Source organism: Ochotona curzoniae, unplaced genomic scaffold (genome assembly GCF_017591425.1).
Source record: "Ochotona curzoniae isolate NIBS_2020 unplaced genomic scaffold, NIBS_Ocur_1.0 patch433, whole genome shotgun sequence".
Lineage (NCBI taxonomy): Eukaryota > Metazoa > Chordata > Mammalia > Lagomorpha > Ochotonidae > Ochotona > Ochotona curzoniae.
The window spans coordinates 209011-313922 of record NW_024467010.1 but is presented as its reverse complement, the minus strand read 5'-3'; the positions used below and the strand labels follow the sequence as shown (position 1 = coordinate 313922).

At 59.5% G+C, this 104912-nt stretch overlaps 13 protein-coding genes and 2 non-coding genes across 18 annotated transcripts; 8 read left to right on the top strand and 7 right to left on the bottom strand.

The window, feature by feature from the left end:
- The first annotated feature begins 2936 nt into the window (after window positions 1-2936).
- On the top strand, window positions 2937-10965 carry LOC121167906 (E3 ubiquitin-protein ligase ZNF598-like). 2 transcript variants are annotated; one of them, XM_040997617.1, is made up of 12 exons: window positions 2937-3152; window positions 6194-6306; window positions 6477-6606; window positions 6746-6957; window positions 7047-7264; window positions 7546-7654; window positions 8222-8409; window positions 8579-8663; window positions 8748-9502; window positions 9724-9871; window positions 9979-10129; window positions 10209-10965. In XM_040997617.1, the coding sequence occupies exons 1-12, from the start codon at window positions 2937-2939 to the stop codon at window positions 10560-10562; spliced, it is 2679 nt and encodes an 892-aa protein (XP_040853551.1). In that variant the 3' UTR covers window positions 10563-10965. The 2 variants fall into 2 exon arrangements, with proteins under 2 accessions (XP_040853551.1, XP_040853550.1); XM_040997616.1 differs by having other exon boundaries at window positions 7546-7663.
- Window positions 10966-15561: 4596 nt separating this feature from the next.
- On the bottom strand, window positions 15562-18030 carry LOC121167868 (synaptogyrin-3). The gene is made up of 4 exons (XM_040997567.1): window positions 17807-18030; window positions 16529-16766; window positions 16022-16164; window positions 15562-15946 (listed from the first exon to the last, which is right to left on the bottom strand). Exons 1-4 carry the CDS (start codon window positions 17903-17905, stop codon window positions 15737-15739), a joined length of 690 nt encoding a protein of 229 aa, XP_040853501.1. The 5' UTR covers window positions 17906-18030; the 3' UTR covers window positions 15562-15736.
- A 6106-nt stretch (window positions 18031-24136) lies between these two features.
- LOC121167827 (FAD-linked sulfhydryl oxidase ALR-like) lies at window positions 24137-26771 on the bottom strand. Of its 3 annotated transcripts, none has more exons than XM_040997483.1 (3): window positions 26461-26771; window positions 26018-26214; window positions 24137-24754 (listed from the first exon to the last, which is right to left on the bottom strand). In XM_040997483.1, the coding sequence occupies exons 1-3, from the start codon at window positions 26692-26694 to the stop codon at window positions 24592-24594; spliced, it is 594 nt and encodes a 197-aa protein (XP_040853417.1). In that variant the 5' UTR covers window positions 26695-26771; the 3' UTR covers window positions 24137-24591. The 3 variants fall into 3 exon arrangements, with proteins under 3 accessions (XP_040853417.1, XP_040853419.1, XP_040853418.1); XM_040997485.1 differs by having other exon boundaries at window positions 24137-24749; XM_040997484.1 differs by having other exon boundaries at window positions 26018-26193.
- A 2139-nt stretch (window positions 26772-28910) lies between these two features.
- On the top strand, window positions 28911-30694 carry LOC121167875 (NADPH oxidase organizer 1-like). The gene is made up of 8 exons (XM_040997578.1): window positions 28911-28976; window positions 29052-29132; window positions 29277-29352; window positions 29435-29612; window positions 29740-29924; window positions 30015-30128; window positions 30232-30349; window positions 30427-30694. Exons 1-8 carry the CDS (start codon window positions 28911-28913, stop codon window positions 30692-30694), a joined length of 1086 nt encoding a protein of 361 aa, XP_040853512.1.
- A 141-nt stretch (window positions 30695-30835) lies between these two features.
- Window positions 30836-36571, bottom strand: LOC121167816 (transducin beta-like protein 3). Its single transcript, XM_040997459.1, has 22 exons — window positions 36424-36571; window positions 35321-35372; window positions 35122-35217; window positions 34803-34850; window positions 34562-34703; window positions 34396-34480; window positions 34136-34306; window positions 33980-34055; window positions 33808-33901; window positions 33545-33726; window positions 33320-33461; window positions 33182-33240; window positions 32990-33093; window positions 32731-32878; window positions 32412-32642; window positions 32257-32327; window positions 31977-32133; window positions 31832-31890; window positions 31635-31738; window positions 31483-31554; window positions 31040-31198; window positions 30836-30964 (listed from the first exon to the last, which is right to left on the bottom strand). The coding sequence occupies exons 1-22, from the start codon at window positions 36462-36464 to the stop codon at window positions 30846-30848; spliced, it is 2412 nt and encodes an 803-aa protein (XP_040853393.1). The 5' UTR covers window positions 36465-36571; the 3' UTR covers window positions 30836-30845.
- Window positions 36572-37666: 1095 nt separating this feature from the next.
- Window positions 37667-39506, bottom strand: LOC121167874 (RING finger protein 151-like). The gene is made up of 4 exons (XM_040997577.1): window positions 39389-39506; window positions 38691-38880; window positions 38488-38584; window positions 37667-38134 (listed from the first exon to the last, which is right to left on the bottom strand). The coding sequence occupies exons 1-4, from the start codon at window positions 39504-39506 to the stop codon at window positions 37667-37669; spliced, it is 873 nt and encodes a 290-aa protein (XP_040853511.1).
- A 981-nt stretch (window positions 39507-40487) lies between these two features.
- Window positions 40488-40612, bottom strand: LOC121167938. Its single transcript, XR_005885659.1, has one exon. It is a non-coding gene; the product is annotated as a small nucleolar RNA ACA64 (small nucleolar RNA).
- Window positions 40613-41050: 438 nt separating this feature from the next.
- LOC121167851 (40S ribosomal protein S2) lies at window positions 41051-42503 on the top strand. The gene is made up of 6 exons (XM_040997537.1): window positions 41051-41242; window positions 41325-41414; window positions 41488-41595; window positions 41794-42127; window positions 42206-42297; window positions 42385-42503. Exons 1-6 carry the CDS (start codon window positions 41066-41068, stop codon window positions 42463-42465), a joined length of 882 nt encoding a protein of 293 aa, XP_040853471.1. The 5' UTR covers window positions 41051-41065; the 3' UTR covers window positions 42466-42503.
- Window positions 41615-41744, top strand: LOC121167940. The gene has a single exon (XR_005885661.1). It is a non-coding gene; the product is annotated as a small nucleolar RNA SNORA64/SNORA10 family (small nucleolar RNA).
- Window positions 42504-42548: 45 nt separating the features above from the next.
- LOC121167852 (NADH dehydrogenase [ubiquinone] 1 beta subcomplex subunit 10) lies at window positions 42549-43701 on the bottom strand. The gene is made up of 4 exons (XM_040997538.1): window positions 43515-43701; window positions 42996-43134; window positions 42780-42919; window positions 42549-42701 (listed from the first exon to the last, which is right to left on the bottom strand). The coding sequence occupies exons 1-4, from the start codon at window positions 43660-43662 to the stop codon at window positions 42598-42600; spliced, it is 531 nt and encodes a 176-aa protein (XP_040853472.1). The 5' UTR covers window positions 43663-43701; the 3' UTR covers window positions 42549-42597.
- Window positions 43702-45678: 1977 nt separating this feature from the next.
- On the top strand, window positions 45679-49952 carry LOC121167898 (60S ribosomal protein L3-like). Its single transcript, XM_040997601.1, has 10 exons — window positions 45679-45731; window positions 46128-46320; window positions 46927-47095; window positions 47493-47628; window positions 48596-48782; window positions 48924-49084; window positions 49244-49345; window positions 49514-49609; window positions 49697-49816; window positions 49896-49952. The coding sequence occupies exons 1-10, from the start codon at window positions 45729-45731 to the stop codon at window positions 49950-49952; spliced, it is 1224 nt and encodes a 407-aa protein (XP_040853535.1). The 5' UTR covers window positions 45679-45728.
- A 362-nt stretch (window positions 49953-50314) lies between these two features.
- LOC121167842 (methionine-R-sulfoxide reductase B1-like) lies at window positions 50315-52745 on the top strand. The gene is made up of 4 exons (XM_040997517.1): window positions 50315-50382; window positions 51029-51177; window positions 51716-51830; window positions 52274-52745. Exons 1-4 carry the CDS (start codon window positions 50328-50330, stop codon window positions 52303-52305), a joined length of 351 nt encoding a protein of 116 aa, XP_040853451.1. The 5' UTR covers window positions 50315-50327; the 3' UTR covers window positions 52306-52745.
- A 9186-nt stretch (window positions 52746-61931) lies between these two features.
- LOC121167895 (meiosis-specific with OB domain-containing protein-like) lies at window positions 61932-92344 on the top strand. Its single transcript, XM_040997598.1, has 13 exons — window positions 61932-62078; window positions 64117-64174; window positions 76182-76313; window positions 78172-78244; window positions 80055-80250; window positions 82558-82658; window positions 83739-83791; window positions 83877-83972; window positions 87849-87950; window positions 88479-88632; window positions 90165-90348; window positions 91013-91099; window positions 91985-92344. The coding sequence occupies exons 1-13, from the start codon at window positions 62010-62012 to the stop codon at window positions 92093-92095; spliced, it is 1416 nt and encodes a 471-aa protein (XP_040853532.1). The 5' UTR covers window positions 61932-62009; the 3' UTR covers window positions 92096-92344.
- A 2561-nt stretch (window positions 92345-94905) lies between these two features.
- LOC121167896 (acylpyruvase FAHD1, mitochondrial-like) lies at window positions 94906-96374 on the bottom strand. The gene is made up of 3 exons (XM_040997599.1): window positions 96321-96374; window positions 96179-96192; window positions 94906-96023 (listed from the first exon to the last, which is right to left on the bottom strand). Exon 3 carries the CDS (start codon window positions 96011-96013, stop codon window positions 95348-95350), a length of 666 nt encoding a protein of 221 aa, XP_040853533.1. The 5' UTR covers window positions 96014-96023; window positions 96179-96192; window positions 96321-96374; the 3' UTR covers window positions 94906-95347.
- Window positions 96375-96553: 179 nt separating this feature from the next.
- Window positions 96554-104218, top strand: LOC121167907 (hydroxyacylglutathione hydrolase, mitochondrial). The gene is made up of 9 exons (XM_040997618.1): window positions 96554-96630; window positions 97246-97421; window positions 97617-97681; window positions 98736-98853; window positions 99285-99393; window positions 100104-100207; window positions 100355-100456; window positions 103733-103812; window positions 103896-104218. The coding sequence occupies exons 1-9, from the start codon at window positions 96570-96572 to the stop codon at window positions 103993-103995; spliced, it is 915 nt and encodes a 304-aa protein (XP_040853552.1). The 5' UTR covers window positions 96554-96569; the 3' UTR covers window positions 103996-104218.
- The last annotated feature ends 694 nt before the right edge of the window (window positions 104219-104912 follow it).

Sequence of the window (104912 nt, the reverse complement as noted above, 5' to 3'; positions counted from 1 at the left end):
GGAGTCCAGCTTCTGCAGCAGAGGACTGCAAAACCCTCATAAGAATCCTCATCTCGGCCTCACCTCTCGCCATGTTTAAAAGGCAGAGGGACAGACGGAGAAGGGCGGTTGTGGAGAGGAGCAGAGGCCCTCCACCTGCTGGCTCCCAGGCTGTGAAGGCAGAGAGGCTGGCCTGGGCCAAATCCAGCAGGCTGAACTCCACCCTGGCCTCCCTCATGGGGGGCCATTTTCCCTTGCCTTCCCAGTGCATTAACTGGGAGCTGAAATGGGAAGTAGAGCCCCTGGGGCTTGAACTGCCCTCCAATCTCTAGCAGTGGCTTAACCTGCTATGCCACGATGCCAACCACAGGACCTGTGTGTGTGTGGGGGGGGGGTTAAAAGATTTATTTTTATTGGAAAGTCAGACTTTACAGAGAGGAGATACAGAGAATTCACTCACTAAGTGGCTGCAATGGCTGAGCTGATCCAAAGCCAGGAGCCCCTCCAGGTCTCCCACACGGGTACAGGGTCCCAAAGCTTTGGGCTGTCCTTGACTGCTTTCCCAGGCCACAGGCAGGGAGCTGGATGGGAAGTGGAGCTGCCGGGACATGAACTGGCATCCACATGGGATCCTGGCACATACAAGGTGAGGACTTTAGCCACTAGGCTACCACACTGGGCCCTGGTTCTGTTGTTTTAAAAATGTGTTTGAGAGACAGAGAGAAACAGCTCTCACTGTTGCCCCACTGGAATGGCTGGGGCTGGGCGAGGCAGAAACGCTGGGAGCGCAGGCCCCCTGTGCGAATGGCAGGCATCCACTGACTTGAGCCTGTCACAGGAAGCGGAGCCCGCGAGTGGAGACGGTGGGACACGGGTCGCAGTGGCCTGTCCAAGTGCCCCCCTCGTGCTGGGCACTACAAGGCCTTACTACAGCCACTTCTAGCTCTCCTCACTTGATACTGGGGTACAATTTTCTTTGTGTGGAGACACCTGGCCTCCCCGTCAGCTGGAGCCAGCCGGGGCTGCCGTGGGAGGCTGCGTCCAGTGAGGGGAGCACGTTTGGACACGTACGCAGCTGCCACCGGTGCATACCCTGTGCTCAATGCCCAGCTCAAGACGGAGAGCACGCCCAGCTTCGCGACTGCCCTGCCAGCCCATCAGAAATTCTCAGCGTGGATGAATGGGGCCTCAAGCAAGGGGGATGGGCGGCCGCCAGTTCCTGGACACCTATGGTGGACACTGCTCGGGGCCTGGCTCATCACAGCCATCCTCGGACACTTCCGCACATCTCTTGGGTTGGGCAAGAGCAGCCATGACTGAGACCCCCTGTGCCGGCTGTAAGTGCTGTCCCTGCCTTCCTTACCTGTGTTGTCGGGAACACCCAGTGGCTCCCACTGGTGGGGCTGGAGCTGGGCTCGCACACTAGGGGGCAAACTTGTGGCCCAGGGTGCCACCCTCAGTCGCATGTCTCCCCCACCGTGGCACCACGCCAGCCCAGCTCATGTATGCAAGGGTAGAGTGCTAGCGGGGAGAGTGAGAGCTCCGTTCACTGGTCTACACTCCATGGCTGCCACACGGCTGCGGCTGGCCAGGCTGAAGCCAGAACTCCGTCTGGTCTCCCACAGGAGTGGGCCACGAGCAGGGAGCTGGATCAGAGGTGGAGCAGGCAGGACAGGCATCAGAACTGGAGGCGGCAGAGCAGGGCTGCTCTCCCACCCCAGCCCCGGCTGCTGTGGTCTCAGGGCAGGGCACCAGCCCGTAGGGGACGGCTCTCTCACTCTGCCTTTCAGAAAAGTGTTTTAATTAAAGGAGTTTAAGCCAGCATTATGGTGTCCGAGCCCTCAGTTCTGACTTCCACAGCTGTTACTGCTGTCCAGGGTAGCCTGCTCTCGCCTCAGGGAGCCCAAGAGTCCTTTCTGTGGGAGCAGGTGCCTCAGAGTTCTTCTCCCGGAGGTTCTGCTGGAGGAAGCTCCCATTCCCTCCTGGCGTGTGGGTCTCCTCCTGGGCCTGGGTCAGCTTTTCCTGCAGAACACCCTCGGACCTCCTGCCCCGGGGTTGGCTCCCAGTGCTGTGCCCCGATCGCGGTCACCCCCGAGAGCTCCCAGGATCCTGGACATCTTCCACCTCCCCGAACTTGCACCTTTTGCCAGTTGCCTCACCTGGTCCAGCTCTCCGTGTCGGCCCTAACATTCCGTTCCTGGCCTGGTGGGCGAATGGTGTAGCCGGTAGAGCAGGCACCTGCGCCACTTCCAACCCAGGTCCCTGCCGATGCACTGGGAAGGCAGTGACGAATGGCCTAAGTGTGTGGGATCCTGCACCCCTCCGTGGGAGACAGGAGGAAGCTTCTGGCTCCTGACTATCTCTCCCTGTCACTGTGCCTTTCAAATAAACAAACCGACCTTAAATTCTTTCACTGCCTTTGCGGCGCGGTTTTGTGCATGCGCAGCTGCCAGCTGCACCCCCACCCAGGTCTAACTGGTGGCGACCCCTGCTTTACTCGAGGTGGGGGCTTCAGTGGGCCTACCAGTGTCACCAGCATGGAAGTGGGCGGCATGGGCCCAAGCCGTGGGGTGCGTCACTGCCCCGTTTCCCGGGAGGCCTCAGATCCACGCCAGCCTCCCTCGAGCGGGAGGGGGTCCTGAGCCGGCCTAGCCCCCCTCACAGTGGCATACCCTGGGTGGGGGACCCCTGCCCGCCGCCCAGGCCGCCGCCCAGGCCGCCGCCCAGGGGCTCGGGTCCCTATCCACAAGGACCGCCCGCTGCCACGCACGCCGCGCTGGACACGAGCGACACTCGGCGCCCACTCCCGGCAGGCGCGCCGCCCCGCCTGGACGGAAGCCGCGGCGCCCACTTCCGCCGGGCGGGGCCGTTGCTGGGCGGCCCGGTGACGTCGCCCGGAAGGGGCGGGCCGCCGGGAGGCCAGCCGCGCCGGCCGGGAGGGGGCCGGAGCCCGGACCATGGCGGCGGCGGCGGGCGCCGAGGCCCGGCGTGCGGCCGCGGATGCGGCGGCGGCGCCCGAACGCGGCGGCGGGAGCTGCGTGCTGTGCTGCGGGGACCTGGAGGCCACGGCGCTGGGCCGCTGCGACCACCCGGTGTGCTACCGCTGCTCCACCAAGATGCGGGTGCTGTGCGAGCAGCGGTACTGCGCCGTGTGCCGCGAGGAGCTGCGCCAGGTGCGCCGGGCCGCGCGTCGGGGGCGCGGCCGGAAGGGGACTTTGCCTTCTGCGCTGTCCGGTCGCCGGCCTGCCGGCTTCGGCTTCCCCGGGAGGCCTTGGTTGGGGGGCCCTCGCGGCGAGGTCCCGGCCGTGGGGGGCGTCTGGGAGGTTGGCTGAGCTGAGTGGGAGAGGGAGCGATCCGGGGGCCCCGACCCTGGAGCATCCCGCCCCCACACACACCCCGAGGCCGGGGATTAGTGCCAGGGCCACAGGAAGCGGGTGAAGTCTGTGATCTGGTCGTCTTTGCGGGGAGAGGGTCTCCATGTAGGGCGGAGGCGAGCAGGGCGCCTCGCGTGGACGTGGACGGTTAGGCTGTGGGCATTGCCGCGCCGTCCCCAGCGGTGATCCCGAACCAGCTCCTGGGACCTGCCCCTGCGGGGGGAGTCCCCTCGGTGCCTGCTGCTGTGGGACGCGTCGCAGGTGCCCCTCCTTCCAGCCAGGGCTGACTTCGGGGGCTCCCCTGGGCTTGTGCCTGCTCAGGTTTGGGAGAGCTCCGAGGCGCCCCACGCTGCCCCCAGGCTCCCGGCAGTGCTGCTGTGGGGGGGCCTCTCGCTGGAGCCTCCTCGGGTGCTTTAACAGTGGTGATCCCCTGCTTTGTTGATGGAAGGGCTTGCTCTGTGACCTCTGCCAGGAGGCCCGACCGTCCTCACCCTCAGGAGTGACGCAGACAGGCCAGCCAGAGACGGGCAGAGATGTTAGGGTCGTGTACTGGTCAGCCTGGGGACATCAGGGGAGGGACTTGGACCTGGGAGAGGGCTGGGGGTGCCAGGACAGCTAGGGGAGCCTGTGGTTTACTCAGAGGTGCCTCCCGACTTTGCCAGAGCCTGCCTTGTCAGCCGGCCAACACAACACAACATAATTGCACAGCTGGCCTGTCGAACACACCTGTACTAACTTCCGGGGAGCAGGGTGCTGTGCAGGCAAGGGCCTGGCCACGACCACCCGCCTCAGGGAAGGGTGTGCCACATGTGTGGGCACACGGTCCTGCTGGCCCTTGCTCATGCCTGTGTAGAGGCCTGGCTCTAGTTTGATGCTGGCCACCCACTGTCCAGCCTGCACTGCTAGGCAGCAAGCTGTCGTGTGCAGCTTGCAGGGTTCGACTGGTGGGCTCCAGGGCGGGAGAGACGCAGCCCCTCGGCTGCCAGCAGGTGGGAAGGTACCAGGAGGACTTGCTTATCTTCACGGGCCATTTTCCGCCTCTCGAACCTCACTGACTCCTAGGGGAGAGAGTGGGACGGGAGGCCTCAGAGGCCCTGGCTTCCCCAAGCCCAGCTGGCTTAGTCACCTTGGCCCAGTATTAGCACCCCTCCGTGTCACTCCACAGTCCTGGCCATCATCTTGGAGTTACTCTCCCAGCACCCTGTGCCTCTGGCTCCTTGATTGTCTGCCCGGACACTGGCTGCACGGGGGCGCAAAGCCCCCTTCTGGGGTGTCCCTTCCCCTTCGGGCCTGGCCTTGGGCCATGGCTGTCCCCGTCGCCTCCTGCCCCCTTCCGCCCCCCCATGGCTTCCACTGTCCTGCCCCAGTCTGGCCTCTGTAGTGTTACCAAGGAGGAAGTGTGGAAGGGGCTGCCGTGGCCTGGTGCTTGCTTAGGCTCAGGACAGGAACATAGGCCACGCCAGGTGCACTGCTGCCCTACCTGGTCTACATGGCCAGCCTGCTCTGTCCGCATGTGCCCAGCCTTGGCCCTTGTCCTCCAGCACCTGGGGCCCTGGCACTGTGGTGCCGGCCCCCATGCTGTCTCAGTGAGCCGAGTCCCCGTCCCCATCTCGGTGCAGATGTGCCTGGGGTGGCAGGGACCAGCTTCTCAGAACTGCTGTCCCCACTGTCCTCAGGGCCTCATGGCTCTGATCCTGACGGCCTCCCATGGGTGCTGCAGACCTTCCCGCTTGCCCCTTTGGAGAGGCCATGGAGTGAGGTCCAGGCTGCTCCCTGTGGTCTGGCCCACTCAGCTGTCCCTGCAGGGTGGGTGGGACCAGGCATCCCTGGTGAGGGTGTCTGGGAAGGAAGCTCCTCCCTACAGTGCCTGCCGGGCTAGGAGGCTCGTTGGTGACCCTGGGAGCGGCCCCGGCTCCCCTTCCAGCAGGCGGACACGGGCTCTGGCCGGTGGCCTGCTGGGGTCCAGGCTGGAGTGTTGGCAGGCAGGGATGTGGACTGGGCACCCCCACCCCCTGACGCCCATGGGGGCGGTGAGGATGCTGAGAAAGAAGCCTACCCGGCAGAGATGGCCCCTCTCACCTGCCCAGGTGTGAGGACAGGGCAAGGGCAGCTCCCAGTCTCCCCCAGCCCATCACCCATCATGGCAGAAGGGGAGGCTGAATTCAGCTGGCCTGTCCAGGGAACAAAGTGCAGTTACTGTGAACAGACCAGGCAGTAGACGCATGGAGGACCTGCTCTCCCTGGCCAAGTTTGTGGCCATCTCGGCTCAGATACACCCCTAAGCTAAACCTAAACAGAAGAGGGATAGCTTTGCGGTTCCATGGACGATCTTCCCAACCCCTGGCTGTGCTGGTGAGAACCTGGAGCCTCTGCAGGGGCTGAGCCAAGCCAGTGAGCAGCAGAGGGGCAGAAGAGGAAGGAGAGCTGTGCTGGGCCATCTGGCCACAATACACCGCCCAGTCTGCACGAAGAGGCAGCAAGGGTGGGCACCCCAGAGGAAGAGGCCTGCTGCCAGTGTGTGCGCCAGTGCCTGTGGGTGCCAGGCCTCCCGGTGGGGTACCTGAGGTGTCCTGGCTGGTCCTGGGCTGCTTGTGGGATGGAGCTGGCAGCCGGGCAGCCACTTTGGCCTGTGCCCAGGCCGCCTCCTGGTGGAGAGGCCAGGCACTACGGCTCCGCCCCAGCGGCCTGTGGTGGATACAGCCAGATAGGGTGAGGACCGTGTACCTCCTGAAGTTGGCTGGGATTCCCAGGAAGGACCCTGGCCCAGGCACCTGTCCGCACTCGGAGAGGCCACATCCCCCAGGTGCCCTGCTCACAGCTCCGCTTACTTCGGCCTCCAGGTTGTCTTTGGGAAGAAGCTCCCTGCCTTTTCCACCATCTCCCTCCAGCAACTGCAGCACGAGAAGAAGTATGACATCTACTTTGCAGATGGAAAGGTGTTTGCGCTGTACAGGTGAGGGCACCCCCGGGGTCACACACTGCAGCGTGGGGCAGCCCTTGCTGTCTGCAAGTCCAGCTCATGTCCCAGAAGCCCAGAGTAGGCTGGTGGTGGCTCAGGGCTTTGGGTGCCGCAGGCTGGCCCCTGCATCTCAGACCCCGTGGTGACCTGGTGCATTCCCTCAGGCAGCTGCTGCAGCACGAGTGCCCGCAGTGTCCGGATCTGCCGCCCTTTGGCCTCTTCGGGGACCTGGAGCAGCACATGAGGCGGCAGCATGAGCTCTTCTGCTGCAAGCTGTGCCTTAAGCACCTCAAGGTGGGTCCAGACCCCAGGGTCCCCAGGGCACGAGGGGGGATGGCAGCCCCAGAGTGCATGGTGGCCTGCTGACCTCGAGGTCAGGCTCCTGGTGGCCTCGGGAGTCCCTACCCAGTGTCCAGCACCCCCCGTCCTGCAGATCTTCACCTATGAGCGTAAGTGGTACTCACGCAAGGACCTGGCCCGGCACCGCACGCAAGGGGACCCTGACGACACATCACACCGCGGGCACCCACTCTGCAAGTTCTGTGATGAGCGCTACCTGGATAACGACGAGCTGCTGAAGCACCTGCGCCGCGACCACTACTTCTGCCACTTCTGCGATGCAGACGGGGCCCAGGACTACTACAGGTGGGGCGGGCAGGGCGGGCCTCTTGGGGCAGATGGGTCAGGGGCCGGGGGCTCGTGCTCGTGCCCACCCCATCCCCGATCCCCACCAGCGACTACGCTTACCTGCGAGAGCACTTCCGGGAGAAGCACTTCCTGTGCGAGGAGGGCCGCTGCAGCACGGAGCAGTTCACACACGCCTTCCGCACCGAGATCGACCTCAAGGCGCACCGGACCGCCTGTCACAGCCGCAGCCGTGCCGAGGCCCGCCAGAACCGCCAGATCGACCTGCAGTTCAGCTATGCGCCACGGCACTCGCGCCGCAACGAGGGTGAGCAGGGTGCCCCATCCTGGCATCGCGGGTCCGCTGCCTCCCCTGGCCTCAGGCACTCCTCACCCCGTTCTTACTGAGTGCCTCCCCGACGTCGGTCCCCATCATGCTGTGACACAGCTGCGATCACAGTGGGCAAGGCTGGTACGGGAGCTGACAGTGTCCTTGCCTCTTGTGGATGTGGCCCTCTGCCGTGGGGCGTCAGGGAAGCCTGTGTCGTCCTGGCTGGGAGGCCGCCTCCAACAGGCCGCAGGGCAGTGACAGGCTTGTGCTGGCCACAGGAGTCGTCAGTGGCGGGGACTACGAGGAGGTGGACAGGTACAACCGCCAGGGCCGAGCAGGCCGGGCCGGCGGGCGTGGAGCCCAGCAGAGCCGCCGAGGAAGCTGGAGGTACAAGAGGTGGGAGGATCGATGTGTCTCGGCCTTCTCTCAGCTCCGCTGGCTGGCCGGGAGCTGGGACCAGGCACGGGGATCGGGTGGGGGTGCTGAGGTGTGGCAGCAGCTGGCCGGGAGCTGGGACCAGGCACGGGGATCGGGTGGGGGTGCTGAGGTGTGGCAGCAGCTGGCCGGGAGCTGGGACCAGGCACGGGGATCGGGTGGGGGTGCTGAGGTGTGGCAGCAGCTGGCCGGGAGCTGGGACCAGGCACGGGGATCGGGTGGGGGTGCTGAGGTGTGGCAGCAGCTGGCCGGGAGCTGGGACCAGGCACGGGGATCGGGTGGGGAGGTGTTAGGGTTTCTGGGTTAGCAGTCCCTGTGAATGGTCCCTTCCTCTTCCCTCTGTGTCCACCGGACTGCGGGTCAAGGGTGGGTAGAAAGGGCCTGTGTTGGGCCCGGCGCGGTGGCGCAGTGGTTAAGAAAGGGCCTGTGCTGCTTGGGAGATCGGTGCCTGGGTGGTAGGCTGGGCCCTGGCGGCTGTGCTGCTGGGCCTGCTCAGCCTGAAGCCCATCCCCGTTCCAGGGACGAGGAGGAGCGAGAAGTCACCGCTGCCCTCCGGGCCTCAGTGGCTATGCAGCAGCAGGAGGAGCCCCGCAGGAGTGAGGACCGGGACGAAGGCAGCAAGGCCAAGAGGGATGAGGCCGCAACGCGGAGTCAGGAGGAACCCCGGGGGGCTCGGCGCCTGCCCCGGCCTCCAGGAGAAGGCCCAGGTGAGCCAGCCCCATCTTCCTGCCTTTCCACCCAAGTCCACAGACCCAAGTCTGTGCCCATAGGCAGGGTGTCTGGGACGGTCAGAGCTGTCCCTTGGGAGGGTGGCAGGCACCTACGTCCAACAGGTCCTCCAGGATCTGCCCATGCCCTCCCCTCTCTGTCTTATAGGCCCGAAGGAAGCCTCAACCAACGGCCCCCTCAGCCAAGAGGCCTTCCCATCAACAGGTCCAGCCCCAGGGGTCGCTCCTCTGAGGTTTGTTTGGGAACTGGGATGATGCTGCGGGGCTCCTGGGCAGGCCTGGGGAGCTGCTGACCGCTCTCCCCTCCTTGGCCTCAGCTCTCTCCTGCCGCCCAGGCCAAAGCTCAAGGAGGAAGACTTCCCCAGCCTGTGTGCCTCCACCTCAACCACCTGCCCCGCAGCCACGGGCTCGGGCACTGTGGGCTTGGCACTGGCCTACCCTGCTCCCGCCAGGGGCAGGAACACCTTCCAGGAAGAGGACTTCCCAGCCCTGGTGTCCTCAGCCAGCAAGCCCAGCACTGCCCCTCCCAGCCTCCTCTCTGCCTGGAACAGCAGCTGCAGCAAGAAGGGATCCCTGCCTGGCCCAGGGGCCCCGGCAGCTGCCGGGGCCGCTCAGCCCCCGAGGAAGGCCGGGAAGGGGCACAAGGGTGGCCGGAGGGGTGGTCCACCCTCCACAGAAGAGGAGGAGGGTGGTGGCATCACCGCCCAGGAGCTGCGGAGCACACCCACCACAGTTGCTGTGGCTGCCCTGCTGGGGCCCACCTCAGGCAAGCTTGGCAAGAAGAAGAAGGTGGGCTCCGAAAAGCCCAGTGCCGTGCCGTCTCCACCACCGGCCCCCGACCGCAGCCCGAAGCCCCCTGGGGCCGAGGAGGCCCCAGAAGCCCCTGCCAGCCGAGCTGAAGGGCCAGTGACTGTTGTGAATGGACACACTGAGGGCCCAGCCCCAGCACGGAGCACCCCCAAGGAGCCCCCTGGCCTGCCCAGGCCCCTGGGACCCCTCCCCTGCCCTGCGCCCCAGGAAGACTTCCCCGCACTTGGAGGTCCCTGTCCCCCCAGGACACCCCCTCCCCCAGGTACAGGTCCCCCTCTTGTCCCTGCTTGGGTATCTGGAAGGGGCCAGCCGGGGAACAGGGTGGACAGGGCATCCTGCCAGGGGGGCTGTTGTCCTCGGCCACATGACCCTGCACTGTCATTTCCTGTCTGAAGTGGCACTGTCCTGGCACCTGCTGGATGCGGCATGGCTGCTGGGGGCTGGGCCACCTGCCAAGGCTGTGTTTGGGTTTCGCTCCTGCAGGCTTCAGCACTGTGCTGCTCCTCAAGGGCGCCCCGCCCCCGCCCCCAGGCCTGGCGCCCCCAGTTAGCAAGCCACCACCAGGCTTTTCTGGCCTCCTTCCTGGCCCCCACCCATCCTGTGTCCCTGGCCCTACTAGCACCATCAAAGCGTAAGTGTGGGCAGCTGCCCCTGGGGGCTGCAGTGCAAGGCTGCCCTCTGCTTGGATAGCCCCAAAGCCTGAAGCCTCCACCTTCCCCCTCACTTCCTGACCCCTAGACCCAGGCTAACACCCGCACCACGGGCCTACCTGATACCCGAGAACTTCCGGGAGAGGAACCTGCAGCTCATCCAGTCCATCAAGGACTTCCTGCAGAGCGATGAGGCCCGCTTCAGCAAGTTCAAGAGCCACTCGGGAGAATTCAGACAGGTCAGGGGGCGCCGCGGAGGGGGTGGTTCTCCGCCGGGGGCCTGGGCCTCAGTGACCGGGCCTGGGTCTCTGGCGGCAGGGCATGGTGTCCGCAGCACAGTACTACAAGAGCTGCCGGGACCTGCTTGGGGAAAACTTCCAGAAGATCTTCAACGAGCTGCTAGTGCTGCTGCCCGACACGGCCAAACAGCAGGAGCTGTTGTCTGCACACACAGACTTCCGCAGCCGCCAGAAGCCACCTGGCACCAAGTCCAAGAAGAACAAGAAGAGCATGTGGCAGGCCAGCACCCAGCCAGCAGGCCTGGACTGCTGTGTGTGCCCCACCTGCCAACAGGTGCTGGCCCAGGGTGACGTCAGCAGCCACCAGGCCCTGCACGCTGCCCGGGACGATGACTTTCCCTCCCTGCAGGCCATCGCCCGGGTCATCACATAGCTCCCGGCACAGCGGGCAGAAGCGCTGGCAGCTGTCAGGCTCCTTCCCTGGCGAGGCTGGCCCCCTGCAGGAGGCTCCACCCTCACCTCAGCACCGGATTGCCTTGGTCTGCATTCATGTGTCCCTGGAAAGCCAAGGGTGGAGATGCCACGTGACCCCACCTGGGCCTCCTGACTCGGGCTGCAGCCCCGAGCTCCCAGAGCCCACGCTGTGGATCCGCTGGCGCTGGAGTCCAATTTTGGGTGTGTTGTGTAAACAGTTGGCTGTTTTGTGATTCTAGAATGTTCAGGATTAAAAACAGACATGAAATTGTGCTACTTGAAGTTGAATCTTTACGAGACAAGCTGACCTGGGATCTCAAATTGCCTCTGACCTTTTATAAGACAGTTTATCTTCAAATAAATTTATTTTTGCGATATTGCACATGGCTGGTGTCCTGAGCTTCTCTGCCGAGTCCCCTGATGTGCAGACCATGTCAGATAGCTGCCAGGCGGCTGGCCAGGCCCACACTGTGCAAGGAGGCCTGCTAGAAGCAGCCTGGCGGTCAGTGTGCGCCGGCAGGAAGAAGCCACCAAGCCTGGACCCCAGTCGTGTCGTGTGGTAAGGGAGGCGTGCAAAGCAATGGGAACAGACACCCAGGGCTGGGCACCAGTGTTAGGAATGGAGGGCAACACTTGCCCGTAGCCACAGGCCAACGCCAGAGCTACCGCAGGGAGAGAAGGTGTCCTCTGAAGCTAGTGTTGGGGAGGGGGACCAGGAACACTGGCCATGTTGCTGTGTGAGAAGAGGGGGCAGTGAGCACAGCAGGTCAGGCCGTGTCCGTGACTAAGAGCATGGACTCCAGTCCAGCCTCCTGCTGATGTCCCAGGTGGCGGGCATGCACGACCCAGCAAGGGCTTGGCCCCTGGCACCCCGGCTGGCTCTGGCTGCTGCGTGTCCATCCGGAGAGTGGACTGACTTCTTTCTTCTCCCTTTGTGACTGACTTCCTTTATTTTTTTAATATTTATTTTTATCGGAAAGTTAGATATACAGAGAGAGAAGAGAGAGGAAGAGCTTCAGTCCGATGATTCACTCCCCAAGTGACTGCAACGGCCGGAGCTGAGCCAATCTGAAGCCAGGAGCCAAAAGCCTCTTCCGGGTCTCCCACGCGGGTGCAGGGTCCCAAGGCTTTGGGCCGTCCTTGACTGCTTTCCCAGGCCACAGGCGGGGAGCTGGATGGGAAGTGGAGCAGTTAGGACACAAACCAGTAGCTATATAGGATCTCAGCATCTGCAAGGTGAGGACTTTAACCACTGAACCATCATGCTCAGATAAAACTTTTTAAAAAATGAACATCTAGAAAAAAAAACAATAGTAGCTTCTAGCACTTGGTTCAGCTCATGCTGTGTCACGCAGCCAGGAAGCAAGACTCATTCCTGGCCTCAGCACCACACTGCCTTCCCAGGAGACAGCAGCCGGGACTGGTAGCCACCAGCAGACAATACCGAGCGCTCACGACTGGTGTGGGGACACAAGCAGGTCACCAACTATTGTAGGACTTCCTCATACCAAGGCAGGGCCTGGTCACCCTCGACACAGTGTCCTGCCCTGCGGCTGCCCACCCTTACCATTCCTGTCCCCGCCTCCACCTTCTCAATCTGCTTTTGGAGCAACTTCCCTGTGGGCTGACTGGGTGTGACCTGCAAAACTGACCTGCTGACCCCATGTGTCACATGCGGTGGCCATGACCTGGATTCTTGCTGCAGCTCTGAAACCACCAAGGACTTCCAAGGGAACCTGCTGGGAGGACGCTCACGGGTCCCTCCCTCCCTCTACATGCAACCTCACCCTGCCCCAGGTGTGACCCCCCCAAGCATGCTGTGTTCACTGCCATCTAATGGGGCACCCTAACAAAAATCCTAAATTAAGGGCCAGTGTTGTAGTGCTGGTTAATTAAGCTATTGCTTGAACCACTAGACTCCCACATGAGCAGCAGTTCAAGTCCCGGCTGCTCTGTTTCTGATTCGACTCTCCCGCAGTGCACCTGGGAAAGCAGCTCAAGTGTTGGAGATCCGAATGGAATCCCAAGAACTGCCTATTGTAACCAGACGGCAGGTGAGCCGCACGAATCAAGGACCTTGCTTTCTCTGTCTCTACCCACTTCCTATGCCTGCCTTTCAAACAATTTTTTAATCCTAAATTAAAGAGCACACTTGCGCTGGCATGTGGTAGGCAGGCAAAGGCACTGCCTGCAGTGTCAGCACCCCTAATGGGTCCCGCCTGCTCCGCTTCCAAGCCAGCTCCCTGCTAATGGCCTCGGCAGGAAAGTAGCAGAGGACGGCCCACGTGCCCAGCCCCCTGTGACCTCTAGGGGGTTCTGGAAGCTCCTGCCCTGCTTTGGCCTGGCCTAGCCTGCCTGCTGTGGATCAGCAGACCAAAGCTCTCTACCTGTCTCTCCTTGTCCCTCTGTGTCTTTGAAACTTAAAAAAAAAAAAAATAGAGGCTGCGGTCCAGCGCGGTGGCCTAGCAGTTAAAGTCCTGGGGGGGAAGGAGTGCTGACCCCAGCCCGTTGGTTCCCTGACCCCCCAGGGCTTCCCTTGGGGAGAGGCTCGGGTTGGATGCAGCACCCGTGCCTAGCTCCTTGCTCCCATGGGGAGACCCAGAAGTCCCTGGCTTTGGCCTGGCCTAGCCATGCCCTGCTCGGCCATTTTGGGAGTGAACCAGCAGGTCAAGATTCTCTCTGTAACGCTGCCTTTCAAATAAGTAAAATTCAACAACAACAACATTTTTTTTAAAGATTTGTTTATTTTTATTGGAAAGGCAGATGTACAGAGAGGAGGAGAGACAGAGAGGAAGATCTTCCTTCCAATGGTTCGTTCAGTCCCCAAGTGACTGTAACGGCCGGTGCTATGCTGATCCAAAGCCAGGAGCCAGGAGCCTCTTCTGGCTCTCCCACACGGGTGCAGGGTCCCAAGGCTTTGGGCCGTCCTCAACTTCTTTCTCAGGCCACGGGCAGGGAGCTGGATGGGAAGTGGGGCCAACGGGATTAGAACTGGCGCCCATATGGGATCCCAGGGCATTCAAGGCTAGAACTTTAGCTGCTAGGCCACCACACTGGGCCCAACAAAAAATTTAAGAAGAGAAAACAAGAACTCAGATACTTCTATGTCAACGTTTACAGGAGCTTTAATCACAGCGACCCAAGTGTCAGCAGCAGATAAGGAGACAGGGCTACACGCGCCCCAAGAGAGCAGGCGTGGGCCCCGACACGCACTACCTGCGCCCTCAAGAGTGTGGGGGGCCCTGACAAACACTACCTTTGCCCCTGGAGAGCAGGTGTGGGCCCTGACACGCACTACCTGTGCCCTCAAGAGTGTGGGGGGCCCTGACGTGTGCTATGGCTTGGACGAACCCCAAGAGCATTTGACTGGGTCTGAGAATGAGACACTGAATGACTGCATTATGTGAAGCGCTTAGGACAGACAAGGATGAGAGCCTGTCACTGCACTTGGGCAGCCGACAGTGTAACTACTGCCACTGGACCACAGCAGCAAGCTGGCGGCCGCGGAGCCTGCCCGGCACAAGCCGGAGTCCTGGGCAAGCGAGACACAGAAATGCCCTTCAGCTGCTGCTTTGGAGCCGCTGCCTGGGACAGCAGCATCCCATGTGGGCACCTTGGTGAGTCCCAGCTGCCCTTCCTCAGCCCCTGCGAGCAGGCCTGGGAAAGCAGCTGAAGACGCCATGTCCTCAGGCCCTGCGCCTCTGTGGGAGACAGATCCTCAGCCTGGCCCAGCCCTGGCAGCTGTGGCCATGTGGGCAGCGAACCGACCAGAGGACGTCACATCTATCTGTCTTGTAACTCTGCCTTTCCAATATAAATACATTCATATTTTTAAACTGTATCAACCCCTAGGACTGGTCCAGGTTGAAGCCAGGAGCCCAGTGCTGCTATGCCAGTCACAGCAGCAGGAGCGGCCAGCGCCTCACTCCACACTCCAGCACGGGGTGTTGCCCTACCCCCGCACCACAACACTGGCCCCAGGAGGACCCTGTGCTGGCCAAGCATCCCCTCCAAAAAGGACAGAAGTGACAGCTAGCCCAGCTCGGGCCTGTTGTGAACAGCAGCGCCTGCCCAGGTGAGCGTGGCAGGTGTGTTGTGCGTGGGTGACTCGCGGGCCTGAGCACCCCAGAACCTGGGAGCTGGCCTGGCCCCTGGTGTCCCACGCCTGGCAGGTGGGAGTAATCCGCAGGAGTCTCCGGGTCACGGAAAGGTCATTTACAGTCTTTATTGTAAAGAGGTTGCAGTCGGAACACTGGACACTGAAAACACACAATCACAGATTGTTCCTTCAGAAGACAGAGGGCGGGCTGACATACATACAAAAGTTGTAAACATGGCACTGGTCTAGCTACGGTGCACAGGGCTGCCTCTCGGCTGCCACTCCGGAGGGACAGCAGTCTGCGGGAGTGGGATGTGGCGACTGCGCTGGGATCACGCCGGACGCAGAAGCCGGCTGCGAGCAATGCTTGGGTGGGCGGCGACGCGCGGGGACCCCGACCGGGCTGGGCCCTTAAACGGGGTGCGGCGGGGGAGGGAGAGATGGGGCGAGGTGGAAGGGTGTGGGGTGTGCAGGGAAGAGGCCGCTCCGGGGCCTGGGCAGGTGCAGGCCCTCGGCCTCTCCGCGCTTCCAGGCTTCTCTGGCCTCTGCAGCCTTACAGGAGGACTGGGCAGGGCGGGCAGGGTTTCCCGGGCCTTGCTGGCAGATGCCAGGGCCGAGGCAGGCAGGGGTCTCGACAGAGGGACAGCTTGGGGACCCCAGTGAGACCTGAAGATTTGAGCACAATCACAACATCGGCAGGGCCAGAAAGCAGGGAGGCTGCGACCCGATGGGGCAGGACAGGGACACGGACACGGGGACACAGACACGGGGCGCGCAGCGGGAGCGCCCGGCAGTTCCCCCCGAGGCAGGGGCACAGGGTCTGGGCACGGGGCGCGCAGCGGGAGCGCCCGGCAGGCCCCCGAGGCAGGGGCACAGGGTCTGGGCACGGGGTCTGGGCACGGGTACGGGGCGCGCAGCGGGAGCGCCCGGCCTGGGCTGCAGCCTCTGGACCTCGGCACCCCAGGAGCCGCTGCCTGCTGGCCCTGCGCGGCCCACGCGGCCGCCCCCTCGGTCCGGGGGCCCCCTGCCCACCCCTAGTAGGCGGGCACCTGGTAGCCTTTGGGGCTGGTGTCCAGGGTCTCGGTGAAGGGCGGACTCTGGTAGGTCTCGGTGCCCTCCACGCCGCTGCCCACCGGGTAGCCGGGGTAGGCCTGGCCCGGCCCGGCGCCCAGCTGCTCGGTGGCGAAGAGCGACATGTCGGTGCCCAGGCGGAACCGCTGCAGGGCCTTCACGGTGAGCGCCACCTGGCAGGGAGCGGGGTCAGCGGGGCGGCCCGGGGCGGCCGGCCACCCGCCCCGCCGGCCCCGGCTCGCACTCACCCAGCTGAGGATGGAGAAGAAGCTGAAGGCGATGGCGGCCCGCGCCGCGTCCCCCGCCTGAGCCGTGCCGGGCCCGGGCGCCGTGCGCTGCCACTGGTTGGTGAGGAAGCAGAAGCCCACGAACCACAGGAAGGACCAGAGGCCTGCGGCGCCGGCGGCGGGACGTCAGGAAGGCCGACACCTCAAGGGCGCGCCGCTTGCAGAACGCTCACCTGAAGCCGAGCCCCGGGAGGCCCCGCCCCCGCCCCGCCCAGCCCCGCCCCGCCCCTAGCCCCGCCCCGCCCCAGCCCCGCCCCGCCCCGCCCCCAGCCCCGCCCCGCCCGGCGCTCCCTCACTGGCCCCGCCCCCGCCCTCCCCTAGCCCCGCCCCGGCTCCTCCTGGGCCCCGCCCCCGCCCGGCGCTCCCTCACTGGCCCCGCCCCCGCCCTCCCGTAGCCCCGCCCCCGCCCTCCCGTAGCCCCGCCCCCGCCCGGCGCTCCCTCGCTGGCCCCGCCCCCGCCGCGCCCACCGGAGAAGCCCAGGTCCAGCAGCACGGCGCGGCGGCGGTCTCGGACGCTGCTGATCTGCTGGAAGCGCGCGTCGAGCAGCAGGAAGGCAGCGCAGGCGAGGAAGGCGCCGAGGCCGAGCACCACCCCGAAGCGGCAGGCGCCCGCGTTGCCGTTGAAGACGCAGCGCAGCTCGGGGCCGCTGTCGGCATTCACGTAGCCCTCGTTGATGATGGGCCCGAAGACCGCGATGGAGAACACCTGAGGGCGGTGGGCGTGTGCCTGAGGGTCCCCTCCCTTCCCGCCCCGCCTAAGCCTGAGCCGGGCCCTGGGCCGCGGGCAGACCGGAGCTCGGAGCTCGGCGACCCTCAGGGCGTCAGCGGGTGTGGGCCTGGGGTCGGGAACCAGGGGCGCAGCCGGAGCGAGGCTGGTGCAGCCGGGGGCTCGTGCGCGGCCCGCTCCCCCTGCCCACGCTCCAGGTCAGGCAGCTGCAGCCCCCCAGTGCGTGCAACCATCCTCACCCCCAGTCGCCGAGCCTCTGCCCTGCAGCTGGCAGCGTGCACCCGTCCTGTCCCACCAGGAGGGACAAGAGGCCCAGCGCTTGGGTCACTCCCTCCGCCTCCCGTCGCAGCTCGGCAGGCCGGGGTCCAGGGAAAGCCGGCAGCCGGCGGGGACGCTGCTCTGCCCGCAAGCAGGGCCGAGTCACTGGCCTGGCCACCGCCCTCCTGGGCACGGGCGGGAGGTGTGTCTGCGGACGCCTGGGCGCCTCCCCTCCCCGTCCTCCCGCCCCAGCGGTGCCCCGGAGCCCAGCCGCCCTCCCCTGGCCTTCCCCTCGGACACCACCGCCAGGAAGCCCTCTGGGCGGTGTCCTCCTCCCGCAGCGGACCCCCGGAGTGGGGGTGTTGGGGGGCCCTGCCGAGCAGCCTGGAGGATGCGTGCGCGCCCGGGAGCCCCCTCCTCCGGCTGGGGCTCGGCGCCCAGCCCCTCCGCGAATCCCACCCCTACCCAGGTGCCCGCTTCCCGGTCGTGGCATCAAGGAAAACGGAGCGGGCCGAGAGGGAGGGAGCTGGGGGAAGGGGCGGCGGGGTGACCTCTCGGCGTCCCCCTCTCGGTCCCTCGCCCCTCCCCCACCGCAGGTGGGTGCGCCCAGCCCGGTGACGTCACCGCAGCCTGCGGCCGGCGAGGGTGAGGATGAGGGGCGAGGGTGAGGACGAGGGGCGAGGGTGAGGACGAGGGGCGAGGGTGAGGACGAGGGGCGAGGCCGCGGCGGGGGGCGCGGGCGCCTGGCGGGGGCGACTCACCCAGGACGCGACCCGCAGCAAGGTCTGGGGCCTCCGCGCGAAGCTCACGGGGTCCAGGGCAGCCCCCGCGCGCCCCGCGCCGAACGAGGCGCCCTCCATGGCCGGCCCCGGCGGGCCGCGCGCCCCCGGCACCCTGTGTCCGTGTGTCCGGCCGGCCGGCCCCGCCCGAGGCCGCCGGGGGCTGCCGGTGCCGCTGCTGCCCTTGCTGCCGCCGCCGCCGCCTCCCGGGAGCGCGCGCCGGCTGCAGCGGGGGCGCGCGGGGCGGGGCCGAGCCAGCGCCCCCACAGGGTCCACGCGTGACGGCCAGCCGCCTCCCGCCCCGCCCACCACCCCCCGCACCTGCAGGCCCAGCGCCGGCTCCTGCTACCCGGGCACCGGCTGCGCAAAGGGGCTGCGGAGGTGCAGCCCTCAGTTTAGGGGGCCCGGGTGCAGGCAATAGGCGTGGGGGCCAAGAGGTGACACTTGTCCTAGGATGGACAGAATGCCCAGCCCTCAGGCTGGGCAGGAATAGCTGGAGGGGTGTGCAGGCCAGGCCAGGCCACCATCACAGTCAGAAGGTGGCCAGCCAGGACGAGCCCAGGCTGGGTTCCTGCTGCGCCAGCCCTGTGGGAGCCACTGGGGCTGGGCTGCGTGGAGGCCTCCTAACGGCACTTGCACACCAGGAAGCAGGGAAGGTGTGTCCATGAGTCTGATGGGGCCTCCTCGCTCGTCCACAGAAAGCCTCTTTGTTCGCGCTGCCGCCATTTCCCCTCACTTGACCCTTTGCATCAACCAGGAACCCCCTTGATGCAAAACAGGGGGGCACAAAGTGAGGTGCTACAAGTTAAGCCACCCTTGGAGCATGTGAGGGCCACCGTATCAGGACTGGTCCTTCATGCCAATGCCCATGCAGTGGACAGCATGCCCAGCTGCACACAGGGAACATGACAGCTCCTCTGGGCCAGAGGAGAGTGGAAAGCAGCACGGGGTGGACAGTTCTGGCCAAGCCGCAGTGTGCTCCTGGGTCTGTGGCTGCCCTAAGGGCCATCACCAAGCAGCAGACCCTAGATTCTCAGCCCTGGAGCAATGAAACCAACAATTTCCCAGAACTGTCAGGACCTCCCCCAGTGGACACACTTGCCCACATCAGGGTCAAGTCTTCATCAAATGTCCTCCTGATTCTGAGGTGCTGGTGTGGTTTGACAGCAAGTAGCGGCCGCCTTCCTCGCCTCCCCAGCAGATACAAGTGAAAGAAACTTGAACATCTCTCCAGTCTGTTGTCGCTGTCCCGCGGGAATGGACTTGGTGCGTGGACTCTGACTGGTGGCCAATAGCCGAGGTTTATCAACAGCACCACTTTTAAAGGAAGGTTGTCAGGTAGGCTTCCAGGGAGGAGGCACAGTTCCCCAAACACAGCTAGTTCCTGGCAGGTTCTTTCTCTGCACCTGTGAACCAGGATGTAGCCTCTTTTATCTCCTTAGCAATTGCTCCTGGCTCCTTCAGGGGAGATTCAACTGGCCATTGTCTCCCACAACAGCAAAGATTCTGAATGTCCTACAAATCCCACTTCTGTGTTTTGTAAAATTAGGCCTGAAAGATGTAGCTAGGGAGAACATGTCATTGGAAGAGCTGAAAATGGGGAGAAGCAATGCTATATGTTATACAAAAATAACTTCACCAGGGACCACATACCCCAACTGCCTATTATCTCATCTAACTCCTCCACATCCTTTTTCCCCAGAGAATGGACCTGGCTGCCTGTCAGGGATGATTGGCCGGTGGTCGCTCTGGGAACTTCAGCTGAGAGAGGGGCCACAGCAGCCAGGTATTCTCCAGGAAATGCATCTAGGGGTCCTTGGTAGAAGGTAGAAAAATCACATAATTTCTCTCCCAAGCTAGCTTAAGTTCAGATGTGAAAGACGCCAGTTTTAAATCTTTGCCAGAGTAAAAATGAGCCCTGAGCATCTTAGTTTAAGATTTAGAAACAATTACCTTAATAAAGGCAACAAAACATGAAACTTGCCTGAGGTGCATGAGCAGCAGGCTAGGTCCGGGAGGCACAGGACGTGAACGGCGGGCTAGGTCGGGGGGCACGGGCGTGAACGGCGGGCTAGGTCGGGGGGCACAGGGCGTGAACGGCGGGCTAGGTCGGGGGGCACGGGCGTGAACGGCGGGCTAGGTCAGGGGGGCACGGGCGTGAACGGCGGGCTAGGTCGGGGGGCACGGGGCGTGAACGGCGGGCTAGGTCGGGGGGCACGGGGCGTGAACGGCGGGCTAGGTCGGGGGGCACGGGACGTGAACGGCGGGCTAGGTCGGGGGGCACGGGCGTGAACGGCGGGCTAGGTCGGGGGGGCACGGGATGGTGAGAGGATCAACATTAACACCCAGCGTGTGTGACAGCTGAGTCCAAACTCAACAGCAAAGGCTCCATGCAGTTACATCTTGTTTAGCGTTAACAGTCATAAACTGATACAAGGTTTTTGGGGAGAAGGAAAATTTTAAAAGGCAAATTTTACAAGTTAAGTATTAGAAAGAGTATAGTGTCTCCGGAGGGCATCCCCCCTTTTTATTTATTAATTATTATTTTTATAAACAATTGGCTTTTTAAGGTGTGGTGTGTACATTCAACAAGTCTGAGCCACCAGGTTGCTTACTCAGAAAAAAAAAATCAATGAAAAATATCAAATAACAGTTTCAGAAAACATTACCCAAAAGTCCAATGTCTGCTGTGAATTTGGAAACAAGAGCACTGGTTAACAATTAAAACTAAATTGTATTGGGCCTGGCACAGTGGCCTAGTGGCTAAAGTCTTCGCCTTGAATGAGTTGGGATCCATATGGGTGCCGGTTCTAATCCCGGCAGCTCCACTTCCCATCCAGCTCCCTGCTTGTGGCCTGGGAAAGCAGTCGAGGACAGCCCAAAGCCTTGGGACCCTGCACCCGCGTGGGATTCCCGGAAGAGGATCTAGGCTCCTGGCTTCCAATCGGCACAGCACCGGCCCTTGCGATCAGTTGGGGAATGAATTATCAGATGGAAGATCTTCCTCTTTGTCTCTCCTCCTCTCTGTATATTAGAGAAAACAATGAGAATCAAACCTGAGCACAAATAAAAACAACTTATAGAAGCTTGTTACATGAATCAAAGAAATCTGTGTTGATTTAGCAATCTTAGTTCAAGACAGATCAATAAATCAATTTGGCAACAGTTTAAAATATTTAAGAGTGAGACTGCATGGGCTGAGATTTAACTGTTCCTTTATCCCATCCTCATTTACCTCACCAGAGAAATCCTGTGGGCTAACACCGAAAATGTTTTTCTTTTTCTTAGTTCTAATCGCTTCTCGGCCTTTTGGCTAAGTTCAAGCGTAATTTCATTTTCTGTCACATTATGGCAATATCTTCCGTTAGGAGAATCTCTCCTGAGATTTCTTTCCCTAACTTCCACATCTGCAGCATAAGGCCTTTCTTTTCAGCTGCATTACAGCGGTGTCTCCGCGTCGGAGGGTCTCTCACCCGTTCTCTTTCATCTTCGCCTGTAGCATAGGCCATTTCCTTCCCTGCCACTTGTGCTGGCGCCTCCGTTAGGAAGCCCCTCACACGTGGCTCTTTGCCATCTCATCTGTACTCCAGGGGTTTACTTTGTGGTCGTATTGCAGCGGCCTTTCCTGTTAGGTGTGTTGTAGGGTTTTTGACTCCGAATACGACAGCAACTTCAATTCTTGTCTCGCAGGAAAGAAGAATTTTCGTGCAGACAAAGTTTAGTTTAAAATAAGACTTATGGGCCCGGCGCGGTGGCGCAAGTGGTTAAAGGTCCTCGCCTTGCACCCCCGGGATCCCATATGGGCACCGGTTCTAATCCCGGCAGCCCCGCTTCCCTTCCAGCTCCCTGCTTGTGGCCTGGGAAAGCAGTCAAGGACGGCCCAAAGCTTTGGGAACCTGCACCCGCGTGGGAGACCCGGAAGAGGCTCCTGGCTTCGGATCGGCATAGTATCAGCCCGTTGCGCTCACTTGGGGAGTGAATCATCGGACGGAAGATCTTCCTCTCTGTCTCTCCTCTCTGTATATCCGCCTTTCCAATGAAAAAATAATAAAAATAAATCTTTAAAAAAAATAAAATAAGACTTATTAGAGAAGCTGAGAAGAGAGACTCCCATCCTAGCGATGGGAGGGGGTTTTGAGATAGAAAGGACCCTTACCCCTGCATAGTGGCAGGAAGAGCCCGTATTAATGGTGGGGAATGCACCTTTTAAAGGTTTACCTCAAAGATGTTTCTCTCTCAAAGATGAACAAAGAAAATTCCCGGTTTCCATGGTACCTGGCCTTGGGACAAAAGGCCAGAAAGGCGTCACTGGCCAACTCCCTTGGTCCCTTTCTAATGAGAGGCCGGTCTGAGCCCTCCCCCTTGGCATGGGGGAGACAGAATGGGGCTGAGGCTTCAGATGGGGAATTGATAAGTTAATGTCGCCCTAGGGGAAGCATTCCTGCTGAGTTGGGAGACCTCTGGTGAATCCAAGAGGTGGTGGGGAAAGTACCCTTTTATCTTTGAGAAAAAAAATGACTTGGGGCCCCAGAATGCCCTAACTGCCCACTGCCCAGTCTAGCTCCTCTCTCAGGCGGGCCTCTGACCCCTTTCTTCCTGGTCCGCACTACGATGCATTTCTTTTTTAGGTACATTCCGCTTCTAAAATAGTAAGAGCTTTAATTAAAGCCCATATAATCCAAAAACTAACTTGAATATGTTCTATCCTACCTCTGGCCTTTTCACCATTTTTCTGAGTAAAATTCTTAAATTCAGTCCCTAGTGTCACTGTGTTGTGCCCAGATTTTGAAATCCCCAGGAGTGTGAAGTCGATCCAAGTGCACGAGGATGGTGTATTGAAGCTCAATATCTGAGCCTGGGCTCTTGGTAGAGAGCAGCAGCTGGCTGGGACCCTTTACCAGGAGTGTGGCCCCAAACAGCACATTCATAGGGTTTTTATAGGGGCAGTCCACAATAGCTTGAAAAGGGGCAATTCACAATAGCCTGCAAGGTGAGGGGAACAGCACACATCCCCTACCTGACAGCCCATGTCTCCAGCAACTAAGATAACCAGACTTAGGCGGGCCTTGATTCCTAAGAATTGGGGCCATCAGTGCTAAAGGTCACATAGGCCTTTTAGCCACAAGCTCATAGTTTCTTAGCAACAATGAGCCAAGAACAAACGTTGGGATTTTGATGCTGAGGTTCTTCGCCTTCATCTGGAGACCAAGGATTATATTCACAAACAAGCTCTTCCTAAAAATGCCATTGCTGCCTAGTTACCTTTGTTCCACTTTTCACGAAAAAATTCTGCATAAATGAGATAAAAGACCATGCCCTACACTGGTTCTGGCCCATTGTCCCACTCACTACTTTCTGGGGGCGGGGGTGGTCTTCCCGGTTCAGGGGCCACTTGTCGCTGTCCTCAGCTCAGCGATGGAATCGATGGAATTGTGCATGGAGCCCATAACCACACGTGGACTAATGAGTGATGGCCAATAGCGGAAGTTTATCAACAGCAACACTTTTAAAGGAAGCTTGTCAGGTGGACATCCAGGGAGGAGGGGCTTGAGCCATTTACATCTCAACAGCAAGGCACAGTTCCCCAAAACACAGCTAGTTCCTCTGGCAGGTTCTTTACCTAAACCTTATCAATTGCTCCTGGTGCCTTCAGGGGGATTCCACTGGCTGTGGCCTCCCACAATAGCCAAGATCCTGAATATCCTCCTCAACCCACCTTCCTCCAGAGTTAACCCTCCCCCACCAAGTGGACAATGTTATCACAAGGGAGGGCCGATGGTCCACCCTGAATGCCAGCATTCCACACGGCACAGGCTCCTGTCTGGACAGTCTACTTGTGACCCTGGGAAAGCAGTGGACGGCCCAGGTGTTTGGGACCCTGTGCCTGCGTGGGAGACTCGGCTGGCAGTTCTGGACTCCTAGATTTGGCCTGGCCCAGCCCCAGCTGTCATGGCCATCTTGAAAGTAAACAAGTGGACAGATTTCTCTGTCTCTCCCTCGCTTTATTTTAAATAAATACATAAAGAAAAGCAGTAAAAGAGAACCCCCAGGGTCCTCTTCTGCTGTTGGGGGGCTCCCTGTCGTGTGGGTCACGATGCTCCTATCACAGAAGCCACATTGCGATGGGCCTTGCAGACCGAGCCACCTGTCACCAACTGGCACTTCTGGCCTTGTCCTGAATAGCACGCCTTGGTTACCGGAAGCCCAGGCCCTCCCATCCAGGCAGCCTCTCCCCACTGAGTCAGAACCCCAGATGTGAGGGTGGGGCCGAGAATGTACAGCACAAAACACACAGGAGCCAGGCCCTCCCTCACTTCTCCAGCACTTTATTTTGGTCCCAAACTGAATCTGGTATCCGACCTGGTGGGATGGTAGCATGGCAGCAACCCTCAGAGAAGAACCCCACCCGAGACTTCCCCGCGCGGACCAATGCTAACAGAGGATCCCACACTGCTTTCCTCAGAGCCACAGGCATTGCACAGGGAGAGGAAGAAGCAGGGAGCCCAGCGAGCCCATCTTGCTAGGGGCAACAGGATACTAGGTAGACACAGCCACTCCAGACAACTCAGGCTGCTTCCTGTGGCCCCTCACCTGCAGCCCCTGGGTCTCCGCTCAGAAGGCTGCTGAAGAACCTGGGGACACCTCTGCTTCTGCGAGCCATCCTGGAACCACCCAACCGAGACAGGACAGGCTGCAGCACTGATGCACTTTAATGAGCGCCCTGCCCTCTCCAGCTGGGCCACGCCGTGGTGCCCACCGGCTGGCCTCTAGCCGCAGGAGCCGTCCTTCCAGCCATCACGCCAGCGTTCATCCACGAGTGAGCAGTCAAACTCTGGCTTGCCCAGCTTGTGGTTCACCTCATTGTGCAGGCGGCACAGCCACTGCGAGAAGCTGGTTCGGGTGCGGGTGTCTGGCTGGTTCCTGCATATCCTACAGGGGAGGGGACAACAGAAGGTGTGAGGGGCGAAGCCCCAAGGCTCCCCAACTCCTCAGCTCCCCACAGGGGAGGGGCAAGGCACTGATGGGAGCTCCACCCAGACAGGAATTCCCAGGACCCGGTGACCCTGAAGCTTCAGGGCGTGGCAGCCCCTGCTGAGAGCCCTGGGCAAGGCATTCAAGCACACAACTTTATGACCTCTTAACAACAGGGAAGCCTCACTCTGTCCCTGGCCCCAGGGCACAGCTGGGCGGGCACTGGCAGACCTGCTCCACCCTCCTGCTAACTGTCCTGGCTTCCAACAGCAACAGCAACCCTGCCGTAGGCAGGCTGGGAGCAGCTCCTGTTCTCTCCAGGAGGAAGAGGCTGCTTGGGGAGCAAAAGCAATGGGTTCCCAGGTCTTAAAACCAGGGACCCAGTGGCCGGCGCTGTGGTACAACACGGTCAGCTGTTGCCCACTTAACCGGAATCCTACACAGGCACTGGATCCCATCTTGGCTGTTCCACTTTTGACCCCGAGTACAGCAGCAACCTCAATTCTTGCTAGGGGCAACAGGATACTAGGTGGACCCTTCCCCTCCGCCATAGTGGCAGGAGGAAAAGTGGAAAAGAGAGACCCGTATTAATGGTGGGGAAAGCATCTTTTAAAGGTTTACCTCAAAGATGTTTCTCCATAAACAGAATTCCTGGTTTCCACGGTACCTGGCCCTGGGACAAAAGGCCAGAAAGGTGTCACTAGCCACCTTCCTTGGTCCAGTCAAGCCCTCCGCCTTGGCAGTGGCTGGAGACAGAATCAGGCTGATGGGGAATTGATGTGTTAATGTTGCCCTTGTCTCTTGGGGAAGCGGGTTAAAATATGCACTCGTCTCTGAGACGTGCTCTGGTGAATCCACAACATTGTGGGGAAAGTACCCCTTTATATTTGAGGAAAAATGACTTGAGGACCCAGAATGCCCTAACTGCCCACTGCTCAGTCTAACTCCTCACACACACACAGGCCTGAGAAAAGCAGCAGAGGGCAGAGTGTGGGCTTACGTAGCCCATGTGGCCCAGCGCCAGCAACTCTGGCCATCAGGGGAGTGAATCACTTTCAAAATAAATGCGCTGGTAATAAAACCAGTAATCCAGCTCAGAGGTCAGGCAAGGTGGAGCAAGGACAGGACCCGGAGTAGCAGAGAGGTGGCTGGTGGTCTGCACTTGGCACCCCCCTCCGTGACATCAGCAGGAGCACTGGGCAGCTTGGGGACATGCCTTACCTCTTCCTTATGTCTTCGGCACACTCCTCACATGGGAAAAATTTGGAAAACAAGTGAATGAACTGGGCCATGTCTTGCTGCTGTTCCGGAGTGGGCAGGTCGGGGTAGTAAGCGGCCAGGGTGTGCAGGACTGCCCAGCTGTGACGACCCAGCTCCTCCCGATCCGGCGGGCAATCCTCCCTAATCTTGGTGTCCCGCTGCAGAAGTAGACCAACTAAGGATCAGTTAAGGCTCCCCAAAACACACAGACACCCCCATTTCCGCCTCGGTCGAGGATGATGACCTACGAACTCTGGACCCTGCAGCCGCCCCACCCCCGGCAGCTGAAAGGCAGAAAGCTCGGGACGACCAGGGGGCTGGCCGGGGTCCAGCTTTGGGGACAGCCAACCCCCAAGGGTCCGGGCCCCTGACATCCCACTCGCGGGGGACTGGGGGCCGGATACCTTCTGCTGCGAGCGCATCCACGTCTTGAAGTCCACGCAGGCCCGGCAGGGTCGCTTCTGGCCGGCGCTCTCACCGCCCTGAGGCTCCGCGGCCGCCGCCTGCGCTGGCCGCCCCGCGCCCCGGCCCCGCGCGTCTGTCACCAGGTCGTCCATCGCCTCGGAGCGCGCGCCGCCCGGCAGGAAGGAGAAGAGGCTCCCGCGATACGAGCGGCGCGGCTCGCCGGGCGCCGCCATCTTGGCCGCGCAGCGCCTGCCGGGCCAGGTCGGCCGCCAGAGGGGCCGCCAGCTCGGCCTCCAGGCCAGCGCGCGCGCCGCCGCCAGCGCGCGGCCGCAGGAGCCGGGGGCGCGCGCCGCGGGCGCGGAGGGCGGGCCCGCGCTCGGGGAGGGAGCCGGCTCGGGGCTGGCGGCCGGGCTGCCCCCGGGGCCCGAGCCGGCGTCCGGCGCGGAGGCGGGGCCGGCGGCCGTGGCCCCGGGCCCGGGCGAGGCGGAGCCAGAGGCCGCGGCGCTGGGCGAGGCGGGGCCGGCGGGCCGGGCCGGGCCGGGGGACCGGGCCGGGCCGGGGGCCGGGGCGGGGCCGGGGGCTCGGGCACCGCCGGCGCTCCGGGACCTCGCGGCCGCGCCCGAGCTTGGTTTGCGTCGTCCATGGCGGCGCTCCCGCTTTCGCCAGTAGAAGAGCAGCGTATTGTGGAAGGTGCGCCGCGGACGCGCCGTGGGCTCGGGCTGAGGCCGAGTCGAAGTCCGTGTGGCGGCCCGCGACGCCCCCATCGCTCCGCTGTGAGCTCTGCGCGTGCCCGCGGCCGGGCTCTGTGTCCTCAGCCAAGGGGCGCACCCATTGCTGGCTGCGCGGAGCCATGGCAACGGGCGCGGGACCCGGCGTGACCACACAAGAGTTTTCCTTGGCAACCCTCGCCCTCCTGCTAGCGGTTCCTCCCTGCGCCTGGGCCTCGAGGCAGGTGCAGCCTCAGGGCTTCTGGCCCGCTCCAAAAGCTGTCAGTATAGTGGGCACGAGGCCACCTCCTGGAGCTCAGGTCCTTCTCCACGTTCGTGGTCACCCGCAGATACTCGCCCAGGTCCTGTTCCAAGCACCAGGGGCCCTGAGCAGGGGCACCAATCATGGCTTCTCCACTGCCCTTATCTGATAGTCTCGTCTGTAGTCTGCTAAAAGGCACCCAGGGGTGGGGACCCCTGCACAGCCGTGTGGTAGTCCCTGGAGACAGAGGAAAAGGCTGGGGTTATCTTAAGGGAACAGTGGGGCAGGACTGGCGGATGGTGGCATAGGGTGGTGAGGGGTTGCCTCACAGTCCTAGCAGTGCCAACCAGAGCTGACCCCGACTCCTTGCTGTGCAACGGATTGCGGGGGGGGGGGGGTCTCACCGGCTAGCAAGATGCTTGGAAATGGGAGTGGACAGCAGTTGGAATTGTCCCATAGAGAGACAGAAGTTAGAGGCATACAGGGGTCAGTACCATGGCATCCATAAGTTAAGCTTCCATCTGTGGTGCTGGCATTCCTCGTGGGTACCAGTTCAAATCCTGGCTGCTCCACGTCCCATCCAGCTCCCGGCCTATGGTCTGGCAAGACAGTGGAAGATGGCCAGGTGCTTGGGCCCCGGTACTCACGTGGGAGTGCTTGGCTCCCGTCTTCGGAACAACCCAGTTCTGGCTGTCACGGCCATTTGGGGAATGAACCAGAGGACAGAAGATCTTTCTCCCTGTGTCATTTCCTCTGTCGTAACTCAAATAAAAATACTTTTTAAAAAGGCACAATGGATGCAGGCTTGAGCCTGGTGTTTCCCCGCTTTTGTCCCGGGCCTCTCCAGGCTGGCTGGGCCCTCAGTGTCTCCTGGGAAGCAGGTGTCTGCTGCCTGAGCCCAGACCAGGGAAAAGTTACTACAGGGACAGACACAATGGGTTATTGTCTCAGCCAAGGCAGTTTCCTGGAGGGACGCTCGCTGCCTGGGGTGGTGGTAATGTGACACCCAGTGGTGGCCCCACACAAGCAGGAACCTCTGGTATACCCTAGCGAGGTGGGCACCTGGGTGAGCCCTTTGCCCAGACATTCCAGGGCTTCCAGCTCACTCCTGACCATAGTCGGGCACTCAGTCCAGAGCCCCCTACTAGGGCCAGCTACTGTGGAGTGACCCCTTAGTTGGGGTCACTGACACCAACTTCCTCTTCCGTGAGCAGCACCAACAGGCGGGCTCTTGGATCGCCCTCCCCTCCTGGAAGGGCCCCACTCCTTCCTGCGCCTCCCTCAGAACAGCCTTGCACACCTGCCAGGTAGGCAGCTCGTCCTCCGCCCCGTGCTAACACCCTCCTGCAGGCGGCCAAGAACCCAGGGCGGGGCAGCTTCCCAGGGACTGCGGGGAATTCCACCCTTCCGTCTTCCTGCTGGGCTGCCCGGGGAGTGAGCCACCAGGACAGGAGCCACTGTCTACACATCCCAGCCAGCGATGCCCGAACCCAGGCACCCGGTGTCGGTGCGCGGGGCAGCCCTGGTGCAGACGGAGAGGCTGCAGGTACTGACGGGCCCGACAGCCCTGGGGGTGGGCAGTGTGGACTCCTGTCCAGACCCTTTATCTTCCTCCCTGCAGACATATGCCTTCTCTGTGTGCTGGTCAGATGGCAGCGACACCTTAGTGCACAGAAGGTGGAATGAGTTCAAGCAGCTCAAAGTGAGTGACCCCGGGGTGTAGGAGCGACCCACCCTCACCACCTTGGGGCTTCTGGTCCCCGTTACTCCCTGGCAGGGTCGGGGAGCAGTGTTGCCCTGGCGGCCAGCAGCTCCGGGAGACAGACACCTGGCTTCTCTTTCTCAGAAGTCCCTCAAGGAGACCTTCCCGGTGGAGGCGGGCCTGCTGCGGAGATCCGACCGAGTCCTGCCCAAGCTTGCTGGTCAGGCCAAGCGAGCCTGTGTGGGTGTGGGGAGGTTCAGGGAGCCCCCAGCGGGCGCTCACAGCGTGTCCTGTGCCTGCAGATGCTCCGCTGTTAGCCAGAGGGGGACGCACAGGCCGCGGGCTGGCGCGCCTGCGGCTGCTGGAGACCTACATTCGGGAGCTGCTGGCCGCGGAGGAGCGTGTGTCCCAGAGCCCAGCACTCGTGGGCTTCTTCGCACCACAACCCCTGGACCTGGAGCCCACGCTGCCCCCTGGCAGGTGCTTACCACAGCTCCCAGCTCCCAGAGGGGGCCCCAGAAAGGGAAGAGCAGAGAGCAGCTGGGTGGACTCCTGGGCGCCCCTCCACCTGCCCTACCTAGCTCCGCTGCTCTGGCTTCCTCCCCAGCCTGGTCATACTGCCGGCCCCTGAAGAGCCCGTGCTGCCACGTTCTGCCGGCCAGCTTGCTATCCGTAGCCTGGAGGTGCAGAGGCTGCCCTGTCTGCAGCCCTTCCACACCCAGGACACACGGGGCAGGCCCTTCCAGACACAGGCCCACGAGAGCCTGGACGTGCTGCTGCGACACCCCTCAGGTTAGAGTCCCAGCCTGGCTGGGGAAGCAGCCTTTCTGAGCCAGTCCCAGTGGGTCGGGGGTCTGAGCCACACCTGCCTCCTGTGCACAGGCTGGTGGCTAGTGGCAAATGAGGACCAGCAGACAGCCTGGTTCCCGGCCCCCTACCTGGAGGAGGTGGCCCCCAGCCAGGGCCAGGAGGGCCACCTGTTGCTGGAGAACAGTGGTGAGTCCACCCCCCACCAAGGGGGACACTATGCAGTGAGGGAGGGCTGGGCAACGTGGAGGACCCCGAGACCCAGCAGTGACTCCCAAATGCCCACCGCCAGGGTCCCGGTTCTTTTCCACCTGCGCATATGAGGGTGGCCGCGTGGATGAGCTGTCGGTTCCCGCAGGGGCGCGCGTGTGTGTGCTGGAGAAGTCGGACCGCGGATGGTGGCTGTGCAGGTGCGCAGGGCGGGGCTTTATCCAGCTGAGCCCATGGGGCAGGGCACCCCCGCAACCAAGCCCCACCTGCCCCACAGGTATGGCGGCCAGACCGGCCTTTTGCCTGCAGTGTTGCTGAAGGAGGAAGCGCTGGGCGTGCTCTTGAGTGGGCCAGCGCTCCACGGTGGGGAGGCTGCAACAGGAGCCCTCGGATCCCAGGAATACAGCAAGGCCTACGTGATTCCACCCACCGTGCCTGCTCGCCCGACACCCAGCACAATCCAGAGCCGCTGTTGCACCATCACTCGCAGGGCCCTGGGCTGCCATCCAGGGCGCCAGGCCCGCCAGGAGTGTGGAGCTGTGTGAGGTGGGGTGGTGATGTGGGGGCTCCCCAGCTGGCAAAACCAGTAGGCTGATTTCGCACGCCCCCTCAATAAAGTCCCAGGGATGACAGGACCCTGGCATTGCGCCCGTGAGGGTGCCCAGACACACAGACTGAGCCAGACACACACGTTCACTATGTATTCGGGAGGGCTGGGGGGGCCGCAGGGAGTGGGGACAGCTTCATGTTGTGCCACAGGAAATCCAGGAAGGTGGCTGCCTGCAGCGTCCGGCTGAGCCGCTGGAAGTGCCGCTCTGGGGAGTACAGAGAAGGTGGGGTTTAGTGGGCTGTGTGCCCATGTGCTGCCCCACCCAGGCATGCCCACTCACCAGTGTAGGGCAGCAGGGCCTCCAGGGTGGCTCGCACGCCCTCATAGGCTAGCAGTTCCTGGGGGGCCTCGTGCCGCAGGAGTACGCCCAGCACAGCCTGGGCCTCATGGCAATGGCGCGAATTGGTGTTCCACGTGACGCAGAAGCGCAGCAGGGCCTCTGTGGGCAGGGGGCGGGTCAGTCCCCTCACCTACTGGGCGACCCCGCCTTGACCCAGGCAGGGCCTGTGGGCAGGAGGCTGGTTGGTCCCCCTGCCTGCTGGGCTGCCCTGCCCGGACCCAGGGCCCCTTGCGGGCAGTGCAGCAGGTCCCCCTGCCTCTATGGGTGGCAGGCAGGTCGGTCCCCCTGCCTGCTGGGCCGCCCTGCCTCTATGGGTAGCAGGCTGGTCGGTCATCCCATCTGCTGGGTTGCTGCCCACAACCTTCCCAGCCTGGCAGCCAGACCTTTCTGGTCCCTGCGCAGTCGGAGCACCGTGGCCTCCAGCTTCTCTCGAGCCTCAGGGTCCTTCCGGATGGCTGTGGGGGCGCAGAAGGAGGGAACTTGAGGGTCCTGAGCCACCTGCAGGCCCCAGCCCATCCCCGGGACGGGCACTGACCCTGGACAACTGTCAGCACTGTGTGGGGCCGGTCCAGGGAGATGGCGAGGCCCAGCGCTCGGAGGTAGCGTCTTTCATGCAGCAGGTTGTCGAGTTCCTGCTGTCTGGTGGGGGGACAGGAAGGACAGGGTCCCTCGGACACGGCCCTGGGGCTGAGGGCAGAGCCTGTACCCAGCCTAGGTTTGCCCGAGACCTACCTGACCACTTGCTCCTCGTGCTTGGCCTGTGCCTCTGCCTGCTCCGCCTCTGTCACATCCTGGGGTCAGGTCAGGTCAGACTGGGCCCAGGTCCCCCCCCCCCGACTTCCCGCAGCACCACCAACCCCGGCCCCGGGCTCAGAACCTTCCAGACAATGACGCAGGAGTCACTGGCACCGGTGAGCGCACGGTCATCCAGCCGGCTGCAGTGCAGGCCCCAGATCTTGTCCTCATGAGCATCCAGTGTCCGCACGCACTCGTTGTTCTTGATGGTCCACAGCTTCACCAGCCCGTCAGAGCCGCTGGGTGTGGATGCAGAGTGGGGAGCAGTTGACGCCCAGGCCCACTGCCCTCACTGCCACTGGGTCTGCCCCGGGGGCAGGGGACCCCAAGGCCGACCCCCACCGCCCGCCCAGCCCACATACCTCGACAGCAGCTGTGTGCCACGGCTCACGAAGACCACCTTCAGCACTGATGCGTCATGCCCCTCGAATGTCTGTGGGGTGAGGGAGAAGATGATGGAGGGGTGGGGTGGGGGTGGCAGGGTGCAGCGGGGTGGGGTGCAGGGGTCCCTGTGGACCTTGAGGCAGCTGAAGTCTTGTAGCGACCAGAGCTTGACTGTGCCGTCAGCTGAGGCGGTGGCCAGCACCTGGTCCATGGGCGAGAACTGGACACACCATACGCCACGCCGGTGACCGGCGAACACGCCCAGCAGCTGGCACTGTGGCAGGGCCCAGAGCTTGGCCGTGCGATCCTGTGAGCCCGTAGCCATCAGCTTGTCATTGGGAGCGACAGCCACACTGTTGATATCCTGGTGACGAAACAAATTCAGCCCACTGCAGCAGGGGCTGGGACACACCCCAAACCCCCCAGCCTGGTGGCCGCGTGCAGTCACCCACCTTGTCATGGCAACGCTGGGTGGTCTGGGCTTGCAGGAGGGTGGGCCCGTCACCCGGGGCTGTACCCTTGGCCAGCAGGGCCCCAGGCAGTGGCCACAGCTTCACTGTGCAGTCCTGACTGCCGGTCACCAGGAAGGACTCCTTGAGCCTGCAAGCAGACGGGGAAGGGACGCGGCTGAGCCCGAGCCGCTGGCATGCCACAGACCGCACTCTGTCCCAAGTGAGGGCACCACCCTGGGGTGCAGCCCTGGCCCACTACCTGGAGCAACAGATGGCACCCACACTGTGCGTGTGCCCAGAGCCCTGAGCCACACAGGACACCTGGCCAGCCTTGTTCATCCTCCAGATGCGGACACTGTGATCCTGGGCACAGAAGGAGCGTGGGGAGAACAATGAATCAGGGGCCTGTGTGGCCTTGACTCCACCCCCCCAGACATCTCAGGAACCTCACCTTGGCGCAGCTGGCAAACAGCCAGCCCTTCCGGAACACGTCCAGGGCCAGGACAGTGTCTGGGGGAGCAGGGAGGGTGGTCAGAAGCTGGTCACAGGAAGGGGGGGGTGGCGGAGTACAGAGCTGAGCCCCACTTGCCTGTGTGGCCAGGCAGCAGCTGGCAGGCTGACGTCCGCAGCTCGAACACTTTGAGGCAGGAGCTGTTGGAGGCCACGACAATGTGGGAATCCTCAGGCCCGAGAAACCGCACATCTAGCACCTCCTCGCTGTAGCCAGCAAACTGGGGAACAGCACACGGCCCAGCCGGGGTTAGTGGAGGACCAGGCGCCCACCCAGACCCCACGGCTGGGAGAGCGCGCTCACCTGCTTCCGCAGCTGCAGGGAACGCACATCGTAAAGCAGCAAGTTGTGGTCCGTCGTGACGGTCAGCAGCAGGCCAGCGGCGGGGGCCAGGCTGCAGTGGCTCAGCTCCCGCCCGGGGCCCGGCCACGGCGGCTGCGTGTGCACACACTGTCCAGAAGCCGCCTCCCACACGCGCAGTGCACCTGCCCCAGGACACAAGCGGCTAGGACTCTCGGCTGTGGGCCTCCCCCAGGCCCTGCCCCGCCCGGCCCCCGCCCACGTACCTTGGTCACCAGCGGTCAGGAAGTGCAGGCCTGGAGACGTGACACCCAGGTCTGGCGCTGGCTCCTCCGGGAGCAGCACGGCAGCCTCCACGCTCTGGGGACAAGCCACATCTAAGGCTGCAGCCGTGACCCTGTGACCCCGGCCCCCACCTCTGACCCACAGGTACCCCACCTCAAACACGGGCACGGTTCTTGTAACCTGGTGGTTCCGGAGGTCCCAGACGATGCAGATCTTGTCCCGACCAGAACTGAGGGAGAAGCGACTACGTCAGCTCCAGGGCTGCCACCGCCCCCTCAGCTTCACTCTCCCGCACGGCCCGGTGCCGACCTGAGCATGGTGTGGCCATCCTTGCTGAAGGCCAGCGAGGTCACCGAGCTGTAGTGGGCAGCCAGCACAGCGAGGCAGGACCGGTCATGCAGCGACCACACGCGGATGGCAGAATCCGCCGCTGAGGAGAAGAGCAGCAGGCGAGCGGGGTCTGGGTGGAAGGCCACCAGGCTGTGGACGGGAGGGGCAGTGAGTGGTGCTGCCCGCGGGGCTGGGGCCTCTACCCGCGGGGGCCTGCCTGCTCGCCAGCTCCCACTCACTGAACGACGCCAGGGGAGCCCCGGAGGTGGTGTGTCCCGTAGTGCCGCACCACGTCCCACACACGCACCGCGCCATCGCAGCCACCTGTGGGAACACACTCAGGTGATGGAGCCAGTGTGTCCACAGCCCCCGCCCCAGCTGCCCCTGGCCCAGCGGTGGACCTACCGGTGGCTAGCAGTGTGGAGGTTGGGTCGAAGGCCATGGTGGCCACAGGGGCTGTGTGTATGGCCTTCCACAGGCGGGTGACCGTGCCCTCCCGCCAGGCCCACTGAGCCAGCAGCAGTGCCCGGCTAGCTGTCACCAGCACCTGGGGAGACGGCAGTTAGTGGGGGCAAGTGGGGGGCAGGACGTGTCCACTCCAAGGGAGAGAGAAGCCGGAGCCCACCTCTGCCCTGCCCTGGCCTACCTCACTGTCGGGGCTGAGGTCGAAGGCAGTAATGTCCTCTTGGTCCTCCTAGTTCGGGAAGGAGGGACCCAGAGAGCCATGAAGGTGGGCTGCCCTTCCAGCCGCCCCGGTCCCTGGGCACACGGGGGACGTGGCAGTGGGCTGCCCTTCCAGCCGCCCTGGTCCCTGGGCACACGGGGGATGTGGCAGTGGGCTGCCCTTCCAGCCACCCCAGTCCCTGGGCACACGGGGGACGTGGCAGTGGGCTGCCCTTCCAGCCGCCCTGGTCCCTGGGCACACGGGGGGCGTGGCAGTGGGCTGCCATCCCTCCAGCCCTCACCTGCTCCAGGCTCCGCAGCACAGCCCCTGAGGCCACATCCAGGATGTTGACTCGGCTGCCACACACACAGAACAGGTGCTGGCCAGTCCCATCCAGCTGCGGACAGACCCTCAGTCAAGCCAATGTTTGTGGGGGTGGGCCAGCGCCCCCAACCTCAGGGACCCAACCACCCACTCCCACCTGCCCCCCAGGAATGCACCTGTGCCTTCCCGCCCTTGTAGAACGGCTCAAGCTTGCGTTCGACGGCATAGCTGGAAAGAGAAGTGGGGAGCTGGGGGTCATCTCTGCCCTGCCCTACTGCACACCAAGTGCTGCCCAGAGTGACCTCAACAGGCCCCTCCCCTTGAGGAGCTCCTGGGTGGCAGCATGGGGAGCCCTTAGGTGAGGGGCTGGTGCTGTGGGGTAGCAAACTAAGCCTCCACCTGTGACACCCATATGGCCACCACTTCAAGTCCCGGCAGCCCCACTTCCCATCCAGCTCCCTGCTTGCGGCCCGGGAGAGCAGTCGAGGACGGCCCAAAGCCTTGGGACCCTGCACCCGCGTGGGAGACCCGGAAGAGGCTCCTGGCTCCTGGATCGTGCCTGGCCCAACACTGGCTGTTGTGGCCATTTGGGAAATGAACCAGCGTATGGACTATCTCTCTTGTGGGCGAAGGAGTTGATAGCCGTGTTAGGCTGAGCAACGACAGGAACTGGGCTTGTGGCTCCAGCAGAAGCACAGGCTAGACTGGCTGGACCGGCTAAAGGATTTGGAGGGAAGAGCATAAAGGAGAAGAGAAGGCGACTTCGCAGAGACTTCTGCCATCACTGGACTCCGGTGCTTCATCCCCACACCTCTCCCTGTCCACGTGACTAGCATCGCTGGCCGAGCACTCTGTATAATTCTACCTTTTAAATAAGTTGAAATAGAGCAGACGCTGGGTCTCACAGGTAAGAGGTGGGCTGGAGTCAAGGAAGGCACCCACCAGCTTTCTCCCCCCCAGGTGCTGGGCGGCAGCACCCAGGCCTGGAATCCCAACTTCCACACACCGCCCCTTGTTCCCCAGCCTGGCCGCTGCACCTCCCTCCCTCTGCCCTGGACGGCCCCTTCCGCCTCCCAACCCGGAGGCCACACTACGTCCCTCTTCCTTCGCACGCTGGTGGGCGCCGGGCCCCTGCGCAGCCAGGTCAGTGCTGGACAAGGCCCCTGGCTGGCCCTCCTCCGCCTGCCTCCTCGGGATCGCCTGTGTCCGCACCCTGCACGCCGGCGGCATGGGCCGGCTCTGGCGCCCACGACCCCCAGCTCGCTTCCCCCGGACTCACTTGGCCTTGAAGCGGCCAACTGCGGCCGCGGGCTCGTCCATCTCCCGCGGGACACGCCGCCGCGTGGGAAAGCAGCCAGTCCACCCGCACTCCCGGCTCCTTCTGATGGCGTCACCGCCCGCGACAAGATCACCTCAGGAGTAGCAAGCCCTGGCGCCATCTTTGATGTGGGCGGCAGCCGGGAAGCGGAAGCTGGCAGGGGCATTTCCGGTCTGGTGTGTTTGACTCCCTGGATTGGCCCATTTGTTTAAGATTTATTTTAAAACTTTTTTTTTTAAATTATTATTTACTTGAGAGAATTTCTGAGAACAGCCTCACTGGTTCACTCCCAGTGGTTGGGAAGCCAGGAGCTTCATCCTGCACAGGTGGCAGGACCCGCCCCCCCCCCTTGGGCCACCCTCTGTTGCTGCCCAGTGTGTCCCAGAGGCTGAAGTCAGGAAGAGCTCGTGTCAAACTCAGGCACCCCTGAAACCCAGCGTCTACACCAGCCCAAATGCAGACCCCAAAGGGTAGTATTTTTAATTGAAAGGCATACAAGAGAATCGAGTATTTTCCACCTGCTAGTCATTTCCCAAATTGCAAGAACAGCTGTGGCTGGGCCAAGACAAAGCCAAAAGCCAGCAGCTTCCCAGATGCTGGGCCATCCTTCTGTGCTTTCCCAGGCGCGTGAGCTTGGAGCTGGTCTGCAGTGCAGTGGGCAGCAGATGGACTACTACAAGCAGCCGTGTCCCAGTGCTGTAGCACCAGGCCTGGGAGGCATTGGTGGTTGGAAAGGTGTCCTGACAGCCACCACTGAGCCCACTGAAGGCACCTAGACCCCTGCTTCTGACCGTGGACGGCCAGCACTTCCTAGGGTGAACGTGTCCGGCACTTAGGAGGGCTGCACGGAGGGGGAGCTCAGTGGGCCCCTCAGGTAGTTCCTGCGAAATGACACCACTTCTGTCATGCAGCAGGGCCAGGATGCGTGCACCTGCCAGCTGTGCTGAGGACAACGTGGCTTATGCTAGGAGTTCTGAGACTGTTGTGTGATGGGTGATGGCACCAGGAAAGACTGGCAGGAAAGACTGGCCAGGGGACAGCTGAGTGACAAGGGAGAAGGGCCAAGGCGCCCCAGTGGGTGAGGGCTGAGGGGCTTGGGAGACCAAGTCAGCAAAGGACACAGGTGTGACAAAACAGCAAGCCAGTTTGCACAGACGTAGTGAGGTGGCCCAGGCCCGGGCACCAGGTTTATTTACCCGTCTACTTATAAGGTACTTTGGCCCTGAGCCCCGCTCCTGCTTTCTGGTGTAGCCTCAGCACCCTGGGAGGTGCCGGCCAGCAGCATTTCGTCCTCCTCCAGGAAGTTGCCCAGCTGGGCCAGCTGCCGGCGGATGAGGCTGGTGGTGCGATGCACCTGGCGTAGGCGCTGCAGCAGGCGCAGCAGCAGGGTCCGGCTGCGTTCCTGGCGTGCGCTCCAGGCATCACGCAGTTCGCGGTAGCAGTTGTGTCTTGCACGCTCGCCTGGGCCCACAGTGGCCCCACACCCCAGCGGGCAGAGCTGGCGGGCACTCTGCAGGCAGTGCTGCTGATGGTCAGCCAGGGCGCCCCGTGGCACCTGTGCCGTGCACCCCTCGTTGGGGCAAGCCGTCAGCTCAAACGGGCATGAGTCCTGGTGCTCCCTGCGACGGGCCAGGGGGCACGTGACCAGGCATCCAGCCTCGGCGTTCTTGCACTGTGGAGCGGGGGAGAGACCTGTGTGAGTGCAGCCAGGACCACCCTCCAACCCCCCGTCTGACCCTGCTCTGGAAACAGGGAGAGGTGGAAGAGGGAGAACAGAGGACCAGAAAGTCGATGTTCCAAGGGAATGATCCGTGTGAGCAAGTACTTGTGCGTACCAGGATTTCCCGTCCCCTGTAAACACTTGGGAGCTGGGAAGCCATGGCCAGCCCCCCAGAGACTTCATCCTCAGAAAAGGCTCGCAGCCTAGAACGGCCTCTTGCAGGAGCGACCAGCAGGCGGCGTGGCAGGAGCCACAGGGACCTGGGGTCCAGAGCTGCCCTCCCGGGAAGCGGCACAGGCGGCTACCTTCACTTCCAGGCGGCCTATGCTTCTGCGCAGCTTGTTCACATGCACCAGCTTTCTCCTTTTCACCTCTTTCCTGCAGCATGGACAGGTCTTCTGTCTGCAAGGAGGCGCAGTAGGGTAAGTGCTGGTGATGGGGAGGGGCAAGGAGCACCCAGGTGGTCCCTGCTCATGCCGGAGTGGCTGCCCCCAGGAGCTGGCGGTACCTGGCCAGCCACTGGAGGATGCACTTCTTGCAGAAGGTGTGGGCACATGGCAGCCTCACGGGCCTCCTGAATACGCCACGGCACACGGAGCAGAGGAAGCTGCAGTCCAAAGTGCTGGTGAAGAGGTTGAGGTCGTACCCACCACTCTGCAAGGACAGGGGCCGCATCGTCAAGGCCCAGGCCCCCAGCTCTGCACACAGCAGGGCGAGGCTTGGGGAAGGGAGGGTGGCCCAGGAGCCACTTGGACAGGCCATGCTGTCACAGGGGCACCCACCGCCCATGGGTGCTCAGCAGTGGACAGGAAAGTTCCTGGCCAGGGGTAGGAGGGACTCTCACCATGACTGGATCTGGGTAGGCAGCTGCACTGAGGGCCAAGGCCTGGGAGCAGGTATTTCAAAGCTGTGGTCTGCTGACCTCATAGTGGCATTGTCCGGCTCAGACCAATCACAGTTGTGGCTCACAGCCCAATGAGACCTTGGGCCAGGTGGCACTTGACGAAGCCTCTAGGCCAGCTTCCCCAGGTTGAGGCCCCGCACGGCCACTGGCCCCTCAGAGTGACACCCTTGTGCACAGCGTTGACGGGCTTGAAGCCGCCGTTCCCCCCACCGCGTGGCCACAGCACCCAGGGATGGGCTGGGCAGTAGGACTGTGCAGGGCCTTCAGCGGCTTGGTCCAGCTCGCTAGCCAGAGGCTGGTACCGAGCAGCAGGGCCGACTTGGCCTGCGTTGCTACATACGCAAAGGGCAGCCCGGACCAGACCCGGCCAGGTAGCGTGAGGTCCTCCCGGGCCCAGCCATGCAGTTTGCTGGACTCCATCGCGCAGTGCTGAGGTCAGTGAGGACCCACGAGGCTGAACGGACGGCAGCACCTGCTCGCTGCCCCCAGGGGCACTGGGCAGGGGCGGCGAGGGAGACCAGACCAGGACACGCAGAGGCAAGGTGGTCAACTTTTTTATTGCAAAGTCAGATATACAGAGGAGACAGAGATTGAAGTGTTAAGCCCCGGGGGGCTGAGGGAGGTGCCCAACGGTCACGGACCCCGGGAGTCGCCGCCCGAGCGCCCAAGAACCAGGTCAGAGGCTGCAAGAAGCAAGAGGACTTTATTGACGTTCGCGAACGGGCCCCTACTCCAACAGGGGAGAGAAGCCCCGAACTCCGGGAGTACAGGCATCTTATAGGCACATACTACAAGCTTAGCATATTTTTGTGACAGGTCTTAAGTTTTATGGCCTTACTCTGACGCCAACTCGGGACTTTCTGGGCTCATTTCTCAGGATAAGGAACTTGCTTGTCGGGAAACAAACCCAGACATCCTTCCCGCGGGGCTGCCGCGGCCTTCCTCGTTTCTTATCTTACCTTGCAAAGCAACATACAGAAGCAACAAAAGCATGAACCCTTACTTCCTCTTTAGGAAGGTCTTCCATCCGTCGACTCACGCCCCAAGTGAGCGCAATGGCCGGAGCTGCACCGATCCGAAGCCAGGAGCCAGGAACTTCCTCCAGGTCTCCCACGCGGGTGCAGGGCCCCAAGGCTTTGGGCCGTCCTCAACTTCCCAGGTACAGGCAGGGAGCTGGGAGGGAAGTGGAGCTACCTGGACTAGAACCGGCGCCCGTATGGGATCCCGGCGCGTTCAAGGCGAGGACTTTGGCTGCCAGGCCACAGCGCTGGGCCCAGCGTGGCTAGCTTTCTTGTCACCGACAGGAACGCGTCCTCGCACGCCGACGTCCCTCCGTCCGCAGCTGTCAGGTCCGGCGGCTTCGTCCTGCGGGGACACGCGGGAAGCGGTCAGCGCGGCCGCCGCTGTCGGGGCCTGGGTTTCACGCCCCCGCACGAGGCAGCGGGGGGCGAGCTGAAGCCCCGGTGGCTGTCGGCGCCCGGTCTCACCCGCGGCCACGGGCACGGCCGGGGCGACTTTCAGGAGGCGCCGGGCTCCGCGAAGAAGAACGTACCTGGACGGACCGGAGAGGGAGCCGCGGGATCGGCCGGCCTTTATACCCGCCCGGGCGTTCCCTCAAGTCCCCGGGCCACGCGCGCACGGAACGCGCAGGCGCGCGCAGAGCGCGGCTCGGAGAGGCGGGGCCTGGGAACGCGGAGCCAATCGCAGCCTGCCAGAGACGAGCGGGGGCGGGAGCAAGGAGCAGCCGAGATCTCGCGACGCTAGGTGGGGTATAAATGCTGCGGCCTGGTTGCGGCCTGTCTTCTTTTTCTCCGGGAGAACACGTGAGTGTCCGCGCGGGGCGTCTGCGCGCGGGGCGGCGGGGGCGGTCGGCGGCCATCGGCCTCTCGCGCCCGCGCCGCCTGCCCAGGGCCGCTGCGGGTGTCCACTGGGCGGCGGACGCGCACCTGACGGGCCGGCCGCTTTGTGTTTCGCAGCAAATGGCGGATGACGCCGGTGCAGCAGGAGGCCCGGGAGGCCCGGGGGGCCCCGGCATGGGAGGCCGAGGCGGCTTCCGCGGCGGCTTCGGCAGCGGGCTGCGCGGTCGCGGGCGCGGCCGGGGACGTGGGCGCGGCCGGGGCCGGGGAGCGCGCGGCGGCAAGGCCGAGGACAAGGAGGTAGGTGGGCGCGGGGCGCGGGGCGGACGGCGGGACCCGAGGGCCTGGCTCCGCGCGCCGACCACGCTCGCTCCCTCTCTAGTGGATCCCCGTCACCAAACTGGGCCGCCTGGTGAAGGACATGAAGATCAAGTCCCTGGAGGAGATCTACCTGTTCTCGCTGCCCATCAAGGTACGGGGGCCGCGCGGCGAGGGAGGCGCCGTGCCGAGGGAGGCCGCGCCGTGACCACCCCCTTCTGCCCTAGGAGTCTGAGATCATCGACTTCTTCCTGGGCGCGTCCCTCAAGGACGAGGTGCTCAAGATCATGCCGGTGCAGAAGCAGACGCGCGCCGGCCAGCGCACCCGCTTCAAGGTACCCGCCCGCGCGCCGGGCTCTCCCAGCTCTGCACGGCCGCACCGCCTTCCCCGTACGGCCTTCGTTAAGGGGAGAGAGAGCAAGGCGCCCCCCGGGACCTGGACCGGCCCCGCCGTGGCCCCTCCCGACCTGGGGGCGCGACAGACCCTGGGCGGGGTGCTGCGAGGGCCCCCCGCCTGACACACGCTCTTGCAGGCCTTCGTCGCCATCGGAGACTACAATGGCCACGTGGGCCTGGGCGTCAAGTGCTCCAAGGAGGTGGCCACGGCCATCCGGGGCGCCATCATCCTGGCCAAGCTGTCCATCGTGCCGGTGCGCCGAGGCTACTGGGGCAACAAGATCGGCAAGCCCCACACGGTGCCCTGCAAGGTGACGGGGCGCTGCGGTTCCGTGCTGGTGCGCCTCATCCCTGCGCCCCGTGGCACTGGCATCGTGTCGGCACCTGTGCCCAAGAAGTTGCTCATGATGGCTGGTATTGACGACTGCTACACCTCGGCCCGCGGGTGCACCGCCACCCTCGGCAACTTCGGTAGGTGGGACTCGGGGTGGGCCGGGAGATGAAGCCACTCGGGGCGGGCCACCCACCTTCCTCGTGTCACTCTTCCAGCCAAGGCCACCTTTGATGCCATCTCCAAGACTTACAGCTACCTGACTCCCGACCTCTGGAAGGAGACGGTGTTCACCAAGTCTCCATACCAGGTGCCCACACTGCCCACCACAGGGAGCTGGGTTTTGGGCTGCACCCTGTGCCCACAGGGCTAACATCCCGTTTGCTTCTCCCGGCAGGAATTCACGGACCACCTGGTAAAGACGCACACCCGTGTGTCCGTGCAGAGGACCCAGGCTCCCGCTGTGGCTACCACCTAATTTTGTACACAGAGAAAATAAAGCAATTTGAACTGAGAGTCATTCTGTGTGTGTGTCGTGTCAGTGAGTCAAACGGAGGCCAGTGTAGCCCGGTCACTTTATTGAGGTTTTGTTGAGGTCACGGGGGCACCTTCAGGCCGCAGCCGCCTCCTTGGCGGCCTTCCTCTCCGCCAGCATTCGTTGCTTTTGCTTGGCCAGGCACTTGCGGGCCGAGTAGTGCGCGCCCAGGTCGTGGTCTGGGGAGGAGCAGGGAGTCAGGCAGGGTGTCGGGCAGAACCGGCCGCCCTGCCCACGCCCAGGCCGGCCTCACTCACAGCGGTCCTGGAAGGCCTTGGACACGGCGGTGAACTGCTGCAGCTCGCGGGCACACAGCTGCCGGTAGCTCTCGCCCTCGCGCTGCTGGCACGCCTTGAGCCGCTCCTGCACGATGTTGACGATCTCCTGGTCCACTTTGCTGCAACGGGTGCAGTGCCTGAGCCGCCCGCACCCCAACCAGCCACCGCATCCTCCCCCGGCCAGCCCCGACCTACTAGTCCCGCCGCCACTGCATCTCGGCCTCGAAAATGCACGGGACGTCGCCGTCGGCGCACTGCGTGATGTCGGGCACGCGGCGGTACTGGCGGTGGTAGTAGTAGTACTTGTTGTTGGCTCGCTGCTGCTCAATGAAGTCTGCCCAGAGACACCCCGGCTTTCAGAGCGCGGCCCGGAGCCCCAACCCCGGCTCTGCTCCAAGCGGGCCGTGCACCCCCCAGGACCCCCGGCTGCTCGGCCGTGCCCCCCAAGGACCCCCGGCTGCTCGGCCCTGCACCCCCAGGACCCCCGGCTGCTCGGCCCTGCACCCCAAGGTCCCCCAGGAGCCCCGGCTGCTAGACCATGCACCCCCCAGGACCCCCGGCTGCTAGACCATGAACCCCCAGGACCCCTGGCTGCTAGACCATGAACCCCCAGGACCCCCGGCTGCTCGGCCCTGCACCCCAAGGTCCCCCAGGAACCCCGGCTGCTCGGCCGTGCACCCCAATGGCCCTCAGGCGTGAGAGGGCGCCCCGTACCTCTCGCCAGGGTCACCGGCCTGTCCACCAGGAGGTCGAAGGCCTTCGTCAGGTAGGTGATGGGGTTGGGCAAGGAGGTCTGCGGCGAGGGCGCCGGAGTGCGGCTCGGGGGCTCCGGGTACACGTCCTTGTCCCAGCTGTCCGGCATGGCGGCGGCCGCTCTTGCTCCTTCCCACTGCGGAGGACGCTCTGGGCAGCTGCGCTTGCGCGGTGGCGGCCGCGAAGCCGCCTGGGACTTGGAGTTCGCCAGGCTAGCTCCTGCGCATGCTCGGAAGCGTCCCCGTTCGGGGCGCCCTCGCATGGGTTCTCGGCGTCATTGCAGGCGCACACCCCCCCCCCCCCCCCCCCCTCGCCTGGGTGCTGCTGGTCCTGGTGCCAGGTACAGACAAGTCTTTTTCTATGTCACTGCCCCACCGGAGCCCGTCAGGGGCCAGCATGGGACAGGGCGTGGGGCTTGTCCTCAGGACACGCCCGTAAGGAGAAACGGGGTAAAGGAGTTCTCTGTCACCAGCTGTTTGCTGGCCCAGACTCTGGCGTGTGTCCTTGATGACCACGGTGCATGTTGGTCCCATCCTGCCCAAATGTTGGGACCAGCAACAAGAGCACTGAGCTATAACCTAGGAACCTGAAGAACCTAGATGTGGGTGCAGTCAGGGTCTGAGATGTTGACATTGCACGAGAGTGCTGCTTCAAGTCCTGGGTGCTCCACCTCAAATCCAGCTCTTGCAAATGCACCTGGGCAGACAGCGAGGATGGTCCAAGTCTTTGGGTTCCTGCCACCCACCCATGTGGGAGCTACTTAAGAAAAAAAAAAATCCAGGGCCCAGCGCGATAGCATAGTGGTTAAAGTCCTCACCTTGCATGCGCCAGGATCCAATATGAGCCTGATTCTAATCCCAGCAGCTCCAATTCCCATCCAGCTCCCTGCTTGTGGCCTGGGAAAGCAGTCAAGGACAACCCAAAGCCTTGGGACCCTGCACCTGTGTAGGAGACCTGGAAGAGCTCCTGGCTTCAGATTGGCATAGCACCAGTCATTGCAGTCACTTGGGGAGTGAATCATCAGATAGAAGATCTTTCTGTTTTTCCTCCTCTCTGTATATCTGACATTGTAATAAAAAATAAAATAAATCTTAAAAAAAATCCCAGCAGCCCCACTTCCCATCCAGCTCCCTGCTGTGGCCTGGGAAAGCAGTCGAGGACAGCCCAAAGCCTTGGGACCTGCACCCTGTGGGAGACCCGGAACAAGCTCCTGGGTTCAGCTTTGTATGTGTGTGTGTGTTTTAAAGATTCATTCATTTATTTGTTTGTTTATTTATTTATTAAGATTTATTTTATTTTTATTGGAAAGGCAGATATACAGAGAGGAGAGACAGAGAGGAAGATCTTCCAGCCAATGATTCACTCCCCAAGTGAGCGCAACGGCCAATACTATGCCGATCCGAAGCCAGGAGCCTCTTCCAGGTCTCCCACACGGGTGCAGGTTCCCAAAGCCCTGGGCCGTCCTCGACTGCTTTCCCGGGCCACAGGCAGGGAGCTGGAAGGGAAGCGGGGCTGCCGGGATTAGAACCTGCGCCAGCCCATAGGGGATCCCGACGTGTTCACGGCGAGGACTTTAGCTGCTAGGCCACTGGTTTTGGATCAGCTCAGCTCCAGCTGTTGAGGCTGCGTAGGGAGTGACTCATCTTACAAAAGATCTTCTCTGTCTCTCCTCCTCTCTATGTATATCTGACTTAGCAATAAAAATAAATAAGCCTTAAAAAAATAATAATGCAAGTGTGGATTCTCACAGTGGCATCCCAACATGGGATCCAGGCACCCCCAGTGGCTAATGTGCTGCACCCCAGTGCTGTCCCTAGGGGTCCAGATTTTAAAAGCTACCCCTGCATGAACTTGGGGTGCTGGGTCATCCTTGCTGCTTCCCCTCTGGAGAACATGACCCCCCAGTATGCAGACTGACAGAAGCCCCCAGCAGGACCGTTTGTCCCCTAGCACACGGGAGTTGTTCTCCTGAGAGAGGGTTATGCTTAAGGAAGGCCAGTCCAGGTGCCCCTCCCCCGCTGTCCGCTCCTGGCACCGAGGCCAAGCCGCTGTGGCAGATGACCACACTCTCCTGCCAGGTGCTAAATCCGGGAGCTGCCTGCCTGTGTCCCGGCCCTGCCACTTGCCCTCCGGCGCCTGGCAGGGAGGCCCCTTCTCACTCAGGGGTCTGCAGCCATGGTCAGTGGAGCCAGGGTCACAGCCATGGGACATGTGTGGGCTGAGCTGGAGCCAGGGTGGGGGTGGCCTTTCACATTGCGGGGAGAAGGGAGACAGGCTGACTCTGGCCTCTTCCCAATGAGAGCGGTTCTTAGGGCTGGGCAGCTTGAGGAGGTCTGAGGAGGCAGCAGGGGTGCAGGGCTGGGCAGGTGGGATGGACAGGATGAGGAGCTAGGCAGGCACACGTGCCGCCGGGCCCTCCTGCCCGAGGGGGCTTCCCTGCCAAGCCCTGCAGGCCGAGCCCACTGAGGTGGGAAGCCGCCTGAGGACGGACGGAGGCCCAAGGGCCGGCCGGCCTCCCTCTGGCTCTCTGGGCTCATCCTCACACATTTCGCTCTCCCTCCCTTCTGCCTGCAGTCCCACCGGAAGTTCTCAGCTCCTCGGCACGGACACCTGGGCTTTCTGCCCCACAAGAGGAGCCGCCGACACCGGGGCAAGGTGAAGACATGGCCACGGGATGACCCCAGCCAGCCTGTGCACCTCACGGCCTTCCTGGGCTACAAGGCGGGCATGACACACACCCTGCGGGAGGTGCACCGCCCGGGGCTCAGTGAGTCACTGTCAGGTTGTGGGGGAGCCCAGGGCGGCTGGGGACCTGAAGTCACGCTCAGGGTCCAGGGAGGGCCAGCTGACAGAGAGGACAAGACCCTGGGCTAGGGATTCCCAGTCAGGGCAGTGGTGCCAGCTGGCCCCTGAGCCGCGGGCGGTGCTGCCTCAGCAGGAAGCTGCACATCAAACGCAGCCCTATGTGGCCCTGGGTGTCTGGGCCGCGGTGGCCACCTGCTCCCTGGGTTCTTTGCTTGGAGTCAGTCGTGGCCCCTCCCGGGAGAGGTGGTCCACTTGCTTAAATGGCTGCGATGGCCAGGCCTGGGCCAGGAGCCAGGAACTGCGCGCTGGTCTCCAGCACTTGGGCCGCCCTCCATTGCCTTCCCCGCGCGTCAGCGGGGACCTGGATTGGAAGTGGAGCCCTTCACTGAGGGGCATTGGGGCCACTGCCAAGCTGTTTTCCAAGCCGCCCGAGCGGTAACATCCACAAAATCGTGCTTTATGGGGTAACAGCTACACATACGTCTGTGATGACTCGGGGCTCCGGTAGAAGAGGGACAGCCCCTCGCAATGGGGAACAGCTCCCCTTCCCCTCTCGCACCCCACCTAGAAATCTCCAAGCGGGAGGAGGTGGAGGCAGTGACCATAGTGGAGACGCCGCCGCTGGTGGTGGTGGGCGTGGTGGGCTACGTGGCCACGCCTCGCGGCCTGCGCAGCTTCAAGACCGTGTTCGCCGAGCATCTCAGCGATGAATGCCGCCGCCGCTTCTACAAGGACTGGTGAGGGCGCCCTTGGCCAAGCCCTTGGCCCGACCAAGGCCGGGAGGATGCTGGCCTAGGGGGAAGGGCAAGGACCGACCCTGAGGGGGCGGTCAGGAGGGCCGTGTGCGGGCGCATGAGTCCCGCCGCCCCTTCTGCACAGACTCGGGAAGTCCAAGGCTTCTGTAAGGTGGGGTGAGCGGTGGGGCAGAGCGGCAGACAGGCTGGCCTCAGGTGTCGGACCCCAGGGCTGGCCCACATCCCCTTATCCAAGCTCCCACACACCCTGGGGTCCCACCAGCCAGGGAGGGAGCCTGCTCTGCAGGGGTATTTCCAGGCAGGGCTCAGCACCAGGGGTGCCCGCTGCCGACTGCCCGGCACAGCACCCCGGTCCCTGGGCTCCCCCTGTGTGGCTCAGGCACAGGAGCAAGAAGAAGGCTTTCACCAAGGCTTGTAAAAGGTGGCGTGATGCCGATGGCAAGCGACAGCTCCAGAGGGACTTCGCTGCCATGAAGAAGCACTGCAAAGTTATCCGGGTCATCGTCCACACCCAGGTCAGCGCGCCCTCCCCGCCGCCGGCAAAACAGCCCCAAAATAGCACACTCCTGACAGCTGCAGGGGCCCGAAGGGCTGGCCAGGAGGCTTCGCTGGGCACAGGCGTGGGACGTCCAGTGTCAGGGCCCTCCTAGGGGTCCAGGGCAGTGGGGCATCTGCCTGGGATGGCCCGATGGGCCGGGGGCTCCTGCCCAGCGTCTAGTGCAAGGCTCAGCTGCTGGCTCTGTGTCTTCTGCCACCGAGTGTGTGTGAATCCACCATTATCCCTGGGGGCTTATGCAGATGACAGGCGCCCAGCAGCATCTGGACACCCAGCTGGCAAGGAAAGGCCTCTTGGTTGTCCCCCTCCCCACCTCAAACTGCCCACTGGGGCCTGCCCATCGCCCTGAGCAGACGGGTAGACCACAGGCCATGGGCGCTGTGAAGCACACACTGAGCTATTTGCCCTGCTCACCCCTTGTCCACGTCCACTCACCCCCTGTCCAGCCCTGCTCACGCCCTGTCCAGCTCTGGTCAGCACTGTCCAGCTCTGGTCAGCACTGTCCACCTCTGGTCACCCCCTGTCCACCTCTGGTCACCCCCTGTCCAGCTCTGCTCACCCCTGTCCACCTCTGGTCAGCCCTGTCCAGCTCTGGTCACCCCTGTCCAGCTCTGGTCAGCCCTGTCCACCTCTGGTCACCCCCTGTCCACCTCTGCTCACGCCCTGTCCAGCTCTGGTCAGCCCTGTCCACCTCTGGTCAGCCCTGTCCAGCTCTGGTCAGCCCTGTCCACCTCTGGTCACCCCCTGTCCAGCTCCACCTGGCCACATTAGTCTCTTCTATTCCTGCATGCTGCTCTCCCGCACCCCCAGAGGCCCAGGGAGGCTGTTCTCTCCCCGTCCCTGCCCCATTCCAATGCGGACTCCCCAAACCTTGGGTGCCCTGAGTGCCCCATATATTGCCCTCACGCGCCAGGCACACTCCACAGATGAAGCTGCTGCCCTTCCGGCAGAAGAAAGCCCACATCATGGAGATCCAGCTGAACGGCGGCACAGTGGCTGAGAAGGTGGCCTGGGCCCAGGCCCGGCTGGAGAAGCAGGTGCCGGTGCACAGCGTCTTCAGCCAAAGCGAGGTCATTGATGTCATTGCTGTCACCAAGGGCCGGGGGGTCAAAGGTGGGGACCAGCGGGGTGGCGTAGGGGCCGGCAGGGTGGGGGTGGGGTCAACGGGGTGGGGTGGGGGTCAGAGGGGAGTTGGCAGTGTGTGGGCGGGGGCAGCTGGAACATCTCTCAGCCCCCAGCACCTTCCCCCTACAGGGGTCACGAGCCGCTGGCACACCAAGAAGCTACCGCGCAAGACCCACAAGGGCCTGCGCAAGGTGGCCTGCATTGGTGCCTGGCACCCGGCCCGTGTAGGCTGCTCCATCGCCCGGGCTGGGCAGAAGGGTTACCACCACCGGACGGAGCTCAACAAGAAGGTGTGCTCCAGCCCCCAGCCCCAGCAGGGAGTGTGTGAGTGTATGTGAGTGTGAGTGAGTGTGTGTGAGTGTGTGTGAACGTGTGTGCAGCCTCTGGATGTCCCCGGGATGTGAGCAGGCCCCAGGAGCTGACCGCCCGGCCGCTCCTTCCCCGCACAGATCTACCGCATTGGTCGGGGGCTGCACGTGCAGGATGGGAAGATGGTTAGAAACAACGCGTCCACCAACTACGACGTGACGGACAAGTGCATCACACCACTGGTGAGGAGGCAGCCCGGCTGGCCCCGGCCCTGCGGGGCCCACAGCGGCCGTCCACCCCTGCAGGCCAAACGCCCGATGCCCTGTGGACGCTGCGATCAAGGGGATGTGGGGCGAGCCCCGGGCTCACAGGCCCCTGACCGGTGCCTCTCCCCGCCACCCTCTGCCCAGGGCGGCTTTCCTCACTACGGGGAGGTTAACAACGACTTCGTCATGCTGAAGGGCTGCATTGCGGGCACCAAGAAGCGGGTGATCACGCTGAGGAAGGTCAGGGCGCGGGGGACGCTGCCTTCCGCGGGGCCGCGGGTCGGCAGGAGCCAGGCGGGAGGTGACCCGACTCTCCTCGGCCCCCAGTCCCTCCTGGTGCACCACAGCCGCAGGGCCCTGGAGAGCATTGAGCTCAAGTTCATCGACACCACCTCCAAGTTCGGGCACGGCCGCTTCCAGACGGCCCAGGAGAAGAGGGCCTTCATGGTGAGCCGGCCGTCCCCCCGCACCGCGGGCCCGAGGCGTCCAGTCGGTGCCGCGGGTGACGCCCTCCTGTCCCCGCCAGGGCCCCCAGAAGAAGCACCTGGAGAAGGAGAAGCCGGAGGCCGCGGGGGACCTGTAGGCGGCGGGACACGGAGCCCGGCCCGCTGCCCCATCCGTCCAATAAAAGCCGGACACAGCCGTCTTAGTCTCGCACTGTCCGGGCCGAGCCCGCACCCTGCGCCGGCCACCCCGGGCGGGGCGGGGTTTCGGGCCGCGGGGGCGGGGCCGTGGGAAGGCGGCTCGGGAGTGGTCCTTGCTCGGTGGGCGGGGCTTGATGAGAGTGATAGGATGGTTCCTCTGGGGGCGGGGCCTCTAAAGGCTGAAGCGGAACGCTTCCGGCGGGAGGGGCGTGTCCTCGGCGATGATTGGTCAACGTAGGGAGGAGTCGCTGCTGATTGGTCCCACCTCGGTCCTTAAGCGGCTGCGCGGCCGCTGCGCGGCGGCCGGCGACGCTATGGCGTTCTGCAGCTTCTTTGGGGGCGAGGTCTTCCAGAACCACTTTGAGCCAGGTTCGGCCGGCAGCGGCTTCCAGGGGCTGTGGCGCTGGGAAGCCTTGGGGCTTGCAGGGGCGCGATGGGCCGGCCGGGCCGGGGCTGGTGCGCGGCCTGCGTGGCTCTGCCCGCTCAGGACTCGGGGTCCCGGGACCGCTCACCGAGCCGCCGCCGGCCCCTGGCCCTGGGCGGTGGTAGTAGGGCCTGGGGCGACTGGGGGCATGGCTGGCCCCCCGGCCCTGGCCAGAGGCCCTGCCGAGGCGCCCGCTGAGGTTGACATATGTCCAGGGCTGGGCCTGTGGCTGGGTTCCCCTGTGAGCAGTGGACGCGCCCCTGGGGCTGGGCAGGGGTGGAGAGGAACAGCTGCTGGGCATTACCTCGCCCCATCCTCGGATCCCTGGCCTGGGTCCCCGGTGGTCAAACAGTTCTGCCAATGTGAGACCCCATTCTCACTGCCCTGGACGGCTGCTGGCGCTTGTCCGCTCAAGGTCAGGGGCGATGGGAGAGGGTGGATCCAGTCCTGCCCTGGCAGTTCCTGTTCTGGGTTCTGGCATGGTTTTGCAAGCTCTCCCCCCTGGGGAAGCAGGGGGGTACCCTGCAGTCCTGGAGAGCTCCACTGGGCAGAGGCTGCAGCAGCTGCTGACCCCGGTATTTGGCCCCCCAGGCATATACGTGTGCACCAAGTGTGGCTACGAGCTCTTCTCCAGCCGCTCCAAGTACGCTCACTCGTCCCCGTGGCCTGCGTTCACCGAGACCATTCATGCCGACAGCGTGACCAAGTGTCCCGAGGACAACCGGCCTGGAGCTCTCAAGGTGCTGCCCGCGGGAGCTGGCCACTCCGTCTGGTCCAGTCTGCTCAGGCCTCAGCCGGGGAGTGGCCACCCAGATGCTTTTATTTTAATTTTTAAAGAAGATTTATCTGAAAGGCAGAGTTAGAGATCTTCCACCTGCTGGTTGACTCCCCAGATAGCTACAACCAGCAGGGCCTGTGCCAGGCCGGAGCCAGGAGCTCCTCCAGGCCTCCCACACGGGTGCAGGGTCCCAAGGCTTTGGGCCGTCCTGCACTGCTTTCCCAGGCCACAAGCAGGGAGCTGGATGGGAAATGGAGCAGCTGGGACTAGAACCAGGCCCATATGGGGTACGGACATCACAGGTGGTGGCTTATCCTGCTATGCCACACCTTGGTTCCTTAGGGAGGTCTAGGGTTCTGGGGGGGACACGGGGGGCACGGCTGCCATCCCCAGTGCCTAGCCAGGCCATCGGCCCCTCGGGTTCCCAGGCTGCCTGGGGCAGTCCGGCAGTCATCTGGCAGTTGCTGTGGCTGCTCCAGGGGGTGACCTTGTCCTCCCAGGTGTCCTGTGGCAAGTGTGGCCACCGGCTCGGCCATGAGTTCCTCAATGATGGCCCGAAGCCAGGGCAGTCACGCTTCTGAATCTTCAGCAACACACTCAAGTTTGTCCCTAAAGGTGAGGGGACTGTCCCAGGCCGGGGGTGCTGGGGGAGTGCCCCACAAAGGGTGGTCCTAGGGCGGCTATGGCAGAGGCCGGGCAGCCCCTTCTCGCAGTGGAGTCCAAGGTTGGCGTCCCAGCCTCTCTGGGTCTTGTCCTCACCCTGACCTCGGCCCATGAGAGCCATGCCCTCGTGCCCTCGTGCCCTTGGTGAGAGCCCTGTGCATATGTGGCCACATGGCAGGCGTTCTGTGTGGCCGTTGTCCCCCCATGCCTGTCTGCAGACCCCAACGCTGGGGCTCCTTGCACAGCTCTGCTCCCCTCCTCGCTGTTGCTTTGCTGTCCCCGGGGCCATTCTCCATGCAATGGGACTGCCGGGGCCTGGTGTCTGCTGTCCCCGGAGGGCTCGGGTCACGTCCCTCCCGGTCCCCCATGATGGGTTCCTCTCCCTGTGTTTTCAGGTGGGGACACTCTTGCTTCCCAAGAACAGTAGGCGGTTGCCACGCCCCCTTCTGTGTCCATGCTTGGCTCCCCGGCCAGGAGGATCACCTTGGAAAGGTGGCTTGTCTGCCTGGCTGGGCCCGGGGTGTGCACAGCTGTCTCAGGCCCCTCCTGGACCTGCCCAGAGGGGTCCACTCCCCTCACCGCCACTGCCCCTGCCCTCGTCACTGCATGATCTGCTCTGGCCAAACGCTTCTAGGCCAGCCAGAGTGGTGATGTCTGTGACCTGTTGGGAGCAGCCCTCAGACCCTCCGTCTTGCATCAGGCGTGCAGGCTCCGTGAGCACTCGGTGAAGCAGCTGAGACTCTGTGGCCAGACCTGCACAGCTCCTGCCCACACACCTGTCCCTCCCCAGCACCCAGCCATACGCTCGCGAGCCCTCGCTGGCCAGGGTGCGTGTGTGTCCGTGTGTGGAAAGAGTAAAGCAGAAGCAGCTGCGCAGTGTGTCCCAGGCCTTCTCTGTACCGTGTCGGGGTGGCCGTGACCTTGCTGGCTCTGCTGAGGCCGACTCTCCTGGTTTGTGCTGGCTGGAGGGGACGCCCCGTGAGCAGGGCACGCGGGGCAGTCACGGCACAGCGTGTGTGTTGGGGGAGGGAGGGGCTGCCGCTCGGCCCCTGTGGTCAGGCAGGGGACGTGCTGTGCCATCATGGGAGCAGGCGTGCCCTGGGGGGTGGGAACACATGTTTTGTGTGCCCACAGGCAGTGCCTACTGCCTGCAGCGGGTCTGTGGGGAGTGGCTCTTATGAAATAACCATATATGGATTTGAACAGTTCTGCACCAAAATTTTTTTATTCCAGTTTCTATGAACCTTTTTTTAAAGATTTATTTATTTATTTGAGTCAGGTGTGTAGATCTGGGTGGTCTACTTCCCAGATGTCCAAATGAAGCCAGGAGCTTCCTCCATGTCTCCTATGAGGGTGCCAGGGTGCAAACCTCTGGGCCATCTTCTGTGTCTACCTATACCACCAGCAGGCAGCTGGATTGCAAGTGGAGCAGCCGGGACTCAAACCAGCCTGTAGGGGATACCAGCACCATAGACAGTGGTTTAACCCACTTTGCCACAACATCAGCCTCCCCCTTTTAAAGATTTACTTATTTATTTACTTAAAGATGTATTTATTTTTATTGCAAAGTCAGATATATACATATATATAGATAGAGAGAGAGAGAGGAGGAGAGACAGAGGAAGATCTTCTGACCGATGATTCACTCCCCAAGTAAGCACAACAGCTGGTGCTGATCCACTCCAAAGCCAGGAGCCATGGGCTTCTTCTGGGTCTCCCACGCGGGTACAGGGTCCCAAGGCTTTGGGCCATCCTGCTTTCCCAGGTCACAAGCAGGGAGCTGGATGGGAAGTGGGCCTGCCAGGATTAGAACCAGTGTCCATATGGAATCCTGACGCCTTCAAGGTGAGGACTTTGACTGCTAGGCCACCGTGCTGGGTTCCTACCAGCCCTCTTTTTAAGGGGAAAAAAAAAAAGTATTGGAGCGGGAAAGGAGGAGAGAGATCTGTAGGTTCACTCCCCAAATGAGCAACACCAGGAACCTGGGGTTCTGTCTGCGTCTCACATGTCGGGGCAGGTATTCCAGAAGCCCACCTCAACCTGGCCCTGGCCACTGTGGGCATCTGGGGACTGAGCTGTGGTGAAGGACTGCCCTCCTCTCTGGTTTGCCTCTTGGAACAGCTGGCACTGGGACCTGCAGTCAGCTGGAGTGATGTCAGGATGAGAGGGCAGGGCTGGCACAGATCTGGTGTAGGGGCTGGTGCAGCCCCTTCCCCAGGGCCCACTGGAGCTGGTTGGATGCAGGCCTCCCAGGGCAGGCGGCCTCCTGGGAGGGGCCCCAGTCAGCCCTTGCTCCTCCTCACAGCCCAGGTCTCCCCATGTCCAGGGGACCTGTGGCTGGTCACCAGCGAGTCTCTTGTGTTGGGGAAGGTGGAAAGGGGCCGTTGCTGTTGGCTTGAGGGGATGGGTCCACTGGGAATAGGAGCTGTGCAGGGGCCCTGGCTCCCAGATGTGGATTGGCACAGAGGGGCTAGGGGATGTCCTGCTTGGAGGAGGGCTGGACGTGGGGGGAGGGGTATGAGAGCCAGCCCCCTTCTCCACCATGGCTGGCATTCGGAGCTGGGGGGCCAGGGTCGGGTCCTCCTACTTGGTGCTGGCTTTGGCAGCCTCTAGATCTGGGGACTAGAACCGAGTGTACCTTTTGGGGGTGCTGCTGGTGAGCGGGGTGCCCCACTCCTACTGCAGCTCCCCCCTTGGCCCTCGGGTGCCTCTGCCTCCCAGTACCGGCTCAGGCTGGCCTACACTCTCATCGGGCAGCAAGTGGTTGCAGGCAGACCACGTGTCCTCAGGGGCATCGCCACTGGAAATGGGGCAGGGGCTCCACTGGGAGGAGCTCTGCAGGGGCTGTGCCCACCACACGTGAGCTGCTGCTGGACACTCCAGGTGGTTGTAGTGGATCAGACAGGAGTCGGGTTCCAAGGCTGGGCCTTGGCCTTGGCATTCCTGGCACCTTGCCCTGGTCCAGTTTGTCCCTGGACATGGCCCAAGAACAGACCAGCCTCCGGCAAACCTGGCTGACCCATCCAGGCTGTGTCCCCAGGCTCAGGGCCACAGCTGGGTCAGCGGGCAGAGGCTGGGGATGGGGAACCGGTGGGAGTTGCCTGCGTCCCTCTGAGGGCCCCATGCTCATGTGCACACTCTGTCCTGGGAGTGGGTGTCAGGGCTGGGGGGCCTGGCTGGCGGGGCCTGGCTGGCAGGGCTGGACGGAGGACAGGGTGGTGTTTCTAGCACTAGTGCCCCGGCTCCCTCCCCTCCCAGGGACCTGGCACCTGCAACCACTGTGAGAACACAGCCTGTCCTCTCCCACCTGTGTCAGGTGCTTCCCTGGGGACCAAGGGCTGTGTTCTGGGAGGTCTGGGTAAGCTGCCAACAGACCACCTGGCCACTGTCTCAGGGCTGTGGGCAGCAAATATTTGCAGAATGAAGTGCTCACCTGAGCACTCCCATGCCTCTGGCTGCTTCCCAACCGCCCCAGGAGGGTCAGCAAGGGGTCCCCACCCCAGGCTGGGCAGTGGGTAGGAGGTCCAAGCCCCTCCAGCGCTCACCGCCCTGCTCACACCTGCCAGCAGGGGGCGCCCTGGCCTTGAGCAGCGGAGCGCAGGCGGCGTGCGCGGGGGGAGATGTCCCTTTGGGGTCCTCTTCCTGGGAGGGAGCCACATCCTTTGTGTGTAGGGGCAAAGCTGGCATCCCAAGTGGAAAAACCTCACACGAATCAAGGCCAGCTGGGCCTGGCCACGACGCCCTCCCACCACTCCCTTTGCGGGTTAGAGGAATAGGTGGGGAGGGTGTGCTAACCAGAGCACAAGTTCCTGCGCCCCTGTGTGTGGGGAGCTCTCTAGCAGCCCCCACACAGGAGGAAACACCCGCCAGGGTCATAGACTCTTGTACACACACCCTCCCTGGGGAGGGGATCCACGGGGCAAGGGGCAGAGTGGTGGTGCAGGGGAGGGACACACCCCCCCACGGGCCACAGCTGGACCATGGCTGGCACTGCCCCTGCTCTTCTGGAGTTCAAGGGGAGGTCAAGACAGATGTCAATCAAAGCCCTCCACAGGGAAATCGCCAGTCTGCAAGGGGAGGTGGAGGCACACCCACACAGCCTGGCCAGGGTCCAGGGGGCTGGGCTGGGCCCCCTCGTCCTGCCCCTGGACTCGCTGTACCCTCCTGCTGCGCCCGCCCCGTCCCGTCAGCCGTCTCCTGAGGTGCACCTGCTGGCTGTCCATGTGTCTGATGGTTGAGCCAAGGAATGTGCCTTCTGCTCTTGACCAGAGTGGGGCCCAGGGCAGTCTGGGCTGTGTGTGCCAGCTGCAGGCCCCGGGCTCCCATCCGCCCTTCATGCTAGAGCAGGTGGAAGGGAAAGCTCCCGAGTCTCCATGCTGACTCCGGCCCCCCGGGCCCATTCCTCCTTGTGTCCTCATGGGGACCAGTTCCTCCTGCCAAGTTTTCTGGCTGGTGTGGGGAGGGGGAACTGAGTAGAAGGAAGCCAGCAGGGGCCGCAGCCTGGCAAAGGCCAGAGGGAAGAACCAGCCTGGCTGGAACAAAGCTCCTGCAAGCTAGACCAGAGGGTGAGCTTCCACTGACCCCGTGAGTGCCAGCACGCCAAACACAACACGATGCCATTCAGAGCTCCGGGCTGAGGCTTGCTGCGACCTGGCACGTGCAGCTGTGGGCTCCGGGTCCTGGGACCTGGTGGGTCTTGGTCCATTGGCCCTGTGGGGCCTCCTCTAGCCAGGTCTGTGGGTCAGGGCCGACAGCTGTCCCCCCAGAGGCGCCCCAGCAGTGGGAGGGCGTGGCTCAGTTTACCGCTTGCCTGCCTTCCCCAGGCAGGTCGTGCTGGGGGCAGGTGACCCAGGCAGGAATCACACTCTGGGAGACGCAGGCAGAGCCTCCCCACCTTCATTTCTGTAGGCAGGGTTGCTCTGCCAACGTCTCGGGTGCTGCCAGGTGGGCTAAGTCAAGTAGAACAGTGCCAACAGGTTCGAATTCAGCTCATCCTTATGTGTGTCCCAATCCCCGAGCCATCCCCATCAGCCCTCACCTCCAAGTCTTGCTGCAGACCCACGCCCTAGGCTGCGTACTGGCATGACACCACTGGTGCAGCTCCCTGCCCCCGTGTCCGGGCCAGGCGCAGAGGCCGCCTGCTTCTTTGGTCCACTGGGTCCAGCCACGCAGCTCTCACCGGGCCAGCACTCGGTCCGCGCACCTCCTGTGATTCGAGAGGGGCGGGGTTGGTGTGGTGAGTGCGGTGCTGGGGCCCCCCAGCTCAGGGCTCAAGACGCCGGGACCAGGTTCCCGTGGTCACTGCGGCTTCCCGGGTGTTCCAGGTGGGGCCACAGCCCTGGACCGGGCGGAGCGTTCCGGCCCCGCCTCGCGCCTAGTCCGAGTCTCCCCCCTGGCCCTTGGGATGAGCGCGGCGCAGATCGGGATGCGCGCCCGCCCTCGGCCCCGCTCCCGGGCTTGGACGCCCACTCCATGGCAGGTAGAGGCAGCCCAGACGACGGGGCTGGGGCCGGCTAGGGCGCCTGGGCAGGGGACAGCGCTGCGGGTGCTCCATGCGCCGCGGGTGCTCCATGCGCCGCGGGTGCTCGGCACCTTGGTGCTTGGCGCCTACCACCTCTGTGTCCTTCCGGGCCGCTACCCGCCCGCACTCCGCACCTGCTCCCTCGTCCGCCAGCAGCTCGGGCGTGCCCGGCCTAGGCATGAGGAAGGGCGGCTGCACCCCGACATCCGCGCTGGGCTCCCAGTCCCATTTATCCGACAGGTGCTAGGGGCGCGGTCTCACCTGGCACCCCTGGTATCGACTGGAGGATGGAAGCTAGCCTGTGAGCGCCCAGGCTTGACCTCCGGGATTTGGGCTCCCAGGGCGACAGGAAACTTGGGCAACTCCAGGGCAGCTCCCTAGCCGGCCCGCAAAAGGGCGCAGGAAGTAATTTCCATCCGTGGAAGTCCTGGGGCGCCTTGGACTCCAGCCAGCCGCAGGCGTGTTGCCCTGGCTTGGAAGAGTCACAGAGAAGCTTTCACGCAGTGCTTCCCTCTGCAGATGCTGTAGCGGCCAGAGCTGGCCAGGCCCAAGCCAGGAGCCTGGACATTCTTCGGGTCTCTCGCGGGGTGCAGGCTGGTTAGCAGGGAGCTGCCGACACTGCAGGCGGCGGTTTAACCCAAGCTTCATAGTACCAGTCTCCACAGCTTTAAATGTGCTGCATAGAGGCAGGCCAGGAGACAGGGTTAATCTAGTTGTTGCATCTTACTTGACCCTGATTAACATTCTATTAAGAGAAAATCAGTTTGCAAGTCATTAGACTAAGTGATAGCAATGGGAAACACAAAAGTGCAATGTCCTCAGGTTTATCTGAGCGCACCGCGGGACGCCCTGTTTTACTCCTATATTCCTGCACGCATCCACGCAGGCAGGCAGTTGCTCAGCGCCTCGGAGCCAGAGCACGCCCATCTCCAGCTGGACAAGTAGCCCAGGCTACCCGACACGCAGGGAGCACAGGGCAGCTCAGGACGGCCACCGCTTGGCCTGGTCCAGTGCCCACAGCCCCTGCAGTGACCACAGCCTGCCCCGTCTCCCTCTGAGCGAGAAATCCAACAGCCTGCACCCCCAACCTGGGCTGACACGGAGCCACATGCACCCCCAACCTGGGCTGGCACGGAGCCACATGCACCCCCAACCTGGGCTGACACGGAGCCTCGTGTACCCCCAACCTGGGTTGGCACGGAGCCTCATGTACCTCTAACCTGGGCTGACACGGAGCCTCGTGTACCCCTAACCTGGGCTGGCACGGAGCCACATGCACCCCTAACCTGGGCTGACACGGAGCCACATGCACCCCTAACCTGGGCTGACACGGAGCCACATGCACCCTTAACCTGGGCTGACACGTAGCCTCGTGTACCCCTAACCTGGGCTGGCACGGAGCCACATGCACCCCAACCTGGGCTGGCACGGAGCCACATGCACCCCAACCTGGGCTGGCACGGAGCCATCTGCACCCCCAACCTGGGCTGACACGGAGCCTCGTGTACCCCCAACCTGGGCTGACACCGCCACCTGAGGCGGCGAGGGCAGAATCCTTTCCAGAATTTCCCCAATGTTACCTTAGTTGGGACATGGGCAGCCCACCAGGGGCCCCCTACCCTAACCTGCTGGCATTCTCGTCCTCCTTCAGGCGAGTGTGGCACCGCACGGCACCCTGGCGGGGGCAGAAGGGAAGCCATGCTCCTGTGAGAGAAGCAGGGCAGTGGGGAGGGGCGGGGCCGAGCGCGGGGGCGGGGCGTGGTCTCGCCGGGGCGGGCCTGAGTTTGGGGCGTGGCCTCGCCACGGCGGGTCCCGAGCTTGGGGCGTGGTCTCGCCAGGGCGGGGCCTGCGTTTGGGGCGTGGCCTCGCCACGGCGGGTCCCGAGCTTGGGCGTGGTCTCGCGGGGGCGGGGCCTGGCGCTAACGGTCGCGCGCCGCGGGCGCCCCGGGCTGCCGGCTGAGGGCCGAGCGCTGAGGAGACCGGGACGAGGGACGCCGCGACCAGGAAGCCCGCCGGAGCCACGGGCCGGGGCGCCTCGGTGAGCGGCGCCGGCTTCCACCCATCCTGGCCCGGGGTTCCGGCCTCGGCGCCCATTTCTTTTCGGCTGTGACAGACGGGGAGTGCGGCGGGGGCTCCCCGCGCCGCCGTGCCCTGGGCGCCGCCCGAGCCCGTGGCCGGCCGAGCGGGGCATGCGGCCTCTCGGTGCGGCGGACGCCGTGTCCGTGAGCGGCCGGCGCTGTGGCGGCGGCGCGGGGAGCATTCTAGAAGCGCGTCGTGCGCTGCCGCCGTGGCCCCCTTCGCCCCGAGCGCCCGGAGCGCCTGCTGGGCGGGCGGGGAGACGCGGGGCGGGCGGGGAGACGGGGAGACGCGGGGCGGGCCGGGAGACGCGGGGCGGGCGGGGAGACGCGGGGAGACGGGGAGACGCGGGGCGGGCGGGGAGACGGGGAGACGCGGGGCGGGCGGGGAGACGCGGGGCGGGCGGGGAGACGGGGAGACGCGGGGAGACGGGGAGCCCACTCGCCCGCGCCGCACGTCCAGCCCCGGACTGTGAGCTGTCAGGCGCCGAAGCCGCGGGGAAGCAGGCCGACGCGGGCGCCCCGCTGTGCGCTTTGGGGCGCTTCACCGAGAGATGCGAAGGGATACAAACGTGGGGCCAGTGCACAGCAGGTTAAGATGTAAAGAAATCCTTTTTTAAGATTCATTTATTGTTATTGAAAAGTCAGATATAGAGAGGAGGAGAGACAGAGAGGAAGATCTTCATTCAGATGATTCACTCCCCAAGTGAGCGCGACGGCTGATGCTATGCTGGTCCGAAGCCAGGAGCCAGGAACCTCCTCCAGGTCTCCCACATGGGCGCAGGGTCCCAAGGCTTTGGGCCGTCCTCGACTGCTCTCCCAGGCCACAAGCAGGGAGCTGGATGGGAAGCGGGGCTGCCGGGATTAGAACCGGCGCCCATATGGGATCCTGGCACATTCAAGGCGAGGACTTTAGCTGCTAGGCCACTGCACCGGGCCCAAGATCTAAATAAATCTTACTTAAAGTGGGGGAGCAAGGATGTGCAGAACTCACTTAGGTTGTAGGTAGCTTGTGTTTTACACAAAATCCAGCACCTGAGTAACTCATCTTTCTCTAACGTCAAGTGTCTAGCACTCGCTAGCTCTTGATAAATCTTGCTTGGTTTAGCAGATGGAAGAATGAATGAATGTCACCATTTGGTAAGTATTTCAGATCGTGGAATTGCACACAATAAAGCCAAACACCCCAAGGATTGTATGGGAAATTTAGCACTGCTTAATTCTAGAGTTTTCTCCTGGTGCTGAGGGTCTTGAGTGCTGAAATCGCTGACCTGGATGAAAACAGCTGTGAGATAGCTCATAGATGGACATTACGCACATGTTAAGAAATCAGATTTTGGGGCCTGGCGCGATAGCGTAATGGTTAAGGTCCTCGCCTTGAATGTGACAGGATCCCATATGTTGCCAGTTCTAATCCTGGCAGCTCCAGTTCCCATCTAGCTCTCTGCTTGTGGCCCGGGAAAGCAGTCGAGAACAGCCCAAAGCCTTGGGACCTGCACCCGCATGGGAGACCCAGAAGAGGTAGGATCAAGGCTCCTGGCTTCGGATTGGCACAGCTCCTGTTGCAGTCACTTGGGGAGTGAATCAGCGGATGAAAGATCTTCACCCCCCCTCTATATATGACTTTGCAATAAACATAAATAAATCTTTTTTAAAAAATCACATTTTAAGGATGAGAAAGTTAATCTTCAGTAGTGTAAAGACATGACTGCTGATTTATATTGTATCAACAATTAATTTTTTAAATAATTTTTTTATTGGAAAGGCAGATCAAATTTATAGAGAAAAGGAGAAACAGAGAGGAAGATCTTCCATTACTCCTCCAGCAGCCACAGCGGCTGGAACTGAGCCAGAGCCAGGAGCCAGGAGCTCCTCTGGGTCTCCCACGCGGGTGCAGGTCCCAAGGCCTCGGGCCGTCCCTGACTGCTTTCCCAGGCCACAGGCAGGGAGCTGGATGGGAAGTGGAGCTGCCGGGACACAAACTGCTATCCATATGGGTTCTTGGTGCCTGAGTCACGCCGGGCCACCAAAATTAATTTTTTAAATTTTATTTTTATTTGAAAGGTAGACTTACAGAGAGTTCGTCCGTCCACAGTTCACTGCCCAGGTGGCAGCAGCGGCTGGAGCTGGAGCCATCCCAAGCCGGGGAGGAGAGCTGCTTGCTCCTGAGGGGCTGCTGTTGGCACGTCAGCAGGAGCTGGATCGGAATGGAGCAGCTCTGGTCTCACACTGACCCACAAGGGTGCCGGAGCCACAGACGGAGGCTTATCCTGCTCTGCCATGGAGTTGCCCTCCCCCAATTAAGAATTTTTCATGAAAAATATTGTGCCTAGCTATGCATTCCAAAATTATAAAAAGGCATTTTGAACACATCTGCTATTGGTTGAATGTCTATTTCATTATTACAAAATTTTCAAAGACTGAAATATTGAATGTTTTTCTTAATAGCTTTTTAAACCTTGAAATTTTTCATGGCTTATTTCAGTTATTTAATTTGTACATCTAAATTCTATCTTGTAAAATACAGGTTAAAACATGGCAAGCTCCTCTGCATCGAAGGCCTTCACTGCGCTTTCCGATCTCCATCCAAGTTTGGCTTACGTGGTAGGTTCGGTGCCTGGGTGAAGCTTTGTGCTGTACAGGATGGCACGTGGCCGGGACTGACTCATCCGACACGCACTGGCGCAGCGCGTGCTGCTGCCCCGCGCGGTAGCTCGGCCCGCATCCGGTTCCTGTGACGCAGCTGAACAAAGACTCGCCTTGCTCTGTCACGGAGGCGATGTGTGATGGCAGGGACTGCTGGCAATTATGCAAAGTGGTCAACGTTTTTACGTTACCTTAATAAATATTAAATAAAATAACAACTTAAGTGATTAGCCAAATTTAACATTGTAGAATTAAATGATTCTTATTCAGGAGTAGCAGTTCTGTAATCATCAGTGTATTTTCTGAAGTACTTGCTATTGCACTGCTTGCAAGACGTAAGGAGTGCTGCGGGCACGCCTTGCACACTCGGACCCCTGTGAGACGCTGTGGAGGCCTTCAGTGACTTCACATTTATCAGGACCTTGCTGGCTGGAGCCGGCAGCGGAGCACCCCCAGCGAAGCGGTTACTGTACTCCTTTCCATCCCGCTCTGAGGAGTTTGCTCTTTACATGTGCCTTTTTTCAAAGAAAGATGTATTTATTTTTATTGGAGAGTCAGATATAGAGAGAGGAGAGACGGAGAGGAAGATCTTCCATCCGATGGTTCACTCCCCAAGTGAGCGCAACAGCCCATGCTGCGCCGATCCGAAGCCAGGAGCCTGGAGTCTCCTGAAGGGGTGCAGGTGCTTGAGCCATGGTCCACTGCTTTCCCATGCCATAAGCAGTGAGTTGGCTCGGAGGTGGAACAGCTGGGACATGGCCCGGCACACACAGGGGACAGCAGCACTGTAGGCGGATTAGTACACAGCACCGCTGCACAGGCCCCTGTGTCTGCTTTTATGAATCGTGGTCAGAGTAATTTTATGAGTGACTAATACATCACATTTCAAAGTTTGTTACTGTTAAAATTTAGTGTTTAGTGTTAACAGTTTTTTACATTTAATCATAGCCAAAAGGCCAAGAAGTGATAACGTAAACAGTTTTTCTGAAAAGATAGTATATTTGTGGGCTCAGTGCAATAGCCTAGTGGCTGAATCCTCGCCTTGCATACATCAGGATCCCTTATGGGTTCCGGTTCTTGTCCCGGCTGCTCTGCTTCCCTTGCGGCTCCCTACTTGAGGCCTGGGAAAGCAGTCGAGGACAGCCGAGTGCTTGGACCCTGCGCCCACGTGGGAGGCCCGGAAGAGGCCCCTGCTTTGGCTCGACGGCGCCAGCGCAGCTCCAGCTTAGCTGCCACTGGAAACCTAACCAGCGCGCAGAAGATGGTTCTCTCCGAATCCCCTGTCTGCAAATCTGACTTTGCAATAAAATGAATAGATTTTTTTTTCAAAAGAGATAAACTACTGGCTAATTATTTCTTCTATTAGTGACTTTTACTCTACGCTTTCTTGAGTTGTGTTTTCCCAATAATTCAGTGAGATTTGAAATGATAGCTGTGCTTTCAAGGCAGCCAACAGCTCGTCTAGTTGGGGTGTATTCAGAAGTTTGCTGTATTTTAAATGTCACTAATCATTATAAGGTTAAAATCAGCTGTTGCAATTAGTGCAGTGTTTTTTTCATAAAAAGTAGTTTTTATTTTTGAAAAGATTTAATGATTTTTTTGATGATCATTATAATTAAATATTGAAACAGAGATGTTATTGTCTAAGTTTTAAAGATTAGGACTCTAGAATAATACACAAACCAATATATACAAAATAATAAACAAATAATACACAATTTTTGGCACAGTCTCACCTATATTATTGTCCAGAATGTTTAGATTAGGAAGCTGGTCAGTTTCCTGTGGATTGTTAGAAAGCCTGTATAAGAAAGCTTTGAAGACACACATGAGTTTGGCATGAATTTGTTAAAGATTGGTAGCACAGGGCAACTACCAAGTTCTATCTGGTGTTTAGAAATACAGAAGAAGCATAACATGCACGAATGGATTTGTGGCAGCACTGTCTTAGTACATCTGTGTTTAAACTGCTCTTCTATGTACTTTTGTTTTTCAGAAAATTATCGGTATAGTAATTGGGAAGACAGACGTCAAAGGCTTTCCAGACAGAAAGAGCTAAGTTTTGTTTAACTCTTTGGTTTATATTTAATCAGCTGTGGCTTGTGACTATAACAGTTTATTCAAGTGATGAAGTGTTCCATGTCTGCTTAGCTCCTAAACAACAGTGACCAAGTTCTCTAGTGTACAGTCAGCTGCTCAATGTAAGGCCATGTATGGGAGGAGTGCAGATTCATTTGTGATGCTTTTTTTTTTAAAGATTTATTTTCATTACAAAGTCAGACATACGGAGAGGAGGAGAGACAGAGAGGAAGATCTTCCGTCCGACGATTCACTCCCCAAATGAGCACAACGGCCGGTGCTATGCTGACCCGAAGCCAGGAACCTGGAACCTCTTCTGGGTCTCCCACGCGGGTGCAGGGTCCCAAAGCTTTGGGCTGTCCTCAACGGCTCTGCCAGGCCACAGGCAGGGAGCTGGATGGGAAGTGGAGCTGCCGGGATTAGAACCGGCGCCTATATGGGATCCTGGCGTTTTCAAGGCGAGGACTAAGCTACTAGGGTATCACGCTGGGCCCGGTCTTTTATTTTAACTATTTATTTATTTTTATTTGAAAGTCTGAATTAGAGACGGAGAGACAAACAAAACAAAACAAACAAAAACAGATCTTGCATCCTCTGGTTTACTCTCTAGACAGCCATAATGGCCCAGCTGGGCGAGGCTGAAGTGCAGCTGAAAGCGGAGCTGGGGGCTGTATCCAGGTGTCTTATGCCGGTGGAAAGGGCCCAGGCACTTGGGCCATCTTCCACGGCTTTTCCCAGGCCATTGGCAGGGAGTTGGATTGGCAGTGGAGCCGCTGGACGGCCACCAGTTCCCAGATGGGACGGTCATAACAGGTGGTCGGGGTAATACAGGCTGCCCCACGGGCTGTCATCTTCAGCTGTGCTGGGGGCCCGGAGAAAGGGCTCGGGGCTGGACTGGCGCTGTCCAAGATCTCTTCTATTTGCTGCCACGAAGAATGTGGAAAACTGTGTAAGGGTTAGTACCCTGCATAGCCCACAGTAACAATTCCTTTTCAATTATTTATAACTTTTAGCGTAAGAGGCAATATACACATGGAAACCTCAGGTAAGACACAGAGAAAGGGTGAACTTTTTTTAAATTACTTGATTATGTAAAAGGCAGAGGGATGGAGATCTTCCACCCACTGGTTGCTGCCTGCAGCGGCCAGGAAGGGGTGGAGATGGAGCCCAGTTGCTCTGCATGGTGGGAGGGGCCGAGTGCCCGAGTCGCCGCCGACCGCTGTCCAGAACGTGTATTAATAGGGAGCTGGACTGGGCCATACGATGGCTCGATTGGCAAATCCTCCACCTGCTAGCGCCTGCATCCGTAAGGGTGCTGCTTCACCTCCCAGCCAGCTCCCTGCTCATAGTTTGGGAAAGCAGTGGAGGACGGGTAAAGCCTTGGCACCCTGCATCTGTGTGGGAGACCCGGAAGAGGCTCCTGGCTTCAGATATGCTCAGCTCCGGCCGTTGTGGCTGCTTGGGGAGTGCACCAGTGGATGCAAGATTTTTCTCTGTCTCTCCTTTTTCTTTGTAAATCTGACTTTCTAATTTAAAAATAAATCTTTTTTTTTTTTAATTGATTTTAAAATTTATTTCAGAGTCAGAATGAATTACAGAGCGAGAGAGAGATCTTCCATCTCCAGTTACTCTAAATGGCTTGAACGCCTGGGACTGTGCCAGGCCAAAGCTAGGAGTCCACAGCTTGTTCCCGGTCTCCCTCCTGCTTGCAGGGCCATCCTCCCCGCTCTCCCTGCTGTTAGTGAGGAGCTGGAGTGGAAGTGGAGCAGCCTCAAACCACTGGCGACACACACAGCAGCTTAACCCACTCCTCCACAATGTTACTCTTCTGCACTTACATTGTCACACACACACACACACACACACACACACGCACACACAATTAAGCATTGCAATAACTGTGGCTGAAAAGTGAAACCCCAGAGCCAGGATGTGGCATACTGGTAGACCTGCCTGCCAAGCTGGGTCCCTTACTGCCAGTTCAAACCTGCCTGCTTCTCTCCCCACCCAGCCCCCAGCTCATGGTCTGGAAGAGCAGTGGAGGGCAGCACGAGTGCTTGGACCCTGCACCTGTGTGGGAGACCCGGAGCAGGCTCCTGGCTCCTGGCTTTGAACAGCCCAGCCCAGCTGCAAGGGAGGGAAGCAGTGCGTGTGGCAGGTATCTCTTTGTCTTTCCCTTTCTGTAACTATCTTTTAAATAAATACAAAAAGAAAAGAAGTGGGCCTGGTGTGGTGGCCTAGCAGTTAAAGTCCTTGCCTCGAACACGCTGGGATCCTATATGGGCGCCGGTTTTTTTTTTTTTTTAGATTTATTTTTATTATTTTTTATTGGAAAGGCGGATATACAGAGAGGAGAGACAGAGAGGAAGATCTTCCATCCGATGATTCACTCCCCAAGTGAGCCGCAACGGGCCGATACTATGCCGATCCGAAGCCAGGAGCCTCTTCCGGGTCTCCCACGCGGGTGCAGGGTCCCAAAGCTTTGGGCCGTCCTCAACTGCTTTCCCAGGCCACAGGCAGGGAGCTGGAAGGGAAGCGGGGCTGCCGGGATTAGAACCGGCGCCCATATGGGATCCCGGGCGTGCAAGGCGAGGACTTAACCACTTGCGCCACCGCGCCGGGCCCTGGGCGCCGGTTCTAATCCCAGCAGCCCCACTTCCCATCCAGCTCCCTGCCTGTGGCCTGGGAAGGCAGTTGAGGACGGCCCAAAGCCTTGGGACCCTGCACCCACGTGGGAGACCTGGAGGAGGCTCCTGGCTCCTGGCTTCGGATTGGCTCAGCTCCGGCCATTGCGGTCACTTGGGGAGTAAATCAGCAGATGAAAGATCTCTGCTTTTTCTCCTGTCTGTATATCTGACTTTGCAATAAAAATAAATAAATCTTTTTTAAAAATTTGTGGCGGTTAAATATGTAAATATTAAATACGTAAATAGGTAGATAAGCACAGTAGTCAGGGAGATGTTGCATGTGTTGGTTCCCTCTCACGCGTGCGGGCAGCGCTGGTCCAGGCCGCAGTGGGAGCCTCGCAGCGGGTGATGGAGGCGCGCCTGCCTTCCAGTTGTACACTGCAGTGTCACGCCCACGCTCCTATCGACCCGCAATAAGAGGCAGACGCGAGTGAAGTCTTCCGCGGTAGTCTTTATTGTGCACACCAAGATGATGAAGAGGAAGGCCCCGACCCAGCTCGTGCTCTCGCTCTTATCGGGGATGGCTCCGCCCAAGTGGCGGCTTATTGGTGAGCCTCTAGACCACGCGCCAATCCTGCAGTTTGGATAGGGCAAGAGGCCTGTGCACGCGCTGATCACGCCGCTGTTCACGCGTCAGCCCTCAGCGCATGTGCAAGCGCCTGCGCAATACTCTCCAATGTACGTGACAGGAGCTACTCCTGCTGACGTGTTTATTTCCGCCAGGCGCCATCTTTAGGCCACCGTGTGTGGCAATCAACATCACCGCGTGTGGCAATCAACATCTCCCCCTTTCTTCTTTACAAAAAGAGCCTGTCTTAGGTTGTGGCTTGGGATACTCTTTACCCGTCTAGGGAGATCATTGTCAGATACCAATGGCCTCCTGTCTTAGGTGGAGACATCCTAGCCATCTTACCCGTCATTGGCAGCAGTTTGTAGAGAAAGTTGGCAAAGGTCAAGCTGCTGACATGGGTCACCCTTCCGCGTGCAATGGGCAATCCCAGCGGAGTGCAAGGGCTGACCCTGAATGAATAAGGGTTGTGTGCACACCCAACTCGGTGCAATGCCGTGACGGCTCGAGGTGCTAGGGCTGTGCATTGGATCTTATTCATTATTGAGCATGGTTAACCAAGCCTGGGGAGAGGCACCCTCTTGAAGGGCTAGAAGGGCCTGGCGGATAATCACACGATCTTGAGCAGCCCTCTGTCTTATGCGATAGAGGCAAAAAAGGGCAAGCGCCAACCCGCCGCATAAGAGCGAGAGCAAGACCCCCACTCCCGCCCATTCCTTTATAGAGGCCGCAGCGGTTTTGATCCAGTCTGTCATGGAGTGTGCTATTGAAGGATCGACTCTGGTGGAATTAATCTGCACGATCGCGATCCTTAGATCTTGTTGAAGCTCGTCGAACTCTTTGGTCCAATTTCCTAAAAGATAACTAGACAGTTGTCTGGACAAATTAGCAGCATGTGAGCCATTAACAAAAGGAACCGATGTCACACATAGGCCAGGAAGACGCCATTGACAGCCTAATTGTGCTACTTCCCACAGGGTGTCGACCTGGTCCTGAACCAGATCGACTCTCTGATTCAAGACCATCAGGCCCCCTTTTAGGTGGCTATTAATGTGGGCCTGATTTTGTAAGGCTTGGGCTGTAGCAGCAGAAATGTTATTTAAGGCAGTGGCCGTCTGTACAGTGGTGGAAAGGGCCACGGCCGCCGTGGCGGAGGCTGCAAGAGCTACGGTAATAGCGGCTATCAGAGCAGCCGTTATCCCAAAATCCCTCTTCTGGCGATATAGGGTCAGAGCAGTGGGGGTGTCCACGGGCCAGGGAAGCCATCTCGAGATGTGCATCACAACAGCTCCATCCCAGTCATCAGTGGCATTCCAGCATTGTGCCAATTTGCACCATTTCTCAGAACAATTCAAAGATGACACTGGTTGGCCCGTAGATTTAAACAGCAGGAACAAAAACGGAGGAATCGCACAAACTGGAGTGGAAACAAAACTCTCTGTCCTAAATTCTTTGGTAACATTTAACGAGGTCTCAAAAGGTTCCGTAAAATTCCAGGTAACATTGGCAAGCATTATCTTGCCTCCTCTCAACATTGAAAATGGTTGCAAATCTGTACAGGATCCATTAATTCCACAAAGAAGCCACTGATGCCAGGGATTCACAAAAATAGATTGTACTGGATTTTGATATGTATAATTAAGGCCACTATAGGAATTATTGCGCCAGGTACCCATAGCAGGAGAGAAGGTATATTGGCCTCGTCTGGCCCACATAACCATGGGGGACTGACAGGAGGTCCATGGTTTCAAGAGTTTTGATGAATAGGGCGTGGAACAACGGGGCATCCATTTTGGCTGTGATGGAATCGTCAGATTTCTATTAAGATGGCGGAGTGGCATAGCCCCGAAAATTATGGTGGCATTGGCAAAAGGAGCGGCCTCAGTAGATGGCGACTGTGTGGACAACAAAGTTTGCCTAAGCCATTGATCTAGCTTCTGTGTCCAGGTTAACTCTGGCTGATCTACCCACGCAGCTGCCTGTGGAGAAAAAGTAACACAAGAATAATCCTCGCTGGCAGAGCCACTCCAAAACTGAAAACACAGGGAGCCACTCAGATCCAAATTATAGCTTGTAACATTGGCCTCTTCCATATCCACAGGCAAATATGGCAAATCAAGGGTCTCATTTGTGGTAAAAAAGCGAGGAAACACAGCCGCTGTATGGGTGACCGGCAGGGGCCGTGGAAAGGCAGTTAGAATGCCCCAACGATGCTCAGTCATGGCTAAGCTGGATAGAAGCAGCACCCCAACTAGCACTAACAGGGTATTACCCCAAAAGGGATTCACGGTTCTCATCCTTGGCAGCGTCCTCTTCGTCCTCTTGCGAAGGCGCTGCTTCAATCGGGCCTGGACAGCTGCGGGTCAATCGTGACGGAACCCAAATCGGGACTGGAGCATCCTGTGGAAACACACAAATAGCTCCTCGAGCTTGTCTTATTACAGGGTCTGGACCTTTCCATTTAGTTTCTAATACATCCTTCCATTTGACCCATGACTGTTCTTTAGTAGAGGGAAGGGAATGCCGATCGGCGGCGCTCAGGCCTTTCTCATCTAGTTGTAAAAAATTAATGGTAAAAAGGGCCAGGGCCAAAATGGCCCGAGGGCTATGGCTAGTGAGGCCAAATGAGTCCCAGGCGGTTCTCTGTTTTTGTATGTATTCTTTAATGGTGCGATGAGCGCGTTCAATAATTCCTTGTCCTTGTGGGTTATATGGGATACCAGTAATTAATTTCACACCCATCTGTTTGCAAAAGGCATGAAATTTCACCGAGGTATAGGCAGGGCCATTATCAGTTTTGAGACATTCAGGTTTACCCCACGCGGCCCATGCTTCTAGGCAATGTTGGATTACATGAACAGCCTTTTCCCCAGTTAGTACTGATGCAAAAAGTATGCCTGAAAAGGAATCAACAGATACATGTACAAATTGATTTTTCCCAAAGGAGGGGACGTGTGTCACGTCCATCTGCCATAGTTGATTAGGCCTCAATCCTCTGGGGTTAACCCCTTCATGCGGAACAGGCCTAAATTCGCAGCAGGCAGGACAATCAAGAACAATCTGGCGTGCCTCTTTTCTAGTAATCCCAAATCGAAGTCTAAGGGTCTGGGCTGAAACATGAAACTGTGAATGGAATTGGCGGGCCTTCTCCTCTGAGGAAGGTGGAGACACAAGCATCATCAGAACCTGAGTCCTGGTGGCGGCGTCTGCAAGAGCATTTCCTCTAGTTAGTGGTCCCGGTAGCCCTGAATGGGCTCGAATATGGGTTATATAAAAGGGGTGGTTTCTATGCCAAATGGCCTGTTGAATTTGTTTAAAAAGATCTGCCACCGGGCCGGACTCTGAAATAAAGCCAGCGGCCTCTAAAACATTCACCGCATTCACCACATATAGGGAATCAGAAACAATATTCAAGGGCTCTGAAAAGGTTTGTAAGGCAAGAAGCACCATATGACATTCCACTCTCTGAGGAGAGACTGTTGAAAAGGACTTGGTTATTATCCTCTCTTCAGCAACCAGGGCTCCAGCTCCTGTCGAGGAGCCGTCAGTGAAAACTGTCAAAGCACCAGTAAGAGGATGAGAGCTGGTTTTCTCTGGAAAAACCACAGGATGTCGCTGTAAAAATTGTAATAATGGGTGTTTTGGAAGATGATTATCAAAAACTCCTTGATAGGTAAACATTAAGATGGACCACTCATTGCTACACCCACTCAGCACTTGTAATTGTTGAACAGTATAGGGAACTACTACGCGGTCTGGATAGCGCCCAAAATGACACAAAGCTAATTTTAACCCCTTAAGTACTATGGACGCGACCGCAGATGGATACCATTGAATAGACTTAATCTGAGAAATCTGAGAATGAATCCAAAGCAATGGGCCTTGTTGCCATAACACAGCAGTGGGGAAAATCTCTGTAGCTAACACACATAATTCAAAAGGCTGATCTTGATCTAGGCGAACTAATTGAGCCTTCTCTATGGCCTCTTGAACTTTCACTAAGACCTGTTGTGCCTCAGGTGTGAGTGTTCGTCGGGAGGCAAGATCAGAATCGCCTTCAAGTAGGGCGAACAGGGGCTTTAACTCCTGAGAAGAGATCTTAAGGAAGGGTCGTAACCAATTAATATCCCCCGCTAATTTTTGAAAATCATTCAGTGTTTGCAAATGAGAAATTTTAAGACTTATCTTTTGAGGCCTAACATATGTTTCTGTGATTAAAGATCCTAAAAAGGCTTTTACCTGCTGCATTTGAACCTTCTCGGCTGAAACTATAAGGCCATAATTCTGTAGAGCCCGCTTCAAATCAACATAAATCTGTAATAACTGGTCTTGGTTTTGGGCACAAATTAGAATATCATCCATATAATGGACAATACGAGCTGTTGGAAACCGGTCTCGTACCGGCTGTAACACTTGGGCAACATAAAGCTGACACATGGTGGGGCTATTAGCCATTCCCTGAGGCAATACTTTCCATTGATAACGCTTATCCGGCTCTTCATGATTAACAGAGGGAATAGTAAAAGCAAACCTCTCCCTATCTTGTAATGCTAATGGTATAGAAAAAAAGCAATCTTTTAAATCAATCACTAATAACGGCCAATGTTTAGGGAGGGATGACAAAACTGGGAGGCCCCTTTGAACAGGACCAAAGCATTGCATCTGTGCATTTACAGCTCTTAAATCATGCAAAAGGCGCCACTTTCCTGATTTCTTTTTGATAACAAAGATAGGAGTATTCCAAGGAGAAACAGAGGGCTCTAAATGTCCCAAATGTAATTGTTCCTGAACTAATTGTTGAGCAGCTTGGCATTTCTCAAATGATAGCGGCCATTGGGGAACCCAAACCGGTTCGGCTGTTTTCCAAGGTATGGGCAGCTGCATACCAATGGCCGCTATTAAAAACCCAGGCCTTTACGGCCTGGATTTTCCCGAGGTTCAATTGGCTGGACAATACCTTGATTCTGTTTGCCTAAACCTTTTCCCTGTATATAGCCCATTTGTTTCATTAGTTTTCGAGAGGTCTCAGAATAACCGGAGGCATTGGAGACTAACCGCACCCCCATCTGTTGAAGAATATCTCTTCCCCAAAGGCAAACCGGTAGGTCCAGGACATAAGGTGTGACTGTCCCGCAGTTGCCTTCCTTATCCTTCCACTGTAGGGCTCTGGCACTTTGGGATGGAGCTTGTTCAAACCCCAGGCCGCGTAAACTATGGGAAGTTCGAAGCAAAGGCCAATCACGCGGCCAATATCTAGAGGTTATAATGCTCTTATCAGCTCCTGTATCTAAAAGTCCCATAAACGGCCTGTTTTCTATTTGTAATTTAAGCATAGGTCTATCAGCCATATCCATCATTAAATTTATATTAGAGATCTCTACTTTGGTCTGAGAGGAATCCTTCATTTCAGATAAAACTGGCAAAAATATAAGTTGAGCAATGGGGTCACCTTGGGCAACAGCGAAGGTACCTTGTGTTGTTGAGCATAAAATCGACAAGGAATCAGCGCCCGGGTGTAAGACCCCTGGTGTTACAATAAAGCCTTGCGAACTCAGGGCGGCACGGCCCACCACAAGCCCTAGTTTATCTGGCGGCATCGTGCCTGTCAGGGTAACAGGAATTGGCAAGATGCCATCTTCTGTTGTTAATAGGACTCCGGTGGCGGCACAGAGGTCCATACTTGCTGGGTGTTGGCGCGGGTTGGGCTCTTCTGTGTGGAGCGATAAAATGCCCGAGGGACTGAGGGGACCTGGGTCTTTGGGCCCCACTCCCCGTTTTTTGATTCCTGAGTGGGAAGTGGTCGCCCTTCAATGTCTTTGACAGATTTACATTCATTAGCCCAATGTTTTCCCTTACGGCACCGTGGACATATTCCGGGGACTTTACGGCCTGGCCCGGCGCGGCATTCTTTCTTCATGTGTCCTGGCTTACCGCATTGAAAACATACCGGCAATGTCCTCTCTCTGGGGGAGGCCTTTAAAATGGCCGCCGCCAGGCCATGTGCGGTTAGAGGGCCTCCTGTATCTCTGCAAATTTTCAGCCAATCCGTCAGTCCCCTGGCTCTACGATCTTTTATCAAGGCCCTGCATTCTGCATTACACTGTTCCCAGATAATTTGTTCCATCATCTTATTTGTTTGCTCTCCTTCTCCAAAAGTTCTCTCCACTGCTTGCATTACTCGAGCAACAAAGTCAGCAAAAGGCTCATCAGACCTCTGCTTTACCTGTGTTATCCCCAACTGCTCCTGTCCTTTAAGGGAAATGCCTTTCCAGGCCCTAATTGCCGCCTCGGCAATCTGTGTGTATACTTGCCAGGGGAAATTATTTTGATCATTGGCGTATTCAGCCTGTCCAGTAAGCATATTAAACCCCCATCTTCCAGCCTCGCCAGCACGTCTATGATTGGCGTGTGCCGTCACGGCCAAATATTCATGCCATAGGCCCTTCCAATTTAAGTAAACACCCATATTTGGGAGGACGGCCTTCACCACAAACTGCCAATCTGACGGAGTCAAAACCTGTCCACCCAACCGCTCTAACAGGGATAAGGTATAATTGGCATGAAGGCCATATTGAGACACAGCTGCAGCTAATTCTTTAATTAATGAGGCCTCCACCGGGTGATGTACTCTCTGGTTCCCCTGTTCAAGTACGGGGAATGCCTGTTGAAGTTCCCGTTTCACTTCATTACTAAGAAAAGAATCATTTATCATGGGTAAGGGGGGCGCTGAAGGCGCCGGAGTTGCGGGTGCCTCTTGGCTCCGCCCATTGCGGGAGGAGGGGCCACAACGTCCCTCCTGGGCCTCGCGTTCCCTGGAGTCTTTCTCACCTCTCCTTTTTCTATTATAATCTTTTCTTGGTCTATGCTCTTCCTCTGAGTCTAAAGATTCTGTATCTGAGGAAGAGGGAGCTACTTTTAACTTCTCTAACTCCGATATCGGGTAAAGGGAAGATTTTTTCTCTTGACTATGGCCATTTTTATCGTTTTTCTCATTTTTCTTGACTCCCTTTTCTTGTTTAAGTTTGGTACCAACTCTCTCCTCCCGCTCTGTTTCTGAGAGGCTATCTTGGGCTAATTGAAGGCAATCTCGACCCTGAGTCACAGCTTCTTTGCACCGGTCATCTTCTAAACATGCACGAATCAATCTCCATAGTGGCATAACTCCCGGACTCAAACGGTCACGCTCCTTAGCTCTCTGTAAATCTTTACCGAGTTTCTCCCAGGACCGCGGAGTCAATGATCCGGAAACCACATACCAGGGCGCATGACGGTCTACTTCTTTGATAAAGCCTTCCAGTGTACGTTCACTAACCTTTAATTTACGTGCTTTCAAAAGTGCCTGTAAAGGCTTAATCAAGGAAGTCTGCGCACCCATGTCTCAGGGTTAAATTCCTCAAGCCCAGTAACGCCTCCCTCTCAGAGCTCCTTACCTATTTATGGCCGCGGTTCTGACTTCTCCCCGTATGGCACGGGGGGCCTTCCTCTAGGTCCCGAAATTTCCCGGGTTTCGGCACCAGTTGTCACGCCCACGCTCCTATCGACCCGCAATAAGAGGCAGACGCGAGTGAAGTCTTCCGCGGTAGTCTTTATTGTGCACACCAAGATGATGAAGAGGAAGGCCCCGACCCAGCTCGTGCTCTCGCTCTTATCGGGGATGGCTCCGCCCAAGTGGCGGCTTATTGGTGAGCCTCTAGACCACGCGCCAATCCTGCAGTTTGGATAGGGCAAGAGGCCTGTGCACGCGCTGATCACGCCGCTGTTCACGCGTCAGCCCTCAGCGCATGTGCAAGCGCCTGCGCAATACTCTCCAATGTACGTGACAGGAGCTACTCCTGCTGACGTGTTTATTTCCGCCAGGCGCCATCTTTAGGCCACCGTGTGTGGCAATCAACATCACCGCGTGTGGCAATCAACACTGCAGGAAGTTGATTTTTTTTTTTAAAGATTTATTTTTATTATTTTTTCATTGGAAAGGCGGATATACAGAGAGGAGATACAGAGAGGAAGATCTTCCATCCGATGATTCACTCCCCAAGTGAGCGCAACGGGTCGATACTATGCCGATCCGAAGCCAGGAGCCTCTTCCGGGTCTCCCACGCGGGTGCAGGGTCCCAAAGCTTTGGGCCGTCCTCAACTGCCTTCCCAGGCCACAGGCAGGGAGCTGGAAGGGAAGCGGGGCTGCCGGGATTAGAACCGGCGCCCATATGGGATCCCGGGCGTGCAAGGCGAGGACTTAACCACTTGCGCCACCGCGCCGGGCCCAGGAAGTTGATTTGAAGTGAAGTTGCTGGGACCTGAACCAAACTCCCCCACGTGGTTTGCAGGTGACTTACTGCTGTGCCAACACCACCCCGTGCCACTTTAAATAAACCTGCCAGAGTGCCCGGTTGGAATACAGTGTAGCTGCTGACCCCTGGTGGTCACTGGGCAGCATGCAGCTTAGTTTGAGATAATGAACAGCAGGGTGAGAGCTGTGGATCCCAGGCGACTGTGGGCACTGGGTGTCTGCCCGCTGCGCGCAGGGCACCGCGGGGAGGCCTGTCACAGTCTACACTGCGGCCTGCGCTTCGCTGAGTTGTAATAGCAGGGCTACTTGAGGTAACACTTTGCATCATGTTTGAGTAATTTGTCATCATGGTCAGTAATCATTTCTTCAAATTAATCGTTTGTTCAAAGTAAAAATGAAAAATTTCACTTGAGAAATAAAAGCATTGTTCTTTTCCTTAGATATCGGATCAGAAAGATACACTTTCAATTTCACCATCCGAGACTCGCCAAGTCACTTTGTCAATGTGACATCCTGGGGCAGCGAAAATCACGTCAGGTCCCTTGCTGGCAGCTTCCGGGTTGGCGAGTGTGGTGAGTTGCCCTCTGTGCCAGGAGTCCTCCCGTGGTATGCTAAGGAGCCTAAATGAAGTCAGACAGTCTGCAACTCTCAAGGGCTTTGTGAGAAGCAGATGCTAGGCCGCTCGGGAGTCCTGGGAGCGGCGAGAATGATGGAAACGCTTTTACCAAGCAGTTTTATCACCTTAGCGTTGCAAGTGTTTCAGATTTCAGTTTGTATCAACTATTGGTCTTTTTCTGTTTTTAGCATTTGTTTTACTTGAAAGTCTCTCTCTCTCACAGACACACCCACACACAGAAGAGACCAAGAGGGTCTTTCACTCACTGCTTCACTCCCCACATGGCTGCAATGGCTGGAGTGGAGCTGATTGGAAAGCAGGAGCCAGGAGCTTCCTCCAGGTCTGCCACCTGGGTGCAGGGACCTTGTTGAGCTTTCCCAGGCCACAGGCAGGGAGCTGGAAGGGAAGCGGGGCTGCCAGGATTAGAACCGGTGCCCATATGGGATCCTGGTGTGTTCAAGGCGAGGACCTTAACCACTGCGCCACCGCGCCGGGCCCGAGAGTAAAATTTTGAATAGGAGTTTAGGCAAAATACCAACTCAGCTACACCTTCTACTCACTTTAAACCCTGTCAGTCAGTCCAGCCTGCTTTCATCAAAAGAACAAGAACTCTGAAGCTTACAGTTGGATTCCAGCACTTTACTTACATCATGGTTTTGAGAAAATGTCTTAATCTTGTTAGACCTTACCTGTGAAATAATAGCCCTTTAAGGTTGTTGTGGCTGTTGAATGCGCTGGCGTGCTCTCCTCCCGCAGAGCTTGCCGAGTCCCAGGAGGCGTGGGGAGGGAGGGCAGTGCGGCGATGGACTCCTTCCCTGCTCTGTCGGGCAGGCCGTCTGTCCCCATAGCAGCATCTCTGAGCTCCCCAGCTTCCAGTGCCCGATGCCGTTAATGCGCTCCTTAAGTGGACACAGGTTGTTAGTCTTACAAGGACACTGCAGAGGTCATGAAAGTGGAATTAAAAGATAAATTTATTGTTTTATAAAAATTCTCAAATTACTTGTTCATGTAAGGTGAGTGCATATAATAAGGAAGGCTCGACAAAGTCTGTGGGGGAACAGACTGTGACATGGTGTGCTCCCTGAGCTGGGAAGTGACAGCCCAGACCTGCAGCTGTGGTCCGTGTGCCCTCCACCCGCCGCTGCCGCCCGGGCATGTGTAAGTAGGGCAAGGTCAGTAAGTGTTGCAACCAATGCCACTAAATCAACACACTTCTGTTAAGGCATGCCACAGTGGGATTAACACACAACACTGCTAATGTCACTATCCAGGCTGACAGCCACATCATTTCTCAGTGTGGTGGCCTGCCCTTGCTGTGTGTGGTGGCCTGTCCTCGCTGTGCATGATGGCCTGTCCTCGCTGTGTGTGTTGGCCTGTCCTCAGTGCGTGCGTGGTGGCCTGTCCTCGCTGTGCGTGGTGGCCTGTCCTCGCTGTGTGTGTGGTGGCCTGTCCTCGCTGTGCAGGGTGGCCTGTCCTCGCTGTGCGTGGTGGCCTGTCCTCATTGTGTGCGTGGTGGCCTGTCCTCGCTGTGCAGGGTGGCCTGTCCTCGCTGTGCGTGTGGTGGCCTGTCCTCGCTGTGCGTGGTGGCCTGTCCTCGCTGTGCGTGGTGGCCTGTCCTCAGTGCGTGCGTGGTGGCCTTTCCTCGCTGTGCGTGGTGGCCTTTCCTCGCTATGCGTGGTGGCCTGTCCTCGCTGTGTGTGGTGGCCTGTCCGCACAGTGCTGGGGAGGGCTAGGACGGCGGCCACGTGGTGGTGGCTGGACCTGCTGTGCACGGGCGGTCCTGAACCTGTCCCTGTCTGTGCCTTCTGTTTCAGTGATCATTGAAAATCCCCTGATCCAAAGAAAAGACATGGAGAGAGAGGAACGATTCATGCCTGCCACTCCGAGGCGAGTCATCTGTGTGCCCGGACGGTCACTCCTAATGGCTTCTGTCGTGTTAGCGCTGGCCTTACAGTATTCTGTTTGAAAATTAGGGGTTTAATTTTCTCTCACACACTTACTTTTGATACAGTCACATAAAAATGGCTTTGCTTTTAGAACTTTGATATTAGATTTTTTTAAAAATTGACTCTAGTCGCATTAAAACTGAACAATTAGAAAAAGGTCAATTTTACAACTTCTGTGTGTTTTTGTGGGACCTGCAAGGCAGTGGGGCCCACCCTGCAGACCTTGGGGGAGACTGGGGGCAGGCAGGGCGGCAGCTGTTGTGAGGCCAGCCTGTAGAGGGCGCCAAGGGCTCGGCAGCGCCTGCCTGAACAATGCTGTCCTTGGCTAGGCCACTCTGTGTGGAGAGAGAAATGGCAAGTCCTGTGCCTTCATTTGTTTATTTATTTATTTTAAATATTTATTTATAGGCCTGGCACAGTATTCTAGTGGCTAAAGTCCTTACCTTGCTTTAACCAGGATCCCACATGGGCACCAGTTTGTATCCCAGCTGTGCCCTGGGAAAGCAGCCTGGGACCCTGCACCCGCATGGGGGACTCGGAGAGGCTCCTGGCTCCTGGCTGTGGATCGGCTCAGCTCTGGCCATTGTGGCCATTTGGGGAGTGAACCAATGGATGGAAGATCTTCCTCTCTGTCTCTCCTTCTCTCTGTAAATGTGACTTTCCAATAATCGATCAATCAGTAAATCTCTTTGTTAAGATTTATTTTATTTTTATTTTAAAAGGCGGATATGCAGAGAGGAGGAAGACCTTCTTTCCAATAGTTCACTCCCCAAGTGGCCGCAACGGCCGGTGCTGTGCTGATCTGAAGTCAGGAGCCAAGAGCCCCCTCCGGGTCTCCCACGCGGGTGCGGGGTCCCAAGGCTTTGGGCCGTCCTTGACTGCTTTCCCAGGCCACAGGCAGGGAGCTGGATGGGAAGTGGGGCTGCCGGGATATGAACTGGCACCCCAAGGCGAGGACTTTAGCTGTTACGCTATTGTGCCGGGCCCCAATCAATAAACCTGTAAAGATATATGTATTTATTAGAAGGCACATGTAGGAGGATGGAGGGGGCGAGGAGCAGGCAAGGTTCTCTCTGCTCTCGCGTCCCAGGCGTTCTGCAGCCAGTGCTGAGCCGCTCCGTGCCGTGGCTGCAGGGCCTGCGCTCGGCCCAAGCTCTGCGGGGGCACAGACACACCGCTGGGGAGCTGCAGCCCCAGAGCAGGCACTCCAGCACTGAAGCCACACAGCCTCACCAGCCCCATTTTTACCTTTTTAGAACCACCTAAAGATTTTTAAAATTTATTTAAAATTTAGAAGTTTATTTTTATTTGAAAAACACATAGAGAGGTATCTTCCATCTGCTCATTCCTCCAGTGCCCGCTGGTTCTGGCTTGGCCGGGCTGAAGCTGAAGGGCAGAAACGCCATCTGGCTCTCCCAGGCAGGCGGCAGGAGCCACCCTGCTCTGTGTCCCAGGATGCTCTAACAGGAGCCTGGATGTGGCGGGGCCTCGATCCGGTGGACGCCCGGTGTCCCAGGCAGTGTCCCAAGCTTCGCGTGTCGCACAGCTTTGCTCCCGCCCTGCAGTGCCAGAGTCCTCCGCCCGCGCATGGCAGAGAGGGGTAGAAGTCCAGAGTCCTGGGCGAGGCCGGGCGGCTGCGTGCTGGGACACAGGCTAGATGCGCAGCACGCTTTCTCACAGTGTAGACAAAAATGCTGCGCAGTGTTCTTCTGTTACAAAGTCAATAACGTGTGTGTGTTTCTGCAACTTAGCGACTGTAAACTCCTGCTCAGTGAGAGTCACTCCACCCTGAACGTTTGTCCGGGTCACGGAGTGGACAGCAAGCTGCTTCCCTTGCTCCATTTGCCCGTTAAGGAGTCACGTGATTACTATGCCTTGGGTGACATCGTTGCCAACGGACGCACACTGGACGGGAGGATTGTTAATGTGCTGGCCGCTGTGAGGTCGGTGAGTGAAACCCCAACAAGACCAAGCGAACGGCAGGGTCAGGACCAGCTGGGCTCATTTTTCTTCGGTATCTTGGTAGTAAGATTAAGAGAATGATAACACTGCTCATTGAAGGGAAGGTATCGTCTCATCTGAGAAGCAGTATCAAGATAAAATTGGTTTTGGATCCTAAGTGCAGCACAGATTCCTTATAAGTGATTCCTTTGTGAGAGCTCAGGTTAAGCAAGGACACACGGCCCGGCACCATAGCGTAGTGGTTAAAGTCCTCGCCTTGGACGCGTCCTCTCTGTTTCTCCTCTCTGTCTATCTGGCTTTCCAATTAAAATAAATAAATATTAAAAAAAAAAAGGACACAAACAGAAAGGACGGGCTGACTGAGCGGAAGCCTGCACAGTTTTGGGGGTGTCCTCAGTGCTGCTCTGGGGCAGGGTGCCCGTGCGCACAGTGGGGCAGTCCGCGCGGGGTGCTGGAGCGTGGTCCTGCATTGCATCTGTGTCCGTCTCGGTTCACGGAGTTCTCAGCTCTGAAGCGACAGGGCGCAGGCGCAGAGGCGGACGTGGGAGCGACACTGCCGTACAGTAAAGCACGTGAGCAGCATCAGACGGGGATGTGGACGCGACGGAAAGAGGAGACACGGACGCTGGCACCTGGTGTCTCTGCCAACAGCTCAAGAAGCTGCCTTTTTATTTACTCAGACACATTTGATTATTCTGCTTTTAACTTTATGACCAAGTTGGCATGCATAAATGTTCAAACCATGAATTTTTGCTTCATGGTCGACCAGGTGTTCTTAAAGATAAGTCTCTAAGTTACTGTAATCAGTTTCCTCAAAGCAAGCCGTTCTTCGTGCTTCAGGAGTGGCATTGGGTGACAGCCACGACTCCAGGGCCGAGGCACAAGCAGTTACCTACTAATCAGCATCCATTCCCACTACAGTTCTGTTTCCACAACTTATCTGTCACTTAACGGGAGAAACACATCAGTCCCTGTGGGTGGCAGAAAGCAACCACTGAGCGAACACCACGGCTCTCGGGGTCTGTGCCAGCCGGGAGCTGCATCAGGAGTTGGAGTGAATGTCCGAGGCACTCCTGGGGGGGTGGGCTTCCCAGCTGGACATCAGGCCCAGCGCCTTCTGTGGGACACCCGCCCGGCGTCCTCTTTCCCATGTCACTTTGTTTCCGTGCTCTGCACCTTCACGCTGCAAGGAAGTGGTGTTGATGTCTGCTGAGTTCACTCTGGACCACAGAAACCATTCCATGGTCACATGCTCTGTGCGAGGATGAGGTCCTGGCTCCCTCCCTGCTGACCCAGCTCCTTACTGACGCCAGGAAATGTCCAAGTCCGTGGGTCCCGCCAGCCCCGGGAGGCCCCTGGACTGGGCTCTCAGCCCGGCTCGGCCGAGCCTCTGTGCTGGTGTATGAAGTGGGCCGGCAGGTGGAAGCTCGCTCTCTCTAACTCTCTCCAGATATACATATATATGATTTTATACTATATTCTATGGTATAAAAACTTTATATTATTACTTATATTTCATATATCATTAATTATTATGTTATAGATATCTTATATTTTATTATTTGTATATTTTATATTTATTACATAAGGCATTATAAAAACTATATTTTATAATATATTTTACAAATACATATATGCATATTTCATATATATATGACAATGTTTGTTCCAACTTTGAGGAGTCTGTACAGCTGCTCCCAAGGGCCTGTCATGGCACTTTTGTCCTTAGCCTGAACACGGCTGCCTTGCTCTCCCTAAAGTGTGTAATTTTTTAAAAAAAAATTATTTATTTTTATTGGGAAGGCAGAATTACAGAGAGGAGGAGAGACAGAGAAGATCTTCTGTTCTCTGGTTCACTCCTCAAGTGAGCACAACGGCTGGAGCTGAGCCGATCTGAAGCCAGGAGCCTGGAGTTCCTCCAGGTCTCCCACGCGGGTGCAGGGTCCCAAGGCTTTGGGCCGTCCTCCACTGCTTTCCCAGGCCACAGGCAGGGAGCTGGATGGGAAGCAGAGCAGCCGGGATTAGAACTGGCACCCATATGGGATCCTGGCACGTCCAAGGTGAGGACTTTAGCTGCTAGGCTATGGTGCTGGGCCTGAAGTGTGTAATTTATCTTCAGCTAAATAGTCTTAGAGTTGAAAGCTACTTTTAAGTCATGAAATAAATATCAATGGGTCATGCTGTTTTAGTATTATTTTATGTTCAGAAGGTAAACATTGACTATTTCCGTCAACAAATATTTAAGAACTTTATAATTAGAAAAAAAAATAATGATTTCCTTCAATTTCCAAGATTGGAGAGAAAAAACACTTTACAACTTCAGATCGAAGAAAAGGCCAGAGGTGTGAAGTCAGACTCTACGATGAGACAGAGTCTTCATTCCCCCTGACGTGGTAAACTCCCCCACCCGCCCTGGTCCCCCCTGTGCAGTCACCGCCCCCACCCGCCCTGGTCCCCCCAGTGCGGTCACCTCCCCCACCTGCCCTCCCCCCAGTGCGGTCACCTCCCCCACCTGCCCTCCCCCCAGTGCGGTCACCTCCCCCACCTGCCCTCCCCCCAGTGCGGTCACCTCCCCCATCTGCCCAACAGATTCTGCCATTGCCGCTCAGACAGCATGTGCACTGTGTCAGACTAAGTTGGCTAAGTTGGCTGTTTGGTGACCAGTTAGTTTTAGTTTTGTATTCTGAGAATGGGATGCTGATGATAACCAAGCCAGACTTGTCAGGGTCCTGAGCAGTGAGGGAAAGCAGTGCTGGGAGAGTGGGGAAGGGCTGCACCACGAAGCCCTCCAGGGCACAGGAGGCCCTCGGTGCCACAGGAAACCAGCAAGGAAGTGTTCCTGACCCATCCAGTTCCCTGAGCAGTTTACCCATAGTAGGCCTGCCCTGGTGCTCCGACGGTGGACGGTCAGTCTGCATTCCTCATCCCCAGGGGCAACTTGCATGTGATGACCTAAAGGAGCGACCAGTTGAGTGTGCACTGAGGGAGTGAGTGTGCACTGAGGGAGTGAGTGTGCACTGAGGGAGTGAGGGATCCACAGTGCTCAGTGTTCCTCAGGGCAGACTGCAGGCAGCAGCACCCCTGCCCAGGCAGCAGCACCCCCCCCCCCAGGCAGCAGCACCCCCCCTGCCCAGGCAGCAGCACCCCCCCTGCCCAGGCAGCAGCAGCCCCCCTGCCCAGGCAGCAGCACCCCCCCCTGCCCAGGCAGCACCCCCTCCCCTGCCCAGGCAGCAGCACCCCCCTGCCCAGGCAGCACACGCCCCTGCCCAGGCAGCACACCCCCCCTGCCCAGGCAGCACACGCCCCTGCCCAGGCAGCAGCAGCCCCCCTGCCCAGGCAGCACACGCCCCTGCCCAGGCAGCAGCAGCCCTGGCCATGGAAGCAGTCCCTGTGTCTGTGTAGTAGATAGGTTGCCACTACTGGCTTTGTTCTAACGCGGCCCTCTTGTTCTGCTCCTCTTGAAACACCCGCAGTTGGGATAATGAGTCCATTCTGCTTGTCCAGAGCTGGATTCCAGGAGAAACAGGTATTGTAGCTCAGTGGCAGGGCTAAGTATTTGTCATTATTTTATTCTTTGATAAAGCAATTTAAACTGACCCTTCTCCCAACAGTAATATTTGCTGCAGATGTAAGAATAAGTTTTGACAAATTCAGAAACTGCATGACAGCCACCATCATCTCAAAGACCATCATTACAGCTGACCCAGGTAAAAGCGCTCGGACACTCCTCATTCATTTGGAAATGATGGCGGACAAAATTTTGTGCAGTATATTTAAGAGTAGATTTAATTTGAGCTAAAAGTAAAAAATGCCTTATAATGACATTTAAAAAAATTAAGATGAGCTATATCTTTAATATCTTTGCTAGAGAAATGTGAAAACACATGTATTTGAACAGTGTTGTCCCTTGTCATGATTTTTAAAAGGTCAGTGTTATTTATGGGATTACCTAAGTGATTGACGAGGCTAAATTCTGTTTTGCTAGCAAACAGCACCTGTGTGTGTGGCAGCATTGGCTTGTTCCTGTAGATGAAGCCAGCGGCTCCCAGCAGTTGCAGGCAGGGCACGAGGCTGGGCAGCGGGCAAAGCAAGGCGCCTGGTACGCTAAGGTGCGGCGTAACTGCCAGGAGTGATGCACTGCTGGACCAGAGCAGCCGGGCACCTCCTCAAGGTCATGTCAGCAGGAGGGACTTCCCAGGGTCACAGGCGCAATGTAACACAGGCTCAGGAACTGGCGTCTGGCTTAGTAGCTGGGTGGCAGCAGGAGTCCCACAATTCCTCCCTTCCTCCCTCCTCCCTTCCTCCCTTCCTCACTTCCTCGCTCCTCCCTCCCTTCCTTCTTTCCTTCCTTTCATCCCTCCTTTTTTATTTATTTGAAAGGCAAACAAAGAGAAGAAGAGACAGGAGAGAGATTTTCTGTTCACTCCCAAAACTGACACAGTGGCTGGAGTTGATTCAAGCTGAAGCCAGGAGCCTGGAACTCCATCCAGGTCTCTCCCTGGTGGCAGGGACCCACGCACCTGGATCATTGCCCACTGCTTTCCCGGGATTTTAGCAGTAACCTGGATTGGCACCAGTGCTCTGAGCCGGAGTGCTGGTGTCCCCAGTGTGGCTCAGCGTGCTGTGCTACAGCAGCCCACAGCAGCCCGGGTCCTGGTGTCTGTACCTGCTGCTCCTGCAGGCCCTGCCAGACGGTGGTGCTCGCCCCAGCTCTGAGCTCCTTGCCACCATGTAAGAGACCCCCTTGGCTCTGCCCTAACCAGGGGCTGGTGCCGGCAGATGGGAGTGTTCTACGTCTGTCTGTCTCTCAAATAAATACATTACTAGTTTGGTTTCCGATGAATAACTTGGCACTGAGATTTTGAAATGCAGAGCTGGCATTGTGGTACAGCACGTTAACCAGTGCCCTCACTGCTGTTCTGCCTTCACATAAAGAAATACAGTTTTTTGAGATTTAATTATTTTATTTGAAGGTCAGAGTTAGAGAGAGAAAAGGTCTTCTGCCCAGTGGTGTCCTCTCCAGGTGGCCTCAATGCCAGCTGGACCAGGCCCCAGCCAGGAGCCAGGAGCTTTTTCTGATCTTTTCTGCGGGTTTTGGGGCCCAGACACTTGGAGCATTGTCTGCTGCATTTCCAGGCTACAAGTAGGGAGTTGAATTGGAAGTGGAGGCCCTGGTGCAGTAGCCTAGCAAATAAAGTCCTTGCCTTGAGAGTGCTGGGATCCCATATGGGCGCCAGTTCTAATCCCGGCAGCTCCACTTCCCATCCAGCTCCCTGCCTGTGGCCTGGGAAAGCAGTCAGGGGATGGCTCAAGGCCTTGGGACCCTGCACCCGTGTGGGAGACCCCGTCTCCAGTGATCCTGGCTTTGGATCAGCACAGCTCCTGCCATTGTGACCACTTGGACAGATAATCTTCCTCTCTTCCTCTCTTCCTCTCCTCTCTGTAAATTTGCCTTTCCAAGAGAAAGAAATAAGTCTTAAAAAAAAAAAAAAAGAATTACCGAAGGAAGGAGACAGAATAAGCAAGAAAGTTCTCTGTGTTGGTTCACTCCCCCAAGTGACCGCAACAGCTAGAGCTGAGCTGATCCAGAGCCAGGAGCCTCCTCTGGGCCTCCCACGTGGGTGCAGGGTCCCGAGGCCTTGAGCCACCCCCTGACTGCTTTCCCAGGCCACAGCGGGGAGCTGGATGGGAAATAGAGCCGCTGGGACACAGACCAGCACTCACATGGGATGCCAGATGTGGAGGCTTAGCCTACTGTGCTGTGGTGCTGGACCCTAGAAAGCATCTTTTAAAAAATATTTATTTATTTATCTCCAAGGTAGAGTTATAGGGAAAGAGAGAGACAGAGAGACTGGGAAAGACAAATGGTTAAGTACATCTGTCTATCTCTCTCTGTCCAACTAAGTGTTTAAAAATTAAAAATAGAAGGGAGGGGAGTGCAGTGAGTCTTAGTGCCGGCGTGTGCTGTGCACTCCCGCTCAAGCCTCCGTTTGCCGCGCTGGCCAGTTCTCCTGGAGCCTCTCTCTCCAGGCTCACCGCCAGCCGTGTGCTCAGTTCTGGGTCCGCAGCTAACCGCCCAGCAGAGGAGACCAGCGGGCAGGAAAACAGCACAGGGTCAGGAACTCAGCGAGCCCAGGCTGCCCGCTTCCAGGGGACGGCAGTCAGAGCTGGGCTGGAGAGAGACCTGGGGCACGGCAGAGTGGCCTCGTGTGGCACGGTGGGCTGAGCCACCGCTTGTGACACTGGGCTCACATAAAGCTGGGAACGCAGTGGGGACAGTGCCCATGCTTGGGCCCCTGTGCCACACGTGAGACAAGACGCCCCCCTCTCCTACCCCCCAGATGAGCTGTCGCGGTGGCTGGGGAGTGAGCCAGTGCGTGCAAGATCTCTCCCTCTCCGTCTCTCCCTTCCTCTTTCTGTAACTCTGATTTTCAAATAAAAACAAAACAAAAATTCCCCCCCTCAAAAAAACAAGTAGCATAAGTGTGTATGTTTTAGGGGTGAACTTGATATAGGGAAAACTTTTAAGTTTATTTTTATTGGAAAGGTACATTTACAGAAAGAAGCAGAGACAAAGATCTATCCACCGGTACACTCCCCAAGTGGCCGCAATGGCTGGAACTCAGCTTATCCAAAGCCAGGAACCTCTTCCACTCTTCCGGGTCTCCCACACAGGTGCAGGTCCCAAGGCTTTGGGCCGTCCTCCACTGCTTTCCCAGGCCACAGGCAGGGAGCTGGATGGGAAGTGGAGCTGCCGGGAGACAAACCTTCAGCCATGTGGGATCCCAGCTCTTGCAAGGCGAGGATTTAGCCACTAGGCCATTGTGCCGGGCTCAAAACTGAGCTGCCAGGTGGTCAGCAGGGTTCAGCATCCCATATTCACTGACAAGGTCCACCTCCAGCAGCTTGCCCTGGTTTCTGGGCCCTAACTCAGCAAGTGCTCCTCTCTGAGGCCACTCCTGCCCCGGGGAGTCATGTCTAGAAGTCATGGGGATGGTTTGTGGGCTCTTCACGTAGGGAGTGGGGTGTGGGAGTCATGTGAGAGCGTCAGGAAGTCACTTTACTGACAAACGTACATATCCCGATTTGAGGAGCAAGGCTTTGAAGGAACCATTTTATAAAACATTTTTTGTTCCTTTCAGGAAAAGCAATGCATATACAATTGAAAAATACATAAAAGCATAACAAGCAGTAAAATAGCGCCCATTTTGGACGCTCTCAGGCAACTGCACCTGCGTGAGTGTTCTGAGTCAGAGGTGCCGGCACTGCTGTCCACGCCACACTGCCCCCGATGCCTGGCACAGCCTCGCCTTGGTGGGAGCGCCCCCCAATGCCCGGCACAGCCTCGCCTTGGTGGGAGCGCCCCCCGATGCCCGGCACAGCCTCGCCGTGGTGGGAGCGCCCCCCGATGCCCGGCACAGCCTCTCCTTGGTGGGAGCGCCCCCCCGATGCCTGGCAATGCCTAACATGCTGTGTGCTTGTGTCCTAAAAATCTTTAATTTTTTCTGTTAAAAGTAATTCCAGAATGTTCACATGATTTAAAAAATGTTTGCTTTTCACTTACTGCGCATGTTCAATTTAAGATATGCCGGAAGCTAACGTTCTACTGAAATTTATAAAAGGAAATAAAGAAGCAAGTGTCTTGGATGATAAAATTGACAGTTATTTGAGAGACTCCGTAAATTGTAAGTAGTGATTCTTTAAATATTTGATTTTTTTGAAGGCCAACATTGAGCCTGCATGAGTTTGTAAAGATTTATTTTGTTTTATTTTTTTTTATTGGAAAAGCAGATTTACAGAGAGAAGGAAATACAGAAAAAGATCTTCTGTTAGCTGGGATACTCCTAAATGGCCACAATGGTTGGAACTCAGCCAGTCCAAAGCCAGGAACTTCTTCCGGGTCTCCCACGCGGGTGCAGGGTCCCAAAGCTTTGGGCCGTCCTCGACTGCTTTCCCAGGCCACGGGCAGGGAGCTGGAAGGGAAGCGGGGCTGCCGGGATTAGAACCGGCGCCCATATGGGATCCCGGGCGTGCAAGGCGAGGACCTTAACCACTGCGCCACCGTGCCGGGCCCTCATCAGTTTTAATATAGCAAATGTAGTATTTTTTATTACTTAATTTAAGCTACAAAATGTTCCCACTTGATTTGAGATTTTTATTTGTTCACAATTTGTTGTGGTTCTGGAAGTGTATATTTAGCTCCTTATTTCTAGTGGGCACGATCGTTGATGTGTACACAGTGGGTCAGCTGAGGGCGAAGGCGCTGCAGCAGCAAGGGAAAGCCGAGCCCCTGTGCGGCCTGCTGTACGCTTACATCTCGGCGCTGAGCATCGACGACGCATCTGCTAAAGTAGTACGCCGCAGGTGGTAAGGAGCCAGATATTCCTAACAGTTCATTCCTGCAAGAAACGGTTATCGTTGGTAAATTTGAAACTATTAATTTAAAGCCATTTTTGTAGGTAACAGTGATATGAATCTAAGAGAAATCTATGAATGAACAAGCCATACTGTAAAGTTTTCATGGCAAATATTTAGATTCACACATTATAATTTATTTTTCTAAAAAAAGATTTATTTATTTTTATTACAAAGTCAGAAATACAGAGAGGAGAGACAGAGAGGAAGATCTTCCGTCCGATGATTCACTCCCCAAGTGAGCGCAACGGCCGATGCTATGCCGATCCAGAGCCAGGAGCCTCTTCCGGGTCTCCCACGCGGGTGCAGGGTCCCAAGGCTTTGGGCCGTCCTCGACTGCTTTCCCGGGCCACAGGCAGGGAGCTGGATGAGAAGCAGGACTCCTGGGATATGAACAGGCACCCATATGGGATCCCGATGTGTTCAAGGCGAGGACTTTAACTGCTCGGCTACTGTGCCGGGCCCTAGCCAGACACTTAATGTGGGATATGACATGAAGGCTGCCATTTCCCACAGGAGCATAATGACAGTGTTTAAATATCTCCAGCTACCCAGTGCAGTCGGCTGCCACCTCTGCAGGGTTGCATGCACTCCACAGAGGGCACATCCCAGGAGAGTCCATCCTCGTGCCTACACAGTGCTTGGCAAGGAATGTCTACAATGTGACAGTGTAAAGCTTCCTGTGGCCTTTGGCATTGGAATGTTTGTTATTGCGAGAGTTCTGAATCTACATGGGATTGTGAAACAGTACAGAACGGTCCCGGGGAGCATTTCACAAGGTGCGGTAGCTGTCACAGGACCTTGACCTTCCCTGGCTCCGCCTATCTTCGTGAGTCAGCATGTTCCCTGGTGCCTCACCGACTGTGGCAGCAGAGAAGATGGCCACCTGCAGATTCTAGGCGTGTGTGATGCTGTATGCGTAGTCTGAAGTCAAGCCCACTTGAGCAACACGGAATAGCACGAGACGCCATTGAAGACAGTGTCTCGCCAGCAGTACTGCAGCGCTTAGGGTTTGTCCCTGCCTGGTTCTGCAGGGCCTCTGTGTAGAGACTGCAGACTGAGCGCAGCATGCCAAGTGAGCTGACCCCAGACCCAATTTCTAGGCACGGGCATGACCCCTGACCTCCAAGCTTCCAGGCACGGAATTCAGGTGCACGCAGCCACATCACAAGGAGCGGTTAGAACAGAGCGGGTCCTGGCACAGCTGTGCGGGAGGGAGGGCACAGCTGAGATGGAGCGAGCTCAGGGCTGAGCCGGGTCCCCAGCAGGGCGGAGGAGTGAGAGTGGACTGCTGCGCCCAGCCCGGCGAGGAGACGCTGGCAGTGGCCGTGTACAAAGTGCTTCATCCTGGTTGCTGTCTCACGCGGCAGGGTGCCCTTGCTGGTTCAGAGACTTGCATGTGGTCATTGTGCGGGAGGCACTGGTGTGTCCCTCCGGCTCTGTCCCTTGGGGCCCTCAGCCGCTGCCTCTCTGCTTCTTTCCAGCTCTGCCTGTGGTTACATTGTAAACGAAGCGTCCAACACGTGCCCGACTTGCCACAAAGATTCTCTGGGCTGCAGGCCACTGATTGCCAGCTTCGACATGCTGGTGGACCTGACTGACCACACAGGCACGCTCCAGTCCTGCGGCCTCTCGGGAAGTGTCGCCGAGGAGACCTTCGGCTGCACGGTGCGTGTGAGAGAGATGCGGAGAGATGGCTCTCGATACGAGTTGCTGCATAACTGAGGAAGTCCTGAGAAGGAAGTAGAAATCTTGATTGAAACACATTGTTTTTGTGAACAGCTTCCATGGTCTGTTCTGGGTGGTGACTGAGGCATTTAGCCAATGAGGAAGAATACACGTGGTGTTTCCTGTAGTTGAGTGAGGGTGGGTCACACAACACCCCATCACCAAGGGACACCCCCCACAGTAGGGATACCCCCCACAGCAGGGACAGCCCCCACAGTGGGAGCACCCCCCACAGCAGGGACACACCCCACAGTGGGAGCACACCCCACAGTGGGAGCACACCCCACAGTGGGGTAGCCCTGCAGTTTATTCCTTGGGCTACAGCATGTGTGTGATGGTGGGCACTGTGCCTTAGTGTTGAAACCATGTCATGACATTGAGTATGGAGCTCTTGTTCCAAGTTCAGCTTCCATATCATTGGGTGGAGCTTCCTGTGGAGCTCCCGGTGGGCTCTGCAGAACCCGCCGCAGCTCTGCTCGCCCCATCTGCCCAGAGCGTGATCATTGGAGCGAGGTTCCATTTTTAGTGAGTTTCTGTCTCACACTGTTGTCAAGATGAGTTACCTCTGACTGCCTCAGAAATGTTTACTCTTTTTTCTTAACAGGTAAATGAGTTTCTTGCAATGACAGATGAACAGAGGACATCATTAAAGTGGAAACTTCTTTTGGAAAGGAGCAAAATTTATTTAAAAGTTAGTGTATTTATAAATCTTTTAAAAAGTTAGTGTATTTTACAGTACTGTGCTTTTTGATATGTCCAAACAATAAGGAAAACCTAGAGTAAGAGCTAATAACCTAGGGAATTTATTTCGCTTAGTAAGGCCCAGTGTGCATGGGTGCAGAAGAGTTCTGGTGCCCTGGCAGGAATCGGGTTGTTTGTGTGGCATAAAGGAATTAAGAATGAACCCAAAGGAGAGGAACAAGGAGGACAGCTGGTGTCCACTCCAGGCCAAGGCTGAGGACGGGGCCGTGGGCTGAGCCCGTCCCGCCTGCTGTGTGGCCTGTTCTGCCTGGGAAGGCGGCAGATGCCCAGCTCTAAATGCTGAGATGCCATCTTGGGCTGAATCCTGATCTCACACCCCACAGCTGAAGCAGCTCAGCCCCCACAGCGGCAGGTAGAAGCAGATAACCCCGAGGGTGGCCAGCCCGTGCTGCAAGAGCGTTCCCCACAAACAGGGCGCCTTCTGTGTTGCCCATGCAGTCTTGCACAGTTTTTGCTACGTCAGCACATGCTTCTGTCTTGTTTTTGAAATTAAAGTGGTTGGTAGACCGTCCCACTTTATAATACAAACCTGTGGGAGTGCTTTGCACACTGTGGGAAAGAAGACACCTCAACTGCGCCATCTGGTCCCTTGTCCCCGGCCGCGGGTCTGTGGGCACAGCCGGTGGAGGGCCCTCGGGGGCCCTCGCTTCTCCCTGTTGGGTTTGTAGCCTGAGGTGAGAAGTCATGAACAATGGCAGTGGTGTTTGCCGCTGTCTGCCTGGGGTCGGCATGCTTTCCAGTGTCTTAAGTGAAGTTAGCATGAATGTCCCTCGCACCGCCGCGTTGGCTCACGCCTACCGTGTTCCCTCCGCAGTGTGTCTTCTCGCCCCGAGCCAGGGCTGGGCTCAGAGTCAGCGTTCTCTCCTGTGTCCCGGCAGACCCTGCAGAGGCGAGCAGGAACCTCCCTGCGCAAGGCCGTTTCTGACCTGGGTCATTTCAAACTCGAGAAGTGTGGGTGCCTCGCTCTCCTGGAAATAGAAGATTAATTTGAAGATGATGGGAAAATATATTTTGTTTACATGTGCTTGGATTGTCCTGGGAATGGTGGTTATGTTTCCTCCTGGAGGTGGATTGGGTCAAGTTGGAGCCACTCAGCGGTGCTCACTGCTCGCTGGGCCTCGGCCGCGGGCTCTGCCCCGGACCCTCCTGTGTCGGAAACATTTACACCAGCTAATAAACAAGCGCACTCGCCTCAGTCAGCGGTGTCTTCCTCATGCCCTTCCACTGGTTCTCATCAGACTGGGAACTACGGTGGGACTTGGGTGCGGCCCATCCTCAGCCAGGCCTGGGTGGGGGGCAGAGCCACGCTGACCCCTTCCCTTCTGTGAGGGCACAGGCTGCCGTGGAGGCCAAGTTGGTGTTGGCTTCCATGAGTCTGAATCACCCGAGAGCTTTAAAAGTCCCTGCAGTGGCCGGGGTCTCTGCGACTGTGAGGGTGGACCCACTTGGCACGCTGCCGCAGCAGCTGCCTCTCGGCTCAGCTTCCTGTGCAGTAGCAGCAGATGCACTGACCAGAGGGTTCAGGCTCCGGGCCTCGAAGACCCCGGCTCAGGCCTGCAGGGGTCAGGCACCTTGTGCCAAAGGCTGCCATCCCTGCCGCAGGACTGGGTAAAGAGTACAGTGAGTATCGGCTTTTATAAAGCTGGTGTTGGGAGATAAACTTATCGTGCCTAGAATGTCTTCTTGGTTCTACCATCTGCGGCTGCAGAGGGAGTGACCCTTGGTGAAGCGAGGGCAGGGAGGGCGCCCTCCCGCCTCGGCCCGTGTCCAGGAGCTCAGGGCCCCGGGAAGGCGTGCCGCGCCAGGCTGTCCTGTGGTCGTGTGCTGTGTGGTCGTGTGGCTGATCTCCACAGCAGGGCCGCAGCTGCCCTGACTGCTGGTGCTGGAGGCAGGGCTCGGGCCTCAGCCTCAGCCTGGGCTGGCAGAGGGCTGGCGGGGACAGGCACACCACTCACGTGATGATGTCTGAAGGTCAAAGGTCAAAGGGCAGCACAAAGTGTGGCTCACACATTTATGGGATGAAGGTACACGCTGGTTGCAATCTGGATCTGACCACAGGCCTTCAGAGAGGGACAGACACACCCTGTGCCCTCCCGTGGGCCCCTGTCCTGGCAGAGCCATCTTTATTTTTAAATTGACTTGTTAAGGTAAAATATTTACTTTAGAGACGGAACAAGTGAGCCAACCTATCTGCTTCTAGCTGCGGCTTTGGATTTGTTCAGGGCCAACACCAGAGCCGGGAGCAGCCGGACCTCCCACGTGGGTGGCGGGGCAGGCCCCTGGGACCTGCAGTCCAGAAAACTGGAATCAAAAGCTGGAGCCTGGAGTGGACGGAGGCCTTCCGCTGGAGGGGCACGGGCATCTGAGCTGGTGCCCACACGCCCACCTCAGGACTCGTGCTTTGGCCTAGATAGAGTTCACTTGGCTTTTTTGTAAGTAGCTTGGTGACTTTCTGACTTTTCCTAATTGTCTGTTCCTCTTAATAAGATTTTCCTTCCCTAGCTGTGCTGTGGTAAATGTTATTGGTTCAATTATCTGAACATGGAAGGAACATGAGACGTACACACGTACCTGCGTGTATGTGTCCCCCGTTACTCAGCGTGAGACGCCGCGTTTGCTTTTGCTTTCTGTCGTTTTGGGAGTGGGGACACAGAGTCCTCTGTCTGCTCAGAGACCCTCAGATTCCAACAGCCAGGATCCAGGGGCTCCATTCTGCACCCAAGGACATGCTGCCTCCCCGAGACTAGCAGGGGCAGGACTCGGCCTCGGGGTGCCCACGCGGAGTGCGGGGCGCCTGCCCCTGCTCTGCTTCTCATTTCTTTGGAAGGCAGAGAAAGGGGACACTCCCGCCCCCTGGCTCACTCCCAGGCAGGCTGGCCGACCCTGATGTATGCTGCAACGCAGGACCCCCACGCAGGCGGCACAACTGGTCACTTGTCACTGAAGCTGTCACTGCTGAATTCCCGGGTCTGCGTTGGCAGGAAGCTGGGGAGCGAGCGGGTGCATCCTGAACCTAGGCTCCGATGTGGGGCGTGCGTGTGCTTCAGCTGGCATCCCGACAGCCGGGCCCGACGCCTGCTCCTGCTCTGGCTCAGCGGGTTGGCCTCTTTGTTCCGCTACTAACAATCACCTTCTCTTTTCCTCCAAAGTACTGAATGTTGGGGTGGGTGCTGCACAGCTGGCTCAGGTCACCTGCCTCCCAGAGTGCCAGTCTGAGTTCCAGCTCTGCTGCCTTTGATGCAGCTTCTGGCTCACCAGTCCTGGGGGGCAGCAGCCGGGGGCCCTGCCGCCCACAGGAGGGACCCGGACGCAGCCTGGCTGCTGCAGCAAACCAGCAGGGGCAAGAATGCTCCCCCACTCTGCCTTTCAAATAAGTCTTTTGGGCCCAGTGTGGTGGCCTAGCAGCCAAAGTCCTTGCCTTTTATGCACTGGGATCCCATATGGGCGCTGGTTCTAATCCCGGCAGCTCCACTCCCTGTCCAGCTCCCTGCTTGTGTCCCGGGACCCTGCACCCGTGTGGGAGACCCGGAACAGGCTCCTGGTTCCTGGGTTCAATTTGGCTCAGTTCCAGCTGTTGCGGTCACTTGGGGAGTGAGCCATTGGACGGAAGATCTTCCTCTCTGTCTCTCCTCTCTGTGTATCTGCCTTTGCCCCAGGCGGGGGACGGCCGTGCCCTGGGGAGGCCAGTGGCCAGAGGACTGCCCCCCGACCCCAGTGGGAAAATACACGTTCAAGCCGCACCAATGACACATTTATTTGGGGAACGATGATTGCAAAATTATCTTCCAAACTCTGAACAGGATTACAGCAGACACCCAGACCTCCATGGGCTGCATGTTAAGGAGACACCCTCCCCGCTCCCTGGCGAGAACCACCGATGACCCCGCTGATCCAGCAGGTGGAGGGGCGGCTGGACCTCCCGGTGGTCGGGGAGTCCCAGAGGTGTGGGATGCGCTGGGACACTCCCGGGAGAAGCTGGACCCTGCCGAGCTTTCCTGGAGGAGAGGACGGCTGGGCACCTGTGCCTGCAGGCGCTCATCTCTCTCCGGCCTTCCCAGCCCTCCAGGCAGCGGGGTCTCGAGGGACACTCCCTGGGGCTAGGCCCGAAAATCCAAATCAATCAAGCAATCAAAGATCTTGGGGTGCGTCTTACTCGGCAGGCTTGTTTGCAGAGGTCTCAGCCCTGTGCGCGCTCCACTCGGAACCGCATGCTGACCACCCCGTCTATGCCGGCTTGGATCTCGTCCTTCTCGGCCACCGGGCCCACGCCCTCGGGCGTCCCGGTCAGGATGAGGTCGCCCTCTTCCAGGGCCATGATGTTGGACACGTAGCTGATGAGGTAGGGGATCGAGAAGATCATGGAGGCCGTGTGGCCCTCCTGCCGGAGCTGGCCGTTGACCTTGAGCCAGAGCCTGAGGTCGTGCGGGTCCGGGACGCGTTCCTTGGGCACGAACGCGCTGACCGGGCAGGAGCTGGTGAAGCCCTTGGCCAGCGTCCAGGGCAGCCCCTTCCTTTTGCACTCGTCCTGCACGTCCCGCGCGGTCATGTCCAGGCACAGGGCGTAGCCGGCCACGTAGTCCATGGCGGCGGCCTCGGGGACGGCGCGCGCGCGCCCGCCCAGCACCACGCCCAGCTCCAGCTCGTGGTGCAGGTTGCCGGTGTAGGCGGGCACGAGGATGGGCGAGCCCTCGGGCGCGTAGGCGCTGGACGGCTTCAGGAAGAGCACAGGCTCGCTGGGCAGGGCGCCGCGCATCTCCCGCACGTGGTCCGCGTAGTTCCTGCCTACGCACACGATGTTCTTCCCCCACTCCCAGAAGCGGGACAGCTGCTTGGGGGCCGCCATGGCGCTCACGTGACTGCGCTGCGCGGGGCTGGGGAGCCGGTGTCCCGGGCAGGGGTGACCTGGGCAGGCGGTGTCCCGGGCAGGGGTGACCTGGGCAGGCGGTGTCCCGGTGTCCCGGTGTCCTGGGCAGACGGTGTCCCGATGTCCCGGTGTCCTGGGCAGGTGGTGTCCCGGGCAGGGAGTGACTTGGGCAGGTGGTGACCCTGGCGGACGGTGTCCTGGTGTCCTGGGCAGGGAGTGTCCCGGTGTCCCCGTGTCCCGGTGTCCCAGGCAGGGAGTGACCCGGACAGGCGGTGTCCCGGTGTCCCGGTGTCCCAGGGACCCAGACCGGGCACCCGGAGAGGTGGAGGCCGCACGCAGGGTCGGGGCACGGAAGGGAGCGGCTGGACGCGGGAGCGCTGATTGGCCCTTGCGCGGAGAGGGGCGGTGCTAGAGGGCGCTGATTGGCTCGGTCGGGGAGGGGGCGGGTGGGGCGCGCGCTGATTGGCTGCGCGCGGGCGAGGCCGGCGTCGTGGGGGCGCGGCGCGGCGCGGCCGTCCGTCCCGCGGCCCGGGTCATGGTCGTCGGCCGCCGGAGCCTCGCCGCCCTGGGAGTCGCCTGCGCCCGCCGCGGCCTGGGTAGGTGGGCCCCGGGCCGGGCCGGCGGGCGCCGGGGCGCGCGGGCGGCCGTTGGCCGCGCCTGCTGACGCCGTTTTCTGTTGGCGCAGGTGCCCGCGTCCGCGCCGCCCCGGGCCGCGGGCCGAGGGGCTGGACGGGCTCAGGGCCGCCGTCCCGGGCAGCGCCGCCCTCGCCGACAGCTGTCAGTGTCCGGGCCCCAGTGAGCGCGGCTTGCGCAGGCGGTGCCCGTGCGGCCGTGGGCAGGGGTAGCGCCGGTGCCGTCCAGAGCCTGAGGAGAAGGTTCTGGAAAAGGCCCCGCCGGCCCCGCCAGGGCAGCCGGCTCACTTGGCCGGAGCTGGGAGCGGCCACCGTACGCAGTCGGCCCTTGGTGCTGTCGGGGGCGCGGGTGTTGTGGAGTCGGTGGGGACAGCTTGGCCGAGAAGCTGTGGGGTCTCTCCCTTGCCGGTCCGCCGGTCCCCCCTCGGGCTCCTGCCGCCTGTGCGGGCTGGCAGGTGGCCCGGCGTGGCCGTGGGCGCCCGGCGTGGCCGTGGGCGTGTGGACACGCGCTCCGGGAGCCGGGAGGAGCTGCCCAGTCCGGCTGCAGCGCTGGCTGAGCCGGGCTGACGCTGCCTCCAGGGCCGGCGGTGCTGGGGTTCCTGCTGCTGCACTCGGGTCCCAGGAAGAGTCTGACGGTGAAGCAGGGGGCCATGAAGGTTGAGCTCCTGCCGGCTCTGACGGACAACTACATGTACCTGGTCATTGATGAGGGCACCAAGGAGGCCGCCATCGTGGACCCGGTGCAGCCCCAGAAGGTAGGGCGGCCCCCCGAAGGGCTTTGCCGAGCTGGAGAGCCCGTCCAAACCTGGGCCCATCCACTCAGTTTCGGGTGGCCAGGCAGAGGGTGGAGTGAGCCCAGGCTTCCGTCCTTGGGGCGCAGGACGACTCGTGCCGGGCTCCTAGAGCCTGGCCCTGGGGTGCTGAGGGGGCTGTGTCCCGTGTGGCTGCAGGTGCTGGACACTGTGAAGGAGCGTGGCGTGAAGCTGACCACCGTGCTCACCACGCACCACCACTGGTGAGCTGCTCCCCGGGTGTCACTCCTGAGCAGGGCGGTCTGCTGAGCGGGGTGGGCCAGGGCCGGGTGTCTTGTGGAGGACCTGAGCCTGCCTCCTTAGCCTCTTCCCTGCTGGGGCCCCCCATCTGCCTGTGGGGTCTTCTGGATTGGGGAATGGGCACTGGCCTCATTGCCTGGGCACGCCAGCAGGGAGCTGGGTCAGAAGGAAGCAGGGCAGTGGGGCATGGGGTGGCACACACAGACGCACCACAGTGCCAGGCCTGCTTCTTCAAAGTTAGGGAAACATGTCTGCTTGGCTTTTAATTTGCTTTCTCAAAGTAACCACATGAAGGCAGGCCATGCCATTGCTTTGAGCTCCCAGCACCTCCTCGCTCACCCCACCTGGGGCCAGGCATGGCCAGCCTGCAGGCCGCTGGTTCAGCCGGTAGCACCAGCCACTGCCTGGGTGCCAGGCCAGGCCCCAACTTTAGGGATGGACTGAGCCCCGCCTTGCTCCAGGCCCTTCTGGTGGCTCCCCCTGCTGGTGGCTGCCGGCAGCGCTCACAGGTGCAGGCCTTGCGAGGTCTTGGTGGGCCTGGCCTCTGCAGGCGGCCCTGGAGGGAGGGGGCTGCCGGGCAGCAGCACGGGGGAGGCCTGTGTCCTGGCCTGCGCGTGGCGTGTGCAGCCTCACCTCCAGTGGGGCCGCCAGCTCTCGGGGTAGATTCCTTGCCTGACAAGGGCTGCTATCCTCTCAGAGTCATGGGGGAAATTGGGAGGACTGCCCGCGGTGTGACCCAGCGGGCCGGGTGGGTTGGGGTGTCGTCATGGCCCTGAAGACCTCCACATGCAGACTCCGGGTCTGGGACCGCCCAAGGCGTCTGTCTGCTGCTTGGTTTCTGAGCTTTCTAAGCCGCAGCGTGGGAGCAGGTGCCTGAGCCCTTTCGGTGGAGCTGAGCAATAGACGCCAGGAAGCTTCCTGTATCGGAGCTGCATGCTCTGCTTCCGGGCCGGGAGGCCGGCAGAGTGATGGTGGGGTCCCAGGAACAGGCGGCCCCACGTCCTGCCTGCTTCCTAGGGACCACGCCGGAGGCAACGAGAAGCTGGTCCAGCTGCGGCCCGGGCTCAAGGTGTACGGTGGCGACGACCGCATCGGGGCCCTGACTCACAAGGTCACACATCTGTCCACGTTACAGGTAGCTGGCAACCAGCAGGAGGGCCCAGCACCACTTGGGCAGGATCTTTGGAGCCACCCTGTCCCTGAGCTGGGGCAGGCACGCAGCTGCAGAATGCCACTAGGCATTGCTGGCGACCACAGGGTGCCAGTCTGGGTGCTGTGTGGGTCTTCTCTGCAGCTCAGCGGGGAGGACGGAGCAGCCCACAGGAGTGGGGGGTGGCTGCTGGCACACTCCAACAAGCACATCTCGCCCTCAGCTTGATGGTGGATTGGGATGTTTTGGGGGCAAAGGACAGGCAGGTGGGGGTAGGAATGCCACCTTGCCTGGTCTGACTTGGCTCGGTTTAGCAGAAATCCCCGAATCTGTGCGGCCTGCAAGCCGGTGTGCGCCGGGCGGGGATCAGGCCCCCAGGAGGGCAGCAGGGTGCACACACGTGGCTCCTCTTCTAGGTGGGGTCTCTGAACATCAAATGTCTGTCGACCCCGTGTCACACCTCGGGACACATCTGTTACCTGGTGAGCAAGCCTGGGGGTACGGAGCCCCCCGCCGTGTTCACAGGTGAGAGTGCGGCTGTGTCCCGTCTGGTGGGCTGGCAGGAACTGCCTTTTGTCTAACCCCTGCGTGAGAAAAACTGCCCCTTCAGTGTGAGCAGAGGCCCCAGGACGGCCCAGCTGGCCCCAGAAGGGAGGTTGGAGTCTGGGGGGTTGCGTACATTAGGAAGGGGTGTGGGGAGGCAGGTGGACACTCCTGAGTCTCCCCTGGAGTCTCATGCATGAGGCTGCCATGTGCCACTGTGCCCATCCCTCTGCCTGACCTCTCACTGCTCCCCGTGCCCTGAGGTGCACAGCTTTATGGGGAGAACGGGTGCTGGCACTCTCGGGCCCCCCACCCTCCGTGGACCTTAGTCCCCAGGGTGGTCCAGGTGGGACAAGTGGTTGTGGCTCTTGCTGGCCCTGTCACCTGCTGCTCCCTGGGCAGAGGCGTGAGCTGTGGGAGCTGTGGAGGCCGGGAGGCCCTGGGCTCATGTGAGGGCAGAGGCCCGGGTGCCTCTAGGCAGGGGCTGGGCGGGGAGTGCCGAGCTTGTGGGGCGTGGGTGGCTTGGTCATGGGTCTGACTGGCGTTGGGTGGCCACAGTGCCCACTGGTACTTGGGAGCCCTGAGCAGGGCAGCAGTGGTCTGGGTGGATGTGGCTGGAGGGCTGCTGGGTGTCCGAGCTCGGTGTCATGCAGGAGGATGTCCGTGACCATCCCGCCTGCCACTGTTCCCAGGTGACACCCTGTTTGTGGCTGGCTGCGGCAAGTTCTACGAAGGCACGGCCGACGAGATGTACAGAGCTCTGCTCGAGGTCCTGGGCCGACTCCCTCCCGACACGGTGCGTGTGCCTCCAGCCTGTGGGGCAGGGGCCGGTCCTGGAGACGTGAGCAGGCGGCAGGGCCCCTGGCAGGGCCGCTGTCTGATGCGCTCATGGCACGCAGCCAGGCCGGTGCTGCCAGCGCTCAGGGATCGCCTTTGTCCTCAGAGAGTCTACTGTGGCCACGAGTACACCGTCAGCAACCTCAAGTTCGCGCGCCACGTGGAGCCTGACAATGCCGCCGTTCAGGAGAAGCTGGCCTGGGCCAAGGTGAGTAGACCTGGGGACCCCTGTCGGGCCAGTGCCTTCCCGAGGGCCCTTGCCACGGAGCGCCCTGTCATGCATGCAGCACTGTCCAGAGACTCGGTGCTGACCAACTCCGCAAACAGCTGTGGGCTTGGGCCCGGGTCCTGTGGGGATCTGTCTGCCCCCGGGTCCTGGTGGCTAGTCTGTACCTGAATGGAGTCAGCATCCCTCAGAAAGGCAGAGAGAGAGAGAGAAATCTTTTGCACTGGCTTACTCTCCAAGCACCTGCAGCCACTGGGGCCGGCCGGTGAAGTCGGGGGTCAGGGCTGCCCCGAGCCTCTTAGCCCCGGGCCGTCAGTAGGAGCTGCATCAAAGCGGGGCAGCCAGGTCTTGAACCAGAACCAGCTCTCCAACGTGGGATCCTGGCACTGTGGGTGGCGGCCTGACTTGGCTGCCTGCATTTCCAGAGAAGCAGGCGGACAGCTTCCCCCACCGCCCGGCGGGCTCACTCCCCAGGTGCCTGTGTGGGTCAGGCTGCACCACGGCTGACAGTGGGAGCCGGGCACTCAGGTCAGGCCTTGCCAATTCATGGAGCCGTCCCCTGCCGCCTCCCAGGGCCCCCGCCCCGGTCTGGAGCTGTGCCCACTGCATGTCTGAAGGTGCTCCTGTTGGTGCCACAGCCAGCGGCGCAGCCCAGGACACGGGGAGAAGTCTGTGGGTTGGTGGGCAGCCGTGTGCCGAGGGCCGCATGCCAGGCTGCCACAGGCACAGCTCTCAGATTCTGGGCGTCTCCTACCTTGAGAAGGCTTTCTGGGCTTTAATTGCCTGATTTTGGTCTTCCTCAGGTTTTTTTCTTTTTAAAGATTTATTTTTATTATTTATTTATTGGAAAGGCAGATATACAGAGAGGAGAGACAGAGAGGAAGATCTTCCGTCCAATGATTCACTCCCCAAGTGAGCCGCAACGGGCCGATACTATGCCGATCCGAAGCCAGGAGCCTCCTCTGGGTCTCCCACGCGGGTGCAGGGTCCCAAGGCTTTGGGCCGTCCTCGACTGCTTTCCCAGGCCACAGGCAGGGAGCTGGAAGGGAAGCGGGGCTGCCGGGATAGAACCAGTGCCCATATGGGATCCTGGGTGTGCAAGGCGAGGACCTTAAGCACTGCGCCACCGCGCCGGGCCCCAGCCCTCCCATCTTCTTATATCTCTTGAAAACAGAAGTCAAAACTTGAAAGTTCAGCGTAGTTTTGTCAGGCTTTAGTGCCGACTGAGAAGTCTGCGAGTGGGTCTGGAAGTGCTGCAGAGTTGGGGTGAAGTGACAGGGTGGCGGCCGGGAGCCGTGCATGCTGGGGAGATGCCGCTCAGCGGGCGCTGCAGTTTGTACTCCACGCGGGACACGTGCCTGCTTTTATGAAGGCAGCTGGAAAAGAGAGGCAGGGCAAGTGTGCCGGGCCACTCCTCCACGGCCCGTTGGCACAGGGCCAGGCCAGCCTCAAGCCGGGAGCCGTCGGGGACACCAGAGCTCGGGAGGCCAGCACGGCAGCCTGGAGCTCAAGCCGCTGTGCCATGGGGCCGGCCCCTCAAGTATTGGGGTACCTTGTAGAAACTGGCCTTGAGTCCGTCCTAGAGGAACGCAGAGGCCCTCCCCCTGCTGGTCCACTCCCCAAATGGCTGCAGCAGCCGGAGCGGAGCCATCTCAGGGTCTCGGGCGGCAGGGGCTGCCTACACCGCTGTGTGCACCGGGTGCGGAGGCACGGGCTCCCCGCGGCAGACGGGAGCCGGGGCGCAGCTCCTGGAGGGGACTGAGCCTCAGGTGTCACGTCTGTCTGTTGAGCTCTTCGGTTTTCTCAATGATGTGTTTTGAAGTTCACGTGCGTATCATTCAGTGCAGCCCTGAGTTACTTCAGGCCTTTGGATTTTAGGGTAAATGAGCGTGTTGCTAATGTCTCCTGTGTCCGTGACCTTGCTAACCTCACCTCGGCTGCCCACGGCCCCGTCCGTGCCCGACAGCTTCCTCACGGCTTGGTCCCCTCGCCTTGCCGCAGCGCCCGGCAGGGGTTCCGCAGCCCTCGCTGCGTGTTTATGAGCGGGTCTGGAGTCTGCCAGGTGACGTTTGGTTCCGGGACAGCGCTGGCTTGTGTCTGACGCCCAGGCTTCTGGCCCACTGCTCCTCAAGTGCATCTTACGTCAAGCTTGCCGTAAAATGCTGTGGCACTTGAACAGGACAGCCGCTGACCTTGACCCCGGCCCGCTCCTGCTGAGCTCTGGCAGAGGCCCAGTCTGTGGCGCGCCGTGTCGTGCTGTCCTGTCTCCGTTCGCAGTTGTGTTTTCCAATGTTTGTCATTTCTTTGCTATCCAAGTCACTTCACACGCACCCTTCCAAGGTTGTATGAGAATTTCACACACACGGAAAAGCTGCAGGGATCCTGTTTCCTCGAGCGGCCTTCTTTGCACATGTGTGCCCGTCCCTCCCCCGCACGGCTGTACCTGTGTGGTGGCCCCTGTCACCTGAGGGTCACGTTGGACGCCAGTGCCAGCCATTCCCACATGCACGTGTTTTTAAGGAGTTTATCTGTTGTAAGAATTTACTTGAAGGTGGCGGGGGTCGTGTTGTGGCATAGTGGGTTAAGCCCTTGCCTACAGTGCAGTCTTCCCATGGGCACCGGTTCGTATCCTGGAAGTTCCACTTCCGTCCAGCTCCCTGTCTGTGGCCTGGGGAAGCAGCGGAGGGCGGCCCACAGCCTTGGGGACCCGGAGGAGGGTCCCGGCTCCTGTCGGCACAGCTCCGACTGTTGTGGCCACTGGGGGAGTGAGCCAGCGGACAGAGATCTTTGTCTCTCCTCAAAAATAAACCTTTTCAATAATGATTTGAAAGGCACAGGGACTAAGATGGCACCCCATCTACTAGCTAACTCCCCGCACACCGTCAGGAGCCAGGCTGGTCCAGGACCCCAGCCCGCGCCTGGGGTGAGAGGAGGCGCTAGGCGGCGGGCGGTGGGCGCGCAGTGCTGCCCCCAGGGACCCGGTCAGGCCCCTGGGGTGGGGGCTGCGTGGAGACCCCAGCTCAGGCTCCACTTCCTGTAGGAGGTGGGCGGCCTGCGGCTGAGCCCCTCCCCCCGGACCCCCCTCTCCCCTGAGCCCCCCTCCCCCCTGGGCTCCCTCCCCCTCCCCCGCCCCCCTGAGCCCCCCTCCCCCCTGGGCTCCCTCCCCCCGGAGCCCCCTCCCCCTCCCCCGGGGCCCGCCCCCCTGAGCCCCCCTCCCCCTCCCCCGGGCCCCGCCCCCTCAGCTGTGCCCCCCCCCAGGAGCGCTCCGGCAGCGGGGAGCCCACGGTGCCGTCCACCATCGCCGAGGAGTTCACCTACAACCCCTTCATGAGAGTCAGGTAGGCGGGCGGCCCCGGCGAGGGGCGCGCCGGAGAAGCTTCTGGAAGGGTGGGACACAGCGGGGCCGCCTTCCCGCCCGCAGGGAGAAGTCGGTGCAGCGGCACGCGGGCGAGACGGACCCGGTGACCACCATGCGCGCCATCCGCCGGGAGAAGGACCAGTTCAGGGCGCCCCGGGACTGACGGCGTCCGCGCGGATCCCTGCTCGGCGCACGCAGCTGCTCCTGGTTTTAAATGAACCCCAAGCCCTCTGCTTGTCTTATCAAATATTCTAATGCATATTTATAAGAGAAAAGCTCAAGTATTCATCCCTGTGGCCTGGTGCGGACTGCGTTCCTGCCCCCCCGCGCCGTGACGTCAGACGTGCGCGTGCGCACCCGACGCCTGAAGCCGGAGGCGCTGAGGGCGTGCCCGGCTGGCCCAAGCTGCAGGCGGGGGTGAGGTCGGCGGGGCTGACCAGTGTGGGTGCTCGCGCTGGCACCCCATGTGATCCAGTTGGTGTCCCCGCCTGTGGCCTGGGAAAGCAGGACGGCCCAAAGCCTCGGGACCCTGCACTCGCGTGGGAGACCCGGAAGAGGCTCCTGGCTCCTGGTCAGCTCAGCTTCTGCCATTGCAGTCATGGCGAGTGAACCAGTGCATGTAAAATCTGTTTCTCTGTAAATTGGCCTTTTGAATAAAAGTAACTTACGTTTTAAAAACACACATGCAGAACGCAGGCTGCAGTGGTAGCCGCCGAGAGCCCTGACCCCACCCGGCTCAGCTCCCAGCCCGGGCTCCGTGCCGCCGGCCCCCCGGGCCCAGCACCCGCCGTGGCACACACTCCTCGGTGCCAGTCTGAGCCTCTCCCTCCCGGGGTTTCTCCTCTCCCCTACTTACCCAGCTCCCTTCCCACTACCTTCTTTCCTGTCCCTCCCTCTCCCTGAGCCCTCCTCTCACCCACCCTTACAGCCTCTCCCTCTGCGTACCCCCGACTTCTGTCCCAGTCTCCCCTCTGTCCTCTCTTCCTGTCAGTCCCCCTGGCTCTCCCTGCCCCTCCTCGGGCACATCCGTCCCTTCCTCTGGCCCGTGTGGATCTTGTCCTTGTCTTGCACTGTTTTCTT

What these genes read in the sequence shown, in the direction of transcription:
- LOC121167827 (XM_040997483.1), bottom strand. Translation starts at nt 26,694, where the DNA reads ATGGCGGCGCCCGGCGAGCCGCGCCGCTCGTATCGCGGGAGCCTCTTC. An exon ending in GGATGCGCTCGCAGCAGAAG is followed by an intron (nt 26,215 to 26,460) that starts GTATCCGGCCCC and finishes CTACTTCTGCAG; the next exon opens with CGGGACACCAAGATTAGGGA. An exon ending in GCCGAAGACATAAGGAAGAG is followed by an intron (nt 24,755 to 26,017) that starts GTAAGGCATGTC and finishes CCTCCCCTGTAG; the next exon opens with GATATGCAGGAACCAGCCAG.
- LOC121167851 (XM_040997537.1), top strand. Translation starts at nt 41,066, where the DNA reads ATGGCGGATGACGCCGGTGCAGCAGGAGGCCCGGGAGGCCCGGGGGGC. An exon ending in GCAAGGCCGAGGACAAGGAG is followed by an intron (nt 41,243 to 41,324) that starts GTAGGTGGGCGC and finishes CTCCCTCTCTAG; the next exon opens with TGGATCCCCGTCACCAAACT. An exon ending in TGTTCTCGCTGCCCATCAAG is followed by an intron (nt 41,415 to 41,487) that starts GTACGGGGGCCG and finishes CTTCTGCCCTAG; the next exon opens with GAGTCTGAGATCATCGACTT.
- LOC121167895 (XM_040997598.1), top strand. Translation starts at nt 62,010, where the DNA reads ATGGCAAGCTCCTCTGCATCGAAGGCCTTCACTGCGCTTTCCGATCTC. An exon ending in AGGCTTTCCAGACAGAAAGA is followed by an intron (nt 64,175 to 76,181) that starts GCTAAGTTTTGT and finishes TCTTTTCCTTAG; the next exon opens with ATATCGGATCAGAAAGATAC. An exon ending in TGCTGGCCGCTGTGAGGTCG is followed by an intron (nt 80,251 to 82,557) that starts GTGAGTGAAACC and finishes TCAATTTCCAAG; the next exon opens with ATTGGAGAGAAAAAACACTT.
- LOC121167906 (XM_040997616.1), top strand. Translation starts at nt 2,937, where the DNA reads ATGGCGGCGGCGGCGGGCGCCGAGGCCCGGCGTGCGGCCGCGGATGCG. An exon ending in TGTGCCTTAAGCACCTCAAG is followed by an intron (nt 6,607 to 6,745) that starts GTGGGTCCAGAC and finishes CCCGTCCTGCAG; the next exon opens with ATCTTCACCTATGAGCGTAA. An exon ending in GCACTCGCGCCGCAACGAGG is followed by an intron (nt 7,265 to 7,545) that starts GTGAGCAGGGTG and finishes TGCTGGCCACAG; the next exon opens with GAGTCGTCAGTGGCGGGGAC.
- LOC121167852 (XM_040997538.1), bottom strand. Translation starts at nt 43,662, where the DNA reads ATGCCGGACAGCTGGGACAAGGACGTGTACCCGGAGCCCCCGAGCCGC. An exon ending in GCCGGTGACCCTGGCGAGAG is followed by an intron (nt 43,135 to 43,514) that starts GTACGGGGCGCC and finishes GTCTCTGGGCAG; the next exon opens with ACTTCATTGAGCAGCAGCGA. An exon ending in ATGCAGTGGCGGCGGGACTA is followed by an intron (nt 42,920 to 42,995) that starts GTAGGTCGGGGC and finishes CACCCGTTGCAG; the next exon opens with CAAAGTGGACCAGGAGATCG.
- LOC121167898 (XM_040997601.1), top strand. An exon ending in GGACGGAGCTCAACAAGAAG is followed by an intron (nt 49,085 to 49,243) that starts GTGTGCTCCAGC and finishes TTCCCCGCACAG; the next exon opens with ATCTACCGCATTGGTCGGGG. An exon ending in AGGAGAAGAGGGCCTTCATG is followed by an intron (nt 49,817 to 49,895) that starts GTGAGCCGGCCG and finishes TGTCCCCGCCAG; the next exon opens with GGCCCCCAGAAGAAGCACCT.
- LOC121167874 (XM_040997577.1), bottom strand. Translation starts at nt 39,506, where the DNA reads ATGGAGTCCAGCAAACTGCATGGCTGGGCCCGGGAGGACCTCACGCTA. An exon ending in ATCCTCCAGTGGCTGGCCAG is followed by an intron (nt 38,585 to 38,690) that starts GTACCGCCAGCT and finishes GCCTCCTTGCAG; the next exon opens with ACAGAAGACCTGTCCATGCT. An exon ending in TAGGCCGCCTGGAAGTGAAG is followed by an intron (nt 38,135 to 38,487) that starts GTAGCCGCCTGT and finishes CCCGCTCCACAG; the next exon opens with TGCAAGAACGCCGAGGCTGG.
- LOC121167875 (XM_040997578.1), top strand. Translation starts at nt 28,911, where the DNA reads ATGCCCGAACCCAGGCACCCGGTGTCGGTGCGCGGGGCAGCCCTGGTG. An exon ending in ATGAGTTCAAGCAGCTCAAA is followed by an intron (nt 29,133 to 29,276) that starts GTGAGTGACCCC and finishes TCTCTTTCTCAG; the next exon opens with AAGTCCCTCAAGGAGACCTT. An exon ending in AGTCCTGCCCAAGCTTGCTG is followed by an intron (nt 29,353 to 29,434) that starts GTCAGGCCAAGC and finishes CTGTGCCTGCAG; the next exon opens with ATGCTCCGCTGTTAGCCAGA.
- LOC121167907 (XM_040997618.1), top strand. Translation starts at nt 96,570, where the DNA reads ATGGTCGTCGGCCGCCGGAGCCTCGCCGCCCTGGGAGTCGCCTGCGCC. An exon ending in ACCCGGTGCAGCCCCAGAAG is followed by an intron (nt 97,422 to 97,616) that starts GTAGGGCGGCCC and finishes GTGTGGCTGCAG; the next exon opens with GTGCTGGACACTGTGAAGGA. An exon ending in CACATCTGTCCACGTTACAG is followed by an intron (nt 98,854 to 99,284) that starts GTAGCTGGCAAC and finishes CTCCTCTTCTAG; the next exon opens with GTGGGGTCTCTGAACATCAA.
- LOC121167816 (XM_040997459.1), bottom strand. Translation starts at nt 36,464, where the DNA reads ATGGACGAGCCCGCGGCCGCAGTTGGCCGCTTCAAGGCCAA. An exon ending in GAACCGTGCCCGTGTTTGAG is followed by an intron (nt 33,902 to 33,979) that starts GTGGGGTACCTG and finishes GCTTGTCCCCAG; the next exon opens with AGCGTGGAGGCTGCCGTGCT. An exon ending in CCTGCGTCATTGTCTGGAAG is followed by an intron (nt 31,891 to 31,976) that starts GTTCTGAGCCCG and finishes ACCTGACCCCAG; the next exon opens with GATGTGACAGAGGCGGAGCA.
- LOC121167868 (XM_040997567.1), bottom strand. Translation starts at nt 17,905, where the DNA reads ATGGAGGGCGCCTCGTTCGGCGCGGGGCGCGCGGGGGCTGCCCTGGAC. An exon ending in TGCTGCGGGTCGCGTCCTGG is followed by an intron (nt 16,767 to 17,806) that starts GTGAGTCGCCCC and finishes CACCGCCCTCAG; the next exon opens with GTGTTCTCCATCGCGGTCTT. An exon ending in GCTGGACCTGGGCTTCTCCG is followed by an intron (nt 16,165 to 16,528) that starts GTGGGCGCGGCG and finishes CCGGCGCCGCAG; the next exon opens with GCCTCTGGTCCTTCCTGTGG.
- LOC121167896 (XM_040997599.1), bottom strand. Translation starts at nt 96,013, where the DNA reads ATGGCGGCCCCCAAGCAGCTGTCCCGCTTCTGGGAGTGGGGGAAGAAC.